This window comes from Heterodontus francisci, chromosome 15, assembly GCF_036365525.1.
Source record: "Heterodontus francisci isolate sHetFra1 chromosome 15, sHetFra1.hap1, whole genome shotgun sequence".
In the NCBI taxonomy this organism is placed as follows: domain Eukaryota; kingdom Metazoa; phylum Chordata; class Chondrichthyes; order Heterodontiformes; family Heterodontidae; genus Heterodontus; species Heterodontus francisci.
Genome location: NC_090385.1, coordinates 58,983,087 through 59,126,696, shown reverse-complemented (window position 1 = coordinate 59,126,696; position 143,610 = coordinate 58,983,087). Strand labels below are relative to the sequence as shown.

General features: G+C 42.4%; 1 protein-coding gene across 1 annotated transcript; it reads left to right on the top strand.

The window, feature by feature from the left end:
• Nucleotides 1-71,363: 71,363 nt before the first annotated feature.
• Nucleotides 71,364-126,870, top strand: LOC137377680 (E3 ubiquitin-protein ligase Siah2). The gene is made up of 2 exons (XM_068047596.1): nucleotides 71,364-71,922; nucleotides 121,667-126,870. Exons 1-2 carry the CDS (start codon nucleotides 71,572-71,574, stop codon nucleotides 122,216-122,218), a joined length of 903 nt encoding a protein of 300 aa, XP_067903697.1. The 5' UTR covers nucleotides 71,364-71,571; the 3' UTR covers nucleotides 122,219-126,870.
• Nucleotides 126,871-143,610: the final 16,740 nt, after the last annotated feature.

The following is a 143,610-nucleotide window of genomic DNA, read 5'->3' as shown; positions in this document are numbered from 1 at the left end:
GGTTTCCGCCACGACCACAGTACCGAAACAGCTCATCAAAATCACAATTGACATTCTATGCGACTGTGACAAAGGTAAACGATTCCTTCCAGCCCTTCCAGACCTGTCTGCAGCCTTTGTCTTGGTTGACCTCTGATACCTCTCCACTGTTGTCCAGCTGGGTGGGACTACTGTCATCTGGTTCCATTCTTATCTATTGAATCACAGCCAGAAAATCAATTGCAATGTCTTCTCTTCCTGCTCCTGCATCATTACCTCTGTTGTCCCCCAAAAAACTATCTTTAGCACCCTCATATTTCTCATCTACATGTTGATCCTTGGCGACAGCATCCAAAAGCATAGGGTTAGTTTTCACATGTGCACTGACAACATCCAGCTCTACCTCACCACCACCTCTCTCAACTCCTCCACTGTTGTCGAATCATCAGACTGGAGACGGTGGTGTATTGGTAATGTTGCTAGACTAGTACTCCAGATGCCCAGGCTAATGTCCTGGAAGGCATGAGTTCAAATCCCACCATGGCAGATGGTGGAATTTAAATTCAATTAATTATTTTTAAAAATTGATTAATGAAACTCTGGAATTGAAAGCTAGTCTCAGTGGGCGGCACAGTGGCGCAGTGGTTAGCTCCGCAGCCTCACAGCTCCAGCGACCCAGGTTCGGTTCTGGGTACTGCCTGTGCAGAGTTTGCAAGTTCCCCTGTGACCGTGTGGGTTTCTGCCGGGTGCTCTGGTTTCCACCCACAGCCAAAGACTTGTGGGTTGTTAGGTAAATTGGCCATTGTAAATTGCCCCTAGTGTAGGTAGGTGGTAGGAGAATGGTGGGGATGTGGTAGGGAATATGGGATTCATGTAAGATTAGTATAAATGGGTGGTTGTTGGTCGGCACAGACTCGGTGGGCCGAAGGGTCTATTTCAGTGCTGTATCACTCTATGAAACTACCATCAATTGTTGTAAAAACGCATCTGGTTCACTAATGTTCTTTAGGGAAGGAAATCTGCCATTCTTACCTGGTCTGACCTACATGCGACTCCAGACCCACAGCAATGTGGTTGACTCTTAACTGCCCAGTAACAGCTGAGCAAGCCATTCAGTTCAAGAGCAATTAGGGATGACCAACAAATGCTGGCCTGCCAGTGACCCCCACATCCCATGAAAGAATTTTTAAAAAGTACCAGATGAGCAGAAATTTCTTTCAGTTAAATATTGGGAAGACTGAAGCCATTGTTTTAGGATCCTGCTCCAAACTCTGTTCTCTAGCTACCAACTCCATCCCTTTCCCTTGCAACAGACTGAGACTAAACTAGTTTGTTTGCAATCTTGGTGTCATATTTGATCCTGAGTTGAGCTTCCGACCACATATTTGCACCATCACTAAGATCGCCTATTTCCACTTCCATAGCATCACCCAATTTCACCCCTGCCTCAGCTCATCGACTGCTGAAACTCTTATTCATGCCTTTGTTACCTCTAGACGACTATTCCAATGCACTCCCGGCTGATCTCCCATATTCTACCCTCCCTAAACCTGAGGTAATCCAAAACTCTGCAAACCATGTCTTAACTTCATCAAGATCTGATCACCTATCAACCCTGTACTCGCTGACCTACATTGGCGTATGGTCAAGCAATGTCTTGATTTTAAAATTCTTACCCTTGTTTTCAATTCCTTCCATTGTCTAGCCCCCCCTCCCTATCTCTGTCATCTCCTCCAGCCCTACAACACTCCGAGATATCCACGCTCATCTAATTCTGGCCTCTTGGGCATCCCGATTATAATTGCTCCACCATTGCTTGTTATGCCTTCAGATGCAGAGCTGGGCTGAGAAGTGGCAGATGGAATTTAACCTGGAAAAGTGTGAAGTGATTCATTTTGGAAGGTCGAATTTGAATGCGGAATACAGGCTTAAAGACAGGATTCTTGGTAGGGTTGTTAAGAAGGCGTTGGCTTTCATTAACAGGGGATTGAGTTTAAGAGCCGCGAGGTTATGCTGTAGCTCTATAAGGCCCTGGTTCAACCACACTTGGAATATTGTGTTCAGTTCTGGTCACCTCATTATAGGAAGGATGTGGAAGCTTTAGAGAGGGTGCAGAGGAGATTTACCAGGATGCTGCCTGGACTGGAGGGCATGTCCTACGAAGAAAGATTGAGGGAGCTAGGGCTTTTCTCATTGGAGCGAAGGCGGATGAGAGGTGACTTGATAGAGGGGTACAAGATGATGAGAGGCATAGATAGAGTGGATAGTCAGAGACTTTTTCCCAGGGTGGAAAGGGCTATCACCAGGGGGCATAATTTTAAGGTGATTGGAGGAAGGTTTCGGGGAGATGTCAGAGGTAGGTTCTTTACACAGAGAGTGGTGGGTGTGTGGAATGCGCTGCCAGCGGTGGTAGTAGAAGCAGATACATTAGGGGCATTTAAGCGACTCTTGGATAGGTACATGGATGCTAGTAGAATGAAGGGTAGGTAGTTAGTTTGATCTTAGAGTAGGTTAAAGGTTCGGCACAACATCGTGGGCCGAAGGGCCTGTACTGTGCTGTACTGTTATATGTTCTATGCCGAGGCCCTGTGCTCTGGAATTCCCGCCTTAAACCTCTCTGTCTCGCTACCTCACTTCCCTTCTTTAAGACACTCTTTAAAACCTCCTCTTTGACCAAGATTTTGATATTTTGCTTAGTATCTCCTTACATGGCTCGGTGTCATATTTTGTTTTATAATGCTCCTGTGAACTGCCTTGGGCTGTTTTATTGTGCTAAAGGTGCTATCTAAATATATCTTGTTGTTGCTATTGGACACAGCAAAGGAGCTGGATTCCTCCTTTGACTCCTTAATTTCACCTGCCACTGTTAGCCTTTTGCCACAAGAGTGGAAAGCACCAAACATTGTATGCTAGAAAAGATTAAGGTTATGACATGATGGTCCTGAATTTCCATGGGGTTTCATGAGTGGTTCATAGGAACAAAGGAATTCTTAGACCATCTGGTAGTCATATGATACAACGATAATTGAGCTGGGCTGAGGGCCCTTGGAAACTCCCTCAACATCTCCAAAGGCATTAAAGTTGTGTTAATATTATTGCTTTGCCTCTGAGGAGAATCAGCAGTATGCAGTATTAGAATATAATTTTTTTGCTGACTTTAGAACTTGTATGGGTGGTGAATCTGTTCTATATATGGATTATAATTCACATGTAGTGCTGGCATTGCACACCATTGAATTTTTCACTACTGCAAGTAAAAATAAGGAACTACAGAGAAGGCTGGAAACCCTAAGCATGAAAGAAAGCATTCTGGTTTTGTATTATTGTATCCATTTAAATTGTCCTTCCCTGCCTTTTCGTGGTCTCAGTAATAAAACTGCTAGACAGTAGCAGGATTCTCTCCTGGATTTATCCCAGGCTTGAGAGATTTGGCATGAGGTCACCATAGACACCAGACCATTGGTTTAGAAATCTACACTGATTCAACCTGCCTTCTGGGTCTTCCTACTTAATTGCACCAGATTAATGTGCCAATAACTTACGCAAAATATATTAAACATCATGGGCGCAAAACTCATTCTCCCTGATTTTTGGGTGCAGGAACCATGATTTACGATGTGCCTGGTCCATTGGAAATGAGGTGGGTAAGGCACAAAATTTGTCAATCCACCTCATTTTCCAAGATTGTAGTGTGGCCATGAGCAGCTCCCACCTACCTCCATTTCTGTGCAGGCCTCATTTGTGTGCTCCAGGGAACTGAGTAGTGCTGGGAAGAAACCATGGCTGGAATTTTAAGACACACTCCTCCCACCCTGAGAGCAGTCTTTGGGGTGGGTGAGGTGGGGGGGGGGGTGTGGAGGAGAGGGGGAGGTCATAAAATCTAGTGGGATGGCGGGAGTGCCACTGCTTCTGTGTTAAATTCCAGCCCAAGTGTCCCCGGCAGCCTTCTCTTTTTAAATGTGCAGACCCTGTAAAAGGGAAGTTCCCCAATGCACTGAAGGCTGATGGATAATTGTTTTACCATTAAGGGACAAGAAATGGCACACCAAGGGAAGGAGAGAGCTCCCTGCTTCAGTGACACCACCCTGGAAGCCGAGAGGTGACCAGGAGATCATGTTTTCTGTGGGGAGGGTGGGGGGGTGGGGCAGGAAACCCACAGGCCTAATCGTGAGGGAATGGAAGCATGTGGTGAGTATAGTCAATGCCAGAGCGTGGCACCAGGAAGCTGGCAGCAGTGCTGCAAAAAGTTTAATGATGTCACTCGGATGGTCAAGATGAGTGGATGCATCTGCACATCACATCTGTCACCCACGACACCACAGACCCTTCACATTGCTCAATGCACCACACCCCATCACTCGCCCAGCAGCATCTCCTGGCACTGAGGACTCACCCCTAATGCACTATACTTGCACTATACCTCACCCTCAGAAACCTACCAATGCTTCCAGCCTCACACTCACTTCTCGCTTCCTGCACATACCTCCAATTATTGAACTATGACAGGCATATCATCCAAACACACTGAAGCACAGTCACTGACATTCTGCCCTCTCTCGTGCAGGAGAATATTGCTCAGAACAGGTGGCTGAGGCAGATGACTCATGGAGGACAACCAAGAATCCATCCCCTCAGCACCCTCAACCTTGTTGTATCCGTCTCTGCTGAGGCCATCCTGGATAACAGTGATTTGCTGCCTTCTGTACCTTCTCCACTCACTCCTCACCCTCATCCTGAAAGGTGCCATGAAATGGAACCTGCAGATGGAGTGACTGTGGACCTTCTGCTTTCCTTACAAGCCCCATCTTCCCTCACTTCTTACCTTCCCTTATGTTTCTGTGCTTTTAGATAGCCAAAAACTGCCAGCTGCTCAGCCCCTGCAGCCTCAAGTGCAAGGGTGAGAGGACAAAGAGTGCTCTGTGGAAGAAACACCGTCACTCATGGCCACCAGCTCATTGCACTAACATTAGAGGCTTGTTTAAAGTCTGGATTTGCATGTGGGCAGTCACCTTGCGTGAGTGGGATGCAGCTAGGCCGGGGACTAGGACAGCTCATGTGCAAACTCCCTGGAAGGCAAGGCCACATACCAGTTCTACTGCAGGGGACTCAGAGGACTCGAGGGGTGAACTATAGGGAAACGTTGGGTCAGAATTGTGGAACTCCCACCCTAACAGCACTGTTGGTGTACTTACACCACATGGACTGCAGTGGTGCAAGAAGGCGGCTCACCACCACCATCTCAATGGCAGTTAGGAATGGGCAATACATTCTGGCATTGCCAGTGATGCTCACATCCCATAAACAAATAAACAAAAGTGCTAATGAGCATGCATACCGAGATGCTCGGTGCTTTGGCAGCCCTGCCAGATAACCTCCAGTCACTGGCTAGGAGCATGGAGGAGTCTCGTCCATCATGGCAGAGGAGATTGTGGACTTCCATGACAGCACTACCAGACCAATCCATGATGGAGCGTCTGCTGGCCACTGTCTCGGCTTTCACTGCAGCATAGGCGGAGGGATTCCAATGTAATGAGTGCTGCAGTGGCAGCTCAGCCAGAGGTCCTGAGATGCCTGGCTGCTGACATGTAGGCTCAGATTGCAACCATCCAGGCACTGACAGCTGCCATCGTGGATATGAATCTCAGTGTCAACAGGCCATACAGGTTCTCACAGCAGTCCGGCAATCTGTGCTTCAGCAGATTACTAAGATTGCTGAGATGCTGCCCTGGGGGAGTGGCAGTGACACTGTGAAGCACAAACCTACTGTGCACTCTAAGGATAACAGCATTCATGTTGCCGCCACTGCTACTCTGCCAGTGCCCTTGTTTTTGCCTCTCAACCAGCCAGCCCAGAATACTGCCACCCATGCCGAGGTGGTGCAGTCTGAAGCCAGGCACTCAAGGCCCAGAACTGCTCGAGGTCGTCCTGCAAGACCATCTGCAGTCTAGTGAGACAGAGTGCTTAACTTGAGAATTTGGTAAGTGTGGGAATTCAGTGCAGTGAGGGAGGAGGTGCTGCTCTGGTCTTTTACAAAACAAGGAGTGATCCAAAGGAGGGATCCAGAGACAGTGTGGCCTGAGAGCTGAAGAGCTGAAGTCGAGAGGCATTAATTAGGTGAGCAGGTAGCTAATTGGTTCGTGAGTTTTAAGTTTTTATTCCTTTCTAAACTGGGGCAGTAGTTTAATCTGGTACTGGGGAGATATAAGTAGTGTATTATATTTGTAGCTTAACTAGTTAGCTCAGAACTAAATTAAAAAGCAGAACCACAACAGTAATAATCTCTGGATTTGATTCTTGGGGCACTGGCACCAGTACTGGGGAAAGAGGGAGCTGTACCGTTGGGACAGCCTTCATCTGAACTGCGCTGGAACCAGTGTCCTGGCGAATCGTGTAATGAGGCTTATAAGAGAGGTTTTTAAACTAAATAGTTAGTGGGGGAGGGTCCAGGTTAGAGGAAATTTAGAAAGTTAACAAGAAAGGACAAGGCAATAGTGTAGGGTAGCAATACGGGTAATGATAACCAGAGTGTGACAGGAAGGGACAGAGTGTACAAACATAAGAGTGCACCAGCAAATAAGGTCAGAGTAGGGAAAAATGGTAAAAAGACAGAATTAAAGGCTCTTTATCTGAATACACGCAGCATTCATAATAGGATGGATGAATTGATAGCACAAATAAAAATAAATGGGTATACTATAATAAGCATTGCAGAGACATGGTTGCAAAGTGACCAATGCTCAGAACTAAATATTCGAAGGTATTTGACATTTCAGAAGGACAGGAATAAAGGAAAAGGAGATAGGGTAGCTCTGTTAATAAGTGATGAAATCAGTATAGTAGGCAGAAATGATCTTGGTTCAGAAGATCAGAATGTAAAATCAGTTTGGGTGTAGATAAGAAAGTCCAAAGGAAATAAGTCACTGGTGGGAGTAGTTTATAGGCCCCCGAACAGTAGCTACCCTGTAGGACAGAGTATAAATCAACAAATAATGGGGCTTGTAGGAAAGGTCCTGCAATAAACGTGAGCAATTTTAATCTTCATACGGGTTGGATGAATCAAATTGGCAATGGTAGCCTGGAGGATGAGTTCATAGAGTTTATTAAGGACCATTTCATAGAACAATATGATCTGGACCCAACCCAGGAACATGTTATTTTAGACCTGGTAATGTGTAATGGGACAGGATTAATAAATGACCTCATAGAAAAGGATCATTGAGGCAAGAGTGATCATAACATGCTAGTGTTACGACCAAGGCGGGAGGACTGTTAATTCAGTCCCACTTCTCCACAGATCACAGCACATCAATAAGTTTTCCCACTTACCGAAACAGCCAATTAGATACTCTATTTGTCCCCAGAATTAAGCACACCATCAAGCTTTCTTTAATCAACAACAAAATTAATCGTTTATTAAAAAAGAAGTCTTAACCAATAATGAAGTATACCTATATATGAATTGAGATATTAAATCTCTTTATTTTTTCCTATCCCTCATGCACAATCATTCAAAAACCGGTTAGCCAGGAAAAAACGGGATTTTGGTTTACAGCTGTTTTATAGGAATAAAAAAAAATTTAGACTGCCATGATCTGGAAGGAAGTTCTTCGGATTGGCAAAGTGTCCCAAAGTCAAATAGTTGGATGCCACTCGGTCTTTCCAGGTGAGATTGATGAACAGTCTGTGATGCGAAGGGGTTCAAAGAAGACTTCACATAGGTCTTCTATCAGGGTGTAGCATATTCGATGCAGAAGTCCTTTTTTAAAGATGCAAGATTTCTGCAAATTCAGGATTTCTTCGAAAATGCAGGAGGCAACAGTACCACTTCCTACAAGTTTTTGCTTTTCAAGAGCAAGAATTCTTTACAGAGAGGTAATATTTTTCTGGTTCCTTCTTCTGATCTCCAGGCAGGTCAAAATCAAATTCTAATTGCCTGCTTTAGTCCAAAACCACCAGCTTTAAAACAGTTCAAAAATGAAACCAAAATCTTCTAGAAACAAGTCACATGCCAAGTCACAAATTCACTCTTGTCACTCAAAGGGTAGCTCTGAGGTCAAACCCACTGCTGGTTTCCTTGAAATTACCTGATTTCCAGTATTTGTTTACTAGTCAAAAACAGGAACCTCTCGTTGACCCTGCCTTCTTTCCAAAAGCATCCAAAGTTCATCTATCTCCAGGTGTCTCAATGTCCACTGAAATCCTTTACAGTTTTTAAAAATATAAACTCCCAGGTTTTAATACAAAATGGAAATCCTCGTAACAATAGAATTTTACATTTAGTTTGAAGGTGAGAAATTTGGGTCTGAAAATAATGTCTTAAACTTAAGTAAAGGCAATTATAAGGGTATGAAGACAGAGTTGGCTAAAGTGGACTGGGAAAATAAAAGGTAAGACAATAGATGAGCAGTGGCAGACATTTAAGGAGATATTTCATACCTCTCAACAAAGATATATTCCATTGAGAAAGACTCTATGAGAAGGATGCACCATCTGTGGATAACTAAGGAAGATAAGGATGGTATCTAATTGAAAGAAAAGGTATACAATGCTGCAAAAATCTGTGGTAGGCCAGAAGATTGGCAACATTTTAGAAACCAGCAGAGGATGACTTAAAAAAAAAAGAGAAGTTAGAGTATGAGAGTAAACTAGCAAGAAATATAAAAACACAGTAAAAGCTTCTACAAACATAAAAAAGGAAAAGAGTAGCTAAAGTAAGCATTAGTCCCTTCGACGATGAGACTGGGAAATTAATAATGGGAAACAAGGAAATGGCAGAGATTTTGAACAAGTATTTTGTATCTGTCTTCACAGTAGAAGACACAAAATGCAACCCAAGAATAAAAGAAAATCAAAAGGCAAAAGGGAGGTAGGAACTTAAAACAATCATTATCACTAGAGAAAAAGTACTAGGAAAACTAATGGAAATAACAGCTGACAAGTTCCCTGGACCTGATGGCCTGCGTCCTGGGGTCTTAAAAGGAGTGGCTGCTTTCAGGCTGAGGCACACATGATTTTGCCACATGAACATTAAAACTTAAAATTGCAAGCCCCTGACTGGAAAGACATTTGCATAGTAACTAGCAGAGTTGAAACAAAAGACAAAGGACCATGCCCTGACCCATTCAACCAACAATGGACTTTTGATTACCAGACATTGAAGGTGGGGGGAGCTAGCATTGCAGGTTGACTGCTAAGATAGCAGAATCCACAAACACAGAAGTCGTAGTCAGACCAGTTTTATTCACATGACTAGCTGGCTGTTGAGATTTGAACTTGCCACAGAGTGTTTGAAAATCAGAAAGCTGTGTGCTCCCAGTTGGAACAGAACCTCCTCTCCAGTCGTGCCTGCCTCCATCTCTTTACCAGGAACTGAATCTTGTGAAAATACGTGAACCTCAAAGAGAGAAAAGTCTCCTATGTGAACAAGGTTTAAGAAGAACACTGGGCCCCGACAAACAGCATGACTACCTACAATCAAGTGAGCTCGAAGCACAGTAAACAAGAAACTCTTCTGATATTGCCTCAAACCCTTCTCTATTATATTTCTGTCCTCTTTTCTGTCCCTATTTGCATGTGTGTATCACGTATGCTTGCTAGCGTGGGCGCGTCGTATATCCATAGGCGTGAACTGTATTAGAGTTTAAGTTTAAATAAGTTTCAATAAAATTTCTTCTTCTTTAAGCCTCAGAAAACCTGTGTGAATTGGTTTCTTTGTTTCATAATTGGAAAGCTGTGAACAAGGATTCACAAAGGGGGGGGGGCTCAAAACACAGTGTGTTTACATTTAAACCCTGTTACAATAAGACCAGGTGAAGATAGTAACAGACCCCTAGACACCTTTCTTGTCTGGATGCAATACTGCAGAGATAGTGATGCATTGGTTGTAATCTTCCAAAATTCCATAGATTCTGGAAAGGTCCCAGCAGACTGGAAAACTGCAAATGTAACATCTCTGTTCAAGAAAGGAGGGAGACAGAAAGCAGGAAACTATAGGCCAGTTAGCCTAACATCTGTCATTGGGAAAATGCTAGAATCCATCATTAAGGAAGTAGTAGCAAGACATTTAGAAAATCATAATATAATCAGGCAGAGTCAACATGGGAATTTTATGGCCTCCACACAAGTGGACTGGGGGTGGGGGGAGGGGACCGTAAAATTGAGTGAGAGGCAGGGTGTGCTGTTTCCGACACCTTCCTGCCCCCGCTGCAATTTTACGCGGGACGGCAGTGGCGACAAAAGGCCCGCCCACCCCAGGCCAATCAAATCCCTTAAGTGTCACTTAAGGGCCTCCTCCTGCCGCCACTGGTATTTTACCAGCGGCTGGAGGGTGGCTCAGGTCCCCAGAATGCTGCCAGGTAAAACCTGGCTGCTTTCTTCTGGGCTGGGGGAGCCCTTCCTGATCGGGCACCCTGTGCCCCACAGAGGATCCCCACAACAGCCCAACTGCCCCCTCTGCATAAAACTCCTCCCTCCGCCTAACTGACTCCCCTTGCCTCACTGGGACTCGGCTGATTTTTTGGGGCCTCACTAGGGACACTTACCTTGGTTCCGGAGCTGTCGTTTCTCTTGCTTCTGTTGGCTAGGTGCAGTCCCAGCAGTGGCCACTGCTCCTGGTGGCACTGCTGGGACTCAGAGTTGCCAGCCTGCTGATTGGCCAGCAGCTCCATTAGGCAGGACTTCCTGAGGATTGTAAAATCCTGGTGTGGCTCCCCAGGCCAGCTGCTGACTTTTTGGCCGGTCATGGTTTTATGAAAGGGAAATCATGTTTGACAAATTTATTAGAGTTCTTTGAGGATGTAACAAGGGATAAAAGGGAACCAGTAGATATAATTCATTTGGATTCCCAAAAGGCATTCGATAAGGTGCCACATAAAAGGTTACGACACAATATAAGAGCTCATGGTGTTGGGGGTAAAATATTAGCATGGCTAGAGGATTAGCTAACGAACAGGAAACAGAGAGTTGGGATAAATGGGTCATTTTCAGGTTGGCAAACTGTAACAAGCGGAGTGCCACAAGGATCAGTGCTGGGGCTTCCACAGTTTACGATTTTTATTAATGACTTGGATGAAGGGACCGAGTGTATTGTAGCCAAACTTGCGGACAATACAAAGATAGGTAGGAAAGCAAGTTGTGAGGAGGACATAAAGAGTCTGCAAAGAGACATAGTTACGTTAAGTGAGTGGGCAAAAATTTGGCAGATGGAGTAAATTGTGGGAAAATGTGAGGTTGTCCACTTTGGTGGGAAGAGTAGAAAAGCAGAGTATTATTTACATAGTGAGAGACAGCAGAATGCTATGGTACAGAGGGACCTGGGTGTCATTGTATATGAGTCACAAAAAGTTCGCATGCACGTACAGCAAGTAATTAGGAAGGCAAGTGGAATGTTGGCCTCTATTGCAAGGGGTATGGAGTATAAAAGCGGAGAAGTCTTGTTACAACTGTACAGGGCATTGGTGAGACCGCACCTAGAGTACTGTGTATAGTTTTTGGCCTCCTTACTTAAGGAGAGATATACTTGCATTGGAAGCAGTTCATAGAAGGTTCAGTAGCCTGATTTCTGGGATGAAGGGGTTGTCTGATGAGACAAGGTTGAGCAGGTTGGGTCTATACTCATTGGAGTTTACAAGAATGAGAGGTGATCTTATTGAAACATATAGTATTCTGAGGGAGCTTGACAAGGTAGATGCTGAGAAGATGGTTCCACTCATGGGGGAATCTAGAACTAGGGAGCACAGTTTCAAAAGAGGGTTTCTCCCTTTTAAGATGGAGATGCAGAGGAATTTCTTCTCTTAGAGGGTTGTTAATCTTTGGAATTCTCTTCCCAAGAGAGCAATGGAGGCTGGGTCATTGAATATATTCAAGGCTGAGTTAGACAGATTTTTGATCTACAAGGGAGCAAGGGTTATGGGGGGCTGGCAGGAAAGTGGAGTTGAGGCCACAATCAAGTCAGCTATGATCTTATTGAATGGCGGAGCAGGCTTGAGGGGCCAAATGGCCTACTCTTGCTCCTATTTCTTGTTTTTCACCAATGAAAGTCAGCAGACTTGTACTAGCCATGCTGCAAGGACAGGCAAGGGGACCTGCAAGGCAGGCACTTAGGGAATGCACAACGGTGATTAATTCTGGGTTTTTTTGTTTTTTGTTTTATCAATAAGTTGTTGCATGAAGGATTGTGCTGCTGGCCTTTATTGAGTGATATAGGCCAAGTGGACTTTGTCATGGGGAGTCTGAGATGGATGTACTGTAAACGAATCGTGGGTCTATGCTGGGGATGGGGAAGTTCCTTTTAATTGAAGTGAAGCTTCACAATGCAGCTCCTTTGCTCTGTCCAATTGCACATGGTGCATGTGGCCTCCTCCTTCCTCTTCTCCCTCTTACTCCTCCTCCACTCGAGGCAGCCTCTGGCTACCAGGAGGTATTATCTGGGCCCTCATAATTACAAGGTTGTGCTGGATGCAGCATACGACCATAAATATGGTGACCCTCTTGGGCATGTACTGCAGAGTTCCCGAGTGAACTAAGCAGCAAAGTCTCTACTATAGGAATCTGATGGCTTGCTCCACGGTGTTGCGGGTGGCTCCATCGCTTTCACTGAAGGCCCTCTGACCTTGTGTGCTGGGATCTGGAAGGGGATTGTGAGTGCTGTGTAAAGTGGGCATCCCTTGTCGAGCAGCCATCCTGTGGTATGCCTTGGAGCCCAAAGATGGTGGAAATTGCTGACTGTCTCAGGATAAAAGCATCAAGGGTGCTGCCAGTAGAGTGAATATTCACCAAGATGAATTTTTATTGTTATTCATTCATGGCAAGGCCAGCATTTATTGCCCATCCCTAATTGTCCTTGAGAAGGTGGTGGTGAGCCGCCTTCTTGAACCGCTGCAGTCCATGTGGTGTAGGTACAGCTACAGTGCTGTTAGAGAGTTCCAAGATTTTGAGCCAGTGACAGTGAAGGAACAGTGATATATTTGCAAGTCAGGATTGTGTGTGACTTGGAGGGGAACTTGTAGATGGTGGTGTTTCCATGCATCTGCTGCCCTAGTTCTTCTAGGTGGTAGAGGTCGCAGGTTTGGAAGGAGTCTTGGCGAGTTGCTGAAGTACTTGTAGATGGCATGCACTGCTGCCTCTGTGTGGCAATAGTGGAGGAGTGAATGTTTAAGGTGATTGAAGGGGTGCCAATCAAGCGGGCTGCTTCCTCCTGGATGTTGTCTAGCTTCTTGAATGTTGTTAGAGCTGCGCTCATCCAGGCAAGTGGGGTGTATTCAACCACAATCCTGACTTGTGCCTTGTAAATGGTGAACTGGCTTTCAAAAGCACTTTGGGACGCCCAGTGATTTAAAGCCAATGAAGTACTTTTGATTTTGAAGTGTAGTCACTGTTGTAATTTAAGAAATGTGGCAGCCAATTTGCGCACTGCAAACTCCCACCAACAGCATGTAATAATTACCAGATAATTTTTTTTATCTCATACTCACGCTCACACACCCACACTCTCACACCCTCATCCACACTCACACAGATGCACACACACTCAAATACTCACACACAGAGACTCACACTCAAACACATACTCACACTCACACACCCCCACACTCTTCCCCCACACTCCCATGCTCCCCCATGCTCACATTTTTTTTTATATTGATTGAGGGATAAATATTGGCCACAAAACTGGGGATAACTCCCCTGCTCTTCAAAATAGTGCCATGGGTTCTTTTACATTTGCTTGAGAGGGCAGACAGGGCCTAGGTTTAACAGCTCATCTGAACGATGACACCTTCCAACAGTGCAGTGCTCCCTCAGCCTTGATTTTGTGCTCAAGTCCTGGACTGGGACATGAATCCACAACCTTCTGACTCAGAGGGGAGAGTGCTACCAACTGAGCCATGGCTGACACCAAGGGCTGAATTTTCAGTTTCCTCCAGGGGTGGGAACGGAGGTAGGCATGGGACAAAAATACCAGCACTGGCAAGCATGCCAGTTTCCTGATGTCATCCCCAGTGTCAGCAAGTATCACCAGGGCAGGGGGAGGGCAGCCTGTAGATCATGTCTGATCTATTAAGGGCAATTAACATTGTTAAAGAACTCATGAGAGCTCGTTAAGGGACATGTGATTTTCATGGGGGCATATGGGCTGCATGCATTGTCTGGGGCAGACACAGTCATTGCTGCCCCAGGGAACTGGCTGGGCCCATGAAAGGGTGACTGCAAAGGGGGACTCAGCCATTGGGAAACAGATGCCATCGGCTCAGCACAGGTGGCGGAGAGAGTGGGCAATAAGCAATTGGGCAGTGCAGAGGGTTGTAGCCTTCCTGGCATCACGGGGACCTCAGAGCAGGGGGAAAGGCAGCCAAACACTACTGAGGGACCACCAGAACACAGGAAAGGCAGCAGCTGGCAATGGGGGCATGAATCTCAGATTTTGGGTCCAGTAACAATGTGAAACAATACAAAGGGCAGAGCCCAGCCATCAACAAGGTAGAGGAGAGGGACAAGGGGCAGGATGGGCATGGAGGCGGTACCCTCAGTATAGGATCTACCGGCAAAGACAGAGCTACTTGGAGATGACCGAAAACCAGTGCCACAGAGAACTGTGACTCTCCAGGCAGATGGTCACAGAGATTTGTGCCCTTGTGGCAGAAGACCTCACCATCCTGCAGCACAGGTTGCCATGCCCTGCTGGTTACCATCACAGTCACTGTGGTTTTGAACTTCTTTGCTTCTGGATCTTTCCAAAGATCAGCTGGGGTGGCTTCTCGCAAATGGCTGCACACCACTGCATCTCGTAGGTCACTGATGCCCTATTAGCCAGAGCTGGACAGTACATTCAATTCCAGACAGATGTGGCCTTGCAGACACAGAGGGCAATGGGTTACGTTGCCATCGCTGGATTCCCCCAGGTACAGGGCATCATCAATAGCACCCATGTGGCCATCAAGGCACTCAGTGACCAGCCAGTCAGATTTATTAACAGGAAGGGCTTCCAGTCCCTCAACAATCAGCTGGTCTGCAACCAACCCCTCTTCAAGAGCCTGAGTCAGAGGCACAGTTTATGGTACAACCAAAGCCTTTTGCTCACTAGGAGACCCATCAAATTCAGCAGGTCATTGGGCTTCTGAAGATGCAGTTCCGATGCCTGAACCAGTTGGGTGGCAAGACTCTCTGGTGGTGGTCTGCTGAGTTCTTCATAACATGGTGCTCCAAAGAGGTATGGACCTTGAAGACAGTGATGCCCGGGAAGGACACACTCATCAGAAAAGGAGTAGCAGAAGGTGGAAGAGGAGAAGGAAGAGGGCGATGCAGAGAAGAGAGGTGCCCAGGCTGTGCGGGGAGGTTGCTAGGGCCAGCGCAGGACTTAAGGGTCAAGCCAAGATGCCACCAACATCAGGGATCATCAGATTCACACACGTTTCAGCTAAGCCACTCTGACCCAGGAAGAACAGCATGGTATGGAACTCACTCTGAGCTGCCTGTGCTAACAATCCATTGAAGATGCAGCTTGGAACATGCAAACTCTTACCGCCAATAAAGAATGTACATCTGCTGCAAGGTTTCACTTATCACCATTGATGTACCCTTGCTCCCTTTCACCACTTCATACCTCTTTTCTTGTCATGCCATTAATAAAAGGAGGCTTACATGTCTGTCTTCAAGTGTCAATATTTACATTGTGATCATAATGGAAAACAGTGCACAGTTAGAGGAAGATGACACCTCAGTGACCCACTCAGTGCTCAGCGTGACACAGTGGCCTCTGCGCTCAGCCACTTCTACCTGGTGTTCCCTTGTGGCCTCGGAGGAGGTGGAGGCAGCCTGCTCATATATCTCTGCCTGTGGCTGAGATGCACATGGCGGTCATCCTCATCATAGAGGTGCCAGTGGAGGCATCTCCAGAGGTTGCTGCGCCTGAATAATTGCAAGAGAAGCCTCTTTCACTGGGCCCTACTGCACAGATGCTCCTTCTGTCAGAGGGGCCAAGGAGGCCAAAGATGATGATGGCACCCCATGAGGGTGGCACCCTCATCCTCCTTGGTAAAATCCTTAGCCCTTGGGTGGTTGGTGTAACTGGCATCCCCTCCAGACATCCTTGTGCCATCAGCATCACTGACCAGCCCAGGTTACATAGTGTGGTATGCATCCTGTGTACGTGCGCAGTTCCTGCACGTACTTTGAGTGCTGCCACATATGGCTGTCCATGAGGTTGGCCACTCTCTCCATGGAGGAACTCATGTGCTCAAAACCCTGAGCCATGGTGGTACACATGAGCTGGATGGACTCCTCCATTCTCTGCCCATCACCACACACTCCCTCAGCGAACTCCGACATGTGGGAGCACACCTATTGCTGATGGTCTAGATAGAGCCTCCTTTCTTGTGTGTCCTGAGACCCTGCATCTGTGCCCAGCTGAGCAGGGCCTGTGCCTGTCCTCCCTCCTCTGAGGGGAACAGCCCACATCAGCCTCTGCCTCTGGCATCTCCTCCTGCACACTAGTGCCATGCTCCTCGCCCTATCAAACCGTGCACGAAGACCCAACAAGATGCTTGGTCTGAGCTCTGCTGTGGCAGCGCTTGGCCCGGTGATGGTGAGGGTGTTGGTCTCCTTGTCTCAACATCTGCACCTGTGGGAGACACAAGAAAAGATCATGAGAACTAGCCTTGGAGAGCAGAAGCCTCTGCAGTGCTAAGGCTTCCCAATGTACTCAGTGTTGGGTTTGCTGTCGAATGGGGTGGAGTGCAGTGTTTCCCTTTAATGAAGGTTTTGCCCTCTCTAATCTCCATTTCTACCATGGATGCCCATTTCACCATGCCTGACTTCAGGGTCCACAACCCTGAGAAAGTGGAGTTGAAGCGTCAGATCATCCATGGTCATTTTGAATGGCAGAGTAGGCACAATGGGCCAAAGGTCTGCTCCTATTTCTTGTGTTCTTGTTGTCCATGGCTCCCTCCTCCATGGCTATGATTACCTAAAGGTAGGGAACCCCTCCGCCAGTCTGGGCCCTCTCTCGTGCATTATGTGCCCACTTCTCCTGCAAGGACAAAAGAGAGTGTGAGAAGACAATGCTGTCCTCTATGGCCAATGCCAGTTGCTCTTAATCATCAGAAGCTGCATGTTTCAGTGCTGGCAGGTCCTCAGCACCACAATGGGTCTGATCCATTCTGAGGGATCCTTAAGTGCACTGGGCACACACCTCTCCTCTCCCCATGTTTATGAGCAACATGTACCCTGAGGCTCCTCAGCTGGTGTGTCTGCTGAGGCATGAATAACCAGAGGCCTGTCCTAAGGGTTGGGTGTTGCACTCACCTTGCCAGAGTGTATCAGGTCATTAAACCTCTCTGCACTAAATCCCACTTCTGCAGACCACAGTCCTTCTACTGTTTGTGTCAACTATTTCCATCTAGGCATGCTATCTAGATGGGTGGCCTTCTCCAGCCAGCATCTGAGAAGAGGCCCTCCCTCCTCTCATTACAACCTCCAGGAGGACCTGCAGGTCTGCATCAGAGAATCGAGAGGCTGTTCTGGTCCGGGTTCCAACCGCTGGCTCTCCTGAGGCATTCCAAGTTGCTCTCAAGCTAATATCTTTCAAGCTGAAGTTAGAGCACTCAAGTGGCAGCCACAAAAATGGCTCCCATGGTCTGTTTAAATCGGGCCTGCACTTGAGCACTCCAGCCTCCATTCCAAGCCCCGCTACCACCAATTGTCCATCAAACCCGTCTCCATGGCAATTAAGGGAGACCCCCATGAAACTCGGAGCCGATGACTGTTTTTTGCTGGGGGCAGGTTCCCGACTCAGAAACTGACCCAACTTCCTTTCTCATACCTCCATAGTGAAAGTCCTGCCCCAAGCCTCTGACCTGCTCTTGTAGCTACAGTATTTATGTGGCTGGTCCAGTTAAGTTTCTGGTCAATGGTGACCTCCAGGATGTTGACGGTGGGGGATTCAGTGATGGAAATGCTGTTGAACGTCAAGGAGAGGTGGTTAGATTTTCTCTTATTGTAGATGGTCATTGCCTGGCACATGTGTGGTGCGACTGTTACTTGCCATTTATCAGCCTAAGCCTAAAATTTGTCCAGGTCTTCCTGTATGAGGGCACGGACTGCTTCATTATCTGAGGAGTTGCGAATCATCAGCAATCATCCTCTTATGATGAAGGGAAGGTTATTGATGAAGCAGCTGAAGATGGCTGGGCCGAGGACACTGCCCTGAGGAACTCCTGCAGCAATGTCCTGGGGCTGAAGTGATTGGCCTCCAACAACTACAACCATCTTCCTTTGTCCTAAGTTTGGCTCCAGCCAGTGGAGTGTTTCCCCGATTCCCATTGATTCAATTTTACTTGGGCTCCTTAATGATCCTATCAGTTAATTGCTGCCTGATGTCAAGAGTAGTACCTCTCACCTCAACTCTGGAATTCATCTATTTTGTCTATGTTTGGACCAAGGCTATACTGAGGTTTGGAGCCAAGTGGTCCTGGCAGAACTTAAACTGAACATCGATGAGTGGGTTAGTGGTAAGTGCTGACTGATAACACTGTTGATGGCACCTTCCATCTCTTTGGTGATGTTTGAGAGTAGACTGATGGGGTGGTAATTGGTGGATTGGATTTGTCCTGCTTTTTGTGGACAGGACAGACCTGGGGCAATTTTCCACATTGTTGGGTAGATGCCAGTGTTGTAACTGTACAGGAACTGCTTGGCTCGGGGCACGTCTAGTTCTGGAGCACGTCTTCATCACTACAGCCAGGATGCTTTTGAGGCCCAGTACCTTTTCTATTCAATACACTCTGTTGTACCTTGATATTACATGGAGTGAATTTAATTAAATGAAGACTGGCTTTGGTGATACTGGGGTCATCAGGAGGAGGCTGAGATGGAACATCCACTCGGCACTTCTGGCTGAAGATGGTTGCATATGCTTCAGCCTTGTCTTTTGCACTGATGTGCTCGGCACCACCATCCTTGAAGATGGTGATGTTTTTGGAGCCTCTTCCTCCGGTTAGTTGCTTAGTTGTCCACCACCATTCGTGACTGGATGTAGCAGGACTGCAGTCAATTGATCTGATCCATTGGTTGCTAGATCGTTTAGCTCTGTCTATCATATGCTGTTCCCACTGTTTAGCATGCATGTAGTCGTGTGTTGTAGTTTCACCAGGTTGGCACCTCATTTTTGGGTATGCCTGGTGCTGTTCCTGGCATGCTCTCCTACACTCCTCATTGAACCAGGGTTGGTGCCTTGACTTGATAATAGTAGAGTGAGGGATATGCTGGGCCATGAGGTTAGAGACTATGAAGGAGTACAATTCTGCTGGTGCTGATGGCCCTCAGTGCCTCATAAATGCCCAGTTTTGAGCTGCTGGATCTGTTCTGATTCTATCCGATTTTGCAAGGTGGTAGTGCCACACAACATGATGGAGGGTGTCCTCAGTGTGAAGACAGGACTTTGTCTCTACAAGGACTGTGTGGTGGTCACGCCCACCAATACTGTCATGGGCAGATGCATCTGTGACAGATAGATTGGCGAGGAAGAGGTCAAGTAGGATTTTCCCTTTTGTTGGTTGTCTTACCACCTGCCAGCTCAGTCAGTAGTGGCGCTACCAAGTGACTCTTAATGATTGATGGACATTGAAGTCCCCCACCAAGAGTACATCCTGTACCCTGCTACCCTGAGTGCCTCCGAGTGGTATTCAACATGGAGGAGTATGGATTCATCAGTTGAGTGAGGGCAGTAGGTGGTAATCAGCAGGAGGTTTCCTTGCCCATGTTTGACTCTTTTTTATTTATTTCATGGGACATGGGTGTTGCTGGCAAGGCCAGCATTTGTTGCCCATCCCTGATCCCATGAGATTTCATGGAGTCCAGAGTCAATGTTGAGGTTGCTCAGGGTCACTCACTCCCAACTGTATATCACTGTGTTGCCACCTCTGGTGGGTCTGTCTTGCCAACAGGGCAGGAAATACCCAGGAATGATGGAGGAGTCTGGGGCATTGGCTGTAGGGTCTGATTTGGTGAGTATGACTGACAGGTTGTTGTTTGACTAGTCTGTCAGATAGCTCTTCCAATTTTGGCACTAGTACCCAGATGTTAGTGAAGAAGACTTTGCAGCGTCAACTGGATAGGCTGTGCCTTTATCATATCCGGTGCCTGGGTCAGTGCCAAGTGTTCCATCCAGTTATTTGACTTTTCGGTTGTAGTTTGATACAAGTGAGTGGCTTGCTAGGATATTTCAGAGGGCAGTTACGAGTCAACCACATTGCTGTGGATCTGGAGTCACATGTAGGCCAGACTGGGTAAGGACAGCAGATTTCTTCCCTAATGCTGATCACATACAAACTGCACATTGACAGACTGGTAACACTTGCAATTGTGGTACCACTCCCCATTGACTTGAGGGCGCACAGAACCACATGTGTGCAGTCGATGGTGCCCTGCACCATTGGGAAACTGCTATACTAACAAACCCACTTGCCTTTTCATCCTGGTCTTTCCTGCCCAGGGAGAAGAGATTGTTGTCCCCTCTCCTCGTATACCGCGCCTCTGTTACCTCCCGGATGCTTCTGTGGAGAGCAAATTACAACACGCTGCTGGTGTCACTGGTTCCCAGCAGGAAGGATTCCGTTGCATAGAAACAAAGGGTGATGTTGATCTTCACAGCCACTGGGAAGGCTGTACTCCCCTGGGTTGAGGCTCCAGGTCATCATGAAGGAGGTGACACAACTCCATCACTACCCGCTTAGTGAAGCAAAGTGCACTAAGGCACTGCTACTGGCTCATCCCAACAAAGGACTGGTGCTTCTGGAAGATTCTATTGGGGTAGCACCTTCTAAGGAAAACCCTCCTCCTCCTTCCTCCTCAAAGTGGTTCCTCTCTCTGCCTCCTCCTCTGAATGTCTTGCTCGTGCTGCAGATCAAGTGTCCCTGCAACTACTGTCCGCATACCGATGCAAGGCAATGTTATTTTCTACCTTTCTGTGGTCAGCAGAAACCTTCATACTCCTCCAGCAATTCACTACAATGCTTCCACCAACATTGCCTGAGCACAAGTCAAAAGCAGCTCAGCTGCAACTTGTTGAGTGGCCCTTTAAATAGCTCCAGAACAGGCCCATCTTGCTTTCTAATGCGTGTTGTTTCAGGAGTGAATGAGGAAGGCGTTGCCTGAACATTCGTTAGCCAATTTTGGTACTGTAGTGTTATATCAGCCGGTTGGTGTCAGTGACATCATGATTGCACACGTTCTGTGACTTTGGGCTCCAACTGCCTCATGCCGTGCAGGAAGCGGTCAGTAGCACCTCATGTGCTACAACTCTGCGGGTAGACCTGCAAAGCAGCACTAGAGCTAGAAGCAGTCCTACAGAAATAAATTTCGCGCACTCAGTTTTCCTTTAGTTTAGCCCAAAAAAAAAGCAGTCCAATATTTTTACTTAGCACAGGTGTCTGGGATAGAGTGCAGTTAAGAAAATGTATTCCATATGTCTCTGTCAGGATATCTTTTCATCAAAAACCTGGCGTACAGTTGAGTTTTTTCGGCAAGTGTGATCCACCAGTAATTTTGGATGTTCCTCAGTTTACGTTGAAGGGTGCTGCATGCTTGACTTTAGGCTGTCTTTTTCCCTTAGCTGGCCAGCTGAGCCAGGTCAGCCTGATGAGCTGACGTTTTATTTTTAGCAGATCTTGAATTTCCTTGTCATTTTCATCAAACCAGTCCCTATTCTTCTTGTTGCTGGGCCCAATGACCTCATTGGAAGTATCCAGTACTGCAGCTTTGATGTGTTCCCAGAGTTCTTCTGGAGTAGAATCAGCAGTGAGATCAGGATCTTCCAGTCTAGTCTGTAAAGTTGCTTGATATCTATCTCTGCAAGATGAGGTTTGCAGGTTGTTGACTCAAAATTTCTTTGATGCGTTATCTCTAGGCCTGTTCTTGGGCTTAGGCTTGAAGTGGAAGTTCAGCTTTGAACAAACAAGTTGGTGTTCTGCATGACAGTCAGCACTGGGCATGACTCTCTAATATGCAAGACATCCTTTAGGTCACACTGGCACACCAAGATGTAACCTATCAGGTGCCAGTGTTTAGAGCGGGGATGCTTCCATGTGGTCTTGAAGCGATCTTTTTGTTGAAAGAGGAGTTGGTTATGGACAGCTGCTTTTCAGCACAGAGTTCCAAGAGTAAGCGTCCGTTTTCATTACAGTTTCCAACTCCATGGTTTCCGAGCACTCCCTTCCATGCCAGGCTGTCATGGCCCACCATGGCATTGAAATCGCCAAAGACAACAATTTTGGCCTTGGGAGGGGCATCCTGGATGAGATCATGGAGATCTGTGTAGAACTTATCTTTGTCAGCTGGGTTAGCCTTCAAAGTTGAAGCATAAATGCTGCTGAGGGTTGCATGCTGCTGGTTTTGGAGGGGCAGGCGCAGGGACATGATGCGTTCAGAATGGCTGATGGGCAGGCTTGAAAGTTTAGTGGTTAAAGTCCTTTTCACCATGTAGCCAACACCGAAGAGGCGTTGTCCACCTTGAGGTCTACCTGACCAATAGAGGATGTAGCCAGCGTTGTGTTCTGTTAGGCTACCTTACTCTGAGAAGCAGACCTCACTCAGTGCCGCTATATCAATGTCTCGTCTGGCTAGCTCATGGGCCACCAGGGCTGAGTGTCATTGAGGGAAGCTGTTGTCACCAGAGTTGGGCATTGTTCTCATGTTCGAGCAGGCAAGTTTCAGAATTTTGCTTCTTTTCTCACCTTTTGAAGCGAGGTTAGGAGTTTGCATTTCCTTCTCTGTCGTAGTTTGACCGCATTAAGAGAGGCCCGTTGACCACGGCAAGCCAACAGTAAACTGGGTGGTATGGAGATGAGCATTTGTTTAGGCCACCTTTTCTAGGCCCCTCTCCAATTTTGGAGCAAGCAGTGCTGTCCTTCAAAAAGGCTGCTTGGTCGCTCAGGGTGCTACCGGGTGATGATGTCATCTCAAAGTATTATCAAAATGAACAATATCCTGAGCCGCCTGCATGCAGGATTGGAACTGCGGCTGCCTTTGCCATCTTACACCTGCATTTTCACCCCTTTCCCGTCACTACAGGACTTACTTGTTGAGGTATAGTTGGGGTGGATGGATTTCCTTCCTGCCTGCGCAGTGGTGCCTTAAGGTGGAGTACAGTTTGTGCTGACTGACCCCACCCTTTAAGCCTAGAGCTCATCTGTCATGGCCCAGTGAACTGGGATGACAGCAGTGAGGTCTCCGAGCCGTAGGTTTGGATTCAAAGTTTCCCTCTCCTCGGTGGGTTGCCGACTATCGTTTGAAGGGACCCTCCTTCCCTCGCTATTTATCCAAAGCTGGTATACCAACAATCATAGTCCACACAATATGGTGTGCTACGCTTTTGGTCCAGAACATGATAGTCACTTAAGCCAATTGGAATCCTTCCACCCCCTGGCAGTTACCTTTATCAAAAAGACATCTGCCCAGGTGGTGTCATGTTCATCAGCTACAACTGCAGTACAGCTACAACACTGGCATCTACCCGGCAATGTGTAAAATTGCCCAGGTATGTCCTGTATATAAACAACAGGATAAATCCAACCTGGCCAATTACTGCCCCACCAGTCTACTCTCGATCATCAGTAAAGTGATGGAAGGTGTAGTCGACAATGCTATCATGTGGCACTTGATTAGCAATAACCTGCTCACTGACGCTCAGTTTGGTTTCCGTCAGGGACATTCAGCTACTGACCTCATTACAGCCTTGGTTAAAACATGGATAAAAGAGCTGAACTCAAGAGGTGAGGTGAGAGTGACTGCCCTTGACATCAATGCAGCATTTGACCAAGTATGGCATCAAGGAGCCCTAGCAAAACTGAAGTCAATGGGAATCTGTGGGAAACTCTCTGCTGGTTGGAGTCATACCTAGCGCAAAGGAAGATGGTTGTGGTTGTTGGAGATTAATCATCTCAGCTCCAGGATATCACTGCAGGAGTTCCTCAGGGTAGTGTCCTAGGCCCAGCCATCTTAAGCTGCTTCATCAATGACCTTCCCTCCATCGTAAAGTCATAAGTGGAGATGCTCACTGATGATTGCACCATTCGCAACTCCTCAGATACTGAAGCAGTCTGTGTAGAAACACAGCAAGACCTGGTCAATATTCAGGCTTGGGCTGATAAGTGGCAAGTAACATTCGCGCCACACAAGTGCCAGGCAATGACCATCTCCAACAAGAGAGAATCTAACCATCTCCCCTCGACATTCAATGGCTATACAATCGCTGAATCCCCCACTATCGACGTCCTGGGAATTACTATTGACCAGAAACTGAACTGGAATAGCCATATAAATACCGTCACTACAAGAGCAGGTGAGAGGCTAGGAATTCTGTCGCGTGTAACTCACCTCCTCACTCCCCAGAGCCTGTCCATCATCGACAAGGCACAAGTCAGGAGGGTGATGGGAATACTCACCACTTGCCTGAATGAGTGCAGCTCCAACAACACTCAAGAAGCTCGACACCATTCAGGACAAAGCAGCCCACTTGATTGGCAACCCACCACCTGCAAGTTCCCCTCCAAGCCACAGACCATCCTGACTTGGAACTATATCACCATTCCTTCACTGTCACTGGGTCAAAATCCTGGAACTCTCTTCCTAACAGCACTGTTGGTGTACCTACACCCGAAGACTGCAGCAGTTCAGGAAGGTGGCTCACCATTACCTTCTCACGGGCAATCAGGGGTGGGCTGGCCTAGCCAGCGATGCCCATATCCCATGAACGAATAGAAAAAAAAATCCCATGTGCTTTTTTTTTCACTAACCTGTGTGGGACCTTATCAAAAGCCTCTTGAAAATCCAAACACACCACATCCACTGGTTCTCTTTTATCTATGCTGCAAGTAACATCCTCAAGAATCTCCACATGTTTGTCAAACATGATTTCCCTTTCATAAATCCATGTTGACTCTGCCCAATCATATTATTTTCTAGGTGTCCAGTTATCTCATCCTTTATTAATACATTCTATCATTTTCCCTACTACTGACATCAAACTAACAGGAGTGTATTTTCGGGTTTTCTCTCTCACTCCCTTCTTAAATAGTGGGGTTACATTTGCTAATTTTCAGTCTGCAGGAAACCTTCTAGATTCTATAGAATTTTGAAAGATAACCACCAATGCATCCATTATCTCTATAGCCACCTCCTTCAGTACTCTGGGATGTAGCTCATCTGGTCCAGGGGATTTATCAATTTTCAATCCAAATAACTTTTTGAGCAGTACCTCTTTATTGATACTAATTCTTTCAGTTCCTCATTTTTACAAGTCCATTGGTTCCCTCGTATTTTGGGAGAATTTCTGTGTCTTCCTCCATGAAGACATACACAAAGTAATTGTTTAGTCTCTCTGCCATTTCCTCATTCTCCACCACAAACTCTTCTGACTCTGCCTGCAATGGACCCACATTCATCCTTGCTAATCTTTTCCTTTCCACATACCTTAAGAAGCTATTAAAGCCCACCTTTATGTTACTAGCTAGCTTGCATTCATAATCTATTTTCCCTTTCTTTACCAGTTTCTTCCTTCTTTGTTGGATTTTAAATTGCTCCCAATCCTCGGGCTTACCAATTTTTCTGGTGACCTTATAAGTCACTTCCTTTTGTTACAACCGAGGTGGGAGGAGTGCACTGTTAATTCAGTCCCACTTCTCCACGGGTCACAACATATCACTAAACTTTCCCACCTACCGAAAACCAGCCAATTACATACTCTATTTGTCCCACAGAATAAAGCACACCAACTAGTTTCTTTAATCAACAACAATATTAACTACTTATTATAAAAACAAGTCTTAACCAATAGTGAGATAAATCTATATACAAAAAGCTCCTTATTTCCCTAGCCCTCATGCACACACACACGTACATTTAATAAAACGGTTAACTGGGGAGAAAGGATTTTGGTTTACAGCTGTTTCATAGGAATAGAAGGAATAATAAAATAACTTAGTTTATCACGTTCTGGTAAGAGGTTCTTCAGTTTGGTAAGGTATCCCAGAGTCGAATAGTCGGATACCACTCGAAGTCTCTCCAGACGAGGTTACTGAAATGTCTGTGATGGGTAGATGTTCAAGGCAATTCAACTGCAGCAGGCTTCACATAGGTCTTTCATCAGGGGTGCAACAACAAGTTGTCTTAGGTTTTACAGCAGCAGGATAGCAGAACAAGATTTCTTCAGCTTTCATGATTTCTTAAAACACAGGAGACAACAGGAACCATACTTGATGCAGGGATTCTTCAGAGACAGGAGGCAATAGGAATCTGCCACCTTTGAAATACAGGATTTCTTCTCAAGAGATGTAGGATTCCTTTACAAAGAGAGGTCTCACGTTTTATGGCTCTTCCTTTCTGATCTCCAGGCAGGTCAAAACCTAATTTCAAATGCCTGCTCTTTGTCCACCTCACTGGCTTTTTCAAGGGTCCAAAATGAAAGCAAAACCTTCCTAAACAGGTCACATGTCCAGACATAGAGTCTCCCTTGTCATTCAAAGAGTGGCCCTGAGGAGGTCAAACCCCTTGCTGCTTTCCTTGAAATTGCCTGCTTTCCTGTCCTTGTATGCAAAGTCGGCTTCCTTTCAAAACATCCAAAGATTTCAGCTATTTACAGGTGTCAATGTCCACCAAAAAATCCTTTTTCAGTTTTTTAAAACACACAGTATTCTAAGTTTTTAATACAAAAATAAAAACCATGTAACACCTCTGCCCTTGGTGAAATGAAACGCTAGTTTTGAAATCATTTCATTACAATGTAAAACATGTCAGGCAAGCCCCCAACCTGCCAAGAATTAGGAAAATTAATTTCGCCTCATGAACATTGATTTTAAACTATTGTTGGTGAAGAAAGAACTTGCTTTAAAAAAACAATTGGAGACCTTGGCTGGAGAGAGACATTAGCATATCAACAGACAAGTACTTCAAAGGACAATTTAATCCACAATGGACTTTTGAGTACCAGACGTTGAAGTTGGAAAGGCTAGTATTTCATGTTAACTGTTAAGGTAGCCGAACACACAAACAGACATGGTCAGACCAGTTTGGTCACATGACTGGCTGACTGTTGGAGTTTTTTTGAATTTGAACTTCCAACAAGGATTTTGAACTCAGAAGGCTGTTCGCTCCTGGATTGGAAAAGACCTCTCTCCTGTCTGCTCTCATCTCGCTCTCACCAGCGTCAGAAACCATTGAAGACATACAAACCCCAAGATAGAAAAGTCTCCTACAGTGAACAAGGTTTAAGAAGAATACTGGGCCCCAATGAAAAGCAAGAGCTGTCAACAAAGACTCTATGGCGAGCTGGAAACACAGAAACAGTAATAAGAAACCCTCTTCTGATATTGCCTCAAACCTCTCGATTTTATTTTTCTTCTGCTCTTTTCTGTCCCCATTTGCATGTGTGTATCGCGTATGCATGCTAGCAGGGGGCGCAGCGTGTATCCATCGGCGTTAATCGAATTAGAGTTTAAGTACGTTTTAATAAATTTTACTTTTCTTCTTTAAACCTAAGAAAAACCTGGTTGTGCTCATTTCTTGGTCTTAATATTGGAAAGTGGTAAACAAGGATTCACCAAAGGGGAAGAGCTCAAAACACAGTGTGTTTAAAAATCAAACCCTGTTACAATAAGACCAGGTGAAGACAGTAAAAGACCACTAGACACTTTTCTCACCTGGTTGTAACAAAAATTTGGGGGCTAATCCGGGATTTTACCCACAGACAAATAAGTGAAATTGGAAGTGGGAAGCCAAATTGTTCCCAATCAAAAAGAACAAATTAATGCAGGTTTTCTTGTGGTTGTGTGTGATTGCATACTAACATATCTGCAACTGAAGCTAGCAGCTCTACAAGCCAGGGTGTAGATAAGCTAAAAGCACTGTCTATGGAGGAGTTGAGAAAAATGGCTGAGCAGTGTGGGATCACTGTATGGGGCAAAACTAGGAAGTCTGAACTCCTAAGGCTAGTGGCCAACCATTATTTCCTTGAATCTGAAGCAGAAGCAGTGTTAGAAGTAGACCTAGACAGGGTACTGCTAGCAAAGATACAACTGAAATAAAAGAATCTTGAATTAGAAGACAGGGAAAGAGAAAGGAAGAGACAGGAAAAAGAGAGAGAGAGGCAGGAGAGGAGAAAGAGAGAGCCTTCCAGAAGCAAGGGAAGAGAAAGGGAGAGCCTTCCACAGGAACGTGAAGAGAAAGAAAGACAGGAGAAGGAAAGAGAGAGAGCGAGAAAGAATATTCCAGAAAGAATCTGAAGAGAGAGAGCTGAGGCAGGTTGAGTTAGCTAGGGGGCGACAGACTAACCCCAGTGAATGCATGACCAATATGGAGGAGCATAATTCAGTGCTGGGGACAAGACTGCTAAAACTTGCCCAACTAATTCCAAAATTCAATGAGGAAGATGTGGAAGCATTTTTTGAGTCTTTTGAGAAACTGGCAAGGCAGCTAAAATGGCCAGCTGAGACCTGGTCTCTCTTATTGCAAAGCAAATTAACCGGAAAAGCCCATGAGGTTTATTCCTTGTTGCCAGATGAGAGTTCATCAAATTGTGAACTGACCAAAAATGCTATCCTCGAGGCATAGATATTAGTACCCAAAGCCTATTACCAAAAGTTTAGAACCCTCAAAAAGCAAGCCAATCAAACTTATCTGGAGTTTGAAAGAAGTAAGCAGCTGGCTTTTGACCAGTGACTGATGGCTTTAAAAATACAACTCAGCTATGAGACTTTCAGAGAAGTAATCCAGTTACAGGAATTTAAAAACTCTCTCCCATTCTCAATAAAGACTCATGTAGAGGAGCAGCGGTTCAGGGAGCCCGGCAAGTGGCAGTTCTGGCCGATGAGTTTGCTTTAATTTAGAAGTTGGTTTCCCAGGGGAGAACCTTTCCTAATCACCCCCACAAATCCAAAAAGGAGAAAGATAAGGAAGGTGATATCCATCCAGGCAAACCTGGAAGAGAAAGGAAAGCAGGAGACACAGGGGGCCCTCCTCCAGCCAAAAAGGAAGGTGCTGTGAGCAAGAGTGAGACCCGGAGACCTGTGTGCTTCCATTGTAATAAGGCAGGGCATTTAAAAGCTGACTGCTGGAATCTAAAGGGAAAACCTGTAGGGTTAATCAGGGCACACCCACTCAGTGCAGATGGAACCTTGATGGAAAGCACAGAGCAAGTGGTGGCTTTAACTGCATTAAGAGTGCAACCCAAGAAGCTTACTATGGCCAGTGCATGAAAAGTTAAGAGGATTCCTGAAGGTTATCAGGGTTTTGTGTCTGAAGGGAAAGTAACCCCATACCCCTTGAGTGGGGAGAGCAAGCCCATAGTAATTCTCAGGGACATAGGGGCCACAAGATCCTTTTTACTGGGAAAAGTCCTGACCTTTCCTCCAGAGAGTGCAGTGAACTCCAGAATGGTGGTGAATGGTATTGGAGGGCAGTGTATGCCTGTACCTGTACATTGGGTGCACCTGGTGTGTGACCTAGTTTTGGGATCGGTGACTGTAGGGATTGTTCCTAGTTTGCCTGTTGCTGGGGTTGACCTGCTCCTAGGTAATGATCTGGTGGGGGAGAAGGTGGTAGCCCCCCCTCCCCCACCCCAGTAGTGAAAGAAAGACCGCAGAAGGTCAGAGAGACAGGGCCATGGCAGGAGACAATCCCCTGCATTGTCCTTGAATGTGTAGTGGGTTAGGCCATGGTCAAACCAGCTCCACCAGAGGAGACTGCATTGGCACTGCAGGCAAATGACCATGAGGTCTGCCTGTCCGAGACTTTCCTTGGAAAGTTAGGGGACCCAGGGAATGAATGAAATGATTTTCCCTAGCTGAGGCTCAGCGAGGTGACCCAGTATTGCAGGAGTTAGCACAGGCTGCCCAGTCTGAAAGTGAAACAGAGGGAGTCCCTGATTGCTACTATTTAAAGATTGAGGTACTGATGAGGAAGTGGAGGTCTCCTCACACACCTGAGGGCAAGGAGTTGACAGTATTTCACCAGTTAGTGGTGCCACCGAGGTACCGGGGAGAAATATTAAGAAGGGCCCACAAGACTACAGTGGCTGTACATGCCAGTATATGAAAGACCAAAGCCTGCATAAGACAGCAGTTTGACTGGCCAAAACTCCAGAAGATGTGGTGGAGTACTGCACGAGTTGCCACATGTGCCAGGTTGAGGGGAAACCCCAACCTACAGTGAAACCTGCACCCCTAAGTCCTGTACTGGTGTTAGGAGGACCCTCCAGCAGAGGGTTGATGAACGGTAAGGGACCCCCGCTGAGAACAAAAGGGGACACGCAGACACATGGCTGGCAAAAGTTTAGAAAGAGGAGAAAAGGTGACCAAGAGGGAAGCTTAAAAGGATGCCCGGGAAGAATCCTGGATGAAAAACCCCTACAGTCCAGTCAATTAACCTCGAAGAATGTGAAAAGTTAGACCCCACATCCTCCTATGTAAATGCAAACTCTAGAAGCACCCCACCAGAGTTACTAACAGCATTTACAGGAACCTGCAGAGACAAAGAGAGACTCTAGGGGTCACAGAAACTGTGAGGGTGATGCCTCACCTAGTCAAAGTGTCACAGGAGAGCGCAGTTAAGTCTGCACAAAAACCTGCAGGTCGGAGTGTCCCAGAGAACAAAGGGGATAGTAACAAAGACTCCTCCTCCACAGTCAGAGGAAAAGGGAACTACCCATCCCCTGAACTCAAAAGTCTTTGCATGACTCAGAGAGTTCAGGATAGACACGCCCACTACTAACTCTCCTGAGAAAAAAAAGGGGGAAATTAAAACAGCCCTTTCACCCAGAAAAGACCATTTTTGCTAGGCATGGTTTTTCTTTCTGTATTTTATATTTCTCTAAAACCCTCTAATGAAATGTGCCGTTTTTCTTCAAATCACATTTCATTCCCCTCTGTGTGGAGGTGTCAGGCAAGCCCACCACCTGCCAAGAATGAGGAAAATTAATTTCGCCACATGAACATGGATTTTAAATGATTGTTGGTGGAAGAAAGAACTTGCTTTAAAAAACAATTGGAGACTTTGGCTGGAGAGAGACATTAACATATCAAAAGACAAGCATTTCAAAGGACAAATGAGCTATTCCCTGCTCCAATTTAATCTGCAATGGATTTTTGGGTACCAGACGTTGAAGGTGGAAAGGTTAGCATTCCAGATTAACTGCTAAAATGTCCGAATACACAAACAGACGTAGTTGGACCAGTTTGGTCACATGACTGGCTGACTGTTGGAGTTTTTTGAATTCGAACTTCCAACAGGGAATTTGAACTCAGAAGGCTGTTCGCTCCTGGACTGGAAAAGATCTCTCTCCTGTCTGCTCTCATCTCGCTCTCACCAGCTTCGGAAACCATTGAAGACCCCAAGAGAGAAAAGTCTCCTACAGTGAACGAGGTTTAAGAAAAATATTGGGCTCCAACGAAAAGCAAGAGCTGTCGACAATCAAAGACTCTACGGTGAGCTGGAAACACAGAAACAGTAACAAGAAACCCTCTTCTGATATTGCCTCAAACCTCTCCATTTTATTTTTCTTCTGCTCTTTTCTGTCCCTATTTGCATGTGTGTATCGCAAATGCATGCAGCGTGTATCTGACGGCATTAACCGAATTAGAGTTTAAGTAAGTTTTAATCAATTTCACTTTTCTTCTTTAAACCTAAGAAAAACCTGGTTGTGCTCATTTCTTGGACTTATAATTGGAAAGTGGTAAACAAGGATTGACCAAAAGGGGGAGCTCAAAATACAGTGTGTTTAAAAATCAAACCCTGTTACAATAAGACCAGGTGAAGACAGTAAAGGACTCCTAGACACCTTTCTCACCTGGTTGTAACAAACAGAAGTTGAAAACATTTTAAACATATTTTTTCACTCATGTCCCCATTCACTGTACTTGTGGTTAATAGAGTTTTGCTTTGTACCATCTTTACTCATGTAACTCAACAAAGTTAAACTTGTGGCAAAGCATCTGCAATAACATTGTTTTTTTCCCAAAATGTGTACAGTCTTTATGTGATAAGGCTGTAATAGTGCACTCTATCGGAATATTCTGGCATCTTGGGTTTTAAATTTTTCTACAAAGGTGAATGGATTATGGTCAGTATATATCAGTATTTCTCTGTAGTCATGGCAGACATATACTTCAAAATGTTTGAGAGCCACCAATAGGCCTAAAGTTTCTTTTTCCAGGGTGGAATACGTTTTTGGTGGCAATTCAGTTTTTTTGAAACGTATCCCACTTGTTTTTCTATGCCCAATTTGTCATCTTGTAATAGGAGTGCACCAACCCCCAGGTCACTAGCATCAATCGCTACCTTGAAGGGCTTGGTAAAATTTGGAGCAGCCAACATTGGTTCATCAGTCAAAATTGCCTTTAGCTTTTCAAAAGATGCCCAGTTTTCCCCTGACCACACTACCTTGGTTTTCTTTTTCTGTAGCAAATCTGATGGTGGAGCTACAGTACAGAAATTTGGAACAAATTTTCTGTAGAAACCACACATTCCCAAAAACCTCATGATTCACGCTTAGTCTTAGGGATAAGGAACTCCACCAAGACTTGTACTTTTGCCACTCTCGGCAACACTTGTCCTTCCCCCACTGTATGCCCGAGATAGGTCATTCTTGCTTTTGCAAATTCGCTTTTTGCCAGATTTACCACTAAATCAGCTACTATTAATTTTTTTAAGAGTTTCTAGCTGTTTTAAGTGTTCCTTCCAAGTGTTACTGTATATTAGTACATCAAGATATACTACACAGTTGGGAACACTGACTTAATTCATTAGTCTCTGAAAGATTGCTGGGGCATTTTTTAGCCCAAATGACATCACTCTGCACTGATAAAGACTGTCTAGTGCAACAAAAGCTGATATTTCTTTAGCTTAGGGTGTTAAAGGAACTTTCCAGTATCCCTTTAACAAATATATCTTTGTAAGAAATATGGCACCGCCCACTCTTTTAATACACGTCTTCCAAGCGAGGAATTGGGTAGGGGTCTGCCTTTGTTATTGCACTGACTTTTCTGTGGTATATGCAAAGTCTGGTTGACTGATCAGGTTTAGGCATTAATACTAATGGTAAGCTCCAGCTGCTTTGACTAGGTTCAATTAAATTGTTTTCCAGCATGTATTGGATTTCTGCTTTTACTTTGGCCTGTTTTTCTGGACTTAAGTGGTACAGATGCTGTTTTCCAGGAATGTATTCCCCTACATCCACAACATGTGTGGCTAAGGTTGTACATCCTGACTTATCCCTACAGACTCTTTTAAGTGCTGTGAGTAGCCTTGTTAGATCTTCTCGTTGTTCTGTATCTAAGTACGAAAGCATGTTGTCCAATTCTCCTAGTCATTCTGTATTAGCTAACCGGATAGTAGCAGGTTCAATTTGAGAATTGTCTAGGCCTCCTTCTGCCTCATCTTCATGCTCTCTTTCATTCCTCACTGTCCCTATTACCTGACATACCTGTACTGGCTTTTCCTCCTCCTTGCGATAATATTGCTTTAACATATTGATATGACACAGCCGATTCTTTTTCCAGCAATCTGTGGTGTCAATCAAATAATTTACTTTACCATCTCTTTTGACCACTTTATATGGACCACTGAACCGTGCTTTTAATGGTTCATCCTGTAAAGGTAATAATACTAACACTTCATCCCGTGGTTGAAAAGTTTGCGTCTTTACGTTCTTGTCTGCCCATTTTTTCATAGTGGTTTTGGATGTTTTAAGGTGTTCCTGAGCCACATTGCAAGTTTTCGTGAGCCTTTCCCGGAACACAGATGCATTGTCTAGTGCAGAAGATTAGTACAGAACTCTGTTCTAAGAACCTGTCTTTGATTAGTTTTAGTGGACCTCTTATCTCATATCCGTAAACCAATTCGAAAGGACTAAAACCTGTAGACTCATTCAGTGAATCTTTGGTGGCAAATAAAAGAAAATCTTGCCCTTTATCCCAATCATGGGGATATTCATGACAGTATGCCCTAAACCATTGTTTTGAGAGTTTGATGGTACCTTTCTAAAGCTCCCTGTATCTGTGGATGATATACTGAAGATTTTAATTGTTCAATACTCAAATTACCCATAATTTCTTGAAATATGTTAGACATAAAATTGGAACCCTGATCGGATTGAATTTCAATAGGTAATACATATCTCGTAAAGAATTAGGATAACTTCTCTACTACTACCTTAGCAGTAATTGTCCTCAAGGGAATGTCCTCTGGAAATCGAACAGCCATATCCATGATAGTGAGTATATATCGGTGTCCCACTTTTGTTTTCAGTTAAGGTCCTACATAGTCTACCAATACCCTACTAAATGGTTCCTCAATAACTGGCATGGGTATTAGAGGTGACAGTTTTAAGGCAGGTTGTGGTTTTCCCACAGTCTGGTATAGATGGCATGTTTTACAAAACTGCACCACAGTCCTTAGTAAGACCTGGCCAGTAATAATGTTGACTTATACGTGATTTGGTCTTCTGGATCCCCACATGTCCTGCTATAGGAATGTCATGTGGTAACCTTAATAATTCCTGGCGATATTTAGGTGGTACTACTACCTGCCAAACAACTGTCCAATCTTCGTCCGCAGATCTATGAGGCAGTCTCCATTTCCTCATCAGAACCCTGTCTCCAACATAATAGCCTTCTGGAACTCCTGTCACCTCAGCTTCTGTCAGACTTGATTTGCTATTTTATGTAACTCTGGATCAGCTTGTTGTGCTGTGATTAAAGAAGATTTGTTAAACATCTCACTTGGATTATCTAAATCCCCAAGGAAAGTTTCAGATATTTGTCTATCTGTCTGTGGTGACAATTTTACCTTGAACAATGGAACTTGTTTAGCCATTGCTCAGGTTACTACAGATGTAGGAAATATTCCTGGAACTTGTTCCTGTAATTGTTCTGTTTCTTTCACTTCACTTGGTTTCTCTGTGACTACAGGAGAAAGTGAGACTTTTGTTCCAGCCAAACCATTCCCGAGGAGTAGGTTAATTTCACTTACTGGCAAACTATGGACAACTCCTGCAGTTACCATCCCAGACTTTAGGTCACACTCTAGGTGCACTTGATACAAACGGATGGGTATATACTCCCCACCAATACCATTAACTAAAATAAAAGCAAAAAACTACAGATGCTGGAAATCTGAAATAAAAAGTGCTAGAAATACTCAGCAGGTCCAGCAGCATCTGTGGAGAGAGAAGCAGAATTAATGTTTCAGGTCAGTGACCTTTCATCATACAAACATACGAATTAGGAACAGGAGTAGGCCACTTGACTCCTTGAGCCTGCTCTGCCATTCAATAAGTTCATGGCTGAACATTTCCACCTACCCCCTATAACCTTCCACCCCCTTGCTTATCAAAAATCTATCTACCTCTGCCTTAAAAATATTCAAAGACTCTGCTTCCACTGCCTTTTGAGGAATAGAATTCCAAAGACTCATGACCCTCTGAGAGAAAACATTTCTCCGCATCTCTGTTTTAAATGGGCGACCCCTTATTTTTAAACAGTGACCCCTAGTTTGAGATTCTCTCACAAGAGGAAACATCCTTTCCACATCCACCCTGTCAAGACCCCTCAGGATCTTATATGTTTCAATCAAGTCGCCTCTTACTCTTCTAAATTCCAACGGATACAAGCCTAGCCTGTCCAATCTTTTCTTGTAAGACAGCCCATCCATTCCAGGTATTAGTCTAGTAAACCTTTGCTGCACTGCCTCCATAGCATTTATATCCTTCCTTAAATAAGGATACCAATACTGTACAGAGTACTCCAGATGTGGTATCACCAATGCCCTGTATAGCTGAAGCATAACCTCCCTACTTTTGGATTCAATTCCTCTCACGATAAACGATATCAGAACATTATCTAAAACATTGGCATTCAGTGCGCTCTCTGGTGGAAATATTATACCTTTCCCCAGCAAGAGTTTTGGTTGCTTCTGTATCCCTAAGAGTAACTATAGGTTTGTCTGCCTCACTTGAGGGATAAGGAGTTACTTCTCCTTTCGACAAGAAGTCCCTATAACTCTCAGGTATCTTATTCTCAACCCTTACACTCACTTTGTTTTTTTTTATCTGGTTTTACAGCTGTCGTCAAAGCTGCAGCCTGATCAGCTGTACACTCAGTCAGAGCCCTTTTCTCTGCATTAGCTTTGTGTACCCTGACAGGTCCCATGGGTATACCTCACAACTTCCAGCATTCTGAACGAAGATGTCCTACCTTGTGCCAATGATAACACTTTGGCTTGTGGACCTCACTCCTACCCTCAGCACCTTCCTTTCTGGCCTGAGGAGAGGATCCTGGGGCGTTCCCAGCTGTCCCTTCTTGTCCCCGGCTACTTGCCTTCCTTTCTCTCTCCCTATATTTCTCGGGTTTGTGGGGGTGATGGACAAAGGGTTTTGGCTTATTCACAAGCTCAAAATCATCAGCAATTTTCACTACTTATCTGGCTTTTGAAACTTTTTGGTTCCCTACTTGAGTTCTCACTACTGGAAGGATTGAATTTTTAAACTCTTCCAAGAGAATTAATGATCAAAATTAATTTGCTTTACCCTCTCAGATTCTACATAAATCTGCCCAGCCAACTTCAGAGGTTCTGAAACTTCGGTCAGTAAGCTTCAGGGATCAACTCACAACGCAGCGAGAGTAATCTTTTTTGCCATCCCATAATCTGCAGGAGCCTCGTCAGAAAGCATGGCATAAATTTCATGAGCTCTGCCCATCAACCTGCTTTGTATAAATAGTGTCCAGCTTTCCTTTGGCCATTTCATTTGTTTGGCTATTTTTTCAAAAGAAATGAAAAATGCCCTTACGTCCCTTTCCACAAACCTAGGGAGAGCTTGTATAAATTTAAACAGCTTTTCGCTGGATGCTGGACTGGATTCAGATTCTTCCTGACCAGACTTTTCCCTGAAGTCAAGCCTAGCCTTTTTTCTTAGTTCCATCTCTCTTAATTTGAATTCTCTTGATTCTTTTTCACTTTGGCTCTGTAATGCTCTCTTTCTCCCTTTCCTTTTTTTCAAATTCAAGTTTTTTCAATTGTCAATTCTTTCTCAGCCTCAAGTTTTTTTCAATTCTATTGCTTTTTCCTTTTCCTGTTGAAGCCTAAGTTTTTCTATTTCTTGTTCCTGCTCAAGTTTTTTCAGTTATAACTGAATTTTAACTAATTCAACTGCATTGCCCTCTGACTTACTATCTTCTTCTTTCAATTTCAAATGTTGGGCTATTACTTCAATTATCTTTGCTTTTTTAGCACCTGATTTCAATTCTAACTCTAATTATGCTGCCAATTCTTTTAGTTTAACCTTGGTTAAAGTTTCCAAGTCACTGAGGGACACATTCTCCTTTCCCAGAAAGGCTGCAGCAACTGCTAATGCCATTCCAGTGATGTAGACATTACCCTATTACACAAGAAACCTGCTTTTTTAATTTTCTCTTTCATTTTACTATTATTCCCCTTACAATTAGCATTATCAGCATTGAATTTGATCCCAACAAGAGCCCGCAATTCATATGTTATGACCGAGGTGGGAGGAGTGCACTGTTAATTCAGTCCCACTTCTCCACGGGTCACAGTATATCAATAAACTTTCCCACCTACCGAAAACCAGCCAATTACATACTCTATTTGTCCCACAGAATAAAGCACACCAACCAGGTTTCTTTAATCAACAACAAAATTAACTACTTATAAGAACAAGTCTTATCCAATAGTGAGATAAATCTGTATACAAAAAGCTCCTTATTTACCGAGCCTCATGCACACACACATACATTCAAAAAAAAAGGTTAACCAGGGGAAAAGGATTTTGGTTTACAGCTGTTTCATAGGAATAGAAGGAATAATAAAATAACAGTTTGTCACATTCTGGTAGGAAGTTCTTCGGTTTGGTGAGGTGTCCCAGAGTCAAATAGTCAAATGTCACTCAAAGTCTCTCCAGGTGAGGTTGAACAGTGTGTGAAGAGTAGGTGTTCAAGGAAATTCAACTGCAGCAGGCTTCACATAGGTCTTTCATCAGGGGTGTAGCAACAAGTCTTCTTAGGTTTTACAGCAGCAGGATAACAAAAGAAGATTTCTTCAGCTTTCATGATTTCTTAAAACACAGGAGGCTACAGGACCATACTTGATGCAGGAATTCTTCAGAGACAGGAGGCAATAGGAATCTGCCACCTTTGAAATACAGGATTTCTTTTCATAAGATGCAGGATTCCTTTACAGAGAGAGGTAACATTCTTTCTGGATCTTGCTCTCTGATCTCCAGGCAGATCAAAACCTAATTTCAAATGCCTCCTCTTTGTCCACCTCACTGGCTTTTTAAAGGGTCCAAAATGAAAGCAAAACCTTCCGATACAGGACATCCATACAGGTAGCAAGCACCTTGTACCTGTTGGTGTAAGTCAAGGACTGAGGCTCCTCCATCACTATATGCTGGATTCCCATACATGGCTGGCTCGCAGTCACACCCTTGTGTTCATTGACCAGCTCTAAAGTTCTACTTAACTTAAGGGGTGTGACTGCCTCCTGGAACAAAGTGCACAGCTAACTCTCCTCCATTCTGATACCCCACAATGTCTGCAACTCAGACTCCAGCTCAGCAACTGTGAGCTGAAGATGCTCAAGCTACAGACACTTGCCACAGATATGCTTGTCCAGGATTGCCACATGTTGCAGTCACAGCACTACTCAAGCGCTGCAAAGTCTGTGTAAACGTATTATTTATTTTATTAGTTAATTAGTTACTAATTTATTTAGGTTAAGTAATAGGAAGTTACAGTCGACTAGCTTGGAGACAATTGAAGCTCAACAACTACTGGGGGTAAAACAAAAGAATAAAAAGCTGCACTTTGTTCCACTATGCACCAAATTCCCATGTGGACCAAATTCCAAAGTTAGCACTAAGACCACAAAACACTCTGTTTCCAGATCATTCTGTGTGGTAGCAAACACTGTCTACTTTTATAGAGAGCTAATGACTCACCCAAGTTACAACAGCTAAGTCAGCTTTCTACTACAGTAATTAACACTTATTCAGAAAGCCACTTTCAGCTGATTGACAGTTAACTGCTCAGTAAATATTAAAAGCTATCAGTTATATTTAAAATTATACTAAAAATACAGATAAACACAACTTAAAAAGCTGAATTGGACGAATAAATACAAAATTTTCTTAAAAATAAATTGTTAATTTATAGATTATCACTTCCATTGCCTTATAGCATGTGATTTGATTCTGTACTCAAGCCCCACAAGAGATTCACACAGATATTCATTCTTAAACTCAGACTATCATCCTCGACTCATGCAGCATAACCACTAAACACTAGTGACAAGCATTGCCTACTTGCACCCATGTGAATTGCATTTTGCTGCATGGTTCTTTGACTTGCTTCATTTATATTCTTACAGTAATTTTTTTTTCTCCATGTTCACCTTCTGGATCCCTTTAAGCCAAGCAGATATCCTCAAACGAGAGATGAGTCTATATGGACCCAGAGGTGGAATGACTGCTTCCTTTTCAGAGCACTGGAGGGACTGTTCCAGAAGGAGAGGCAATGAAGGGTTGTTATCTTTGTTTCAAAGAATCACCTTCCTCAGAGGGCTGCTGTTCAGGCAAAATGATGGAGCAGGTCAACGCTTTGCCTGAACTCAGAAGGTCAACAGCCCAGATGTAAAAATAATTTAACACCTTGAAGTTGTTTGCCTCGTGTCTGCAGAAATGTATCTCTTTATATTGTTCGCAAGGTAATTATGGATGAGGGAGGGCTTTTGGCCCATCTTACTTCATCTATGCGTAAAAGTTGTATAATCCCCCGATCCCTCCGATTGCAGCATCTAATTTTGTTCTGAAATGATTCTAGGGCTTTTGTCTGTACTGAACTACCTAGAAGTTCATTCTATGTATTGATAGAACTTCAGTTCTAAATCTGACGTTTATTAGCCTGAACCTGTGTCCGCTTGAAAGAATTCCACAAGTAGAAGCCATGTCCCACTGGAATGCAACTGTGAGCAGCAAAATCCAACCCAGTGCAACCAATTTTTACTACATTACATGGGAACTATGGGCATTATTACCTCTTGCCATTCCTTAGGTGCATCTAATGTGTTCTACAACCTAATTTTGTGCTATTTCTACATGTTCCCTCAGTGGCATCTGCTGTGCATTTGTGACAGCCTTTTGGCATTGAAGTGGTGCTCAACCTATGTGGACAGGAGCATGAGATTGTATAGCTGCGGGTTTCACCACCTCTGCAGCAGTTGGAGGAGTGTGGGTCTACCTGCTTTCTAACATATGTGCAATCATTATGGTAGAGTGGCAAACTTCTGATTGAAAGGAGAGTTCTCTCCTCCAGCACATTTGTTTCAGAAATCTATCTGTTTCCTGATCCAAACGTCTTGTCACCCTACTGTTGATACGATGCTAATAGACAATGCACCAGTATGGACCAATTTGGAATGTTTACTCCCGTCTGTGTCATTACTTTAAGAAAATTAACTGACATTCCAACTAAGGGGAGAATTTTACAGACCTCCCCCACCCGGACGTCTGGGGTCGTGACGAGGGAGCCGGAAAATGCCTCTGGGAGAGGCCAGTCATGGAACTCGACGCCGGGAAGGCCCGGCCTGATATTGTCGGCAATGGCGAGGCCTCGTGGCGACCACCCTTCCCCACCCGCGCCCCCCGCCACTCGTTAACAGGACCACAACTGAAATATTTAAATTGATGTAAATGAATGAATTAAATACCTTCACACTTCCACTGTTGGTCCTGGTGCGATCTTCGTGCCAGTGGCCATCACTCCCATGCCTTCAAATCCTCGTCCAGGGAATCGAGGCATAACACTAATGGGGAGGGGGGAGCAGGTAAGTTTCTCAGTGTTGGGGGGTGTGGTGGTTGCGGCGTCAGAATAATATCATTGGTGTAGGGATGGTGGGAAGGGTTAAGAGGGTAAAGTTTATGTACTTTGTTGGGGGGGTGGAGGTCAGGTGGGCAGGGGAAGTATTTTGGCTGGGAGAGGGCAAGTAATTAATTTTATGGTTTTTGGGGTGTGGGAGAGGGGCAATTTAAATGGATTTAAATGTTTTTATAATTTACCTTTAAATATTTAAATTGAATAGGGCTCGAAACGCTTTAAAAATGGCATCAGCACCTGCACAAAGGCAGCTGATGCCATTGTCGGGGATGGACAGCCCGCCCTCTCCACATCATCAGGCGGGGAGGTGGGGGCAGTCCATCCCGGCAATTTAAATGAGTCGCTGCGCTTAATATCGCGGTGACTCCACGATATGTGGCCCGAGCGGGCAGACCACCATTGTTTATGTCCGCCACCGTAATCGAAGTATAAATTTCAGCCCTAATAATCTAAAGTTTATACATTATTTGTAGGGGGTCCTTCAGTATTCTCTTAAATAAAAGAAAGTTACTGATGTATTTACCCTGGTATACAAACAATATCTTGGTTCTCCCAGAGTTAAGCTGTTTAGTTATAGATAATTACATGGTTTAACAATACGTGGCAAATGAGATTTGCTATCATTAAAAATAAATTGAAAAAATGCACAGTATATTAATGGAAAATCAATATTTGTTAGCTAATAGTCTTTCACATTAGAGGGAATTGATCAGCAAGATTTTGTGCAACTACTTAACTTTAAAGCAATGCATCTTCTGGGCTTTAAAAGTTTAAAAGTACTGACAGCCTCCTAGTGGGAAAAAAAATCTCGATTAGCAGATAGCACTAGTGTAAGAAATATTCAGGTGTTTTGCGGGGTCAGACTAAAAGGAAATACAATAGGATCTAATTCAGGTTTACAGCGCATATACATAAATGCACAGAGTATGGTAAATAATAGTTGGGGTGGGGGGGTGCAGGGCTGAGGAAACAGTAACATAATGGTAATATTACTGGACTGGTAATCCAGAGACTTGGCCTAATGTTCTGGAGACATGAGTACAAATCCCATCACAGCAGCTGGGGGAATTTAAATTCAATTAATTAATAAATCTGGAATAAAATGCTAGTCTCATTAATGATCATGAAACTACCAGAGAGTTGTAAAAACCCATCTGGTTCACTAATGTCCTTCAGGGTAGGAAACCTGCCATGCTTACCCAGTCTGGGCTACACATGACTCCAGACCCACAGCAATTGTGGTTATCTGCTCTCTGAAATGGGCTGGCAAGCCACTCAGTTGTATCAAACCACTACAGAAAAAAGCATTGTGGGTGTACCGACACCACATGGACTGCAGTGGTTCAAGAAGGCAGCTGACCACCACTTTTAAAGCGTGATTAGGGATGGACAATAATTGCTGGCCTTACCAGTGATGTTCACATCCCAAGAACAACTTTTAAAAATGTTTAGTGGGCTGCAGGTGCAAATAGCCACATGGGAATGTGATCTTGTGGCGATAAAGGAGACCTGGCTCAAAAAAGGGCAGGAGAGGGCACTGAATATCCCTGGATACAATGTGTTCACGGAAGATAGGCAAGGAAAGAAAGGAGGAGGGGTGGCAATATTTAATAAGGAAAATAATAGTGTTGGAGAGAGAGGATGTCCTGGAGCGGCCAAGTACAGAATCTATTTTATTAGAGTTAAGAAAAAATGGAGGTGCCATTACACTATTGGCCAGGTGGGAAAGATATAGAGGAGGAAATTTGCAGGGAAATTACAGAGAGGCGTAAGAACTATGAGCAGTAATAATGGGGGACTTTAATTAACTTAATATAAACTGGAATAGCAATAGTGTAAAGGGCAGAGAGGGCGAAGAGTTTCTGAAATGTATTTAGAAGAATTTTCTTGATCAGTGGCTGGAATTTTATGTTGGGCGGGAGGCCCCACCCACCGGCAGAAAAGTCAGTGGTGAGCCCACCTTCATCGAGCCCGGGGAGCCAGGCCAGGATTTTTCGCTCCCCAGGCCCTTAATTTGTCTTGGGTGTGAACACTTGTTGAACACCACTTGGAGGAAGCTCTGAGGGTGGCAAGTGCACAGAATGTACTCTGGGTGGGGACTTCAATGTCCATCACCAAGAGTATCTTAGTAGCACCACTGTTGAATGAGCTGGCTGAGGCCTAAAGGACATAGCTGCTAGACTGGGTCTGCGGGTGGTGAGGTTACCAACAAGAGGTAAAAACATACTTGACCTTGTCCTCAACAAGCTGCTTGCCGCAGAAGCATCTATCCATGACAGTATTGGTGGGAGTGACCACCACACAGTGCTTGTGGAGACGTAATACCCTCCATTGTGTTGTGTGACACTACCACCATGTTAAATGGGATAGATTTCAAACAGATCCAGCAATGCAAAACTGGACATCCATGAGGCACTGTGAGCCATCAGCAGCAGCAAAGTTGTACTCAACTATAATCTGTAACCTCATGGCCTGGCATTTACCCCACTCTACCATAGGCATCAAGCCCAGGGAACAACACTGGTTCAATGAACAGTGCAGGAGGACATGCTGGGAGCAGCACCAGTGTTACAACCCGGTGAAAAAGGTGTCTAGGGTTCGCTTTCAGCCTTCACCCGGTCTTACTGTAACAGGGTTTAATTTTAAACACACCGTGTTTTTAGCTTGCTCTCGGTGAATCCTTGTTCACCGCTTTCCAAATATAAGGCAAAGAAACCAGCACAAACAGGTTTTCTTAGGTTTAAAGAAGAAAAGTTGAAATTTATTAAACTTGAACATAAACTCTAATTTGGTTAATGTCTACGGAATCACGACGTGCCCACGCTAGCATGCATACGTGATACGCATATGCAAATAGAGACAGAAAAGAGTAGAAGAAAAAAATAAAATGGAAAGGTTTGAGGCAATATCTGAAGAATTTTTGTTATGGTTCTTCGAGCTCACTGTAGAGTCCTTGATTTTAGATAGTTCTTGCTTTTCGTTGGGGCCCAATATTCTTCTTAAATCTTGTTCGCTGTAGGAGACTTTTCTCTCTTGGGGTTCATGTGTCTTCAGTGGATTCAGAGGCTTGTCAGAAAGAGATGGGAGCAGACAGGAGTGATCTTCTCAGTCCAGGAGCAAACAGTCTTTCCCCTCAAACTCTCTGTGGCTAGTTCAAAAAGCCCTGGAACAGTCAATTAATCATGTGACAGCTGGTCCAACCAGTCGTGGCCCCTGTGGATTGCATCACCCCAGCAGGCCCTGGAATGCGTTTCCCATCCCTTCACTGTCTGATGATCAACATCCTTTGTGGGTTGAATGTGTTAGAGAATGGTCCTTTGTCTACACAAGCATCATCTGTTAGCATGCAAATGTTTTTTCCAGCCAAGGCTGATCTGTTCAACCTGTCATTTCCTTGCTCCAGCAACAGTTCAAAATCAATGCTCATATGACAAAACCAGTGTGCCTCAATCTTGGCAGGTGTGGGCCTGCATGACACCTCCACACCCAGCAGAATGAAATGCAATTTGAGACAAGAGCATTTCATTAAAAGGGTTGAGAGGAAATATGATACAGAAAAACAAGCATGCATTTCTCTCATTCATTTCCATTTATTCATAAATCCTAAAACTTAATACAGCCAGTCTTTTCATGGTGCCAGTGTTGCTTTAATTGCCCCCTTTTTGGCATCCGAGTAAACGTGTGGTTCTTTGGGGAAGTTTTTCTTCACTTTGCCCATTTCCATGAATGCCGAAGGTCTTTGAGATGGTTAGGTTTAATTAGCCCTGAGTTGGAATTTTTTTTTCAGGAGAGCCAGTAATGCGTGGATCTATCCGGGACTCTCTTTCAGTGCTTTGCTGAGTCATGCAAAGGCTTTTTACTTCAGGGGATGAATGGTTCTCCTTTTTTCTGACTGTGGGGAAGGATTCTTTGCTAATTTCCCCTTTGTCCTCTGGGACACATCTGCCTGCAGGTATTTGTGCAGACTCTACTGCACGTCCCTGTGACACTTTGACTAGGTGAGGCATCACCCTTGGTTTCTCTGCACTCGAGAAGTCTTTTTTTGTCTCTGTATGATCCTGTGTATGCTGTTAGCAACTCTGGTGGGTTGCTCCTAGTGTCTGCATTTACATAGGAGGATGTGGGGTCCAACTTTTCACATTTTTCAGAGTTGGCTGACTGAACAGTAGGGATTTTCATCCGGGATTCCTCCTGGACTTCCTTTAACCTGCCCTCTTGGTCATTCTTTCCCCCTTCCCTGTCTAACTTTTGCCAGCCTTGTGCCTGTCTGCCCCCTTTTGTTCTCAGTGGAGGTCCCTTATAGTTCACCAGCCCTCTGCTGGGGGGTCCTCCTAACACTGGTACAGGACTTAGGGGTGCAGGTTTCACTGTAGGTTGGGGTTTCCCTCAACCTGGTACATGTGGCAACTCCTGTAGTACTCCACTACATCTTTGCGGAGTTTTGGCCAGTTAAACTGCTGTCTGATGCAGGCTTTGGTCTTTTGTATACCGGCATATATAGCCACTGTAGTCTTGTGGGCCCTTCTTAATATTTCTCTCTGGTACCTCTGCAGCACCACTAACTGGTGAACTACTGTCCACTCCTTGCTCCCAGGTCTGTGAGGAGAACTCCATTTCCTCATCTGTATCTCATTCTTTAAATAGTAGCAATCAGGGACTCCCTCTGCTTCACTTTCAGACTGGGCAGCCTGTGCTAACTCTTGCAATACTGGGTCGGCTTGCTGAACCTCAGCTAGGGAAAATCCATTTAATTCATTCCCTGGGTCTCCTAACATTCCAAAGAAAGTCAGACAGACCTGGTCATCTGCCTACAGTGCCAATTCAGTCTACTCTGGGGGACCTGGTTTGATCATGGCCTGATCCACCACACATTCAGGGAACTGTAGGCGTTGGTCTCCTGCCACGGCCCTGTCTCTCACCTCCTGCGGCCTATCTTTCACTACTGGGGGGGCTACCACCTTCACCCCCACCAGATAATTACCTAGGAGCAGGTCAACCCCGACCACAGGCAAACTAGGGACAATCCCTACAGTCACCAGTCCCAAAACTAGGTCGCAACCCAGGTGCACCCAGGTACAGGCATACACTGCCCTCCAATACCATTCACCACCATTTTGGTGTTCACTGCACTCTCTGGGGGAAAGGTCAGGTCTTTTCCCAGTAAAAGGGATCTAGTGGCCCCTGAGAATTACTATGGGCTTGCTTGTCCCACTCAAGGAGTATGGGGTTACTTTCCCTTCTGACACAAATCCCTGATAATCTTCAGGAATCCTCTTAACTTTTCCTGCATTTGCAGCAGTAGACTTCTTGCATCTCACTCTTACTGCAGTCAAAGCCACAGCTTGTTCGGCTTTGCTTTCCATCAGGTTTACTTCTTCAGTGTGAGGGTGTGCCCTGATTAACCCTTTAGTTTCCAGCAGTCAGCTTTTAAATGCCTGCTTTATTACAATGGAAGCACACAGGTCTCCAGGTCTCATTCTTGCTCATGGCACCTTCATTTTTGGCTGGCGGAGGGTCACCTGTGTCTCCTGCTTTCCTTTCTCTCCCAAGGCTGCTTGGGCTCCTATCATCTTCCCACCCTTTGTCCTTTTTTAATTTTTGGGGTTACTATAACTTAAAGCAAACTCATCAGCCAGAACGGCCACTTGCCGGGCTCTCTAAACCCTCTGCTCCTCCACAGGGTCTTTATGGAGATTGGGAGTGTTTAAATTCCTCCAACAGAATTACTTCTCTGAGATTCTCATAACTGAGCTGTACTTAAAGAGCCCTCAGCCACTGGTCAAAGGCCAGCTGCTTACTTCTTTCAAACTCCAAATATGTTTGATTCGCTTGCTTCTTGAGGGTTCTAAACTTTTGGCTATAAGCTTCAGGTACTAATTCATATGCCCCAAGGATAGCATTTTTTGTCAGTTCATAATTTAATGAACTCTCATTTGGCAACAGGGAAAAACATCATGGGCTTTTCCAGTTAGCTTGCTTTGGAATAAAAGAGGCCAGGTCTCAGCTGGCCATTTTAGCTGCCTTGCCAGTTTCTCAAAGGACAAAAAAAGTTCTTTGGAATTAGTTGAGCTAGTTTTAACAATTCTGTACCCAGCCCTGAATTACAATCCTCCATATTGTCCATGCTTTCACGATGGTTACTCTGTTGCCTCCTAGTTAACTCAAGCCGCTTCAGCTCTCTTTCTTCGCATTCTTTCTCTCTCTCTTCTGCCGCTCTTTGTCTTCATGTTCCTTCTGGAAGACTCTTTCTTTCTCCCTCTCCTGCCTCTTTCTCTCTTTTTCCTGTCTTTCCCTTTCACTTTCCCTGTCTTCTAATTCAAGTTTCCTTTGTTTCAATTGCATCTTTGCTAGCAATACCCTGTCGGGGTCTACTTCTAACCCTGCTTCTGCTTCTTCAGATTCCAGGGAAAAATGGTTGGCCACTAGCCTTAGCAGTTCAGACTTTCTAGCCTTGCCACGTACAGTGATCCCACACTGCTCAGCCATTTTCCTCAACTCCTGCATAGACAGTTCTTTTAACTTATCCCAAGTTACTTGACCCTGGCTTGGGGAGCTACTAGCTTCAGTTGCAGACATATTCAAGCACACACAACCACAAGAAAACCTGTATTGAAATCTTGCTCTTTTTTAATTGGGAACAATTTGGCTTCCCACTTCCAATTACTCTCGTTTGTCTGTGGGTCAATTCTGGATGCTAGCACCCAAATTTCTGTTAAGACCCAGTGAGAAAGGGGTCTAGGGATCCCTTTCAGCCTTCACACAGTCTTACTATAACAGGGTTTAATTTTAAACACACTGCGTTTTTAGCTCTACCTTGGTGAATCCTTATTCACCACTTTCCAATTATAAGACAAAGAAACCAGCACAAACAGGTTTTCTTAGGTTTAAAGAAAAGTTTAAATTTATTAAACTTAAACTCCAATTCGGTTAATGCCTACAGATACATAACATGCCCGCGCTAGCATGCATACATGATATACACATGCAAATAAAGATAGAAACGAGCGGAAGAAAAAATAAAACAGAAAGGTTTGAGGCTATATCGGAACAGTGTTTGTTATGGTTCTTCGAGCTCACTGTAGAGTCCTTGATTTTAGATAGTTCTTGCTTTTCTTTGGGACCCAGTATTCTTCTTAAACCTTGTTCACTATAGGAGACTTTTCTCTCCCGGGGTTCATATGTCTTCAGTGGATTCAGAGGCTTGTGAGAAAGCGATGGAAGCAGACAGGAGTGATCTTCTCAGTCCAGGAGGAAACAGTCTTTCCCCTCAAATTTTCTGTGGCGAGTTCAAAAAACCCTGGAACAGTCAATTAGTCATGTGACAGCAGATCCAACCAGTCGTGGCCCCTATGTATTGCATCACCCCAGCAGACCCTGGAATGCACTTCCCCATCCCCTTACTTCCTGGTGATCAACATCCATTATAGGTTGAATGTGTCAGGGAATGGTCCTTTGTCTACACAAGCACCGTTTGTTAGCATGCAAATGTTTTTTCCAGCCAAGGCTGATCTGTTCAACAAGTCATTTCCTTGAACCAGCAGCAGTTCAAAATCAATGTGCATATGACAAAACCAGTGTGCCTCAATCTTGACAGGTGGGGTCCTGCATGACAACCAGGCATACCTCAAAATGAGGTATCAACCTGGTGAAACTACAACCCAGGACTACTTGCATGCCAAACAGCATAAGCAGCATGTGATAGACAGAGCTAAGCGATTGCACAACCAACGTGTCAGATCTAAGCTCTGAAGTCCTGCCACATCCAATCGTGAATGGTGGTGGACAATTAAACAACTAATTGAAGGAGGTGACTCCACAAATATCCCCATCCTCAATGATGGGCAAGCCCAGCTCATCAGTGCAAAAGATAAGGCTGAAGCATTTGCAACAATCTTCAGTGAGAAGTGCCAAGTGGATAATCCATCCACCCAGAATCACAGATGCCAGACTTCAGCGAATTCCATTCACTCCACGTGATATCAAGAAATGACTGAAGACACTGGATATTGCAAAGACTATGGGCCCTGACAATTTCCGGCAATAGTACTGAAGACCTGTGCTCCAGAACTTGCTGTGCCCCTAGCCAAGCTGTTCCAATACAGTTACTACACTAGCATCTACCCTGCAATGTGGAAAATTGCCCAGGTATGTCCTGTAGACAAAAAGTAGGACAAATCCAACCCAGGCAATTACGACCCCATCAGTCTACTCTCAATCATCAGCAAAGTGATGGAATGTGTCATTAACAGTGCTATCAAGCGGCATTTGCTTAGTAATAACCTGCTCAGTGACACTCAGTTTGGGTTCTGCCAGGGCCACTCAGCTCCTGACCTCATTACAGCTTTGGTCCAAACATGGACAAAACAGCTGAACTCAAGAGGTGAGGTGAGAGTTACTGCCCTTGACATCAAGGCAGCATTTGACCGAGTATGGCATCAAGGAGCCCTAGCACAATGGAGTCAATGGGATTCAGGGGGAAAACTCTCCGCTGGTTGGAGGTGTAACTAGTGCAAGGGAAGATGGCTGTGGTTGTTGGAGGTCAATCATCTCAGCTCCAGGACATCACTGCAGGAGTTCCTCAGGGTAGTGTCCTAGGCCCAACCATCTTCAGCTGCTTCATCAATGACCTTCCGTCTGTCATAAGATCAGACGTGGAGAAGTTCACTAATGATTGCACAATGTTAAGCATCATTCGTGACTCCTCAGATTCTGAAGCAGCCCATGTAGAAACGCAGCAAGACCTGGACAATATCCAGGCTTGGGCTGATAAGTGGCAAGTAACATTTGCGCCACACAAGTACCAGGCAATGACCATCTCCAACGAAAGAGAATCTAACCATCTCCCCATGACATTCAAAGGCATTATGATTGCTGAATCCCCCACTATCAATATCCTGGAAGTTACAATTGACCAGAAACTGAACTGGAATAACCGTATAAATACCGTGGCTACAAGAGTAGGCCAGAGGATAGGGATCCTGTGATGAGTAACTCACCTCCTGACTCCCCAAAGCCTGTCCACAATCTACAAGGCACAAGTCAGGAGTGTGATGGAATACTCTCCACTTGCCTGGATGGGTGCAGCTCCAACAACACTCAAGAAGCTCGATAGCATCCAGGACAAAGCAGCCCGCTTGATTGGCACCCCATCCACAAACATTCACTCCCTCCACCACTGACGCACAATGGCAGCAGTGTGTACCATCTACAAGATGCACTGCAGCAATGCACCAAGGCTCCTTAGACAGCACCTTTCAAACCCACAACCTCTACCATCTAGAAGGACAAGGGCAGCAGATGCATGGGAACACGAGCACCTGCAAGTTCCCCTCCAAATCACACACCATCCTGACTTGGAACTATATCGCCGTTCCTTCACTGTTACTGGTCAAAATCCTGGAACTCCTTTCCTAACAGCACTGTGGGTGTACCTACCCCATAGACTGCAACGGTTCAAGAAGGCAGCTCTCCACAACTTTCTCAGGGGCAATTAGGGATGGACAATAAATGCTGGCCTAGCCAGCAATGCCTGCATCCCACGAACGAATAAAAAAAAAGTGACTGAGACTTGGGTGTAGTGGCACAATTTCACAATTTGCAGATGACACAAAACTTGGAAGTATTGTGAACTGTGAGAAGGATAGTGATGGACTTCAGGAGGAGATAAACAGGTTGGTGGAATGGACAGACAAGTGGCAGATCAAATTTAGTGCAGTTAAATGTGAAGTGATACATTTGGAAGGGAGAATGAGGAAAGTGTCACGGGCACAAGATGTACAACAATACAAAAATTATGGACAAAATATAAAGAGTTATAAAAAATGACTTTGTCTTTTTAAAAAAGGCCTTTCTTTTAAAAAGAGAACAATCCTCCATAATGGCCGCTGAAGGAATAGGGTTTTAGCCTTTGTATATTATAACTGTCTGACAGGGAGAAATGAAAATCGTCAAAGCTAAGAGGTGTCAATTGCACCCATCCTAAAATATTCCACAATTGAATATGTTCTTCTGAAACAAAGAAGATGTGAAGTAGCATGTCCTGGGCCATTGCGTGATCAACAAGGAGAGATCAAGGCATCCCTTACCAGAGGCGAGATGTAACATAACTTTACCTTAAAAAAGCAGCCTAGAGAGAGAGTTTGGAGAGGGACACCCAGAAAGCAGCATCCAAGAAGCTTGTCTCCAGCAAACCGGAAGGCACATGCCCTGCTGCAGAATCCTATGTCTACATCTGTACAGCAGTGAATTATAAGTGATCCACTGACTTCAACTGAGCTTTCAACCAAGAGAGAAACCTACAATCACCTCAGGCCTGCAACCAACAAGAACATGACTTCCAAGAGAATTCACCAGGTTATCGTGACCCCTCTCAAAACCTACCTCCCAGTTATAATTGCCTACTCCTTTTTTTTCTCTCTATCTGTCTCATCTTATGCATGTGTGAGTAAATGTGTGAATGGATGTGGTTGTGAAAATTTCAGGATAAGTTGTATAGATCAATAAACAATTAATTTTCTGTTTTAAACCTACGAGAAAACCTGTCATTGTCTAATAATTTGACAAATAAAACACAAAGGTGTTAAACCCTATTAACAAAACACACTTGCTGCAGTCAGGTGGGAGTTGAATAGTGGGAACTACCCAAACTTCACCATGTGGCTGTGACAAGAGGCAATATAAACAAAAGTGTACATTGCTAAAAGGGGTGAAGAAACAGAGAGACATGGGGGTATATGTGCACAAATCATTGAAGTTGGTAGGGCATGTGAGAAAGTGGTTATAAGCCATACAGGATCCTGGGGTTTATAAATCGAGGCATAGAGTACAAAAGTAAGGAAGTTATGAAGACCTTTATTGAGCACTGGTTCAGCCTCAACTAGAGTATTGTGTCTAATTCTGGGCTCTGCACTTTAGGAAGGCTGTAAAGTTGTTAGAGAGGGTGCAAAAAAGATTTACAAGAATGGTCCAGGGATGAGGGACTTCAGTTATGAGGATAGATTTGAAAAGCTGAGGTTGTTCTCCTTAGAGAAGGTTGAGGAGAGATTTGATATATTATGACCTCAGGGAGATCATTAATGTGAACAATACGAGTCTTCACAGCCTTTGGCTATATATCTTTGGCGAGCAGGTGTTGCCTCTCTCTCTTTCCTTGAGGCTGCACCCTGATGGGTTCCCTTCTTACAGCCCTTTTGCCTTCAGAAAGTCTGTTAAATTTATATGCGCTCACAAGTCATTAGCTTATTGTTCTGCTCCAAAATGCAGGTACCAGAAGTCTGGGTTCACAAAGCCACTTGGGCCTTTCTATTATCCCCAGGTGTTAACACCTGCATGGTACATTAGCATTTTCCCAATTACTGACTCCTTGTTTTAAGATCCAAAAGTCTGACAGAGTGAAACCCATTGTTAGTAGCTGTAGTCTCTGGGCTGAATTTTACCAGCCCTCGACACAGTGGGTCGTGGTGGGAGGGGGGGGGGGCAGTAAAATTCTGCAGGGAGGGACCCACCTCAACCAGCAATGTTGAAAAGGGCCTGCTGCATATTATCGCTGGTGAAGGGAACTCGGTGCAGCCCTCCCTCCACCTGGCAGCTGGCCCTTCATCTTAATATTCAAATTAACAATAAAGATATGTAAATGAACTTCGCTGCAGACGGCGGATGTCCCACACCGATTGTATGGGTGAGAACCTGGTGGAGAGGCAGGAGGGATAAAAAAGTTTCAGGGTGGGCGGGGTGGGGGAGTGGGGAAAACACTGTTTATTGGCTGTGGGGATGGTGTGAAGGGGTTGAAGTGCAAAAGTTAGAAGGTTTAGGGGGAAAAAGGCAAGTGTTGGTAATATTGGGCAATGAATTGACCATGGGGGGGCGGGGGGGGGGGGGGGGTTTGGTGAAAGGTCTCCATATCTTTATTATTTGTTAATAAAAAATAACTAATACTGTACCTTTAAATATTGAAATTACTTCTAAGGGCTTAAAGCCCTTTAAAAATGGCGCCGTGCCTGCACGGTGGCACAGACACCGTTCCTAGGGACATGGCGGCTGCCCCCTCTACGTCATCGGGGACAGCCGCTCTGCCCCTCTATTTAAATCAGCTTCCGCACATAATGTTGCGGGCGCTGTGCGGCAGCCCTTCCATGTCGGAAGGCCACCGAGTTCAAAGCGCGCTGCCATGGAGCGCGGCACGTGAATAAAATCCAGCCCTCTGTTTTTTCAAAAGACAGTCTTTGACCTGTGTTTTCTGTTGTCCTGGTAACCTTTTGCAGACTGGAGGTGAGGTCACCTGACCTTCCAAACGCCATCATGAACTTTTTTTTTTAAATCACAATTTTTAAGACAATCATGTTACAAGGTTCAGCGTTCATAACAGATAGAACTGTTTAAAAGCATGAGGGGTTTAGGCAGAGTAGATAAACTGTTCGCTTTTGGTGGAGGAATCAAGAACCAGAGGACACTGATTTAAGGTGATTGGTAAAAGAACTAAAGGTGGCATGAGAAAACATTTTTTTACACAGCGAGTGGTTAGGATCTGGAATGCGCTGCCTGAGAAGGCTATGGAAGCAGATTCAATTGTGGGTCTCAAAAAGGGAATTGGATAAGCACCTGAAGAAAAAAATTGCAGGGTTACAGGGAAATGGTGGGGATGTGAGACTAGTTGAATTGCTCCTGCAGAGATCAACATGTACTCGATGGGCCGAATGGCCTCCTTTTGTGTTATAACCATTCTATGGTTCTTACGTATAGTGCCAATACCCACACAGATCTGGTAATAATACTGCAATCCTGTGAATATTTGCAGTGTTTGTCTTCACAGTATGTGGAGATTTTCACATTTTTGCAAAATAGCTGTGAGATCCAGTAACAAGCAACTAAAATTTTTGATGTTCAATCACTATTTTTTTGTCTGTGATTCAATGCTCTAGAATACTCCGCGGACCCCACTTCAGATTAACACAACATATTAGTTGTTGAAGTAATTTCCCAGAGTGTTCTAAAAGTATCTTATTATTTAATGCTTTGCATTCTGAAAGTATCACATAAAAATACATTCCCACACCTAGATCATATTCTCTACAGTTCTGTTACAATAGTGAATATGATAAAGGCGGAATTATTTTTTTTTGAGTCCAGCAAAATGAAGGCTGCACTCATCTATAGTGCTGTTGGGTCTGCACCAGCAATGACTATGCCTGGCCCCACTGAATGTTGTGAGGCAAACCCCTCCCTTCCATTTAAATAGACTCTTTGCACATGGTAAACATGAGTAAGAAATTCAGCACTGAAAGTTGTAAAATTGGGAGAGCCAGCAGTTCATATAGGCCTGCTGCTCACTCTTAGGGCTATATTTTATTGAGCTCCCGCCATCGGGGTTCATAGGGGGAGGCCGGAAGATCGTACCGGCAGCGCCTGCCATGGATCCCGATGCTGGGATTGCCGGACCTGACGTTCCCAGCAGCGGCAAGGCTCTGTGGTAGCCCCACCCCACCCTGCCGCTCAGTGACAGGACCCAACTTTAAATATTGAAATAAAGGACATGAATAAATTAACATACTATTCCCCTCGATTTTATTTGTTGTCCGTAATCTTCCATGTGACAGCCGGCACTCGTGCCTTCACTTTCCCATCCAGAGAAAGCTGGCGCCACCAAGGTGGGGAAGGGGAGTGGGGAATGGGGTCAACTCTGCATTTCTAGTGTGGGAAGGGGAAGGGGTGACCTCTGCACTTTGTGTAGTTGTGGAAAGAGAGGTCAACTCTTCAATTTAAGTGTTTTGGTGGGGGGGGGAACAGGACTACCATTTATTTTTTGTGTATTGGGGGAACAAGTCACACATTTAAGTTTGGTGTAGTGGGGTGGGGGAGTTCTGGGGTTGAACTTTGTATCCTCTGTGCAGGTCTGGCAGCCCTATGAAAATGACGCCGTTGTCGGCGTTGCAAAGCCCACCGCTGCCACGTGATGGTGGGGGGGGGGGCTGCACGGACCGACCTGTGTATGAAAATGAGCCGCCGCGCACTAGATTGTGGTGGCGTGGCGGCACGTGGCCTGAACATGCGGGACGCCTTTTTTTTTAAGAATTCATTCTTTCAAGGGGGGAGATGCCTCTATTTTTTCTGAAGAGAGAAACTGATTTGTAAACATCAGGTGTGCAATGAAGGTTCCACCAGAGTCCTGCCTTCCAAATTAGAAATACAAAGAAGGATGCTGACCCTGTTTAGTGTCAAAAGACACTCACCTCTAAAGTCCCAGGGAAGACCTGCATAGATGAAGGTTGCTGAGCATGGGAATACAGTGTTTTAGGTCTGCCATACCCAAGAAAAAATGAGGAAAATGTTCAATGGCGTCAGGAAATTTCCAAGGTAAATGTAAATTTATTTGTATACGTGTATACTCTTCCTCCATACAAGCCATAGGCCGAATGAAAATGTTCATTGCTACAGCCTCAAAAAGAGCAGTTGAAAACCATGCAGAAGACTGAGCTCTTTTTGCAACATTCTCTATTTAATAGAAGCCTTTGGCCTTGATTATCGGGTGATCTTTATTGCTTTTAGTTGTTGCATGATACCTGTGCTCAGTAACTGTTAGTGGCTGTTGTTGAGGTGTCAGGGCTCTAGAAGAGCCAACCATGTACTTTTTCTGTAGAAGGCATTGTAGATTGCTTTAAAATTAAAATATCATGCTTGCTGCCTGGTAAATGGGCATTGACTTTTGCTGATGTTCACAAAAAAGCTGCAAGTCGATGGAGTGATAGTTGTTGATGGTTCATGAATTTGCAACTTTTATGTGGGGGAATGCATCTAGTTTCATGGACCCTGAAATAGAACAGCGACTGAAACTACTTCTTCCACAACTGTGGTATCCCACCATTTGGAATATGTGCAGTACCCTCTCATTCTCATTTCTGAAGGAATGTGATGAAGTTGCTTAGAAAAGATCAGACACTTGCAAATTATTGATGTTGCTGATGCTCTGGCTGGCACACTGGTCAGAGCCTGAGATGTAAATGTTCAGGACTGAGGTGACCTTGACAACCAGTGGTGGAGTATTGTTGGGGTCCAACATGCTGTACAGCGTTATCCTAGTCTCCCTGTTGAACTGCATTCTATCAATAAAGAGCTCCTCTGAAAAATCCAAGTAGGTGTCACTTTACCTGTACATCAGGTTCTGACCTGTTCTGATACCTAGTTATCAACCAGTGTTGCTGCTCTATCTGTTACTCATTCTCGGCAAGCTAAATTTCGGTAAGTATGGCCAACACTGAGTGCCTTCCTGGCATGAAAGCCTTGAAATTGCGTGCTGTAAATTATGGTTAATTTCAATAAATTAGCAAATAAAAAGAAGCTCCTGTCTATTTCTGTGCAAACTGCATGACTGGAAAGGCACAACATGAATTATGGTGCAGATGTGGCAACCATGATGACTGCCCAACCTCCGGCCCTCAACACTCACCTTAGTTAAGGTGGACCATTGGAAAATTGTTCTTGTGACTTGTTTGAATACCTATTTATCAGTTGGTATTGCTGCTGTACCATTAGTTGCGCCCTGTAAGCTAAACTTCCACTCTTGATGTAACTTCTTCCTCTAATTTTATTGTTGTAACAAGGACCCTTTGGGGTTCCAGTGCTTCACTAGCACACGCTGACATTCTAGAGCCCCTAACAGCAAAACATGTATGCAAATATATTTCACATTATAATATTTTGATATTGTGTTAATGCCTATATAATAGTAATACAGGCCCTGAATTGCCTTGGGGGGGTTTCTCAATCTCCTGCCACAACTTCATTGGGAGAGCAGCAGAACTCTGGAGAAATGGTGTAAATAGCTGAAAACATTTATGCTTTTTCTCCTGGAATTCAGCCAATCTCCTGCCAAAGTAACAGTGGGAAATCAGACAATCAAACAACCCCCCCGGGAATTTAGGGCCATGCTATGATTTTGTGTTCATATAACAAAATGTAAACAACATATAGGAAGAAACATTCAGCAAAGTATCTTAACAGTAATCAGAAAAAGGGATATCTTTCATTCTTCAAGTGCAGTGATTTTCAATTAAATGATTTGTGACATTTCATGAGATAAACCCTGATGCAGGCAGTTGTAGCTCATATTTTTCACTTTTAATCTATGAATTGGTCCTCCTCAATCTGTGTTGCAAACAGCAAAGACCTCATAGGTTTCCTTCAGGGTTTATTAAAAGGCAAAGCTATTCATATAGCTCAGTCTCTGTTGAAGCATTCTAAAGGAGCATTCCACAACTGATGGCACTGCCATTTGAGCTTGTGTCATCACTGTTGTATGATCTTTGAACAAGTGCCATCAACCATAACTTGAATGGATACTCAATGCTTCAAAATTAATCTGGTTAATAAGTTATCCTCTGTAAACATTAACTTCTGAAAGATATCTTAAGGATGAATGAATGCAGCAATGTTCTGTGATATTTCACTGAGAGCACCACATCCTGTTACATAGTAGAAAAGGGAAACCAATTCCAGTTAGCGTGTGCACAGAATATACATATTTAAAGGTGTGTAAGGTCTATAACACCCTGCACTTGAAACAATCCTGGAAGTATGGCATTTTGGCAAACGGGGTCCAAGAATCCGGTGGTCATAAACCTGCAACGGCCCTCCAACACGTATCTTGTTTGAGTATGTGAGGTCAGTCAGAAGACATCTGATTTGATTGAAGTTGACAGACAACGTGCTACTACAGGTGCATCTTAGGTGCTCACCAACCCAATACTGTCAGAAACTCTGGCCGTCATCCAGGGCATTTCCCTCCCGGAGAAACCTATCTGTTCCTCTGGTGATCACCTTAACAAGGAGATTGACACAATATTTTTAAAAGAATTGCCCTCAATTCTGAGGGTCTAGCCACTTCCCTTCTCTGCGTTAGACCACGTGGTGGGACTCATTTGTGCCATTCTGCAGGTTGGTGTGCTTCATCTCACTGGAACTTGAGATGAGCTTCCCACCACATATCTGCTCCATCACTAAGAACACATACTTCCACCTTTGTTGCATTACCTGACTCTGCTACTGCCTCAGCTCATTTGCTACTGAAACCCATATGCCTTTGTTACCTCTAGGCTTGATGATTTCAATACTCTACTCGCTGGCCTCCCACCCTCCATAAACCTGAATTTACCCAAAACTCTATTTTCTGCATCCCAAATTGCTCCAAGTCCCGTTCACTCATCACTAATGTGCTTGCATTGGCTCCCGGTCCAGCAAGACTTCGATTTTAAAATTTTCATCCTTGTTTTCAAGTTCTCCATGGCCACATCTCTCCCTATTGTTGTAACCTCTCAGACATGCCAACTCTCATAAAACTATCGGGAGAAACATGATTTGTCAGTAAAATTAAGACTTTCTCGCAATCTTGCTAGATAGCTCTGAAATCTCAGGATTTTACAGAAAAGTGTCCACCTTGGGGTAAGAGGCCTAAAGAGGCACCTTCCACTGTGGCCACTTACTTTTCTTTTTACAAATATGTTCAGCTCATTGTGAGGGGCCCGGTGCCTGGCCAACACAGGCAATCCCTGGGGCTGGAAACGCAGCCTTTCAATTTGCAGACAGAGGATTGGCCCCTAGCAGCCTGGACTGAGCTGAACATATCAGACTTTTTAAACTATTGAATCTTAATTCTACTTTTCTATATACATGGGTTTTAAAACTTTAAATTCTTGCTCTACTGGAGATATTGTGGACCCCCTTCTGGGGGTAGGCCTGTTTCACCTGATGGTCTCAGTGAAAATTATTCTGACCTTGACACCTCTAATGGGTTGACTTGAGAGATTCTAATTTGCACAGGATATCCCATCTTTAGAAAAGCCACGTGGTAGTTTCATAACTTGATTGTTGCCATAGAGTCAGGCTTGTACAGGATGTACCAGTGTTTAGTCCTGCATCTACTTCTAATTTAAAACAGAAAAACAGTCACAGCACAATAAATCAAAATAGATCCGTGCAGAATTCACTGACCACAGGAATAAGACCAAAGATCTGTTACACTGGAGGAAAGAGTACACCTTAATTAGCAGCTTCTACCCATTTGAATGTGAATATTTTATTATAAATGGCTCTTGTAATCTTCTGGAAGTCCACCACCTTAGTTTACAATTGGTTGTTTCAGTTTTTGACTTTTATGGTTCTGCAGATTTAATTAAGACAATCCTATTGTAAAAAATGTTACCATTTTTAAAAGTGCAGGAGAAAAGTTCAATAGAAACAAATTCATGTTAGCCAATGTAATAGCATTATGTCCACTTTTATTTTCCGAATATCAGTACGACTGACAATTTCTGACTTAAGATGTAAGCTTTGAAATTGTTCAAAAACAGATCTACTGAAATTAAAGGAATAAACTGCTGCCTACATTTTTGGATATCACCAATTTGACTTGGTAGAGTTTTTGTCGTACAAGATGGCAATGCACTTTTTAAAATATCTTGAAACATTTGAATAATCTGTATAAACATTTGGTTGTCCAAAGGTCATGAAAGGTGCTATATAAATAATGGGCGGCACAGTGGTGCAGTGGTTAGCACCGCAGCCTCACAGCTCCAGTGACCTGGGTTCGGTTCTGGGTACTGCCTGTCTGGAGTTTGCAAGTTCTCCCTGTGACCGCATGGGTTTCCATTGGGTGCTCTGGTTTCCTCCCACAGCCAAAGACTTGCAGGCTAATAGGTAAATTGGCCATTGTAAATTGCCCTTAATGTAGGTAGGAGAATGGTAGGGAATATGGGATTAGTGTAGGAGGGGATGTGGTAGGGAATATGGGATTAATGTAGGATTAGTATAAATGGGTGGTTGATGGTCAGCGCAGACTCCGTGGGCCAAAGGGCCTGTTTCAGTGCTGTATCTCTATAATCTAATCTAAATGAAAGTTCTTTATTTTTTTCTATTTGTCTTGTAATAGTGTGCACTATTTTTTTCCAAAGAAACATATTTTAGTAAAAGAAATTTCTCGGAGCTGAGATGCATACCAACATGGTGATGAGGTAGGATTTTAAAAAAGTTTTTTTAAAAAGCATTTTTGGATGCTGTAATATAGTTTTTGTAAAGAGCTCTGATCTGTTGCAAAATAAATAATCCTCTAATGAGGTTTATAAACAAACTGTCAATCTATGTGTGTTTGAAAAATAGAAATTCATGATTTTAATACCAAATCGCTTCACTTTTATGAGTTTGTCTCCTGATTTATGAGATGGTGGGGTTAACATGTCTGCCACCCAGCTCTACAGCTCTCCAAGATCTTTGCGCTCCTCCATTTCTGGCCTCTTACGCATCCCAATTTTAATCACTCCACCATTGGTGAGCATCCCTTCAGCTAGCAAGGGTCCAGGCTCTGAAATTCTCTCCCTAAGCCTCTCTTCCTCTCCCTCCTCTTTTAAGATGCAACTTAAAACTTACCTCTTTGGGCAGGTTTGTAGTCATTTGTCCTAATATCTTCATATGTGGCTCAATGTCAAATTTTGTTTGATAATGCTCCTGTGAAGCACCTTGGGATCTATGATAAGGATGCTTTGTAAATGCAAGTGTTGTTCTGCCAGACTCCAACTGAAGTTACTAAGGGATTCTGTCAGAATGGCTGAGGGAATTTGGCCCCAGTTTTTCTCCCTGAAACATTGATTATGACCTATTGAAACAAAATTAAGGCATTCATCCAGAATAGCATTTTCCATCTGACAAAAAAACACCTAAAACTTGAATGATACTCCCATGCTTGTTCACTGCATCAATTAAAAAACCTAAGTAAGAGAACCAGAAAGTCAAATAACATTGAATAAGGTGTTGCCTGAAAGATCTCTGCAAGGTCTGCTATTCCCGCTGGAACGATAATCATGCAATAGCATCTTTCTTTTATGTAAGACAGTGTGAATTATGTTACAAAGCTGCAACAAATTAAGGATTAAGATGTGTCATAATACAAGATTGAAGCATGAACAATTTATTAATGTCATCTCAATCTCTCGGTGTGTCATTCCCTTGGAACAGACTCCAGTATCTTTTAGTCTGAACAATGTAGAGTGACTTTTTGGGCTGGATTTTAAAGCCCCTCGGCCGTCGGGAACGGTGACGGTGGTGGGGTGGGGGGCAATGAATATCTGTGCGGTGGAGGCCTGCCACCGACCCTGACAGCAGTGGCATAGAGGTAATGTCACTGGACTAGCAATCCAGAGCCCAGGCTAATGCTCTGGGTTCATATCCCACCACAGCAGATGGTGAAATTTGAATTCAATTAATGGAATTAAAATCTAGTCTAATGGTGACCATGAAACCATTGACGATTGTCTCATTATTCGAATTCCGGGGGCAAAAGAGCACGAATGTCTGAAAATGTCATTGAGGTTGGGGGGTGGGGGACGGTGGGAAAATGCTTTTAAAGATAATTTAATTGTGTCTTGTGGTAATTGAACTGATCTGGCCCTTGAATTTTTGAATCTCCACTGAGGGCTATAAGCCCTTTAAAAATGGCGGCAGCGACGGCTCACCCGCCCCCCTCCACGTCATCGCGGGGGATGGGCGTCACGGTCATGCAAATGAGCTGCAACGTTTGAAATCATGGTGGTTCCGTGACGCGGTGCCATTGCGGGCGGGGCACATTTTTTTTATGTCCGCCACCTACTTCAGCGGCAGACTCTTAAAATGCAGCCCCTTTTGTCCATGTCCATTGCCAAATGGTGTGTTAATGATAGATAATCATTAATTTTTATGTCACATGACTCTGGGTTTTATTTAAATGTGGGGAGTAGCATTCTTGTTCATATAGTTATTATAATTACCATTATATTCAAAGTCTCAAGTATAGCAAGCATCACCCTTTAAATCTGTCCATAGCACAAAATGTCTATCACTTTTATTTTTAAATCCTAGAGAATTTAAACCAGTCAAAAAGCACTCATGTTTCATATTTGGAATCAGTCATTCTGCTTCCACATACCTCTCCTCTTGAATAGCAAACAGAAGCCAAGAGTTTCCAAGAGTAATTGCACAGGAAATACACTAATATTATATAGGATATAATAGACTGCACCTAGCAGTAGGTTTCGGGGTACTTCGTCCCTGTTAATGTGATACTGAATGAAGCAAGAGATCTTGTGCTGGTCTGTGGGACAAAGCTATATGAATGGAGACTTATGTTGCCTACAAGATCCTTTATAGCATTATTAGCATTTATTGGATCACTCACTTCAGCTATTAGTACATGATCTAGATGAACGAGTTTTACATTTATTTATTTATTGATACAGCACTGAAACAGGCCCTTTGGCCCACCGAGTCTGTGCCGACCAACAACCACCCATTTATACTAACCCTACATTAATCCCATATTCCCTACCACATCCCCACCTTCCCTCAATTCTCCGACCACCTACCTACACTAGGGGCAATTTATAACGGCCAATTTACCTATCAACCTGCAAGTCTTTGGCTGTGGGAGGAAACCAGAGCACCCGGCGGAAACCCACATGGTCACAGGGAGAACTTGCAAACTCCGCACAGGCAGTACCCAGAACTGAACCCGGGTCGCTAGAGCTGTGAGGCTGCGGTGCTAACTATTGCGCCACTCTGCCATTTTCTTCTCATTTATGATAATTTTGAATTTTTACCATATTACTTGTTTTCATTCATGACTGTTTAAAAACTCAATGTTTAAAAGCCTTTATGTTAAATTAATGACTGCTGTATGCAAGCAATCAGAAAATTAGATTTACTTCATCACTTGCTAATATTTTACATAGCTAAGGTACACATTGTTTTTGTTTGATACTATATTTAATTTGCTGCCTTAAGCTTTAGTTAATACATTAGTACGATCACATGATTAACAGATTATTTTTGTACAGAAGGTTACTGGGTTTGTTACTATATATATATCCATAATTATTATACTATGCATAACAATGCAACAAAGTTTAAAATTTCTTCACAAAGGCCATGATATTACTGCATATGTTTTTGTTAAAGAACATAAATGTAATACAATATAAAATGTATAATTTTGTTTGGTTACAAATAATTGCCAACGTAGAAAACTAGCAAAAGCTGACTAATAGCTTTGCGTGGCTCATATGGGCCAGAAAAGCCTACAACTCAAAAATAGCACAGAATGTATGATACCTGAAGATGATATTAGAAGTGCAATGAAACACGTGTCTACTGTAATTTCAGTTATAGGCATACCCAAGATTCCAGTGAATAAACAAAAATCAGATAGAAATGCAGTTGGCAGTACTGGTGATTTGGAAATTGCTGAAGTGGATTTGAGTCCTGAAGGCACGAGATTTATTTTCTCCTGCTTCTGGAAATATGACACCCAGAAAGTTTTGCTTTTTTAACACTTTGATGCACTTCCATCATGCTGAAGCCTACTGTAATTCTATCTTTCAAAGATAACTTTTCTTGGAAGGTTTACAGTTATTTTAAATAAGTAGTCACTTTGAATTCTGTACAACTTCATAAGATAAAATTAAAATAAACAGATTAACATCCCCTATTAAAATAGCAGATAGAGGAATGTCAAGCAAACATGTTCAGCACTCATAGACTATCATTGACAACAATCATGTTGGTGTATATTGCTCTTTTCAAAATATCAAAATGATTTATTTCATTGCACTAGGTCTAAAATTCAATGCACGTTACAATTTTTTTTTAAAGTGCATGAAATTGTGATTTTCTAGAACAGGCATAGCAAGCTTAATATTGTGTGACTTACTGCCTCAAATCTGAAGTTTGCAATCTATTGTACTCTTCTTTGTTATTAATGTTGCATCTTACATTTCTCAGTGCATGTTGACTGCTCTGATATGGATGTTGCAGGCTTTCTTCCGGCTACTCCAAAGTAACAAAGGGACCTTCAAATGTATGTTTAAATAAACTGAAAACTGTTTTCAAAGTTTCAGAACATAACTGGGCACTGTGACTCAACAACAACAACTTACATTTATATAGCACATTTAATGTTGTAAAACATCCCAAAGCACTTAACAAGCCCTTCTATAAGGAAGGATATACTTGCCATAGAGGGAGTGTAATGGAGGGTTGGCGGGATTGTCTTATGAGGAGAGATTGAAGAAACTGGGCCTGTATTCTCTAGAACTTTGAAGAATAAGAGGCAATCTCATTGAAATTTACAAAATTCTTACAGGGCATAACAGGTTTATGTAGGGTGGAAGATGGGAGACAGTGCAGAAGAGAATTGGAAAATCTACAGATAACAAAGGCATGGATGAGTGTTTCAGCAACAGAGTCAAGTGATGTTGCAGAGGTATATGTAGTTAGGATATTTCCCCTAGCCGGTGAGTCTAGAACCAGGGGACATAGTCTCAGAATAATGGGCAGGCCATTTAAGACAGAGATGAGGAGGAATTTCTTCACTCAGACGGCGATGAATCTTTGGAATTCTCTACCCCAGAGGGCTGTGGAAGCTCAATCACTGAGCATGTTCAAGACAGAAAATCAATAGCTATCTGGATACTAATGACATCAAGGGAGAGCGTGGGAAAGTGGCGTTGAGGTAGATGATCAGCCATGGTCTAATTGAATAATGGAGCATGCTCCATGGGCTAAATGGCTTACTCCTGCTCCTATGTTCCTAACAAGAGCAATATCAATAAAAACATTTTGGACATTTTTGATACCAAGCTCTAGAAGGAGATATCAGCACAGATGAGCAAAAGCTTGATCAAAGAGGTAGGTTTTAAGGAGCATCTTAAAAGAGTGGAAGTAGAAATGCAAGAGGTTTAGGGAGCGAATTTCAGCACTTAGGCCCAAGGCAGCTGAAAGCAATGGCTGCCAATGTGGAGCATTTAAAATCAGGGATGTACAAGAGGCCAGAATTCGAGGAGTGCAGAGATCTTGATGGTTTGTAGGGCTGGAGGAGACATAAAGGGGGTCAAGGCCATGGAGGGATTTGAAACCAAGGATGAAGATTTTAAAATCGGAGAGAAGGTCAGTGACTGAGATTTGGAGTGAGTTAAGCTAAGGGCAGCAGAGTTTTGCAACAGCACGTTTATGTAGGGTGGAAGATGGGAGATGGTGCAGAAGAGCATTGGAAAGTTTAGAGTGAACAAAGGCATGGATGAGTGTTTCAGCAGCAAATGTGTTGAAACAGAGTTGAGTGATGTTACAAAGGTGGAAGTAGACAGTTGATGATGGTGCAGATATTTGGTCGGAGATTTACAAGAATGTTGCCAGGGCTCGAAAGTTGCAGCTCTGAGGAGAGATTGGATAGGCTGGGGTTGTTTTCCTTAGAACAGAGGAGGCTGAGGGGTGACTTAATTGAGGTGTACAGAATTATAAGAGGCCTAGATAGAGTACACAGGAAGGACCTGTTTTCCCTAGCGGAGAGGTCAATTACCAGGGGCACAGATTTAAGGTGATTGATAGAAGGATTAGAGGGAACATGAGGAAACTTTTTTCACTCAGAGGGTGGTGGGTGTCTGAAATTCACTGCCAGGAATGGTGGTGGAGGCAGAAACCCTCAATTCTTTTAAAAGATATCTGGACATGCACCTGAAGTGCTGTAACTGGCAAGGACCAGGTGCTGGAAGGTGGGATTAGATTGGGTGGCTAGTTTTTTTGGCTGGCACGGCCATGATGGGCTGAATGGCCTTCTTCTGTGCTGTAATTGTTCTATGGTTTTAAACTCATCTGGGGGTCAATCATGACACCAATGTTGTCAACAGTCTTACTCAGCTTAAGACAGTTACCAAGGCTGGAAACAGCGGACAGGGAACAAAGATTGTGGTGGGCAGTCTTCCCAGTATTTAGTTGGAGGAAATTTCTGCTCATCCAATATTGGATGCCAGACAAGCAGTGTGACAAATCAGAGTCAGTGAAGGGTCCAAGGAGGTGGTGCTGAGATAGACCTGAGTGTTGTCGGCATACATGTGTAACCTGATGTATTTTCAGATGATGTCGCCAAGGGCTAGCATGGAAATGAGAACTAGAAAGGGGACGAGGATAGGTCCTTGGGGAACTCCAGAGATAACAGTACGAGAGTGCGAAGAGAAGACGTTAGAGGTGATCCTCTGGCTATGATTAGATAGATAAGAATGTAACCAAGCCATCGCAGTTCCACTGAGCTGGACCATGGAGGAGAGACATTGAAAGAGTTTGGTGTGGTCAACCGTGTTGAAGGCTACAGACAGGTCTAGAGGGATGGGAAGGGATAGTTTATCATGGACACAATCAAAAGAATGCCATCTGTCACTTTAAGAAGGGCCATTTCAGTACTGTGGCTGGGCTGGAAAACTGATTGGAGGGAGTAAAACATGGAATTGTGGGAAGGATGGGCTGGGATTTGGGATGTGACAATGCATCCAAGGACTTTGGAGAGGAAAGGGAGGTTGGAAATGGGGCGATAGTTTGCAGGTACAGAGGGGTCAAGAGTAGGTTTTTTTTAGGACAGAGATGGTGGTGGTGACAGCAGATTTGAATTGGGTGGGCAGGGAGAAACCATTAACAATATCAGCTAACATAGGACCCAGTAAGGGAAATGAGTGGTCAACAGTTTGAACGGAACAGGATCGAGGAAGCAGGAGATGGTTCTCGTGGACAATATGAGGTCGGAGAAAGCATTGCAGGATAGAGTCTAGGGGAAGATTTGAGTTCAGGACTAGGGCAGCGGGGAACAATTGGGGAAATTTGTCCTGAAGGACTGGGGAAGGGAGGGAAGCGGCAGAGGCAGCTGAACAGATGGCCTCCATCTTAATGACAAAAAGGTCCATGAGCTCCTCACATGTATTGTTGGAGGTGAGGATGGAGGAGACAGGGGAGAGTAGTTTAAGAAGATGGTTTGTAGTGGAGAAAAGGAGGTGGGGATTTTCTTTGGATTCCTGGGTGATCTTTGAATAGTGAGCAGTTTTAGCGATGGAGATCATACCCCAATAATACTTTTAAGTGGTTTAGCTAGATCTGGCGATGGATGGTGGAACAAGTCATTTGCCAAAGACCTTCAAATCTGCATCCCTTGGACTTAAGGGAGTGAAGGTGAGGGGTGTACTGGGAGACTGATTAAGGCGAGAGGAAATAATAGTTCTATTAGAGCAAGGGCGTTAAAGGTGATGGGGAAGGTGTGATTTAGCAAATCAGTAGTTGATGAGATGTCATCGTGAATTTTAGACCAAAGGGTAGATTTCTGGGACTTTGAAAGTGCAATAGTAAGTGACTCGAGTGAGTGTTTTTACAGGAGCGGACAACGAGGAAGTGGGGTTGAGAGGGGGAAGTGTAATATGGGCAGACAGCAATACAAGAAAATGATCAGAGCTTGCCTTAACAGTGATCATAACAATAGGAATAGTGAGGCCATGTGAGATGTCAAGATAAAAGGGGATGGCTGGGAATATGAGTAGGATCGTTTATATGGAGGAAAAGATTTAGGGAGGATAGGAGGCCAGTAAACTCAGAGGAGAGAAAGCAAAAATAGTTTAGATAAAGGTTGAAATCACCAGGGATGAGAAGTCACTCAGTGCAGAGACTGAGGGAGGAACGCAGAGAAGATATCTCAGTGAGAAAGTTGGAGTGATATTTGGGTGGGTGATCGGAACAAGGATTTTAAATGAGAGGTGTGAAGGGTGGACAAGGTGAGATGCTCAAAGGAGGAGAAGTTGCCAGGGGAGTAGGGAGACAAACTACAATTCTGGAGGGAGATGTGGAGAGGAGCAATAAAATCCGAATTACTGGAAGAGTTCACAGAGACAGAGCTTGGATTAATGTGAGGAACACAGAGGAGGTTGATATTAGCCACTGGCAGCCAAACAGGGCAGGGCAGGGCAGGTAGAGAATAGAATGGGGCAATTGGGGTTGCTGCTCGTTAGGAGGCTGCAATAAATCTCTTGGTGGAGCTTTCAGAGTTTGCCAAGAGGAGGACAGAGGGAAGCTGTAGAATTATTTAGGAGGAATTTAAGAGGGAGTCAAGCCTGTGACAGTGGGATGAGAATCGGAAAGATGATGAGTCCTGAAGAATTGGATTTGTAGAGGTAGTGTACCTGAGCGCAGAGAAAAGAAAGAAGGCATGATGTTGGGGTGGGGTAAAGAGAAAAGATGAAAAGGGAGGGAAAATAGGAAATAGAAGTAATAGGTTATCTGTAGTATACTGTATTCGCAGCTCACAACGTGGTCTCCTCTACATTGGGGAGACCAAACGCAGACTGGGTCAAAGCTTTGCGGAACACCTCTGCTCAGTCTGAAAGCATGACCCCGAGCTTCCTGTTGCTTGCCATTTCAACACTCCGCCCTGCTCTCATGCTCACATCTCTGTCCTGGGATTGCTGCAGTTCGAGTGAACATCAACGCAAGCTCGAGGAACAGCATTTCATTTATCGATTAGGCACAGTCCTGCCGGACTGAGTTCAATAATTTCACAGCATGACGGGCCCCCCATTTTACTTTTATTTTTCGTTATTTTTCTTTTCTAATATGTTTATTTTATTTTACTTCATCTTAGTTTATTCAGTTTGCTTACCCATTGTTTTTTTCATGTTTGTACTTGCGCCTGTTCAATTTTCAGTTCGTTAACACCTTATCTGTACTAATGCATTGTCTTTCAACACACCATTAACATATTATTTGCCTTTTTTCCATGACCTTCTGGTCAGTTATTCTCTGTGACCTTGTCCTATCTACACCTCCTTTGTTATCTCTTGCCCCACCCCTCTCCCCTTTACTTGCTTATAACCTTTCACATTTCTAATATTTGCCAGTTCTGAAGAAGGGTCACTGACCTGAAACATTAACTCTGCTTCTCTCTCCACAGATGCTGCCAGACCTGCTGAGTACTTCCAGCATTTCTTGTTTTTATTTATAATAGAAGTTATAGGCTTTGATCTGGAGGAGCAGCCAAAACGCACACGCGAATGGATACTAAACTACATAGGCGGCGTGATTACATGCTAGATCACGATAGCTATACTTCAAAAATGCTTGGGGAGTAGAGAACAACATGTGGGTAAAACTAGATTTAAAGTCAGTGGTTAATAAAGTTGGTGTAGTGAAATCAGCGACGAATTGATAACCAGACGCCGAGACAGGTGAATGAGGCTGATATTCCAAAATCAGTAGTTTCTGTGGCCGCATTGAAACAGTTGTTGCTGGAGCCAAGACATCCGCAGAAGACAAGACAGCCACTGGTGTTTGTGGATGAATCCTATGGGAATCACTGCTGATAAATCTAACAGTTGAAACACCGAGGCACCATTTCTCGAACTGTCAAAAGCCGTTGTTCAAACCACCAGCTGTGTCTTAATTGAGAAACAGCCTGAGACTGTGAAGCAATTTCTTCAACACAGTCTCTACTGCCTAGTCACAACAAGAAGAATGAATTTAAAATTGACTGGAGCTGCAGGACGGATCAATGTTGATGTCAATATCGTTATTGTTAATTTCAGTCGCTGTACTGGTTGAAGTGATTAATAGACAGCAACGTATCAGCCAAAGGACGGATATGTCATTAGCGATGATTTTCCTATGAGACAGCCCTGTCCCCAGTGATGCAAGTTCCCCGACCCCGCCTTTAAACAAATCCCAGTTCAATTGAAGAGATCCAGGTTACAGTCTTAGTATGCTGATATCTGAGAAGCAGCTCTACAGATCACTGTGACCACTGCATTTATATTAGCAATTTTAACATAATAAAACACCTCAAGGTGCTTCACAAAAAGATTATCAAACAAATTTCATATTGAGTCAGATAAGGAGATATGAGGACAGGTAAAGAAGGTTGTTTTACGGAGCATCTTAAATGAAGAGCGAGCAGTAGCAAGGCAAAGAGATTTCAGCAGGGAATTCCAGAGCTTTTGTTTATTCTTTCATCAGATGTGGGTCTGGCTGGCAAGGCCAACATTTGTTGCCCATCCCTAATTGCCCTTGACAACTAGGCCATTTCAGAGGACAGTTAAGACTCAACCACAAGGATGTGGGTCTGGAGTCACCTGTAGGCCAGGCCAGGTAAGGATGGTAGCTTTCCTTCCCGAAAGTGAACCAGATGGGTTTTTACGACAATCGATGATAGTTTCATGGCACCATTACTGAGAGTAGCTTTCAATTCCAGATTTTTACTTAATTGAATTTAAATTCCACCAGCTGCTGGGGTGGATTTGAACCCATGTGACCAGGGAATTAACCTGAGTCTCTGGATTACTAGCTCTGGCATTGCCACTATGCCACCATCTCCCCATAGGGCCTTGGCAGCTGAAGGTATGCTGACCAATGGTGGAACAATGATCTTGGACAGTTGTCGTGCTGGAGGAGGTTACAGAGACAGGGAGGGGTGAGGTTATGGAAGATATAAAAACACAGATGATAATTTAAAAATTAAGATGTCGCACACAAATAAGCTAAAAGTCCACAATACTCACCACAGTAGTAAATATAGGAGTCAGAGTCATTACGACATTACGACATTCGGCCCATCAAGTCCATACCAGCAATTTCAGCGCAATTTTTTTAAACGCAAGTAAAACTGATCACCAGTTAGTATTTTATTTCCAACCCTGGCAATTCCAGCAATGTCCCAATAAAACCAGTAAATGCAGACATTGGGCAACCCCCTTCTTATTGCATAAAACAGCTGGAACTAGTTTTAAAGAAAATAAACCTTAACATAAGATTTCAGCCAGACGTAGCCAAAATATTCCTTTGAGGAAAATTTTTTAAACTGCCGTTTCGCAGCTAATTAGTTATGCATGATTTCTTTAAGGATAAATAGTAAATAAAACTCAGAAATCATCAGCTCATCTTAAAACATTCCTCACTTTCATGCACAACCAGCGGCAGGAGAAAGTGACATCTGATTAGCAAGTGGCAGTGTTGTTCCCAACTGACTGTTCGTAATGATAACCTCCAATACTAGTGGGGTAAAAACTGAAAAAATACTAGCAATTGATAAATGACTGAAACTGACTTTCAGCTTTAAAAACTAATGGCTGACATACACATTTTGTTTGAGTAAACATGATAACCACAATATTTCCAAATAGGCTCCTTTTACATTTTGAATAGTAACTATTAGCAAGCGAATCAATCTTTTACACTTTAATCTGTTATTTTTATAACTCCCAAAGGGACCAACAAATTTGTTATCTTTAAAATGCAGTAACTCCTCGTTACGCATGACTCCACAGCGAAAGGGGTCAAGTGACTCCACATGACAACAAAGTTGAAACGTGGGACACCAACCGCGTTGATTCCACGCACTCTGGGAGTTGGCGTCCTTCCACGAACGGCCCTCGAACCAAATATAAACCGAACAGTTCCTTCCGAACTACAACTCCCGGGAGGCTTTGCGCGTCGACCGGACTGACGTCTCCCACGCGCGTGATGCTTCGATACCATTCACAACCCTCCCCCCACCCCCGCTCCGAGCCACTCAGAGACTCTGTTGTCCGGCCAGACTGACTCTGATTGGCGGTAGTAACCAAGGGAATAAGCCCCGCCCCTCATTCGGTTGCACGGCCAAGTGCTGCCGCCATATTGACGCACGGTCGTGCGATGGGACGCTGGCTTCAGAAATAATAATAATAATGGCGTTAATAACAAGGAAAGAACGAGGCACAGCGGTTCGCGGCGCAGTTTAGCTGGGGAATTTGTTTTGCCTTCTTTTTGAGAGTGACTCGAATTCGCCGTTATTTTGAATGTGCTGTCGGCTGACCCGTCGTTCGCCATGAGCAGACCGTCGTCAGCTGGCGGCGGGAAAACGGGGAAGCACACGGCGACGGCGGCGGCCGTGGCGGCGGCAGCAGCGAGTGGAGGAGGGAGCGGCAATCCAGCCATAGCGGCCGCAGCAGCTGGAGGATCCACCCCGCCTCAACCCGAACTCACTTCCCTCTTCGAGTGCCCCGTTTGTTTTGATTATGTGCTGCCGCCCATCCTGCAGTGCCAGGCCGGGCACTTGGTGTGTAACCAGTGCCGGCAGAAACTTTCCTGCTGCCCGACCTGCAGAGGCCCACTTAGCCCCAGCATCAGGAACCTGGCCATGGAGAAGGTGGCTTCCACCATCCCTTTCCCATGTAAGGTGAGTCCGTGCATGCGCCGAGGAGCGACCGGCAACTTTCAGGGGTAGTTGTGTTAAACTTGGGCAGTGCATGCTGGCCTGCATCAGGTGTGTTTCTAAGTTCCTGTCGTTTGCAACCAGATAGAAGCTCTAAATGGTTTAATGCTGGAGTTCTATTGCGAGCCTACTGTGTATGCTTCTTATCGTTGCATATATGATACCTGCGCTGTAGTTTGATATATTTATATTCCATGGAATCTAGCTGTATAACCGTTTTGGTGATAAGTGTAGTTTCGATGTCAGTAATGTCCTGATTTCGACTTTCTCAAGTTGAAATCCCCCCCCCTTTTTTTGAAGATTTATATTAAAGCCTATAAAAATGCATTGCCTGGCGTTGATATGGCATCAGTTACTATGATTGTGGATGGAACTAATGGTTGCCTGTTCTGAAATTATTTGAAGTGAGATATATTTACAAGTGAATCCAGTTTTTCCATGGATGGCTACATGTCTTGGGATTTTAGTGAGAGATTTTGATGCTGTAATAAATTCATTATTGCCATTATCAATTAGTAATTCTTTGTCACAGCTTTTGACATGCCTGGTTGTTGCAGTGGATTTGAACTCTATCCTCCTTTCTGAGTTCTTTGTTCCTCATGACATGATTCCACTGTTCCTTTCCTGGATTTTGCTGTTTGCTCTCCTCCACTGATGGCAGCATCCCAGGTTTCTCCTGGGCATTCAGTTGTGCTCCACATCTACAATGGTGTCTTTGCTGCACCAAACGGTGCAAACTGCCTCATTTTCTTCCTCTTCCTCACCTAACTTTTCTAACCTTCAACCCACTCTCCCTTTATCAGTCTACAAAATACCTTGTAAGCATGACCATCCCCATCCACAATCTCATTGTGAACTGAATATGGCTGATTATAACGATATTAGAGTTAGGGAGGTGAAAATAGGGTTGGAATTGCAGTGTTATTAAAGAATTCTATAACAATGCTAGAACATAAGGATGCTGTGAGGGTGCTTATGGGTAGAGTTAAGAAATGGGAGGGAAAGTTTTCGGAGATGAGGGAGATCTGCAGCCAGTTCAGGGAGATCTAAGAATTGTTGGATAATGGATTATTTTAACTATCCCAAGAGAGAATATAATAAAGATATGAGTGAGGAATACATGTAACGTGTATGTTTCAAGTTCCATGAAAAAAGACGCATTGCTTGATTTCTTTTCTAGAAAATAACTGAGCGTAGGAAAACAATTGGGCAGTAGGAATCAGAACATTGTGTTCAGTTTAAGAAAAAAAAGTTGAGCAAAAGCTGCAGACTCTGGACTGGAAAAAGGCAAATTTAAGGGATCTGGCCCAAATTAACTGGACAGGAGAGCTAGCAAAAAGGATGAAAAATCAACAGTACAAAATAGTTATATTCCTCGACGGTGAAAATGTAGAACATCAAAGAATTCAGTTCTGTGGGTAACTAGCGATTTAAAAACTAAAACTAAAAAGTGGTAAAATTAGGGCTAACAATACTAATGAAAATCGTGAATATACATAGTGTAGGTGAGAAAAAGGAGATTCGAAATCTAATATTAAAGACGGTCAGATAACAAGTCGAATGAGGGCTTCAATAAGTGTGTTGAAATAGAGGGCAAGACTACTGAAAGATGAAGGGTTTACTTGTGGAGGATGAAAGAGTATTAGAAATATTAAATATTTTGTCTGTTTTTACAAATGACAGAAGTGAGAAGTACTTGAGGATATGGAACAATTGTTAGAGATAACTGTAAAAATTGAATTTTGAAGAAATTAGCAGAACCAGAGGATAAATCTCAAATTACACACTTTGAAAAGAATCCGTGGTGATCGAAGGGGCATTGGCTGGAATTTTCCAGTCTTTTTTGATGGACTTGCAAATTGTCATGGGACTGGAAGTAGCAGATGCAATGCCTTTGTTAATTATAGATCCGTTAGTTTTTCAGTTGCGAGCAAACTCTTAGAAACAGTGTTCAAGATAAAATTAGTGAGCATTTAGACAACCAGCATGGATTTGCTAATGGCAAGTCATGTTCAACATTTTTTTTTAGTAGAGAAAGTAGCCAAGTGAAATAGGAATTGCAGTGGATGTAGTGCATGTGGATTTTCAGAAGGCATTCGGTAAAGTGTCTCATGAGGCTTGTTTGAAAAATTCAGGACGATCGTAGAAGAGGAAATGTGGCAGCATGGATAGAAAGTTGGTTGACCGTAATTGGGCGTTGCTTGGATATAAGAAATGTTGGGAGTGGTATGCTCTGGGAGTCTGTGCTGGTTTCCCGCTTGTCTGTGTACAGGTGATTTGAGTTTAGGGAGCACAGTCTTAAAAGTTTGCTGATGTTTAAGTAAGGGGTTTTGGTAAACGGTGATAAGGTCTACGACGGACGTCAGGAGACAGATGGGTCAGTAGGATGGCAGGCGGTAATCAAGTGTGAGGTGAATACATTTTGTGACGAAGAACAAGGAATGGGAGTATATACTCAACAGAAAGACACTGAAGGATGTGGTTGATAGAGATCTGGGGGTCAAATGCTTGAATTTAAGTACAAGTAGATAACACCGTTAAAATGGCTAACGACATGTTGGATTTTACAAATGGGGGCCCCAGAAGATCCAACTGATAAATTGGAAAAAAAACATTTGTTGAATTAATTTTAGACTACTGATGTACAATTTTTGGGCGCCTTGATTATAGAAAGGACATTGCGGGGGGAGGCTGAGGAATCTAAAATGGTCACTGAGAAGGAGGAGAGAGCTTAAGAGACATTTCTTTTTGCAGAGGGTTGTTGGAGCATAGATTGATTTGTCTTAGAGTGGTTAAAGCAGGGACCATTAGATAATTTAAGGGGACGGTGGATTCATTTTATGAAGTGGTGAAATATACTTGGCTATCGGGAGAGAGCAGGGCAGTGGGACTAGTTTTGGATTGTTCCTGCCATGAAGTGGCATGGACATGATGGGATGAAATGGCCTCCTCCTGCCCTGTAAACATCATTAATCTCTCATCATTTCTGTTCCACTGATTTCTAACTTGCCCACCACACTGACTTTGCCTTAGCTACTATTATCCTGGTGAATGCAGTTCAGTATCCCTTCCTGCCATGCTCAATTTCTTCAACATTGTAGGCCATCTGCTGCTCTACCTCTACTGTTAACTGTGGCATCAGTTTTTTGTTCCATTCCTAGCTTTCCCAACCTGATCCTACATCTTCCCACATGCCTTCTCCTCCTGTGCCTGAGCAGTGCTGCATCCATACATTGAAAAAAAAATAAAAGCTTGCATTTATATAGCACTTTTCCCAATCTTGATGTCCCAAAATATTTCACAGCCAATGAAGTATTTTTGAAGTATATTCACTGTTTATTGTTCTGGCATAGAGAAATATGTCAGGCAGTTTGTGCAGAGTGAAGTCCCACAAGAGGAGTGAGATAAATGACTACATAATCTGATTTAGTGATGTTGGTTGAAAGATAAATGTTGGCCAGGACACAGGGGAACTCCCTGCTCTTCTTTGAATGGTGCTATGGGATTTTTAAGTCAACCTCGGGGTGGGGGGGAAGAGACCTCGGTTTAACGTCTCATCTGAAAGATGGCACCTCCGACAGTATAGCATTCCCTCAGTCGTATGTTAGTTGTGTCGCCAAGGTTATGTACTCAAGTAAATGGATTGGCTTGAATCTACGAGTGACTGACTCAGTGGGGGGATGGCTCCCACTGAGCCAAAGCTGACATGTTAAATTTCATCCGCATTGTTTTGTTCATTTCTCTTTCCAAATCGTTTTGTAATTTCTGATCTGCCTCCTGCTGCCATTGCCTCAGTTAGTTTGGTGTTATTTGCAATTTGACCAATTCATTTGGATGCTTTTTCCGTCTTTAGCCACTCTTGAATTTCTTGACTGTGCTGTTCACCTGGACCACCAGGAACTCTTCTGTTGATGGGACTATTCTCTGCTGCAACACTTTGATTCCTGGCTCCATATTGTTACCCTAGATTACAACAATGTGCTCCAACCACTTTATATCATTGAATTACCTTTTGACTTGCTCTTGGTTGTTATATAGTTCCTAGTCTACACTCCAGTTGGCATGTAGACCCTAGCTGCCATTTAATTTTTTTGCGAACCCTGAGTATTCCCAATCTTAAAACAGACCCTGGACTTCTTGATTTGCATCCACACCCCAGAATTTCTGACCATTTGGTGAATACTGGACTCCTCTCCAGCCTTCCTGGCTGGCTAAGGTATATTCCTGACATGTTCTTGTGCTATAAAGTTACATAGAATATATAGCGTAGAAACAGGCCATTAGGCCCAACCAGTCCACGACGCTGTTCATGCACCACTTGAGCCTCCTTCCATCCTATCTAACTCATTCAGCATAATTCTCTCTATTCCCTTCTGCCTCCTGTGCTTATCTAGCTTCCCCTTTAAATATCATGAATCTGTACTATTTGCCTCAGCCACACTCTGATAGGAACGTGGAGTTATCAGTTCAGCCATGATCTTGTTGAATGGCGGAGCAGGTTCAAGGGGCCAGGTGGCCTACTCCTGCTCCTAATTCGTATGTTGATATGTATGTTCGTATAGTGAGTTCCACATTCCCAACACGCTCTGGGTAAAGAAGTTTGTTCCGAATTCCCTTTTGGATGTATCAGTGATGGAAAGAAAGCTGGTACTAGCCCATGGCCTGGTTCCACCATAGCCCTGAGGACAATCTCAATCCTTGAGATGAAGAAAAATGGTGGAACGCAACTCCGGGCGAAACCTGCTTTTCCCTTGCACAAAGGGAGATGTTGGAGGGGTTATGAGCAGGTAAGGGGAAAGGCGACAAGGACGTAATCGTGGAAAACCCCATCTTTGCTGTGTCTCTTCTCTCAGGTACTTACATCATCACGAGTTGGAGGGTGTAATTACAATTTGGTGAGTTTACATTGGGTGTTTCCATTGCAAATAGGAACATAGGAATTTGTAGTGCAAAAAGTTGATACAAAACTGTGACTAGGAACATAACAGGAAGTAGTGTTCAATAGGAAGTGTGTGCAGACATTAAATTTTAAATAAGATACAGATTTATTTACGTTGCAGTCATCAGCCCTGCATTACTTGCTCACTTCTAATCTGAAGATGGCAGAAAGGCAAGCAGAAACTTCCATTTATAGAGTGCTTTTCGTGTCCAGATTTCCCAAAGTACTTCAGAGTCAATGATTTCTGTTTGTGCTTGGGAAGCATGGCAGCCAATTTCTGCACAGCACAGTCCCACAAACTGCAGAGATAGTTGATCATTTAATCTAATTTTGGTGCTATTGATTGGATAAATGTTGGCCAGGACGTGGGTGAGAACTCCATTGGTTGTCTTCAAATGATGTCTCGAGATCTCTGAATGTTCACCTGAACAAGCAGATAGGACCTTGGTTTGATATCTCATCTGAAAGAGAGTACTTCAAACAATGAAGCACACCCTTAATGCTGCATTGAAGTATCGGCCTAGATTATGTTCTGGAATGGGTCTTGAACTCGACCTATTGACTCAGTGGTGAGCGTGTAACCACTGAGCCAAGCTGAGACCCAGCTATGGAAACCATATGCCTGTCATTCATCTGATAACATTTTGCTGCTCATGGGGAATGATTGCTTGCTGGACACTATTAATATGTTTGTGTAGTTAGCAGCCTTTTATTGATCCCACAATTAGGCTGCCCAAAACCAACTCCTTGCCCAGCCCCTTGCTTTCAGCCTAACCTCACTCCTCTGGGGAAGTGGCTAGCTTGTCATAGCAGCTCAGCTAATATCAGGAGTGGAGTGGCTTATGGATATGTAATATAGTCTTATCCTTATGAAGTATTTTCTTCAGAGCAGTCTTGGAATCGAAGCTTGTAGCCCAAGTCCGAAGAGAACTTTTCAAGATTCATATTCAATCTATTCTTAGTTCTGCACTATCTGAAAGATGGAGTGTAGGCTTTCTGAAGCAAACATGAATGACGGAGTTTCGATAATCCCCATTGTAAAATATGGAGTCTCAGGAACTTGTGTTAATAGAGCAGAAAGTCTGCTTGTGGTACACAGAAGATTGAACAGCAATGTTCACAAATCTTAAAAGAAACATTGGTGAATTATGTACAGTGACAGCACATAGAAATAAAATTCATGGTCTCTGTATTGTGTAGCATCTCTTAGTGTGCATACTTAATCCTATTCATGCAAAATATCATGTTGTAATGGCTTTGCTGTTTTAGTAACTTGTTGCCAAAGTGTGCTGATGATTCTTACTCCTGATACAGAGCGCTGAAGCATTTCACTATATAAATGCTTGCAACTTCAAGTATTATGTTTTCAAATTACTGAAGCAATCTCAAAATTAATTTAGTGGTTACTTGTTAATGTTCTAGGCATTGCAATGTCAGCTCCAACATTGAGTATAAACTGGACTATGTTGTGCTGTGTCCTCCCATCTATTTTTCACACATGATTTGTTAGATTGTTTCCAGTTCATACTGGAGCTCCCAGGCATTCCAGTTGAGTATTTTAAAAGTGAAAGTCTTTCAGGGCCCTTGACAGAAGCTGTTTAAGTTGGGAATTTTAAAAAGTACATTGGGTTTGAGGTTTTTTTTTAAAAAGCAGATTGAGAAACTTTTAAAAATGTAGTTGAGGACAATGAAGTAAAACTATGTGACTTTAACGAAGTCAGAGGTAGTAAGTTGTTTTCCTCCAGGAATTTGCTATCTTTTGATATCATCTGGGTGGAACTGAGCTTACAAATTGAATCTTGATCTAAAGCAGCAAATGACATTTTGTTAACCACGTGTCTAGCATGTGCAAAAACTCGCTATGCATGTGCCTCTAAACCAAGTTGCAGAGATATTCATACAAGTTGCACTTTGCTCATTTAAAATGAATTAATCCACGTAGAGACGCTTTCCATTTAAAAGTATAGTGTGCTTGAGGCACAAGATGGCACTGCCAAGACTTTGGAGCAATTTTGTACTTTGCTGAAATAAGTTTAGAGAATAGAAACAAATCACCTTTCAGCAGAGAGGATACTTGCCAGTAAACAAGCAAATCTAAAAAAAAAAAGCTAATTGCCCTCAGGATGTACCTTATCAGTGTAGTTTGATTTTGAGATTGCAAAAGGAATGGCCAGATTGAGCATGTTCATAGAGTAATACATTGTGTTACATGGTCTGATGCTTTTGTCGTTCCAACTTACCATGACTAATGCCATGAGTGTGCCACTAGCAAATTGCAATAATTATTTCTGCTTTAGTAGGAGTGGTCCATGATGCAAATATAACTATCAAGCCAATTTGGAAGCTGTATTGTGAAACTGAGCCTCCCAGGCCAGAAAATTTCAGATTTGATGCCCAGTTTTGAGTCGAACTGATTTCAGTAAGTAAATTCAACGTACCTGAACGCAGAAACAGGCCAGATTCCTTCTCCTGATTGCTGTCCTTTGACTCCTGCTTGAATGTGCATGGATGGTACGTGAGACATGAATTGGGCTTATTTTATGATGTTTAATAATTGAATAGCCAGCTGGCATTGACTGTCTAGGTTGATGTGAAGATTGTTTCCCTTTTTGTGTAAATATATATACAGTACTTGTAGAAGTGATAAATTGGAGGATCAAAAGTACAATTGTGAAGCTGCTGAAGTTATTGCAGAGCAGGACTGCATTTTTAAACAGACTGTATTGAAACCAGAGTACTCTTTTTAATGCTTGAGAATTGATCTTGACAGGCATCAAGATCGGCGCAGGCTTGGAGGGCCGAATGGCCTGTTCCTGTGTTGTACTGTTCTTTGTTTAGAACTTTGCCAGTGTTGAAATTTTTTTGGTAACAAATTTTAAATAAAATTGTCATATTAAAACTATTCTTAAGTACACTTGGAACAATTCTGCTTTTTGATTTAGTCAAAGAGCATTGTTGTGGAAGGAAGAAGCAGGCAAGGAAAGCTTGGGAAGCAGCCATCCAATAGAGAACATGACTATGCCTGTGATCTTTTTGTAACTCTTTTCCTATTTCCTCTTCTCATTGATTTTTTTTTTCTGAGCCTTGCATTTATTAAACCAAACCAGCCTGGTAATTGTTTTTGCGGGGTGGGCTTGGCCCTTTGATTTTGAGTGGGAGTTGATGGTAATGTTTTGAACGGATTTGAGATGGGTAGTTTGTGTTTGATTAGCAGTTGGGTGTAGAGCTGCTTAAAATGTCTTAAGATAATTAGTCCAGCTAAATTCATCTTGGTTTAAATAATGTGAACAGTGATAAGTCTCAGGATTTATGTGCCATAGGATATTGTGGAAATTACTGTAGCTTTATACTGTTAGATTTACGTTTTGATTCAAATTGCCTCAACACTGCAGTAAATATAAGCGGCTTCTGCCTGTGGCATTTGTTACAAAATTGAGTGTGGTTTCTTGCTGGTATAAAAGGGATATTATGTAACCAAGTTTGTTTGTCAAATTTATCCTGTTTATATTTGTGAAATTCAGTGGCAGTGAATAACTGAGCATGGTGTTAGTTTTCACATGTATGCTGATGACAGTTAGCTCCACCTCACCACCACTTCCCTCAGCTGCTCCACTGTTACTAACTTATTAGGCTGCTTATCTGACATCCAGTACCAGATGAGCAGAAATTTCCCCCCCATTAAATATTGAGAAAGCTGTAGTCATTGTTTTCGGTTCCCGCTTCAAACTCCGTTCCCTCGCTATCGACTCCATCCCTCTTCCTGACAACAGTCTGAGATTAAGCCAGTCTGTTCGCAACCTTGGTGTTACATTTGATCCCAAGATGAGGTTCCGACCTCATTCATGCCGTCACTAAGACCACCTACTTCCACCTCCGTACTATTGCCTGATTTCTCCCCTTCTCAGCTCATCTGTTGCTGAAACCCTCATTCATGCCTGTGTTACCTCTAGATTTGACTCTGCAAATACACTACTGACTGGTCTCCCACATTCTATTCTCCATAAACTTGAGGTCATCCAAAACTCTGCTGGCAATGTCTTAACTCGTGCCAAGGCCCGTTCCCCTATCGCCCCTGTGCTCACTGACTTAGATTGGCTCCCGGTCAAGTAACGTCTTGATTTTAAAATTCTCATCCTTATTTTCAAATCCTTCCATGGTCTTGCCTCTCCCTATCTCTGTAATCTCCTTCAGCCTCTCAGCCCTCCTAGATATCTACACGCCTCTAATTCTGGCCTCTTGTGTATCCCTGATATTAATCGCTCTACCATTGGTGGCCGTGCCTTCAGTTGCCTCAGCCCCAAGTTCTGGAATACCCTCCCTACACCTCTCCACCTCTCTTTCCTCCTATAAGACACTCCTTAAAACATACCTCTTTGAATAAGCTTTTGGTCATCTGACCTAATACATCCTATTGTAGCTTTGTTTTATCTCGCTTCCCCGCGAAGTGCTTTGAGACGTTTTATTATGTTAAAGGTGCTATATGAATATGTTTACAAAATACACATTTCTAACTTTGCCAGTCTAGAACTGTCATTTTCCTCACTGGAACATCTATGCAAAACAGCAATGCACTTGTGCCATTGGTGACTTGTGCAAGTGGGTTGGGACCAGATGATAAATAGGAAAACGTGACTTAAGTACCACTGATGGCAACTATTTATATTTGAGATTATTCATACTATTTATAATCGTGATTGGAAGCACTAGTAAAGAACCCCTTTCATAGCTAGCCTGGTGTCTTTAATGCCACAAGTGTTGGCTGGTTTGCTTCCAGTAGTTGTCTTGCCATCAGAGATGACCTTGTAAGTTAAATCATTCTTGAATGTATGAGAGTTCAGATTTCAGTGGTAACATTTTTAGATACCTCTCATCTGAATGATATGAACTTTCACTTGAATACACAGTAAAGTAATTTTTAACAATAACTGAGGGGATTACCTAGAATTTGCAGTACAGAAACAGGTCCTTTGGCCCAATTGGTCCATATTTATGCTCTACATGAATCTGATGATATGGTACAATGAAGAGAGTGATCTTAAATATGAGGTCGTGAAATTACGTTTATTTTTGGATGCATTATCTCTTCCCTGCTGGCCCTAGTTCCACCACATTATCCTTGTTCCAGTGACAGGGAAAACTTATTTCTGGGCTTGTGTACTTTATGACCAACCTCTAGAAGCTTGAAGAGTCCAATGATCTGTTCTGTGGGTATGTACCTGTTTTCTGACCAAGTGGAGATCAGTTTATAGAATATTGTAACACAATAATGGGCCATTTTGGTTCATTCACTCTATTAGTTTTTCTAAATGTGTCCCACCAAATTAATTCCATTCTTCTGATCTTCTGTCTCTCTTTTTTTTTTAAAAAAAAGCATGTGTACATTTTCTGTCTACATAATCTTGTTTCCTGTTGCACTCTCCGTTGTGCTCGTTTCATTCATGATTGGTTCACGAGTAGTTTCAATGTGTAATTGCACAATCTAGCCACTGTGTGGTGCTGTCACCCATATCACTCAATGCTTTCTGAAAATATTTCAGTTGAAAATGAATTGCAATTTTTTTCTCGAGTCCAAAATAAAAATTGCTAAGTTACATATTTCACAATAAACGCATCTCATTTTTCTGCCAAATCCTGCCATCCATCACCTCTCACCTATGAGCTTATGTTAAACTTTAAGATCTCCTTTAGAGTACTGCATACAGTAGCGGGCTATACACTTACAGGAAGGTAATAGAGGCTTCAGAGATAGTACAATGCAGATTCACTAGGATGCTGCCTGGTATGATGAAATGCAAAAATGAAGAAAGACTTGACAAACCTGGTCTTTCTTTTCATTTAGAACAATGCAAATTATGAGGCAATGTGAAAGAAAAGGATGGATTGTGTTGATAATGCAGGCTGTTTCAGTTGTTGGGGGAATTGAGAATGAGACACCATGGATACAAGATTAAATCTAAGAAATTTAGAAGAGAGGGCAGAGAAACGTCCCACAGTAAGTTGTGAGGATGTGGAATTAACTTCCAGGGTTTGTGCTTGAGGCAAAGGAGAAGGCCATCATTACCTTGGGACAACTATAGATTGGCAGAAATGTAGTATTGCTAATTTTTTTTTAAAGGCCGTACTCAAAATGATTGTCATCATCCAAAGTCCCAGAATCCTGCATTACTATCCCTGTGCCATCAACAGAATAAAACCCATTTTATTCTCTCTTTCAACCAGCCACAAATTCTCCACTTTCATCCTTTCTATAATGGAGTTTCAAAACTATACATATTGCCTGAATGTCAACCTAAGATTTTATACAGTTAAACATTCCCTCTATGCTATTTTTTATTCTGTGATTCTAGATACAAAACTAAGGATTCCAGTTGTCTTATTTATATCTACTTGTGCTGCCATCTTTTAATGTCCTTTGTGTAAGAACAGGAGTAGGCCATTCAGCCCTTCGAGCCTGCTCTGCCATTCAATGAGATCATGGCTGATCTACTTCAACACCATTTTTCCTGCAGTATCCCTGTAACCCTTGATGTTTTTAATATGTAGAAATCTATTGAACTTAGTCTTGAATATGCTCAACGACTGAGCCTCCACAGCCCTCTGGGGTAGAGAATGGCCTACTGCTGTTCCCTAGCCTAGGGAAACATCCTTCCTGCATCTATCCTGTTGAACCAGTAAGAATTTTGTATCTTTGAATGAGATCACCTCTCATTCTTCTAAATGCTAGAGAATAAAGGCCCAGTCTATTTAATCTTTCCTCATAGGATAGTCCCTCCATCCCAGGAATTATTTGGTGAACCTTTGTTGCACTTCCTCTACAGCAAATATATCTCTCCTTGGGTAAGAGACCACAACTGCACACTATACTCCAGGTGTGGTCTCACCAAGGCTCTATATAATTACAGAAGACATCTTTGCTGCTATACTCAAATCCTCTTGTAATGAAGGCCAACATGTCATTTGCCGCTTTAATTGCTTGCTGTAACTGCATGTTAGCTTTCAGTGACTCATGAACAAAGACACCAAATTCCCTTTGAAGTTCAACACTTCCCAGCCCCTCTCCATTTAAGAAATATTATTTCTGTTTTTCCTACCAAAGTGGATAACCTCACATTTCTCCACATTGTATTCCATCTGCCAAATTGTTGCCCACTCATTTAGCCTCTCCAAATCCCCTCGAAGCGTCTTTGCATCCTCCTCACAACTCTCACTTCCTCCTAGTTTTGTGTCGTCTGCAAACTTGGAAATATTACATTTAATCCCTGCGTCCAAATTATTGATATAGATTGTGAACAGCTGGAGCCCAAGCACCGATCCTTGCAGTACCCCACGAGTCACAGCCCGCCAATCCGAAAATGACCCATTTATTCCTACTCTCCGTTTTCTGTCCGCTAACCAGTTCTCAATCCATACCACTTTGTCTTCCTAGTACAGGCTTTTGAAAAGATTAAAACTGAGTTTAAGCAGAGGAGAAATGTATTTTTTTAATGCTTTAACCTCTCAAATGGGCAGGGAAGCTAAAAGAATGTGGAAAGTACATAATTTTTCATAAAATTTTTAGAACATTAATAAAGATACAAAAGATGAATTGGATAGGGAAAAAGTGACATTTTAATGGCAGGGTAGAAGGTTTGTTTGTGAACCTCTTAGGTCTGTCATTTGAGTCTTGGGCTCATGCAAAGTTTAAAGAAATATTCCCATTAATTTGCATATTTCAAATTACTGTTGCTAACACTTGATGATTTGATCAGGATTTATCCACTAATGAATCAACTGTGCTTTAAAAACTACCTTTTCCAAACTTCTAAGGCCACAAAATTCAAATGAGGCAAAATTAAAATAATGCTTTAAATGTTTCCTTTCATAAGGAATGGGGGAACAAGTGAGTTTGTTTGTGTTGTACAGATGTTAAAATGGAAAGGAAATATTTGGTATTAATAAAGGTATTAATAAAAAATAGCACTTGAGGGTTTTAGGATACTGACTAAAGGGCCAATACCTTGTCACCATTTAAAAATATAAACTCCTTAATTGCCAGCAAGGTACTGGTGTAGCAAAGCTTTAGGTAGCAGGCAACTCGGACAGCAATTATTGATTTCCATGTTTAACTGTGTGGATGTTGAGGGTTGCTGTCCGATTTACTCCAACATGAGAGCTGGTAGCCTCACCATTATTTCTGCTGCAAAATCCAGCCATTATTGTCTATGCTCTGCAATGCATTCAAAGGATACTCGTGAGCAAGTCAAATGCTGTTGTCAGAAATCATATGTGCCTTATTAAACTCCATTTGTAACCAAAGCAGCAGAGTGGTCTGTGAATTGCATCACAGAGGACTGATATTTATATTGACTTAATTACTTTGCTCTGCATGCAATTAAGGGTTGCTATGAGGTTGAAATTTCTGAATTCCGTGCTTGATTGACAAGTGAAAGAAAGGTCACTTAATAGTAATATCTCTTTCGCAAGGAATCTCCTGAGGGTACAATTGTAACAGTTCTTTGTGTGCACCAGTTGTATTTATCTTACTGATGCATTTGGATAGAGGAAATGTTATTCAATAAACTAGTTTACAAATGAGATGTCCAAGCTTCTTAGTTTGTGTTTGTCAGATACATATTTGTGGAATTGTATTTATGATTATTTAATTGAAGACTGTGGTGTGGTATTAGATTTTATTTCAGTGTCATGCTCACTGGCAGTTTCATTATTTGTTACCTTGCAGCAGACAGATTTGAATTTTGTTTTATTCAGGCTTTGAATTTGGTTCTTTTGGCAGACTTTCAATGGATTGTAACAATTTGCAAAATGAAAGTGAAATGCAATTGAACTTCTTCAAAATATCCAACAGTAAAATGGGTATCAAGATAGTTTCTGGCTGACTTGCATTTTACTGTAAACCAAAAATATCTAACTGTTTAACCTTTATTAGAGATTGAAGAGTGGTGGGTAGTATAGCAGGAGTTTAGTCGAACAGTTAAAACCACAAATTTCTGATTTTGCAGCAGCTGAAGCCAGTTGAAAAAGTGAGGGAAAAAAAGCACATCTGTAACATTTCTCTATTTCCACTCCATTCCCAACCACTTTTCCTTATTTATTTTGGCTGTAAAGAGGCAGAGAGCTGAATTTGCAATGTTTTGTTTCTTGTATTTAAAATTGTGCTGCAGTGGAAATTTTCAAAGTAATGGCTTGATTGCATTGAAATATATTAAATATTGTTTGGTTTCCTAATTTTTTAATTTCCTTTTCTAGCTGCTGGGGCTTTACCTATTGTACTGTATATATGTGGCCTCCCAAGTAGTTAATTTCACTGTTGAGACATAACTAAGAGGGGGAGAATGAGACTTTGGGCTCAGGAGGCAGCCAAGATCTTGACTGGGTTTAGGAAACCTAGAAACAGGATTAGGCCATTTACCTTTTGAATTACAAAACAGGCTCAATTAGATCATTGCTTACCTGCACCTGGGCTGATCAGTAGTCAGCTAAGTTTAATTTAGACCAATGTATACTACATGTATTGGAAGTAAACATAGGAGGCATGTGTATTCATTGGATGGGATGGAACTTGAGGGTGAATTTTGAGAGACAGAGGGCAATAGTTGAATCCTCACTTACTATGCTGAAACAGTGTAATGTGACAATAAGTAAAGCGAATAGAATACTGCGCTTGGGTAGTAGAGGGTGTAGGTTCAGGTTGCGAAGGGAAAATCTAGGACAGGTATCAACTGGAATGGAGGACATTAGACTTGCTCCAGAAACAACTAGATTCTGTCCATAAATGTAGAAAACAATAGTGTTGGTATTCTGCAAGGGTGACCAAATGTGCCTTGTGTGATCTTTCATAATGGCATTGTCTCATACTGGGTTACATTTCCCTTTCTCTGGTATGTTGCCCAAGCTGTGCACTGTATGCTGGTGTAGAATTTTCAACTGTACTAAGAGCGTAGCCCAACAATGCAGTTGTTTTCTTCTGTCTCCCTGTCCAATGCTGTCACTTTCCAATTTGAAATAAACGTTTTATTTTACTCATACAGCTGAGGTTTATGGCCAACTGGATGCAGAATAAAGCACACCAACCAGGTTTCTTTAACAAACAACAAAACTATCCATTTGTTATAAACCAAGTCTTAACCAATAATAAAGTAAACATACATGCAAATTGAAATATTAAAGCTACTTATGTATCCTAGCCTGCACACACACACACACACACACACAGCCGGTTAACTGGGGGATTGAAAAAAAAGATTGCTGTTTACAGCTGTTACAAATAAAATAAAAAATAATGCTGAAAAGAAGGTATGGAAGTAAGTCCTTTGTTTTGGCAAGGTGTCCCAAAGATGAATAGGCGGCTGTCAATGGGACCTTCCTAGAACAGTTCTTTCCAGGCAATGTTGATGATCAATCTGGGTAGGCTTCCAAGAGATGCAGCACAGAAAGCTAAGTCAAGCTTACAACATGAAGCAGCAACAAGGATTTTCTTGGCTCTTATGGCAGCAATGTAATAGTAAAGGTTTCTTCAAATACAGGAGGAAATAATAAACACACTTGATATAGGAATTCTTCAATGATGCAGAGATTCTTCAAAGAGAGAAAGATATCAGCTGTCGTCTTCTAGCAGGCACGCAGCAACTCCTTCTGTTTTCAGGCCAAACACCAAGTCGCTTTTTTTAAACAGTTCAAAAATGAAACTAAAACTGTTCAAGTTGCATGACCACTGTAAATCTCGGCAGGTCACTCCTCTGCAACCCAAAACAATTCCTACTGTTTTTACTTAAGTCTTAATCGAAGGCATCTGTTTACTAGCCAAACCCACCTTCCTTTTTTAAAAAAAAATACAAAGTTCAGCAATCTCCAGATGACACTCTCCATAATTCAAATGTAAGTTCTTTAAAACATATTTTACGAAAGAAACCGAAGCAATCTCATAACACGTCCATCCTTGGAGAAATGAAACACTATTTTTGAATGCGTTTCATTACAATGTAAAAAAAAAAACAAGTTGAAAACATTTTAAACCCCATTCTCTCACATCCCTCATTCATCCTTTACCTGTAGTTAATACAATTTTGCTTTCTACCATCTTTGCCCTCGTATAATTCAAACTCTCAAAGCATCTGCAATAACATGATTTTTGCCTGAAATGTAGACAATCTTTAAGTGATAGGGCTGCAACAGTAAACTCCATCGGAATAGTCTGGCATTCTGGGTTTTAAATTTTTCCACAAAGGTTAGGGAGTTATGATTAGTATATACTAGCAGCGAGGCCTGGACAACGTATGTCAGCCAAGAGTGACGTCTCAATTCATTCCATCTTCGCTGCCTCCGGAGAATACTTGGCATCAGGTGGCAGGACTGTATCTCCAACACAGAAGTCCTCGAGGCGGCCAACATCCCCAGCTTATACACACTACTGAGTCGGCGGCGCTTGAGATGGCTTGGCCATGTGAGCCGCATGGAAGATGGCAGGATTCCCAAAGAGACATTGTACAGCGAGCTCGCCACTGGTATCAGACCCACCGGCCGCCCATGTCTCCGTTTTAAAGACGTCTGCAAACGCGACATGAAATCCTGTGACATTGATCACAAGTCGTGGGAGTCAGTTGTCAGCGTTCGCCAGAGCTGGCGGGCAGCCATAAAGGCTGGGCTAAAGTGTGGCGAGTCAAGGAGACTTAGTAGTCGGCAGGAAAAAAGACAGAAGCGCAAGGGGAGAGCCAACTGTGTAACAGCCCCGACAAACACATTTTTCTGCAGCACCTGTGGAAGAGCCAGTCACACTAGAATTGGCCTTTATAGCCACTCTAGGCGCTGCTCCACTGACCACCTCCAGGCGCTTACCCATTGTCTCTTGAGATAAGGAGGCCAAAGATAATAGTGTCTTTCTGTAGTTGTAGCGGACATAGACTTCAAATGTTTAAGAGCTAATAATAAACCTAAGGTTTCTTTTTTCCACTGTGGAATATTTTTTGGTGTCTGTTTAGTTTTTTTGAAAAGTATCCCATTGGCTTTTCTATGCCGATTCATCGTCTTGTAGCAGGACTGTACTGACCCCCATGTCACTAGCATCAATTACTACCTTGAAGGGTTTAGTGAAATTTGGAGCAGCTAACACTGGTTCATGAGTCAAAATGGCCTTCAGCTTACTAAAAGACGCTTGGCACTCCCCTGACCATACTATTAATGTCGTCTTTACAAACAGGCTTGGAGATTTCACTGAGACTCGATGCTTTGGTGGAGATTGTTTGTTTGTTTATTGCTTGCCACCGAGCTTGCTTCTCTCCAAAGACAACCACCAGCCAGTGCTGGCTGGCTCTTTATATATACACGCCTGAATACAATTAACTCATTAACACCAACACCTGTTCACTCTTTTATCTTGAACTTTCTTTCTTTGGGCCTCCTTATCTCGAGAGACAATGGATACGCGCCTGGAGGTGGTCAGTGGTTTGTGAAGCAGCGCCTGGAGTGGCTATAAAGGCCGATTCTGGAGTGACAGGCTCTTCCACAGGTGCTGCAGAGAAATTTGTTTGCCGGGGCTGTTGCACAGTTGGCTCTCCCCTTGCGCCTCTGTCTTTTTTCCTGCCAGCTACTTGAACTACCAGATACTTATCATCCATTAACAGAACTTCAGACCCTAACACATACTACCTTGGTTTTCTTTTTCTGTAGCAAATCGTTAGTGGAAGAGCTACAGTGCTGAAATTTGGTACAAACGTTTGGTAAAAATCTCACATCTCCCAAAAACCTCATGATTTCTCGCTTAGTCTTAGGAGTAGGGAACTTCACCAATGCTTGTACTTTTGCTGTCCTTGACAACACTTGTCCTTGCCCTACTATATGCCTGAGGTAGGTCACACTCGCTTTTGCAAAATCGCTTTTGGCCAGGTTAACCACTAAATCAGCTACTTGTAATTTTTGAGTTTCTAGCTGTTGCAAGTGGTCCTTCCAAGTGTCGTTGTAGACCAGCATATCATCAAGGTAAACTACACAGTTAGGAACACTAGCTACCACTTGATTCATCAGTCTCTGAAAGGTTGCTGGGGCATTTTTTTTAACCCGAATGGCATCACTCAGCACTGCTAAAGACCGTCTGGTGTGACAAAAAACTATATTTCTTTAGTTCAGGGTGTGAAAGGAACTTGCCAGTATCCCTTTAACAAATCTATTTTTGTAAGAAACATGGCACTGCCCACTCTTGTCAATATAGTCTCCAAGCGAGGAATTGGGTAGGAGTCTGCCTTTATTATTGTATTAACTTTTCTGTAGTGTATGCAAAGTCTGGTTAAACTGTCAGGTTTAGGCATTCATACTATTGGTGAACTCCAGCTGCTTTGACTGGGTTCAGTTAGGTGGTTTTCCAGCATGTATTGGATTTCTGCTTTTACCTGGGCCTCTTTCTCTGGACTTAAGCGGTAAGGATGCTATTTTATAGGATGGATTTCCCTACATTCACATGGGTGGCTACGGTTGTACATCCTGGCTTATCCCTACAGACTTATTTAAATGCTATGAGCAGCCTTGTTGGGTTGTCTTGTTGTTCATCCACATATAAAAGCATGTTGTCCAATCTTCCGAGCAATTTAGTATTAGCTAACCGAATAGTAGGAGGTTCAATTTGAGAATTGTCTAGGCATCCTTCTGCCTCATCCTCACTATCCCTTTCATTCCTCACTGTCCCTACTACTTGACATACCTGTGTTTGCTTATTCTCTTCCCGATAATGTGTTAACATATTGGTATGACTCAGTTGATACTTTTTCTGGTGATCTGGGGTGTCAATCAAATAATTTACCTTGCCAATTCTCTTGACCACTTTATATGGAGCACTGAACCGTGCTTTTAATGGTTCACCCTGTGAAGGTAGTAATACTAACACTTCATCCCCTGGTTGAAATGTTTGGAACTTGGCATGCTTGCCTGCCCATTTTTTCATTGTGGTTTGGGATGCTTTAAGGTATTCCTGAGTCACATTGAAATCTCTCGTGAGCCATTCCTGGAACACTAATACATAATCTAGTACAGAAGATTCATCCCTCTGTTCTAAAAGCCTTTCTTTAATTAGTTTTAGAGAACCTCTTAACTCGTGTCTGTAAACTAATTCAAAAGGACTAAAACCTGTAGGTTCATTATGTGAATCTCTAGTGGCAAACAAAAGAAAGTCTAGCCCTTTATCCCAATCATGGGGATATTCGTGACAGTATGCCCTGATCATTGTTCTGAGGGTACGATAGTACCTTTCTAATGCTCCCTGTGTCTGTGGGTGGTATGTTGAAGATTTTAACTGTGTTCTATCCAGATTACCCATAACTTATTGAAATATTTTGGACATAAAATTGGAACCTTGATCCGACTGAATTTAAATCGGTAATCCGTATCTAGTGAGGAATTGGGTTAATATCTCTACCACTACCTTAGCAGTAATTGTTCTTAAGGGAATGGTCTTTGGGAATCGAATAGTGAGCATATATTGGTGTCCCACTTTTGTTTTCGGTAAAGGTCCTACACAGTCCACCAATATCCTACTAAATGGCTCCCCAATAACTGGTATAGAAATTAGAGGCGCCGGTTTTATGGCAGGTTGTAGTTTTCCCCACAATCTGGCACGTATGGCATGTTTTACAAAACTGCACCACGTCCTTGGAAAGACCTGGCCAGTAATGTAGATTTATACCTGATTTTGGTCTTCCAGATCCTCACATGTCCCTCTATAGGAATTTCATGCGCTAACCTTAATAGTACCTGGCGATACTTGGGCAGTACCGCTATCTGTTGAACAACCGTCCATTCTTCGTCCGCAGGTGTGTGAGGCGCATTCCACTTCATCAGAACCCCATCTTTGATATGATAGCCTTCTGGAACTCCTTTTGCCTCAGCTTCTGTTCGAGCTGATTGTGCCACTTTATTTACTCCGGAACAGCTTGCTGAGCTGTGATCAAAGAAGAGTTATTAAACATTTCCTTTTGGATTATCTAAATCCCCAAAGAAAATTTCAGATATGCAGCTATCTGACTGTGGTGCCAATTTTACTTACGACAGTGGAACTTGTTTAGCCATTGCTCGGATTACTGCACACGAAGGAAAATTTCCTGGAACCTTTTCCTGTAACTGTTCTGTCTCTTTAACTTCACTTGTTTTTTCTATGACTACAGGAGGAGCTGCTACTTTTGCTCTGGCCAGATCATTCCCCAGGAGTAGATCAACTCCAACTACTGGCAAACTATGGACAACTCCTACAGTTACCGTTCCAGTCATTAGGTTCCATTCTAGGTGCACCCGATACAAAGATATATACTCTCTGCCAATACCATTCACTAAAACTTCATTCCGTGCACTCTCTGGTGGAAATGTTATGCCTTTCCCTAGTAGAGGAGTTTGGGTGGCTCCTGTATCCCTAAGTATAACTTATATGTTTGCATGCTTCACTTGAGGGATAATGAGTTACTTTTCCTTTTGACAAGGATTCCCTATAACTCTCTGGTATCTTATTCGCAACCCCTGCTCTCATTGGTTTTTGTATTTGGCTTTGCAGCTGCTGTCAACGCTACAAAAGATACAAATGCTGTCGGAACAGTTAAAAGTTATCCTGATTTAAATGGGATGACTCGTAACTGTTCATCTATCATTGCTGACATCTTAAGTCTTGACAGAGTCCTCGCAGCTTTTCTTTTTGGGGAAATAAACCTGTGTCTACACAGCATCCTGTTTCAAAAAGCCCCTCCGCCAAGCTGTGTCCCAACTTTGATCTTGTTTCTCTGTTCATAGTGAAAAAGAATCAAAGACTTTCCAATATGTTATCTTTTTTGATCAAAACAAAATGCTGTGGATGCTGGAAATTCTGAAATAAAACAAAAAGTGCTGGAAATACTCAGCAGGTCTGGCAGCATCTGTGGAGAGAGAAGCAAAGTTAATGTTTCAGGTCTGTGACCTTTCATCAAAACTGGCAAAGGTTAGAAAATAATTAGGTTTTAAGCAAGTGGAAGGGAGTGGGGGCGAGAACAAAAGGGAAGGTGTTTGATAGGGCAGGAGAGATTAAATAACAAAGCTGTCCTTGGACAAAGGCAAAGCGTGTGTTAATGCATGTGGTGAAAGACAAAGCATTAGTCCAGAGAGAGTGTTAATAGCAGAATAATGAGCAGCTCTGACTAAATGAAAAGCAGGCACATGGTTAAAAAATAAAATATAAGAATAAAGGCCAGTCATGCTCTGAAGTTATTGAACTCTGTCTTCAGTCCACAAGGCTGCAGGGTGCCTAATCGAAAGATCAGGTGCTGCTCCTCGAGCTTGCGTTGATGTTCACTGGCCTGCTCCAGTGTTCCAAAGAGACACTTGGGCATGAGAGCAGGGGGAAGTGCTGAAATGGCAAGCAACTGGAAGCTCGGGGTCATTCTTTCGGACTGAGCGGAGGTGTTCTGCAAAGTGGTCACCCAATCAGCATTTGGTTTTTTGATTGCCAGGACTGAGCAATGAATTGTTTATGTTTATAGGAAATTTTATTAAAGCTAGTTCATTAGCATCTTAACTATAGCCACAGTCTTGTTTTTCCAACAACAACAAATTTGTCTGAATGCACTGTGCATTTAATAACCACCAATAACTTTTTTTCCAAATCCTTTCTGGAGAAAAATTATCCAAAAATCTCAAACGCGACGATGGCAAAATTAGATAGCTCCTAGATGTCAAATTCCCTCGAACTTTTGCTGCTGTCGATTGTGAAATCATCTGTTAGTTTGTGGGGAGTAGACGAGAGGGAAGGTCAAGATTGCACAATCTCCAGCTGGTTCAATTCAATATGTTCTAATGTTCTAACATTCAGTAACAGTAAAGAGATTTTTGGAACATAGGAGCAGCCCATTCAGCTCCTCGAGCTAATTCCATCATTCAGTTAGGTTATGGCTGATTTGCTCCTCAACTCCATTTACTTGCTTGGAGGATTATGCAGTTTTTGAGAGACACATCCTGGCATTGCACTTTTTGTGTTCAGGTAGATGAAGTAACAGAAAAACTAGAGAAACAAAATTAGGTTCACCTGAAATTTCCAAAGATGTTAATGTGACCAGATTTACAGATGTTGGGATCTGCATCAGAAATCTTTTCTCTGCAGCTCACTGTGTAGAGCCAAAGAGCTGTACCTTTTCTGTTCTGATGAAAGGTCAGCTACCTAAAAACATTAACTCGGTTTCTGTCTCCACAGATGCTGTTTGACCTGCAGAGTATTTCTAGCATTTTCGGTTTATATTATGCTTGTCTAGTTTCTTTGGTCCCACTATGATGAGTATAGTCTCAACTGGATCTTGCAAGTTTAAGGGCCATAAAGATTTTCCTAATATTTTGGCTGGCTTACCACATTGTGAATTTGCTTCTATAAGAAAATATTTGGATCAGTTTGGAAGCCGCTGGATGATTTAGTTTTGTGTCTCCACAGCCCGAATATGTCACCCGATTTATGATACCTGCATAGGTTTTTACATGTACATTAGTATTGATTTCATTCTTTTCACTACATGGAAATATGTTGCTACTATCCTTGGGGTTAGGTGCAAAGAGAGTGAGGGGAGCAGAATCCCTGGGACACTTTAATTAAGGAATTTGCACTTATTCAGTCAGGCAGTCTACTCTCACCTTTCTATTTTAAGGAGTTCTTGTCTGTTTCCTTCATTTCTTTTGCTTCCCTTAACTAACCAGCTCCCTCTCATCAGGGACTAAGGGTTTCCATTATTTTAGCCTGACAAGTCCCCTCCACCCACTTGCCCTTTTTCAAGAACAGGGTGAAATTGAATGTTTTACCCTCTTTCTCTAAATGTGCCATTTAAGCAGAAGCCTATGGCAGGATTTTCCAAGGAATGCAGCTTAATTTTTGCCGGTGTGGTGGGGGTAGGGAATGGAAATCTGCTATGCTAGATCCCTGCCCACTTTAGCAATTACCTAATTTTCTACTGTTAATTCTGGCAGATATTTTAAGTGCTTGCCCTAAAATGGCTACATAAATTTACATGGCAGAAATGATGTAATAATGTCACATGACCTGTTTTCCATTGTTATCACCTCCGCCAACTAGTTTCTTAAAAATGAATCAAGAAATCTGATTTGGAATTTTTTTGCTGCTGACATTCACTGTACCTTTGTGTCTTTTGCCTGAACTGCAGCCCACCTCTAATACAGACACTAGCCCAGTTTCTTCAGCATTTCCACATAACTTGGATTCTTACTACCCAAGGGTAGTACATGAGTTTTAATCTCTATTTGTATTATTCTGGGAAAACCTAGTTCTAGTTCATGCCTTTACCAGTAACCAGACTTAAATCCTTTAAAATAATTCTCAAATTTGCCATGAGCCAATTTTTAGACTGCCTGTTGTTTCTTTAAATGCCAAATTTAGACCAGGGCTGACATTAAAAAAATGTCTATTTTCAAAGCATTAACTTAGAGGTTGTACTTTGAACAGAGTACAGTCTGGGAAAGTACACCTAATTCCCACAGTTAAATAAATTATGCAAGTGACAACACTGAGTAATAAATTCATTTAATAATCTATACCCTTATATGAATGGCATAAAAGCATGGTAAGCATCAGTAAAACATTCTAACAGCCAGTTCTTCTTTTTCACTCGTCAGCAGGGGTATAATGCATATGACCTGGAGTTGATAATGCTAAAAGGTTTTTGGAAGATGGGCAATGCAAAATTCATAAGATAATGGAATTTATAATCTATCACACTTGCAATAGGGAAAGGTGATACTAATGTTCAAAATCATTTCAGAATAGTACATCTTCCTTACTGTGATTTATTGTAAAATTAACTCTAAAATGCCATTAGTACAGACAGCAGTAGAGGCTATTTCTATGCAGTAACTGTACATTGCTAGCTGAATATTCTGCCATACAGAGCAGTCTATAATGCGGAGTAGCTGGCAGCATTCACAATTCTGCAAAGTAGTGTAGTCTGCACCTTAAAAATTATTTAGGGCAGTACTGCAGTGTTTGTGTAATTGATGCAGTAAGTTGAGCATTGTCACTATGCATAAAAATGTCATTGTGATGTAAAATAGAGAAGGAAGAAAACATCTGAGTGGCACTTTGAAACATATCTTCCAGAGATTATTCAATTAACGATGGTATTTATTGAACATGCCTTAACAGCAAAGACGAGTCATTGTAAGTAGAATAGCGTTTTTAAAAATAAAATTTGTCCTGATGATACCTTGAGACATGACAGTTAATCTCCGATGAATGGAAGATGTGATCATGATGTAGCACTATGAGCAGAAAGGCTGTTATTGTCAGAAAGCCTTTTCCTTTTCAATCTCCACCCCATCTACTTGCTCACTTTTTCCTTAGACCCTTCCTCCTTCAGGTATCCACCACTGGCCTTTTTCCCAAGTAGAAGTCATTTACATTTCTAAAATACTTACTTCCCTTCCTACTCCTAACTCAAGTTTAACTTTTGTTCTGGCTATTTGAACTCTTACCACAGACTGTCAATATGAAAAAAAATAGTTGCATCTCAGATTCTCTTTTGCTAAATAAATTAGCCCAATTTTTTAAAACTTTCCTAAGGACAGCAGATGCATGGGAACACCACCACCTGTAAGTTCCCCTCCAAGCCGCACACCATTTTGACTTGGAACTATATCGCCATTCCTTCACGTCGCTGGGTCAGAATCCTGGAACACCCTTCCTAATAGCACTGTGAGCGTACCTACACTCCAAGGACTGCAGTGGTTCAAGAAGGCAGCTCACCACCACCTTCTCGAAGGCAATTAGGGATGGGCAATAAATACTGGCCTAGCCAGCAACACCCACATCCCATGAATGAATAAAAAGGATTAACTTGGGTTCTTGTTTAAGATTGTCATGTGAAATCTTTCAAAAGTAATATAATTTTGTGATCAAATGATCAGAAATGCACACAGAAATGCACATAGTGTATTTGGTGTCTGACATGCTGTATATATCTCAACTGTAGCATTGTTTTAGGTTTGTTTTCTGTTCCTTTACTAATACCCTCCATACTTCATTTTATTTGCCATTTTTTACTGCAGCAAGACAGAAGGTTGATTATTTTATAAATTTATTTGCCTAACCCTTGCACTACTTCCCTCATGAGGGCATAATCTCATTTAAAGTATATTTCCTCTTTTGATCCCATAATTATTTTAGTTGTTGCTTAGTTGGTTCAGTTACATCATGCATTCAAACTCTTCTGAATCTGGTTGGATTATTTGCCATCTTTACTTCAACTTTGCTGCTTTTGTAGAATTGCTTATAATATTCTTGTACTAATTGTACACCTTAAGTTAATAGGATCCCAGCAACATCTTTCCAGCTTGGAAAGTCTCATCCTACCCTCTTTCTTGTGCCAAAACTCCTAACCTAATCTATTGACTACCATATTTGATCTCTTTGATGCAGAATTACAGCTGGTAGTTACTGATGGGCAGACTTTCCAAAAGTTTTTTAATATAATTAGGTGTCCTTTTAACAGAAATGGCTGTGCAAGTGTTTAGTCCTTTATCTTTTCCGAGACAGATGAGAAATGAAGAGGAATGTATGTCTTTCTTCATTCAGCAAAATCTAAATTATTGGCCTTGCAAGCTCTGATCCCTTTTCCTGTATGTGTAGCATGTATTGAACTTGGCATGGACCATATAAAGTTTGACTGTAAAACTAACTTTGTCTTTAAAATCTATTTAGCTGCCTTTTGGCAACAACATTTCTTTAAATGAGTTATAATGTTAACTGATCCTTTTTTATTTAACAAATGAAATCTAAATTCATGCTTTGGAGGCAGCACCTCCCAAACCTATAATCACCTAGAAGGACAAGAGCAGCAGATGCATGGAAACACCATCACCTCCAAGGAACACAGCATCCTGCTGTGGATGTATATCTCCGATCCCCCATTTTCACTGAGTCAAAATCCATAAACTTTCTACCTAATAGTTTTGTGTGAGCAACTTCACCACATGGATAGTAGTGGTTCAAGTAGAAGACCCAACATCACCTTTCTTGAGGACAAATATAACTTGTATTACACCGCAGTTTGTACCCCAATGGCCTGGCATAATCTCACTCTACCATCACCATCAAACCAGGGGACCAACCTTAGTTCAATGAGGAGTGCAGAAGAGCATACCAGGAGCAGCAACAGGTATACTAAAAATATGCTGCTGACCTGGTGACGCTACAGCATAGTACTACATCGATGCTAAACAGCAGAAGTGGCATGGTATAGACAGAGCTAAGCAATTCCACAACGAATGGATCAGACTGAAGCTCTGCAGTCCTGCCACATCCAGTCCTGAATGGTGGGATACTATTGAACAGCAACAACAGGAGGCAGCTCCAACACCATCCCCATCGACAATGACCGTGGAGCCCAGCACGCAAGTACAAAAGACAAGGCATAAGCGTTTGTAACTATCTTCACCCAGGAGTGCCAAATGTCTTGGCCTCCTCCTGAAGTTCCCATCATCATAGAAGCCAGCCTTCAACCAATTCGATTCACTCCATGTGACATCAAGAAACAGCTGAGTGCACTGGTGCAGAGAGGCTGTGGGCCCCAACAACATCCTGGCTGTAGTGCTGAAGACATGTGCTCCAGAACTAGCCACACCTGTAGCCAAGCTATTTGAGTGCAACTACAAGACTGACATCTACTCAGCAAAGTGGAAAATTGCCCAGGTATGTCCTGTCCACAAAAAGCAGGGAAAATCCACTTCAGCCAATCACTGCGTTCAAAAATAAACAGAGTGGTGGAAGGAGTTGTTGACAGTTCTGTCAAGTGGCATGGAGTGAGGGGCGGACAGAGCGGAGACTTCACCTGAGTGAGACATAGTCAGAGTGTGAAGGTGGGAATTCAGTGCAAAAGGGGAAAGAGGAATTGACGTATGATCCAGCAAAGAAGGTGAGTAGTTGGTGAACCTTTTTTGCTTTTTTTTCTCTAATCTAAACGAAGGAATTTTAATTGGGGTTAGTGTAACATTAATTGGAATCATAAAATAAGAATCTTCTGAGTAAGGTTTTACGAGTAGAAAGGTTTGCCAGCAGTAGTAAAGCTTATTAGGAGTGGGACTTCGTAGGAGTGGGGTTTATTAATTATAAATTAATCAAATAGTTAATTAAAACACAATAAAGATGGTAGATCAGGTGATGTTTGCGGCTATAGCATGTGGGAGCTGGCCAGTGTGATCCATGGCAACCACATCTGCAGGAAGTGTCTACAGCTCTAGGAGCTTTGGCTCCGACTGGATGAGCCGAAGGTCAAGCTACAGACACTGCGATGCAACCGGGAGGAGGAAAGTTACTTGGACAATTTGTTCCAGAAGGCAGTCACACCCCATAGGATAGCATCTGATTTGGTCAGGGACAGGAGAGTGTGACTGTGAGGCAGGGATCCAGAAGGAAGAGGTAGAGGAGCCTCAGCCCTTGCAATTGTCCCAACAGATTTGAGGTTCTTCCAGCTTGTATGGATGAGAGCAAGGGATGCAGGGTGGATGAGCAAACTGACCATGGCACCATGGTGCAGGGAGCCATTCAAGTGGGGGAAGTAAATAGGAATGTAGTGGTAGTAGGGGACACTAGAGTGAGTGGGATTGACACTGTTCTCTGCAGCCAAGAGCGAGAGTCCAGAAGGCTTGTTGTCTGCCTGCTGCCAGGATTCGGGACATCTGCTCAGGGCTGGTGAGGAACTTGCAGTGGGAAGGGGAGGATCTAGTTGTCGTGGCTCATTTGGGTACCGATGACTTAGATAGGACTAGGAAAGAGGCTGTGCATAGAAGGAATGAGCAGCTAGGGACCAAATTAAAAAGCAGAACCTCAAAGGTAATAATCTCTGGGTTATAACCTGAGCCATGAGCAAATTGGAGTAGGGTAAATAACATTTAGAAAGTTAAATGCGTGGCTCAAAGTTTAGTGTGGGAGAAATGGGTTTCTGTTCATGGGGCACTGGTACAGGGGAAAGTGGAAGCTGTACAGTTTGGACGGTCTTCACCTGAATGATGCTGGGACCAGTGTTCTGGCGAGTCTTATAACAGGTTGGTAGAAGGGGCTTAAACTAAATAGTGGGGACAAGGGATCAAGTGAAGGAAGATGTGATAATTTAAAGAGAGAGGACAAGGCAAGGGAGAATAAGGGAATTGATAATCTTCGAGTGTGATGGGAAGGGAAGATTGGAGGGTAGAAAAATAGTAAGCGAAATTAGACGACTGATGAAGTGAAGGTAAGCATTCAATAGGACCAGAATGCAGAATAATCTTGAGCCAAGGTATGGGCACTCTATCTGAATGCATGCAGCAAGGTAGGTGATTTGAAGGCAGGTAAATGGGTATGATTTAATTACTGTTATGGGGTGGCCAAGACTGGGAACTGTATATTAAAGGATATGCATCATTTCGGAAGAATCGGCAAAAAGGAAAAGGAGGTGGGGTAGCACTCTTAAGGACGAGATCAGTACATTAGTGAGAGAGGATCTTAGATCCAAGGATCAAGAAGTAGAATCAATTTGGGTGGAGCTAAGAAACAGCAAGGGGCAGCAAACATTGGGAGTTGTTTATAGGCCACCAAACAGTAGTGGTAACGTTGGACATGGTACAAATCAGAAAATTAGAGTTGGATGTAACATGGGTAATACAGTAATAATGGGCAACTTAAATTTGCATATAGACTGGTTAAACCTAATCCATACTAATGCTGTGGATAATGAATTCCTGGAGTGTGTACGAAATGGGTTTCTGGAGCAGTACATTGAAGAGCCAACTAGAGGATGGGCTGTTTTAGATGTAATATTATGTAATGAGAAAGGGCTAATTAATAACCTTGCTGTAAAAGAGTCTTTGGGAAATAGTGACCATAATATGATAGAATTTTACATTAAGTTTGAAAGTGATATCGTTCATTCTGAAACTAGGGTCTTAAATTTGAACAAAAAAAGAAGCTATGAAGGTTTGAGGGGCAAGTTGACTATGTTGGATTGGGAAAATACTGTTAACGACCAGGTGCGAAAGGTATCTAGGGGTCTTTTACTGTCTTTATCTGGTCTTCTTGAAACAAGGTTTAATTTTGAAACAATGTTTTGAGTTCCCCCTTTGGTGAAACCTTGTTCGCCACTTTCCAATTATAAGGCAAGAAATGAGCATAAACAGGCTTTCTTAGGTTTAAAGAAGAAAAGTGAAATTTGTTAAACCTTAAATTTAAACTCGAATAGGGTTAACGCCATTGGAGATATGATGCGCCCATGCTAACATGAACATGCGATACACACGTGCAAATAGGGACAGAAAAGAGCAGAAGAAAGATAAAATGGAGTGGTTTGAGGGCATATCAGAGTTTCTTGTTTACTGTGCTTTGAGCTCACTGTCGTCCTTTTGTAAGTCGTCTTGCTTTTTGTTGGGGCCCAGTATTCTTCACTGTAGGAGACCTTTCCCTCTAGGGGTTCATGTGTCTTCAATGGTTTCCAAAGCTAGTGAGAGCGAGATGAGAGCAGACAGGAGGGAAGTGTTCTCAGTCCAGGAGAAGACAGCTTTGAGTTCAAAATCCCTGTTGGAAGTTCAAATTCAGAAAACTCCAGTAGTCAGCCAGTCACGTGACCAAACTGGTCCGACCACGTCGGCCATCTTAGTAGTTTATCAGACATTGAAGCATTCCAGGTTATCAAAAGTCCATTGTGGATTAAATTGGAGCAGGGAATCGCACCTTTGTCCTTTGAAACGCTGTCTGTTGATTTGCTGATGTCTCTCTCCAGCCGATATGTGTCTCCAGCCAAAGTCTCCAATTGTTTTTTTTTAAAGCAAGTGCTTTCTTCAACAACTGTTTAAAATCAATGTTCATGTGAAATTAATTTTCCTCCATCTTGGTAGATGGGGGCTTGACAGTAGATAGGCAAAGGCTAATATGTAAGGAAGTATTACATGGTCTACAACAAATATACATTCCTCTGAGAGACACAAACTCAACAGGAAAGGTGAATCAACCGTGGCTAACAAAAGAAGTTAAAGATTGCATTAGATCAAAGGAAGTGGCTTATAAGGTTGCCAGAAAAAGTGGTAAGCCCAAGGATTGGGAGCAATTTAGAAACCAGCAAAGGATGACCAAAAAACTGATTAAGGGAAAAGGGAATATGAGTGCAAGCTATTGAGAAACAAAGATAGACGTAAAAGCTTCTTTAGTTATGTGAAAAGAAAAAGATTAGCGAGGACAAATGCGAGTCCATTACAGGCAGAGATAAGAGAAATTTATAACGGAGAATAGGGAAATGGCAGAGAAACTAAACAATTTCTTTGTCTGTCTTCATGGAGGAAGATCAGAAAATCTCCCAGAAATACTAGGGAACCAAGGGACTTGCGAAAATGAGGAACTGAAAGAAATTAGTATTAATGAAGAGGTAGGACTCAAAATTAGCTGTATTGAACATCTTGATCCCCTGGATCAGATGAGCTACATCCCAGAGTGTTGAAGGAGGTGGTTGTAGAGTTAGTGGATGCATTGGTGGTTATAGAGTCATGGAGGCGTACAGCATAGAAACAGGCCCTTCGGCCCACCGCGTCCATGCTGGCCATAATGCTTATCTATACTAATCCCACCTGCCTGCATTAATTTCATATCCCTCTATGCCTTGCTCATTCAAGTACCTGTCCAGATGCCTCTTAAATGTTGCTACTGTTCCGACATCCACCACCACCTCAGGCAGCTCATTCCAGATACCCACTATTCTTTGTGTGAAAAGTTTACCCCTTTGATCCCCTTTAAACCTCCTCCCTCTCACCTTAAATCTATGCCCTCTAGTTTTAGTCACCCCTACCATGGGAAGCAGACTCTGGCTATCTACCCTATCTATGCCTCTCATAATTTTATATACCTCTATCATGTCCCCTCTCAGCCTCCTTTGCTCCAGGGAAAACCGACCCAGCCTATCCAATCTCTCTTTTTATAACTCAAGCCCTCCAAACCAGGCAACATCCTTGTGAATCTTTTTATGCATCCTCTCTAGCTTAATCACATCTTTCCTGTAGTGCGGTGACCAGAACTGCACACAGTACTCCAAATGCAGCCAACCAACATTATGTACAACTGTAACATGACGTACCAACTCTTGTACTCCGTGCCTCGGCCGATGAAAGCAAGCATGCCATACACCGCTTTCACCACCCTGTCTACCTGTGTTGCCACTTTCAGGGAACTATGTACTTGCACCCCAAGGTTTCTCTGCTCAACAAGACTCTCCAGGGCCCTGCCATTCACTGTATACGTCCTACCCTGGTTTAACTTCCCATGCCCACTTTCCCAGTTGATCTATATCCTGTTGTAAGCTTAGACAACCTTCTTCACTGTCCACTATACCACCAATTTTGGTGTCATCTGCAAACTTACTAATCATGCCCCCTACATTCGCATCCAAGTCATTAATATGTATGACAAACAACAGAGGGCCCAGCATCGATTCCTGCGGCGCGGCACACCACTGGTCACCGGCCTCCAATCTGAAAAACAACCCTCCACTACCACCCTCTGCTTCCTATCACCAAGCCAATTTTGTATCCAATTTGCTAGCTCACCCTGGATCCCATGTGTTCGAACCTTCTGGACCAGCCTACCATGCGGGACCTTGTCAAAGGCCTTGCTAAAGTCCATGTAGAAATGCCCATCGCCCTGCCCTCGTCGTTGCTCTTGCTCACCTCGAAAAACTCAATCAGATTCGTGAGACATGATTTCCCACGCACGAAGCCATGCTGACTATCCCTAATCATACCATGCCTTTCCAAATGCATATAAATCCTGTCTCTCAATCCCTTCCAATAACTTTCCCACCACTGATGTATTGTTCACCGGCCTGTAGTTCCCTGGCTTATCCCTGCTGCCGTTAAATAAAGGCACAACATTAGCTATCCTCCAGTCTTCCGGTACCTCACCCGTGGCTAACGATGATACAAAAATCTCTGCCAGGGCCCCAGCAATCTCCTCCCTTGCTTCCCAGAGCATCCTAGGATACACCTGGTCAGGCTCTGGGGATTTATCCACCTTAATGCACTTCGACCTCCAACACCATCTACTTTGTAATGTTGATATGCTCCAGGATATCGGTGTTCCCTCCCTTGAACTCACTAGCTCCCATGACCTTTACCCCAGTTATCTTTTCAAAATTCTATGGATTCTGGAAAGGTTCCTGCAGACTGGAAAGTAACAAATGTAACCCCACTCTTTAAGAAAGGAGGGAGAGAGAAAACCGGGAATTACAGACCTGTCAGTTTGATGTCAGTAGTAGGGAAAATGTTAGAATTTGTTATAAAGGATGTGATAACTAGATAATTAGAAAATATAATTGAGCAGAGTCAACATGGATTTATGAAAGGGAAATCACGTTTGACAAACCTGTTGGAGTTTTGAGAATGTTACTTGGAGCATAGATAAAGGAGAACCAGTGGATGTGGTGTCTTTGGATTTTCAGAGGCTTTTGATAAGGTCCCACACAGATTAGTAAACAAAATTAGAGCATGTGGGATTGAGGGTAATATACTGGTTATGGATCGAGAATTGGTTAACAGACAGAAAACTGAGTAGGAATAAACTGGTCATTCTTAAGATGGCAGGCTATTACTCATGAGGTGCCACAAGGATCGGTGCTGGGGCCACAGCCATTCATAAATGTATATATAATTTGGATGTGGGGACCAAATGTAATATTTCCAAATTTGCTGATGACACAAAACTAGTGGGAATGCAAGTTGTGAGGGGGATGCAAGAAGACTTCAAGGCGACTTGGACAGGCTAAGTGAGTGGGCAAGAACATGGCAGATGGAATATAATGTGAATGTGTGAAGTTAGCCACTTTGGTAGAAAAACAGAAAGACAGTATTTGTTAAATGGTGAAAGGTTGAGAAGTGTTGATGTCCAAAGGGACCTGGGTGTCCTTGTTCATGAGTCACTAAAAGCAAGCATGCAGGTGCGACAAGCAGTTAGGAAGGCAAATGGTATGTTGGCCTTCTGTATGCAAAACCCCTTGCGATGGAGTAAAAAAGTCCTTCTGCAATTGTATAGAGCTTTGGTGAGACCGCACCTGGAGTATTGTGTACAAGGTCTTCTCATCTAAGGAAGGATGTACTTGCCATTGAGGGAGTGCAATGGAGGTTCACCAGACTAATCCCTGGGATGGTGGGATTGTCTAATGAGGAGAGATTGAAGAAACTGGGCCTGTATTCTCTAGATTTTCGAAGAATGAGAGGTGATCTAATTGAAACTTACAAAACTCTTGCAGGGTGTGACAGGGTAGATGTGGATATGATGTTTCCCCTGGCTGGTAAGTCTAGAACCAGGGGACATAGTCTCAGAATAAGTGGTAGACCATTTAAGCCTGAGATGAGGAGGAATTTCCTCACTCAGGGTAGTGAATCTTTGGAATTCCCTACCCCAGAGGGCTGTGGAAGCTCAATCATTGAGCATGTTCCAAACAGAAATCAATGGATGCTAATGACTTCAAGGGATGTGGCATTGTCGTCTATGTCAACATCGAATGTCAACATTGAATGGTGGAGCTGGCTCGACAGGCTAAATGACCTACTTCTGCTCCTATGTTCCTATTTACTCACCAATTAACTGTTCACGGATGCTCAGTTTGGGTTATGCTAGGATCGCTTCATTCCTGCCTTGGTCCAAACATGGACTAAAGAGCTGAATTCCAGCCTTGGTCCAAACAATAACTAAAGAGCTGAATTCCAGGGGTGAGGTGAGAGTGATGCTCTTGCCATTAAAGCAGCTTTTGACTGAGTGTGGCATCAAGGAGCCCTGGTAAACCTGAAGTCAGTGGGAATCGGGTGGTGAGCGGGGCAAGTCTCCACTGGTAGGAGTCATATGTTGCACAGAGGAAAATGGTTATGACTGTTGAAGGCCAATCATTTCAGCCCCAGGACATTGCTCCAGGTTTCCTCAGGGCAGCGTTTATGCCTAACCATCTTTTAGCTGCTTCATTAATAACCTGTCCTCCATCACAAGGTCAGAAGTGAGATGTACACTGATGCTTGCCCTGTGTACAGTTCCATTTGCTACTACTGAGGTAATGAAGCAGTCTGGGCATGCATGTACCAAGACCTGGATAACATTCAGGCTTGGGGTGATAGGTGGTTAGTAATATTGACGCCATACAAAGCCGGGCAATGACCATTCTCCAACAGGAGAGTCTGACTACCTCCCCAATGTTCAATGGTTTTACTGTCATTGCAGCCCCTACCCCCTGACTCCCCATCCAGGTGTTTCACCATCTGCAAAGCACAAGTCGGAAGTGTGATGGAATACTTTCCACTTGCCTGGATGAGTGTAGCTCCAACAACACAAAAAGCTTGACACCATCTAGGACAAAGCAACCTGCTTGATTGGCATCCCATCCTCTGCCTTTAAACCTTCACTCCCTCCACCACCAGCACACTGGCTACACTGTGTACTTTTTACGAGATTAAGCGCAATAACTGCTGAACTTGCCATTGATATGCCCATAAATGCGGTACAAATTTTTTAAAAAACAGCTTCCTTTTCTGTTAGTTTGTCTTTTATTTTCTGTGCTGCTCCTTGCTACCCCTCTCCACTCCTTTTGCTGCCTGATCCATGTTATGTTTACAGACTCCCATGAAAATAATTGGTTGCATTCAATTTCTTAACAATAGTTGTCTTCTAGAGAACTTGGATCCTCTTTACACATTTCTTGTATGCGAGGGTCTGACAACTGATCCCGTTCTATAGATCTTACGTGGTGAATCAAGTGGCTTGTGTGCAATTCCTGCCCCCACCCTTTTTGAATGACTCCCACTGGTCTGATGTAGACTTTCCTACAAGTAGCTGCTCCCAGTCCACTTTGGCCAGATCCTATTTTATTGAAATCGGCCTTTCCCCAATTCAGTACTTTTATTTCCGGTCCCTCTTTGTCCTTTTCCATAACTACCTTAAATCTTAGAGTTATGATCACTATCCCCAAAATGCGCCCCCACTGACACTTATACCACTTGTCCGGCTTCATCCCCTAAGATTAGGTCCAGTACCGCCCCTTCTCTTGTAGGACTTTCTGCGTGCTGGCTCAAAAAGCTCTCCTGGATGCGCTTTTAAGAATTCCGCCCCCTTTAAACTTTTTGCACCAAGACTATCCCAGTTAATATTGGGGAAGTTGAAATCCCCTACTATTATTACCCCATTATTTTTACACCCCTCTCAGATTTGCTGACATATCTGCTCCTCTATCTCTCCCTGGCTGTTTGGAGGCCTGTAGTACACACCCACCAAGAGATTGCCCCCTTTTTGTTTTCAAGTTCTACCCATATGGCCTCATTTGAGGAACCTTCCAAGATATCATTCCCTCTTTATTGCAGTATTAACTCCTTAATAGTGCAATGCCACCTCCTCTTTTACGTCGCCCCCTGTCACGCCTGAAGATTCTATACCCTGGAATATTGAGCGGCCAGTCCTGCCCTTCCCTCAACCATGTCTCTGTGATAGCAATAATATCATATTCCCGTGTATTAATCAAAGCCCTCAATTCATCTGCCTTACTAGTAAGACTCCTTGTGTTAAAATAGATGCAATCTAGCCTTGCATTATTCACTTGTACTTTAACAGGTCTATGTTTGCTCTGCCTTCCACGCTGACTATCCCGAAAACATTTTATGAACTCCTCATCTAGGCTGCCTTTGCCCATCTGATTTTTCCAATCTAATATTTAGATTAAAATCCCCCATGCCATATAATTGCCATATTCTGATTAATATAAATAATTCTGGAAAATGAAAACATTTTTAATCTTGGGAGCTCTATTATTTTTCGTCATGTTTTAGATGTGTCAACTTGGCTCTATGTACCTGGTCATTACTTCCAGACAAAGGAAGAATTTCTTTCCTCTTCAAGGTAAGGTATGTTGAGCAGCAACATTACACCACCTTGATTTTGATGCACTTGTATATACTTGGAAGCATTTGATTTGCCAGTTGCGACAACAAAAGTTTTAATATTGCTGAAAACGCAGGCATTTTGTCAAAGCTTTTCATCTTGCACTCATCAGGACAATTTACAAGAATACCAATGTAAGGGAAAGCAACAGATTTATAATGTATGAGAAGAGAGTGCTGATTGGTTGGCAAGTGGACTCTGGTGGAGGCGTTGCCATGGAGAATGCACTGTTTATGGTGACTAACAGTTAACTGCTAAGCTTTGTTTGAAATTTAAACCAAGCAGCTTGACTGTGGTCAAGGCATTGCCCTGAGAAATGAGCCAGCAAATGGCTGTCACTTATTTTGTTTAGCTGAAACGGGCACAATTTGTGTACATGTTTTTTCTGTTTGCAGAGAGCGGGACTCTGTGTATTAATATATGTAACTTCCAGTATGCGGAGATGCACCACACTGCAAGTCCAACTGACAATCTTAAATTGGTTGTCAGCGTAATTCTTAGCACACTGAGGATTATTTAACAAATGTTGTCCAATCGCAGAATCACATCTAATGTTGGGCACTGTTTTGAGTTTTGCAAGCACAGGCTGGTTGGGTGCGGTCTATACCTTGCCCGTTGCAAACAGCGGAAGGGACATGTTTGAAATGATGCGCTAGTCTTTGGGACGTCCAGCTGATATACCTAGCATCACACTGGCATTGAAATTCATATACCATGTTACTCATTTGTGTGATAAGCAGCATGTCTTTTTGGCTTGATGGCAGCATCCTGTTAGTGACAAATACCACACGTGTTGCTCCTGCATAGTAGCAGCTAGCTTCACCTGTTGCTCATATTTTTGGGGATACATTATCCTTCCAGAATAATCTGAGGTAGACTGGGAACTTTTCAGGGCTGGAAATGATGGCCTTAGGCCTGTTCATAAACCAAAAAGACGTTCTGCCTATCTCTCAAATGAGTAATTGTGATATATGAATTTCAGTGCCATTGTGATGCTAGGTATATGGGCCGTAGGTCCCAAGGACCGGTGGATCGTATCAAAACAGCATGCTCCTTCCTCTGTTCGCAATGGGCAAGGTACAGGACTGTATCCAACCAGCCCGTGCTTGCAAAACTCAAAACAGTGCCCAACATTAGATGTGATTCTGCGATTGGACAACATTTGCTAAATCATCCTCAGCGTGCTAAGAATTATGCTGCCAACCAATAAAGGTTGTCAGTCGGGCTCGCAGTGTGGTGCGTTTGCGCGTACTGGAAGCTACATATATTAATACACAGGGTCCTGTTCTTTGTAAACAGAAGGAACATGTAAACACATTGCGCCTGTTTCAGCTAAACAAAATAAGTGACCGCATGCTGGTTCATACCTCCGGGCAATGCCTTGACCAATCAGAGTCAAGCTGCCTGGTTTAAATTTCAAACAAAGCTTGGCAGTTAACTGTCAATCGCCATCACCTGATGCATTCTCCATGGCAACGCCTCTACCAATCAGCGTCCACTTGTCAAACAATCAGCACTCTTATACAGTATAAATCTGTTGCTTTCCCTTACATTGGTATTCTTGCAAATTGTCCTGATGAATGCAAGACGAAAAGCTTCGACAAAATGTCTGTTTTCAGCAATACTGAAGTTCTGTACTACCAAATGACTAAAAATAATAGTGTTTTGTGGTTTTCTCATATTTCTCCCTCTGCTGCAAATGTGTGCGCACTGGAGAGCAATGTAAAAGTGTGTGTTCTCACGTAAGCATTTTGAAATTACTTGAAGTTAGTTGTAAAATATCTTCCTAACTTGTGACTATTGTATTCAATTTTGATACTTTGAATGCAGCTTTCATTGATTATATTGTACAATGTGTTTCAGTGACCATTAATCAGTTGGAACACTTGTTAAAATGCAGTGTGCATTATGCTGTAAGAATTCTACCGATTAGCACGCATCTGTACTGCTAAGCTGCTTTTTTTTATATAAAGAAAAAATCCTTAAGGAGTTAAGATTCAGTGGAGGTTTTGTCTGTCTTATAGTCGTAAATAAATTTTGCCTTCAGGCTATTTCCCTAGTCAACAAAAAAGGCAGCAGTTTCAACCAAGGTAAAATATCTGTTTTATCTCCTCTCTCTCTTCCACGTGCCGCATACTCTATTAGAGTGTCTTGCACTTTCACAGATGGGAGGTAATTCAGCACCTCCAGCTGTTGAAAGTTACCCCTAGCATCAATCCTTTGTACCAGTGATGGCCTATCAGTAAAAATCCACCTGAATTGGAGCCAGTTCACTTATGTGATTAGGTCAGGATTCAACAGTGAATTCTCCAGGGTGTTTTAAACATCACGCTTAAGATGGGAGGTCTAATTAGATGATTTTTCTCTTGAAGGGATGATCACATGACTGCATCATATTGTACTCCTGATTGATTGCCTTGCTGCTGCAGATATATTCCGATTTTCTACTTTAAGTACAGGGAGAGAAAGCAAAATTGTGAGGATGCTGTTGGGAAAGGAATTGTGAATCTTTTGTTTCAGAAACTGTTCTGAAATAGTCAGCTTTTCTTTTCATCTTTAATACTTCGATGGTTGTGATGTTTTGCTTTGCTCAGTGTTTCAATCTTGTGCTGGATCTTGTGCATTTGCAATGTCAGTTCAACAAAACCAGAAGATCACTATCATCCTCGGCACGGCATGTATGTAGAGTGCATCCAGAGCACAGGCATATGGTAAGTCCTTGGACAAACGAGCAATTGAATCAATAGTTTTTTTTTCTTGAGATTCTTTTACTACAATATTGAGCGCTCTCATTTTAAATTGGTGTCAGTAATTTAGGCTATGAAATGCATTTTTGTCTTTAGCTCTGTTGTATGCTGGAATTACTAATGAAGTGGCATTATCTGAAGAGTCATAACTAATACATGTTACCAGGCTAACCTTGAACGAGGCGTCGGGTTAACCATTTTTCGCTAAACAGTGATTAATGAAGAAAAACATATATTGACAAGCTTTTTAAAAGGGGGAACTTATTGTAATCACTAGCAGAGTAGCAATGTTTAAAGTAAGAACCTAGTTGAAGCAGTGGCTGACTAGGACTAATGTAGTTAGCTCATTGAAAAGAGCTGTCACGTAAACTGGGAGTAAACATAATTTTAAAAGCATTGCTTTTCCTCCAGAGACCAGTTCATCTTGCAGAATCATTTGGGAGTAGGTTTCTAGGGAATTTTTATGTAATCCAGTGCACCAGATAGTAAGCAAACAAGAAAAATAGGCAATGTCTCACTGTATGGAAGTATAATAATAACTGTTGGAACTGTTATGATTTTGAGGGCATACTTCATTAAAAATGAGTGGAAAAATTCCAGATAACAAGATGTGTTGTATTTACAAAAGCTAGGAGCATTATTGTAGATTTTAAGTAACGTACATTTTTATAATGTTAATTTTTGAAAATTCAAGTACTAGAAAATTAGTTTCCAGTCAAGTAATTGGAAATGTTAAATGTTCTATAAAAGAAATGTTTGACGAGAAACAAATTGTCCTCCTTAGTATTTTTCCTTCCAAACTTGCTACTTGCAGTCTGTGAGAAGCATAGCTTTGGAGGAAACAATCTGGTTTTCTTCCTTTTATAGTTCTTTGGGAAAGATCTTGTATGTGGAGTATATGTTGCATCTGCCCTCTTGCTAGCAGCAAGAATTGTGGAGCTGCTTTTGTGTAAAGCTTGTTTTATGAGTAAATAAGAATATTAAATCTTGGTAGGTAAAATAGTAGTGGCTTGAAAATCAGCACCTCATTGGGGCATCGTAGCGACCTTGCTTAATAGTACAGTAAATTAGAAGCATTGTTATTAAAGCACCTTTTATTTAGCATAACAATTGATCAAAATCATTTGTCCCTTTCTGCACTGTTTTCTTGTCTTGAATTTAGAAAGTTATTTAAGTGAGGGCAGCCTCCATCTTGACTATATGTTGCAAGTAGGTGAAGCTGCCTGTGATCTCTCATTCCTGTATTGTATATTAAAAAAAAATCTAGAACAATGCCCTGCTTTATTTCAGTGAAAATCTCCTGCACCTCATGTTCAAATTTTTTAAAATCACCAAATATGTTGAGAGATAATTTCCAGTCTCTACAAGAATAGGTTAGGTTATTCTCTAACTTCATCCAGTTTGTTTGGGTTTTTGCATTTTCTGCATTCCCAGGAGCCTAAGATGTTGGCATTGGCCAATGAACCTCCAAAAGAGATCATTATAGGTTGTCATTTAAAGACTAGCATATATGGGCAGCGCAGTGGTTAGCACCGCAGCCTCACAGCTCCAGCGACCTGGGTTTGATTCTGGGTACTGCCTGTGGGGAGTTTGCAAGTTCTCTGTGATCGTGTGGGTTTTCGCCGGGTGCTCCGGTTTCTTCCCACAGCCAAAGACTTGCAGGTTGATAGGTAAATTGGCCATTTTAAATTGCCCCTAGTATAGGTAGGTGGTAGGGGAATTGTGGGGATGTGGTAGGAATATGGGATTAATGTAGGATTAGTATAAATGGGTGGTTGGTCGGCACAGACTCGGTGGGCTGAAGGGCCTGTTTCAGTGCTGTATCTCTAAATAAATAAATAAAGTAAACTGATTGGAAGGTGGGGCCACGTTAGCCCTTTTTGGTTCCATTTGGGTCCTTAATTTAATTCTTGTAAATAATACATCCATCATTTGAATCTTGTCAGGCATGTGACCGTATTTGTGAAAAATTGCACTGTTGGCTTCCAAATAAATTGCATAAAAGGCACATCAACACATTCCTCTAATTATTCAAATGCAAAAGAGACATGAAGGACTGAACTAGTAAGCTCTTAGTGTAAATCATTTGCATTCATTGTATATTCTTGAAGGATGGCCCTAGAAGTGTGTTTTAACTTGGTTGTCGCCTAGTTTCATTTGGATCAAGAAATTGTTGCCGTAACATTTTAACTGCCTTCATGTAAGTCAGAATTGAAACATTTCTAATGTGATACTTGCAGAGGCTTAGGGGTTTTTTTGTCTTCCATGTAGAGCAATTTTAGGTACCGTTTACAATTTTTCTATGGTTTTGAGATCAATGGCAGCATTGTTATTAAGCAGTGGGTTGCCAAATAATTGGTTGAGTGCACTGCAGCCAACTTAGAGCTGAAGGTCATTTCCCCTGTTTTGCAACTAATTCTAAGCACTACTCAAATAGTCCGTTTGATGGCACATGCAAGCTAACAAATGAAGCAAAGCTCAGTTACTATGCATTATTGCTGTCTAGACTTAACTGCAGGACAGCAGCTTTTGGTGGATTGGCCATAAGGGCTGACATTACGCCACCCAAGCAGAGACCTCCCATTACCAAACCTATACACTGATATGCTTCTGTGGAATCTGTAAGATGAAGAATGATGAATGAAGTTCAATTGATCCATTCTGTAGGGGTATAATTCAGTGTATTAAATAGTTATGACAGGAATATGGTTGCATACGCCACTCCCAATCACAAAATTTAAGATTTTCATGTGTGTGTTTAACCTGTAGCTTCAAAGTACTGTCAAGCTAGGCTTTACTGGTACATATTTGTGGATGGAGGAACACCTTACCAAATAGGTAATAAGCAATTAATATGCATTAAAAATAATCAAAATAGTTTCTCTTCTATCAAGAAGCATCTTTTGGATCAGATTTTTGACCTGACTAGGATATTATTTATTGATGATTCTATTTATGATGTCCTCCTTGTCAATAAAACTTAGTGATTGTCGAGGTCTTTTGAGGTTGGGGACAAATGCTTGGAAGTTTCTGATGAGTCCTTGCTTGGAAATTGACTTGGACTTTCCTATTGTTAGTAGCAATCATTTTACTACTAAATTTCTTTTAATTTTCTGAAGCTAATTTACATATTTTGGATGATTTTAATAGGTTATTACTTCAGTGATAATGTAGCAATTGTCTTTTTCCCTTCTAGTTCATAAATATTAATCATACTAAATCACTTTTTGAAACTATTGTGTCTTGAAATATGCCTTTTTAAATCAAATATCACTTCCCATACATTTTTTTTTAATTTTAATTTTGGTAGTCTGAAAGTGTCGTTATTTAACTTTGTACTGATTTACTTGTTACATTTACTGAACTTGAAGTTTTTCTTTATGCATTCTAGTCTTTATCACTGTACGACTAAAGTTTAAGTAGTATACATTTTTGTGGGGAGTTTTGTTTCTTAATTCTGGGAGATTGCATCAGTATATGTATTTGAGAATTAATTTTATTCTTCATAATGCTGATTCAGCTAGAAACAAGTCCAGCTCTTGCTTGAAGGAGTTCAGGGAACCACACAAAATGGTAGCCAGTTCCAGAGCTCCACTATTCTGAGTAAAGAACCAACTTGTGACATCTAACGTAGATTTAGCTTTACACAACTTAAAATTGTGACCTCTAATCCTCCTCTAACCTAATCAATTGGAACAAATTAGCAGCTGGAACAGAATTTATTGCCTTCATCTTATAAACCTCAATCAGATCACTCTGAAGTTGATGCTTCTCAAGTGTAGATTCCAGCTCTTTTAGCTTATCCTGATAACTAGGAACACAGGAACAAGAGTAGGCCATTCAGCCCGTTGAGCCCACTCCGCCATTCAATTAGATCATGGCTGATCATATACCTCAACGCCACTTTCCTGCACTATCCCCATATCCCTTGTCATTAGGATCCAGAAATCTAGCAATTTTCTGTCTTGAACATGCTCAGTGATTAAGCTTCCACAGCCCTCTGGGGTAGAGAATTCCAAAGGTTCACCACCCTCTGAGTGAAGAAATCTCCTCCTCATCTCAGTCTTAAATGGCCTATCCCTATTCTGAGATTGTGTCCCCTGGTTCTAGACTCACCAGCCAGGGGAAACATCTTATTTACATCCATCCTGTCACACCCTGTAAGAATTTTGTAAGTTTCAATTAGATCACCTCTCATTCTTTGAAAATCTAGAGAATACAGGCTCAGCTTCTTCAATTCCTCCTCATTAGACAATCCCGCCATCCCAAGGATTAGTCTGGTGAACCTCCATTGCACTCCCTCTATGGCAAGGAGACCAAAAGTGTACACACTACTCCAGGTGCGGTGTCACTAAGGCTCTATACAATTGCAGCAAGATATCTTCTGTACTCAAATCCCCTTGCGATGAAGGCCAACATACCATTTACCTTCCTAATTGCTTGCTGTACCTGCATGCATGCTTTTAGTGACTCATGCTCATGAACCAGGACACCCAGATCCCTCTGGACACCAACAGTTCCCAACCTCTAACCATTTAAGAAATATTCTGTCTGTTTTTTCTGCCAAAGTGGATTATTTCTCACTTATTCACATTATATTCCATGTGCCGTGCTCTTGCCCATTCATATAGCCTGTCCAAGTCTGCTTGAAGCCTCCTTGCATCTTCCTCTCAATTTACATTCCCACCTGGTTTTGTGTCATCAGCAAATTTGGAAATACTACAATTGGTCCCCACATCCAAAGCATTTATTTGTATATTTATTGTGAACAGCTGTGGCCCCTGCACTGATCTTTGCGGTACCCCACTAGTAACAGCCTGCCATCCTGAGAATGACTTGTTTATTCCTACGCTACTTTCTGTCCGTTAACCAATTCTCAATCCATACTAATATATTACCCCCGATCCCATGCACTCTAATTTTGTTTGCTAATCTTCTTGGACCTTCTCAAAAGCCTTCTGAAAATCCAAATGCACCACATCCACTGGTTCTCCTTTATCTATGCTACAAGTAACATCCTCAAAAATCTCCAATGGGTTTGTCAAACATGATTTCCCTTTCATAAATCCATGTTGACTCTGCCCAGTTTTACCATTATTTTCTAAGTGTCTAGTTATCGCGTCCTTTATAATGGATTCTAACATTTTTTTCTACTACTGACATCAGACTAACAGGTCTGTAGTTCTCCAAGATGCGTTATCCTGGAAATCAGTCTAGTGGCCCTCCTTTGCACCCTTTCCAAAGCCTCAGATTCACCCATTGTGTGAGGAGACCAAAACTGCACATAATATTCTAACTGAGACCTGACCAAAGTCTTGTAGAAGGACAAAATAGTATGCCTCGTCTTCTACTAGGTTGACCTATGAATGCACCTCAATACCCTATTCTCACTCGAGCTGTTGCTTCCCAGCATTGCTCATGTAACTTCGGAGATGTACTAGAATACCCAGATTGATCTTTCTCTACCTTTTTAATCTTCCTTGAAGGGTGTATGAATATTGATCATTCACCCTGCATATGTGCATAACACTGCGCTTAAGTTAAACATCATTTACCAGTCATGAGTCCAATCTCTCAACATATCAAGATCCACCTGGAGCAGACAAACTGCTGTATTTAAAAAATACATCAGTATAATTAAGTATTGCACTAAATCTGTCAGTAGCAAAAACAAATAGTGTCAAACTTCTCTGACTCAGCAACTTAACCATACTGAATTGACGCATCAGCAAAGATTCCGTAGAAAGTCAACCACTTGTTAGTTGTAGTTTCACCAGATCACATTCTTTACATAGTTCTAATTGCTACTTTTATTTCTAGTCCACCTAAATATATGAAGATTTAACTTCAACAGTGAGGAGGAAATTCTTTCTACCTCAAGGGTTATTTTCAAGAATGTGACTGCAGTAACTCACGATTAAATGTTAAAAATGAATCTGATTGAACCATTTAAGCACAAAAGCCAAGCTGACATTCAAGTGCAGTACACTGAGGGATTGGTATACTGTTCGAGATACACCTATCGAATGGGATGTTAAACTGTATAATGTGTCTGCCTTTTCAGGTGGATGTAAAAGATCCCATGGTACTGTTTTGAAGAATAGGGAAAGACCCCCACCCAGTGTCCCCCAGTGTCTGGTTAATATTTATCTCTGAAGCATCATCAGTAAAACAGATTATCCGGTCATTATCTTATTGCTGTTTGTTGGAGCTTGCTGTATGCAAATTGGCTTCCACACTTCCTACATTTCAATAGTGACTACACTTCAAGTACTTGATTGGCTGTTAAGTACTCCGAGATGTCCTGGGGTCGTGAAAGGCACTATACAAATGCAAGTCTTTTAGGGGAGCCTTGTGATTGATCCCTCGTCTGTACTGAGTACTGTTGGAAGTGAAGAACAAGCTCAACATCTGTTATAGTTTCTGCTTCGGGTCAGTTTTAGTGACTTCTGTTGTAAATGCATGTGTATAAGGGTTAGATTGTGCTTGGCACAAATTGGCTGCTGCATTTCCTACGTTACAACAGTGACTACACTTCAAAGGTATTCCATTTGCTGTAAACCGCTTTTGGGCACTCTGCGGTCATGAAAGGTCCTATATAAATTCAAGTCTTTTTCACGTTTAACGGCCGGGTGAGGAGGGATCTCAGGCTCCCTTCTTGCCCTTCCTCTTATTTGACCACGACAGGGTTCCTTTTCAACAGTGATTGTGCTGGCCGCCGCCTCATGTTTTACCTTTTTTACCTTTACTGTGATCGTGAAAGAACCAATCGGACAGCTTTTCTTGAATTTAAACAAGAAAGCGGTAATTTTATTATACTTGAGCCCCGATTTAAAAATACTTTTTTTAAAAAAAAAAGCTAGATATTTACGCACACATTCACACTAGAATCACGTACACATATAGATTATAGAGGGAAAATAGATTTGGTGGTTGGATTAAAGTCCAGAATAAATGGAACTTAAATACACAGTCTGTGAAGTGGATGATCCAGTAGTCCTCGGCTGAAGCTGTATTCTTGAAGTCCTAGTTGGTCAAACTGCACTTTGTGATTGACCTGCTTTGCTCAGGGTGTTCTTGAAGGCAGAATTGTAGTTGGCTCTCTTCGGCTGCTTGTTGGCTATAGCAGTTTGTAGGCTTGGTGGTTCCACAGTCGCAGACGGTTTTCAAACTTAATGTTTTCTGGGAAGAGAGAAAGGGAAGCGCACAACTTTCTCTGCTGCTGCAATCTCAGTTACTGCTTGTCTTTTGTGAGTGTAACAAAACTCCTGTTTTTTTCAGAGATGGACAGTCGGTTATATGGTTCTCTTAATCCCCTTTGTTTTTAATGAGATACAAGCTTCAGAATTGGCTCCACAGGTTCCACGATGCCATTATTTACATTTGGAGGGGTTTGCTCTTTCAAAGTCAATGTGTCAGGCCAACCATAAAGTGCACTTTGACCAGCTAGGACTTCAAGAATACAGCTTCAGCCGATGACTACCAGATCATCCAATTCACACTGTGTATTTTTAAGTGGCTTTGACTGCCATGCTAATAAAGCAATTCTAGGTAATTCAATTACTTAGAGCAAGCAGTTGGGCCTTTGTGCAAAGGTGTTTCAGGTGCAAATTGCTGTGGCCATCTTGGCTGCCAGTTTTTTTTAAAGTTACTGTTGGATTATTTTCAGTTAAAAGTCTAAAGAAAGTTTCTAACTGATGAATTAATATTTCTCATTTGGTATGTTGTGTTTTCCTGGCACTTGGCTCCCAGTCCTTTCTAGGTTCATGCATGATGAATGGAAAGTACTAAAGACGTATAGATGTTTATATAGCTGTACTCTGGCATGAGTCACTGCCTTCGATGTGGGGAGCTCTATCTTGTTCATCGGGTCTTAATTTCCTTTTAGGTTATATTTGATACCTTCTCATGGGTGTAGTACCATTTCCATTATGGTTAAATCCCAATCTTCTAAAAGCCATCTAAGTCTTCTACAAGTCCGGATTCAAATAATCCTGTGTCAGATTGCCCCAATTTTATATATCATTACAAAATATGGATGTGTCCACAAAAAGCAGGACAAATACAACCCAGCCAATTAACCACCCTATCAGTCTACTCTCGATCATCAGAAAAGTGATGGAAGGGGTTTTTGACAGCGCTATCAAGTGGCACTTGCTCAGCAATAACCAGCTCACTGACTCAGTTTGGGTTCTGCTACGGCCACTTGGCTCCTGACCTCATTACAGTCTTGGTTCAAATATGGATAAAAGAGCTGAACTCCAGAGGTGAGGTGAGAGTGGCTGCCCTTGACATCAAGGCAGCATTTGAGCTAATATGGCATCAAGGAGTCTTAGCAAAACTGGAGTCAGTGGGAATCTGGGGGAAAACTCTCCACTGGTTGGAGTCATACCTAGCACAAAGGAAGATGGTTGTCGTTGTTGGTCAATCATCTCAGTTCCAGGACATCACTGCATGAGTGTCTCCGGGGTAGTATCTGAGGCCCAGCCATCGTCGGCTGTTTCATCAATGACCTTCCCTCCAGCATAAGGTCAGAAGTGGGGATGTTTGCACAATGTTCAGCACCATTCGCGGCGGCTCATACTGATGCAGCAAGACCTGGACAACATCCAGGCTTGGGCTGTTAAGTGCTTTATCTGGAAATCCATTTTATCTGTTGATCAATTTGTGTGATGAACTTTGTGCGATCAGTCCTAACTAAATTTATCTTATCTAGTTTGACCTAGTCTTGTCCTACACTTGCAATTTATTTAAAAATATTATTCCTTATTTACCATTTCCTTAACTATCTTGCGTACTGCTAAGATTGCCTCTCGGACAGTCTTTCCTCAAGCTCAACCTTCTGTTGCTCGGACCAGCCTTCTGGCTCTTCTCTGCATTGCCTCCAATGTCTTTCTTGTTTCTAGGTGAAGCAGCGATTTACTTGTACTTCTTTCAATGTAGTATACTGTATTCGCTGCTCACAGTGTGGTCTCCTCTACATTGGGGAGACCAAGCGCAGACTGGGTGACCGCTTTGCAGAACATCTCCGCTCAGTCCGCAAGCAGGACCCTGAGCTTCCGGTTGCTTGCCATTTCAACACTCCCCCCTGCTCTCATGCTCACATCTCTGTCCTGGGATTGCTGCAGTGTTCCAGTGAACATCAACGCAAGCTCGAGGAACAGCATCTCATCTACCGATTAGGCACACTACAGCCTGCCAGACTGAACATTGAGTTCAATAATTTCAGAGCATGACAGCCCCCCACTTTACTGTCATTTTTAGTTATTTTTTCTTTTTTTTTACATTCCTTTTTTACATTTTTTACAATCTTTTTTTGCATTTATTTCATTTCATCTTAGTTTGTTCAGTTTGCTTACCCACTCTTTTTTCAGGTTGTTTTTCTTCAGGTTTGCACTTGCTGCTGCTCAATATTCAGTATATTCACACCTAATCTGTACTAATGCTTTGTCTTTCAACACACCATTAACATATTGTTTGCCTTTGCTCCGTGACCTTTTGGTCAGCTATGTGGCCTAGTCCAATCTGCACCTTCTCCTTTGTTATCTCTTGCCCAACCCCCACCTCACTTGTTTATAATCTGTGACTTTTCTAATATTTGTCAGTTCCGAAGAAGGGTCACTGACCCGAAACGTTAACTCTGCTTCTCTTTCCGCAGATGCTGCCAGACCTGCTGAGTGATTCCAGCATTTCTTGTTTTTGTTTCAGATTTCCAGCATCCGCAGTATTTTGCTTTTATCTTTCTTGTTTCTGTTGACTAGAAAAAGATTTTTCAAGTCTGCCTTTGGACTTTAGTTTACATTGATAGTTTGTGCATTGTAGCTTTAAATAGTACCAAGTTCATTTTAAGGCCCTACAGTTTCCCGTGCTATTCTACTTTTGGTTTTCATTTGTCTATGAACATTAAACAAATAAACTTGGAAGTTTAGCAGATGACTGTATCAGATCACTGCGGTAACTCACCTCCTGACTTCCCAAAGCCTGTCCACCACCTACCAAGCACAAGTCAGGAGTGTGATGGAATACTCTCCACTTGCCTGGATGGGTGCAGCTCCAACAACACTCGAGAAGCTCGACACCATCCAGGACAAAGCAACCTGCTTGATTGGCACCCCATCCACAAACATTCACTCCCTCCAACACTGACACACAGTGGCAGCAGTGTGCATCATCTATAAGATGCACTGCAGCAATGCACCAAGGCTCCTTAGACAGCACCTTCTAAACTCACGACTTCTACCACCTAGAAGGACAAGAGCAGCAGATGCATGGGAACAGCACCATCTGTAAGTTCCCCTCCAAGCCCCACACACCATCCTGACTTGGAACTATATCGCTGTTCCTTCACTGTTGCTGGGTCAAAATCCTGGAACTCCTTTCCTTACAGCACAGTGGTGTACCTACCCCACATGGACTGCAGCAGTTCAAGCATGCAGCTCACCACCACCTCCTTGAGGGCAATTGGGGCTGGGTAATAAATGCTGGCCTAGCCAGCGATGCCCACATCCCATGAACAAATAAAAAAAAAAATTTGCTTTTCCTATTCTTTGAAAGTAGTACAACCTCTGCTCGCAAACCTCTCTTCCCTTCCTTCCAATTCTTCATGGTCGGTCTCGTCTGATAAAATTTGGGAGCTGCTTTTTTTTTTAAAGAGTTCCCTGTTACTATTTGGTCTTTTCCATTTACTATACCAGTTACAATTAAGAATGAAGCCCCTGTGTACATTGGGGTTCACGACAAAGATAGACACTTCAGGATGCAACAAGTAGCTTTGGTGCTGTCCAGCCTTTTGATGCCAAACCAGCTAAACAGTCTCAATTTAAATTTAGGTAGTTTGTCTACGTGGTAGTGCAACTTTTCCTCAGTACTCATTCCTTCATTTAATTGACCATGTAAAAGATATGTGTATTATATATATTTATTGAATATTGGACTTTATTAATATGCTTATCTTTATTTTAATTATACAAGACTTGAAAATGGTGTGCTGAAATTTGTTCAAAGATTGTAGGTTTTATGTTTTTCTGTAGTGCATCTTTTAAATGTATTTATTATACTAATTGAAATTCTTTTCTCTCCTCCTACTCCTCCCCACCCCGGCACCAAATGCAGTATGCCTCGGCTGGCTGTCTCTTGTCGTTGCACCACACGGAAAAGCCAGAACATGAAGAGGTGTGTGAATTTCGCCCATACATGTGCCCTTGCCCAGGAGCCTCCTGCAAGTGGCAAGGATCATTGGAGGCAGTTATGCCTCACCTCATGCATACACACAAAAGCATTACAACTCTGCAAGGGGAGGACATAGTATTTCTGGCAACTGACATCAACCTTCCTGGTGCAGTGGATTGGGTTATGATGCAGTCCTGCTTTGGTCACCACTTCATGCTGGTGCTAGAGAAACAAGAGAAGTACGAGGGCCACCAGCAATTCTTTGCTATTGTTCTTCTAATAGGCACGCGTAAGCAAGCTGAAAACTTTGCCTACAGATTGGAACTGAATGGAAACCGTAGACGCCTCACGTGGGAGGCCACGCCGAGGTCTATCCATGATGGGGTTGCAGCAGCAATCATGAATAGTGATTGCTTAGTCTTTGATACCTCCATAGCTCATCTTTTTGCCGATCATGGGAACCTGGGTATTAACGTTACGATCTCGATGTGCTGAATTGCATTGTTATAATACAGCGTGTATACTTAACAGTGGAATGTTTTTTCGATTCAGAGGATGCAGTAGGCAGAAGAATGCAGTTCTATATACTTTTAAGCACCTTGCCTGTGTAATCGGTGCTAGCCCATTTGACTGCTCCATGCGTGCATGTGATGGAATGCAATGAAGGCATGCTCAGCACGTGGCTCCAAGCCTGAAGATGGAAACAAAACACCAAAACAAATCCAAGTTGATGCAGCTGTTTATAAATGAAAAGTGATTGAACCCTGTTTTTTTGTCATCTTTTCCTGCTTTGTGAAATGTAAGTTCAAATTATTTGAGGCAAATTATTCAAGATGTATTTATATACGGGTCCAGTGTATAGAACTACATTATACGCCACACCAGTACTTAAAAATGCAAAGCCAGTAGATGCTTGTGCCTATTCTTAAATATGCTACAGGAGAACAGTATCTGAATAGTTATTTATGAAGATCAGTAATGGTGAAGAGCCATGGAATAAGGTTATTCTTTATTCGTTGCCATGACAAATTGGTTTTGTTGTAGTTTTCTTTTGGGCAAGAAGATGGGAACAAAATTGCAAAGAATAGCAATGAGGGTTCCCTTTATACTTAAAGCAGTCATGGATAAATCTAGCTTCAGCATCATCTGCTGCAGTTTTTTTTACTTTATAATCCCTATCATACCTGTATGCAGTTACTTCTATCTGATAAAGTTCTATTCAAATTATGTTATTAAATTGTCTAATCAAATGTGTAAATGTTGACTGCAGGTTGACATTTTGAGTAATCTGTTCCATTATTTGTATCCTGAATGTGAGAAGTTGCTGTACTCCATATAGTGTACATGGGTGCACTGTCCAGCTTTGTGGCTGAACTGCACAGCCAGGTTCACGGATTCAATCGTAACTTTTTTAATTAAAAAAAATTGAAATACTAGAAAAATTGTGTAGAGCCACTCAGTATTTATTAATGAATTATATACAATGAGCTTGCTGACTTCTAAATGATATTGAGCAAAGCAATGCCTAAATTAAATTTTTAAGTTAGATTTGAATTTAACCAACATGCTAACAGAACACTAGAGAGCCAAGGACATGATAAACCACATGTTTGAGAATTTATCTACTTTAGTCGATTATGCTGAGTAGTTGGCCATTTTCAATTATTTTTGTAAATGTAAAAAGGGGTGGAGTAGTGGTAAAGGAAATTATCTTTGTTCTCTTTCTCCCCACCTCCCCAAAGGAGATAAAAACAACTTTTCATAATACGCTGCATTCGATGGGGCATTGTATCCCTTTGAGACTTGCAATGTGGAACACATAACTTCACCTTGTTTCATCAGCTCTCAGCCTCCTCCATGCACTCTGTCCCCCTCTTTTCCACATATGGTTGTGCTCTTGTAACTTATATATTATTCAAAGGATTATGAACCAACCTCCTTCAACATACCTTGAATCACTATGGGTGCAGTTTTCATTGATAGTGGACCCAGTTGCTTCAGTCTCCACACATCTGCTTCCATTCACATCACCTAGATTTCAGAAAATTCTGCTTTCAGATTCAAAAGCAAGTGGAGATTTTTGTTTTTATACATTTCAAGGTGAGGGCATGGACTATGAATATCTACTCTTCTAGAGCAGGTTTTACATTTTTTTTAAATTATAATTTCCTTGCTTTATAATGACAATGTGGATCTGATGAGTCTGCCATCTCCCATAAAAAGGAATTTAGATTAGCCTAGTTTCTGTCTTCATCTGGAGAAAATTTCTGCTACAATTGATTTTGAACAGTTGAGCCTTTCTGCTAATACTTTGGATTTATTCCAGCTTGAAACTCAAACTGGCAAATCCCTGACTACAGCACAAATAAACTAAAGAGAAAATGTAACTAAAATGTGAAATATATGACATTCTGGTCCAAACAAGTCTCCTGGTATGATGTAATCATTGATGTAAACCACTGAGACTTTGCTATCCCTGAGCTTGCTATATCTTAGCTTAGGATATTGAAAATGTTCCTGTTGAAAACTTAGTGGCAGACTTGCCTTTTGTGGAGGCCGAGCAAAGGAGATTGTTAATCTCTTAAACGCCTATTTACAGGTAGCTGTTCGAAAATGATGTATGGCTTTTTAAGTGAATGATAATGCATAAACTTTGACCATCCCAAGACTTTTCTCCAAATGAATGATGTGCGTGCACACACACACACATGGAACACCTTTTATTTAACCTATCTAATTGACCAGATTAATCTTGAGATTTAAAAAAAGGAGCAGCAGTAGGCCAGTCAGCCCTTGAGCTTGCTCCATCATTCAGTAAGATCATGGTTGATTTTTGACCTCAACTTTCCTGCTGGATCCCCATAACCTTTTGATTCCCTTAAGAGTTCAGTCACTGAATCCAACTCCAGATATGTTCTGTCGAAATGCTGCGTGTATGGCTATGTACCCCATTAGAAAGTGTCAGTGATACCCATGTCGGGATATCGTTTGCATAGGTTCCGCACGCTAGCAGGAATAAACTTCCAGAGTCCTATTAATAATGCTGCTTCTTTAGCCACAGATGTGATGCCTGCATTGAGGTTAGTGCAGCTGCCAAGTATTGACAGTACTAGAAAAAGATCCAAAGAAGGTGATCAATGGCTAGGAAGTTATTACTCGTAGTAGTACTTCTGTTACTTCGTTTAGTGTCTGTTTATTACTGCCATTCCTCCATCAGGGGTTGAGGGACTCACTTTCAGAGAAGACCTAAGCACATAGTCTTGGCAGCAGTCCACAAACACAAACCAGTGAAATTCAAAGCAGTGTCGCCCTTTTCAGCAGTTGTGGCTGTGTGGTACCAGTCTCCTTTGAACAATGCTTTAGCAGTTCACCAGTTTGAGGTGAGGGTTTGCAAAGAGAAAGATTAGGTGCATTGTTGAAGACCAGAAAGGTTGAGGATAATGCGATGGTGAAGAAAGTGTAGTTACTTTTAATATCCCAAGATCTGGTGTAATTTGTTTTAAAAGGGTGCAGGATCTTTCCACCAAGAACATGATCATCTCCCTTTGCTGCCAGCATTTGCTACCAGCTGGCAAAGAATAGTCTGTGCAGCACTTGCTGCCTGGGCTAGTTTAAGGCAGTTGTTGCTCTCTGATATCTCCAGGGCAGCAACTAGCAATAATTCATATACCTTCAAATTCTGTTTCTTAAATATAATTGCAGAACTGCATTCTCTTAGTGATATTCTGCATCAATCCCTGGCCTATTCTTTACCCCTATTGAGGTATAATGTGGGAGACCTTTTTTTTTAAATAGTGGTGTAAGTTTTTTTTTGATGAAAAATACTCTACATTTTTCATCCTCCCCTTGAATTTCCCTCTGGTGTTTTTACTTTCAGGGTAAGTTTTGCTGCATGCAGTTTTGCAGAATGGCAACCTGTACAGACATGGTTATGCTTTTAATGGATATTTTCCAGAGGTTTCAATAAACCGCTTTTAATACACTTTTTAAAAAATTCATTCTTCTTGTAAATTTTCACATTTTTAGGACTCTTTCAAATTTAATTAAAATGTTAATGCAGTTTGTTACTTGACCTATAGATTCCTTTCCAGTGTAATCAGAGGGATGTTTTTCCTATCCTCCATCTCTCCATCTGTCATACTTCAAAACAGCACATTATGGTTTCATCTAATGATGAGATGTCATTGTTAATGACAACCTACCTGAGAAGGCAGTCTTCTAAGAACAATAAAGGAGCAAGTGCGTTGAGGCTAAAAAGTCTTTCTGACAACTCTCTGATTACCCACCCCTTCCCTGTCACACCCACTACCAGTTGTATGGTTTAACTTGACTCAATACTTGAAATGCACCTTCATTTAAAGAATGGTGTCCTTTAAAGTTAAGTAAATCTACCCTTCCAGGCACTGATGAAGAATCCAGCTAACATATGAGTGGATCTATTATACCTTATTAATATTCCTCACTGAAGCAGGTTATAGAAGGTACCCAATAGTAAATGCAGTCTATTGTTTGATCCATGAGAACAGTTGGTAAATCAGTGCTCAGTTTTGATTTACTAATATTTTGAGACTTATGGGTGACCGACAGTTCAGCCATTTTAAAGATAAAGCTGAACTTAACCAGAGTAAAAACATAGAAATGAGTGTGCTCAGTACAGTCATGTTTTACTCTGCAGCAGTACATTGAGTAAATTTAATCAAATAAATACCCAACAGGGTGACTGTTGCTTTGAATTTTGTCAAACATGGTAGTTTATACTGTATGAGTTTTTTAAATTACTTTTGGTAATTATGCTAATGTGCATTTTTGAATTCAGATTTGGATACTGTGGATTTCCTGTTGAGCAGGTGTTAACATTTGTATTGTACAAGATTTTTTCTGTTTTGTTTTATATATTTGTGTTTCTGTATTGCTGTGTTTTCTTTTTATGTATGTTTTGTTGTACTGCAAGAACAAATAGTTCTCTGTTTAAAAAGTTGCTTAATTCTTATCACGAATGGCTGTTAAAACACAGTTAAAACTTTGGTTTTGAAGTGACCACTCTTTTTAATCAGGAAAACTGTTCTGTACTAGTATGAAATAACCTATTTCTTTATTTGCTCTGTATCCAAATTGCAATAAATTAATTAAAACAATTTACAATATTACACATGCATTGTTTTTATTTATTCGTAGCCGCCAATAATTTTCTTAAATTTTTCCTAGGTTTCTCACTGAAGATACTTACAAATAAGATAAGTATGTTGACATTTTTTTAAGGCAATAAAAGTTGGTGGAGGAGCAGATGTATCCACAATGGCCCAAGCATGAATCTTCAATGTTACATCCCTGCTAGGATGATGATACAGGTGCTACAGTTTGGCGTGATGTACCTGAACAAAAAAGGGAAAAAATTGCCTGGATTCTTACTCCTGTTTGCTGTTCAGTGACCGTTGCTGAAAGTGCACTTATTGACGAGACACGATAGGGCTAATATAAGTGACCGCTTGCAGTTGAGATTCATGCATTTCAAAATCATTTAGATACTTGGTCAGCAACCTAAATGACTGTGGCTTATCCTGGAGCAAGTGGGTCCACAGCAGATTACCTTGCACAGGGAACACAACAGTTAAGGCTAACAGTATGGCTCTTAAAAGAAAAAAATAAATACAGCAGAGTCTGGACATTTTAAAACAAAAAACAGAAAAGGCTAGAAAAACAGCAAAATACTGCGGATGTTGGAAATCTGGAATAAAAACAAGAAATGCTGGAAATACTCAGCAGGTCTGGCAGCATCTGTGGAGAGAGAAGCAGTGTTAGCGTTTCAGGTCAGTGACCCTTCAGAAGTAGAAAAACAGCAAGTTGGGCAGCATTTGTGAAGAATAGAAAAATGTTGATATTCTGATGGGTTCTGCCTGAAATGTTCTTTTTCCATTTGCAGATGCTACCTAGGGTTGCCGACTGTCCTGGATTGTCACTGATTTTCCCAGAATGGAAGATTGATCTCTCACACCTGCTAGCAACCTTGGAGAAGCATCTGCATATTGTGCCTTTGCAGATCTTGCGTAAGAACTGCTGGTGCTGAAATTGAAATGCTTCCTGATCATTTCTGGAACCTGCCTCCTTACTGCTCAGGCTCTGCCTGTAGTTGCCTTAGGCTTCCAGCCATTTACTGCCTGCAGTTTTATTAAACAGCCTGGAATTCCCTGGGAGCTGGTCTCATTCTGCTGCTGTAACTTCTTAGGAAGTATGTTGGCAGAGCAGGATCAGCTGGCTGACAATTCCTATTCAACTGTGTTCAAATTCTGGAACTAGTTAGTGAAATTACTAAGTAAAATCCATGGGCTCGTTATCCTCGACATGTAAGGATTGCCATTCATGGATTGTGTATTGCTCATTTGTTATGCAATTTATTTTTATTTAAAATATTTTTTTGTGTTCATGGATAGGCATGTTTTTAACATTTGACTGATTCCATCATTTTCTTGAGCTTAACTATAGTAGTGACTGATGCACTGAACTCTCCAGAATCCTTTATATATTGTCAGTCCACTCACACTTTTCCTCCAGACACGCTTCTCTTCGTTCCTAATTATGAATATCCCTGGTGTGAACATGATGAAATTGTCTTTTGTTGTGTTATTTTCCGTTTCAATGGAGGTGCGCCCTACCCAGATGACTGAGCATGGCAGAATTCGCACTATTTAAAGGAGTAAAAGAAAAAATATTTAAATTTATATAGCGTCTTTCTCAAATCTCATGACGTCCCAATATGTTTTACAGCCAATGAAGTAATGCAGGAAATGAAACAGCCAATTTGTGCATAGCAAGCTCCCACTATCAAATATGACCAGATAATGTTTTTAATGACATCTGAAATAAACAGAAAATGCTGGAAATGTTCAGGTCTGGTGGTATCTGGAGAGAGAAGCAGAGTTAAAGTTTCAGGTCTGTTTCTTCACAGATGCTTTCAGAACTGCAGAGTATTTCCATCATTTAATATTTTTAATGTTGATGGATTAATACAGTACACTACTGGATAGTGCTTTCATTTCTGAACCTTTTGCAATATTAGTTATTTTCAGCATCCTGACCTTATTTAAGTCTTTCAGCTTCCAAACTCTAGGTTATAAGGGCTTGGTTTTTTTTTTTCAATCCTTGCCCCCCATTCTAAAGACTGGTCGTGACCTGTAATCAAATTTCCAGGAATGTGTCCAACCAGCGTTGGCAACCTGCTTCAGTTTCTGATTGTCAGCATTTTCGGTTTTTGGCCCTTGAAAAGGTTTTGAAGCTAGGCTACTCGAGCAAGCCATCTTTCAAGAAAGTATATACTACCAAGTGGGGGTATTGGCTTGTGTTGCGATGATTGCTCAAGATGCTCCTACCAGCAATCTTTAACTATAGATGAGCCATGATTCTTTCCTCCATAGTCCTGTAATTTCCATTGCTCATCTGTACAAAGCATTCCCAAAGATAGGTGCACCTAGACAATCCAGCCTTTACATATCTTCATTTGGAGATTGATTCAGATCATTTTAAATTTGAGTTTTTACAGACAATTATTTTGTTGGGACTTGACGTCTTCTATGAGTACAGCATTCCCTTAATATTCCACTGCTTCAATAAAGTGCTGAAGTCTTGAGTGAGACTTGAACCTACAACCTTCTGACTCAGTCAGGAGTGCTACCACAGAATCAAGGTTGACACTTGGGGTTAAATTTGGCAACACCCACTTTTGAACATCACTCTACTTAGTGTTAACAACCACCCTATTTAGTGTTAACAACATCAACCCGCACCCCTGCTCAAATGGTGAGTCTAAGGGGCCCCAGATTTTGGGTCTTTAACCTTATAATGAAGGGGGCAACCTGGTAGGAGGCTGCGCAGGTAAAAGCTTCCTGCCTACCTCTTCCAGTTTGAAGAAATATCAGGAGGTTTCCAATCTCTGAGCCAACATTCTTCCCTCTATCAATACACAAACAGATTAATTAGCTATTCACATCATTGCTGTTTGTGGAATCTTGCTGTGCAAACTAGCTGCCACCTTTGCTAACATAACTCTCACTGCAATAAATTAGTACAATGTTGAGAAGCAAAAATACAACCATCATTTTTTGTCTCTTCTGTAAAGGGCTGTAAATCTTTTGAACAGAACCGATGTGATCTGCATGCCAGTGTTTGCTTTTCCACAGTCCACACTGTATTTAGCCATTAACTGATCATTTTATAGCTGGAGTAGGGCATACAAAACATTTTTAGTAATATTTAAAACAATTATAATTGTCATTACATTATAACAGAAGATATGAGACATAGAGGGCATTTGAAAGGCAGTAGAGAGTTACAGTAAGGATCTATGGGTCTGTGCTCCATCTTTTGATGAAAATATAGAGCTAGGACAGATACACCAGTCCTCCACTGATAATATGGTATTGAATGGAAACGGTAGTTGAATGTTATATTGCACTATAAAGCAGCACAGAGGATAATGAAATTATGAGGAGGTGAGAAAGGGGTCTAGAGGTTCCCTGTCAGTCTTTTCCTGGTTTGACTGTAACGGGGTTTAATTTTTAGAGCACTGTGTTTTTAGCTTTCCCTCAATGAATCCTTGTTCACTGCTCTCCAATTGTAATGGCAAAGAAATTAACCAAACAGGATTTCTTAGATTTAAACAAGAAAGGTGTAGGTTTATCAACCTTAAAACTCTAATTCGGTTAAAACTACTAAAAATAGGTGACCATGTTAGTGTTGGCCAGGGGCTGCAAGAAGTATAGAGTCTGTTACAAACTGCTGGATAGTTCATGAACTGTAGTAACCGGGGCTCAGACACTGGCCTGTGCTGGTAAAAACCAGTTTGAACTAATTAATTTATGTGACGAGACAAGGGAGAGATCACAGGAATAGAGTCTTATTTGGACACGGTGTGATACTGGGGTGTTTGGGCCTGGGCCAATAAGGAGAAGATACAAACCAGCTGAGCAGGCCTAAACCAACCGGAAAGAAATAACACAGTTTGAAGAGATAAGGAAGAGAATAAGTATAGAGAATCTCGGGCATAAAGCCAGCGAGAAACTCCGGAGACCAACCATCACAGAAGTGGAAGACCCTACGCGAGCAACGCGGCGACGACGTAAAAGAGAGAGAACGGAACGCCTGGCAGCGTCAGCTCTCCCCTTTTTCGGGTATTATCCTTTGTTTTCTGTGACTAGGTCAGGGAAAGGTCAGAGGAACCTAGTGGGTGTGTTTATCAATTGTAGCTAGCTTTGTTATTAACTATATAACCCAGTTTGAGTTGCAAGCTTTTGTCTAACCAAGTGTATAAGCCTTGTTCTTACAGTGTACAACAACGTGAATAAAGTAAATTGATAGTTAAAGAAAGAACTGAGTTTCCTCCTTTGTGCTAAGCCATTAACTGTAGCCAGTGGATTAGGCGGAGGGTGGCTCTCCTGTCTCCCGATATTCCAAACACCCAGCCTGAGCCTGAATTAAGAGGACTTAGCCCCACGTGATGGCCAGGATCAAGTGGGTGAAGGGAATAAAGGGGCCAAGGGGGAGTTGACTCCGCGCCACGGTTTACACTAGCATGCATATGCAATGAACACACACGCAGATAGAGACAGAAAAGGGGAAAGGTTTGAAGCTACAGCTGGAGTTCATTTATTGTCTTTTGAGTTCGATGTAAAGTCTTTGGTTGCAGTTAAATATTGCTGTCTCGTTGGGGCCCAGTACACTCTTTCAAACTTATTTTGATGGTTTTCTGTCTTCTTGAAATCTAGTTGCAGTCTCTGCTTTTCGTGAGAGAGTGAGCGAAATGGAGGTGCTGTCTTTCTTCAAGTTCAGTTGCAGTCTGACATCAAACTGTTCTGCGAGCACAATTCAGACCAAACCTGGGCCAGCAGGCCAGTGATGTGACTAGCTTCCCACCTGGATTGTGAATTCTTTCAATCTCAGTAGGGGGTCTGGAACACTAGCTTTCCAAACACGTCTTTCGGTCAAAATCCATCTAAAGCACTGTTGGATAGCCTTACATGTGAGGTAAAGGTCTGCAAAGGGAACCCGACTGAGCCCGAATGACGGACCCGGAAGTGCGAACCGACTCCACATAGCGCATGTCGTCGGGTCAGGTAGCAGGCCTGTACATCAGTACATGGGTAAAGGCCTGCTACCCAACCCGACCCCGACAACGTGTCGGGTCGGGTAGCACTTCCGGGTCCGGCATTCGGGCTCGGTCGGGTTTCCTTTGCAGACCTTTAAATCCAACTGGTTAGTTGAACCAGAGAGCAGTTTCATTGTCTTCTCCAGGCACCTGTCTCCCAGTTTGCAAATGAGCAGTATGTTTTCAGTAACTGCTGTGATCTCTTTAAACAAGTCATCTTTTCAGTCTGGCAACAGTTTAAAGTTAATGTTCCATATGACTAAATTAATACGCCTCATTCTTGGTAGGTGTGGTTAACATCACAAAATGGAAAATAAATCTCTTCTTAAAGGGGGTGGTAACAGATTAACACATTTCAGTCCCAGTTTTAAAGCCAGATGAGCAAAATAAAAGGTAGAACTGATGTATACTAATTTAAATAAAACAGCTACAGAAGTATGATTTCTACCTTGACCATTGCTTTTTAATGTTGTGTATGATTAATTCCCTTGAATGGATCAGCTTGCATGATACTGGCCCTGTGAATTTATATTACTAAAAAAACATACTAGAATTTTGAACTTGGTACAATATTTGATAAGCCAATGATGTATTGTGTTACTCCTCTCACTGCTCTAGATTTTCAGCAAGTGTTAAGTAAAAAATGCACTCTATCTGTATACTAGAGGTCTATAATATCTGATTCAAGAGTGAATTATTTTCCATCTTTGCCAAATGACAAATCAATTTGCTATTTTGCCATTATCATTTTTCCTCTCTCTTTATTAATATGTTCTTAACTAGTGGCACAAATGGAGATAAACGAGTTTGATATAATCACCATTACAGAGACAGTAACAAGGTGACCAAAGTTGGGAAATAAATATTCCAGGGTCCACATTTTGAAGCCATGCAGAAGGGAAAAGGAGGAGGAATAGCTCTGATAATGAAGGATGACATAAGGACATTAGTAAGAAAGGATCTTGACTCAGAAGAATCCATATAGGTGGAGATTAGGAATAACAAGGGTCAGAAAGTGTTGGTGGGAGTAGTTTATAGGTCCCCTAACAGTATCTTTATAAATGACCTTCCTTCCATCATTAGGTCAGAAGTGGGGATGTTAGCTAAGGAAGGTTATACCTGCCTTGGAGGTTGTACAGCGAAGGTTCATTAGATTGATTCCTGGGATAAAAGGGTTGTCCTGTGTTGGGAGGCTGAGTAGATTGGGCCTATACTCTCTGGAGATTAGAAGAATGAGTGTTCGTCTCATTGAAACATATAAGGTTCTGAAGGGGCTAGACAGGGTAGACGGCTAAGGGAGATGGCTAGATTCTCTTTCATTGGAGATGGTCATTGCTTGGCGCTTGTGTGACACGAATCTGGCTTACCACTTCTCAGCCCAAGCTAGAGTACAATCTTGTAATCTAGTCCCCTTGCAATAAAAACCAAAATGCCATTTGCCTTCCTAATTCCTGGCTGGGGAATTTTGAACAAGAGAGCACAGTCACAGGATAAGGGGTCGATCATTTAGGACTGAGATGAAGAGGCATTTCTTCACTTGGGGTTGTGAATCTTTGGAGTTCTCTACCCCAGCGGGTTGTAGATGCTCTATCATTGAATATAGTCAAGGCTGGGATAGAAAAAGTTTTGCTCTCTCAGGGCATCTAGGGATATGAGGGGCGGGCGGGAAAGTGGAGTTGAGGCAGAAGATCAGCCATGATCATATTGAATGGCGGAGCAGGCTCGAGAGACCATAAATATGTTCTACTCCTGCTCCCTATTTCTTATGTTCTTATGCTATTCATTTTCTTTGAAGGGTGAGCTGCCTTTGAAGGTACGATAGCTGCTGTCTACTTGCCCAGCTAAACATATTGAGGCCCCAGGAACAATTTGGGGCCTGGCTCAGGCTTCCCAGTTCAGGCACCCATTCCAATTGCCTACGTGTCCAAAACTGCTCAGAATGACAAATATCACCTGCAAGGCTACAGACCAGGTGCTGGAAGGTGGAATTAGATTGGGCAGTTAGTTTTTTCAGCAGGCGCAGACACTATTAGCTGAATGGCCTCTTTCTGTGCCATAACTTTTCTATGGTTCTACCCCAGTTTGACTTAAAGGATTTGCTGTTGTACAAAGATTCCATTGGTTATGTGATCATGTACCATTTCTTAACCATATACAGGTCTTCATTCTGAAAGCATACCTTGGTATCAATTTCACTAGTTAATTTTATAGTTTACACAGCAGGAAAGAACAATTTTCATACCATTTTATTAGTCTTTTTGCAGACTAATTCATGTTAACAGTTAGCCTTACACTATTCACATCAGCAAAAAGTGGTTTCATTGTGCTTCTACTTTGCAAAGGCATTGATTATGATTCCATTTCCTCATTTTCACATTTAAATTGTTGATCAAAGCCTGTTTTTGATGGTTTTCCAATATCATTCAATTAAATGTCTGAATGTGTCATCTTCAAACCTAGCAATTCTATGAAAAGATAATCTGTAGGACAAAATGGCTTTGTTCAGTGTTCAATATAGAAACCTGGGCTGTAGTACATGGAAATTGTATTCTAAGGCAGATAAGGCATTAGGTACACTTCAGCTGCCGTTCCTGATTAGTCCAAATTGATAGAACAGGCCGAGTTACATTCTGTATTAAATGAAAGAAAGTCAACTCCCTGCATATGTACTAAAATGACTTGCTGAAATTCTTAAAAGCTGAAAACTGCGTGGAAAGGCAGTGCAGTATCACCTGGAAGTTTATTTTTCAACCTAGAATATATATTTTAAAGTTCACTGTTGTCCTGCAGTTGGGTGTTATTGGATTACCTTCCTCAAGAAGTGCCCTAAACACCACTGTGATCCAGTTGTGCAACTTCAGTACAGGACCTGCCATGGAAGCATTATTAACATAGTGCATTTCTTGTGTATTTCTTCAACTCTCAACCCCTGATTAAAAGGTTTTCTGTGCTGACAACAGCAATATTTCCGTAATCTGAGATATAGTTCCATGAGTGCTGTCACTGTCTAGTATCAGTTGTTAAACAATTCCAAAGAAGATATTTATAGGATAGCAAACCACGCTTCTGAGGTTTAGTGATGCTTGGAAGTGTGCAGACTTTCTAATAAAACTTAATTTGCAAATTTTCTTCAATGGACTGATTGCCATTTAAATGATGCCATCTTGTGGCAATACAAAAAATGAATAATTGTAGGATAAAGCTTTCCAGTCAGTGAATGTTTTATTTGGAGATTAACATTTGCTACAACAAAGTATTCAGAATAATAATACAAAGATTAATGGAGCAAATAGTTTGGCTCGCTTTCTGCTTTCCTTAAAGATATATTTAGGCACCATTGGCATGGATGGAGTTACTCCAAACTATTCTACTTGTTTTCATGTAACTTTTTGTTCAAATTGTGCTTCATTTACATAACAGTGAAGAATATAGCATAGAAGGATGTCATTTGGCCCATTGAGCTTTGCCAGCTCTTTGCCAGAGCAATCCAAAACTAATGCCACTGCAATGTTCTCTACCTGAAGCCCTGTATCTTTCACTGCTTCAAATATTAACGAATCTTTGTTGAAAAGATGCAATGGTCTTTGCTTCAACTACCACCTGTTGCAAAGCATTCCCTACTCTAATAACCCTCTGTGTAAAGAAATTTCTTCTAACTTCTCTCATAAGAACACAAGCACATAAGAAATAGGAGCAGGAGCAAGCCATTTGGCCCTATGAGCCTGCTCCACCAACACGGCTGATCTTCTATCCCAACTCCACCTTCCCGCACTATTCCTTAATCTCCTTAGTATCTAAATGTCTATCGAACCCTGTCTTGAATATACTCAATGACTATGCATTCACAGCTCTCTGGGATAGAGAATCCAAAGATCCACAACCCTTACAGTGAAAGAAATTTCTCTTCATCTCAGTCTTAAATAGCTGATCCCTTATTCTGAGACTGTGAACCCGTGTTTTAGATGCCTCAGCATCTACCTTATTAAGCCCCTTAAGAATTTTATATGCTTCAATGAGATCACCCCTCATTCTTCTTAATTCTAGGGAATATAGAGCTAGTCTACTCAATCCCTCCTCATAGGACAATCCCCTCATCCCAGGAATCAGTCTAGTGAACCTTCATTACATTCTCTCATATGCTTCCTCAGGTAAGGAGATCAAAAGTGTACACAGCATTCCGGGAGTGACCTCACCAATCAAGGCCCTATGCAATTGCAGAAAGACTTTTTCACTCATGCACTCCAAACCACTTGTAATAGAGGCTAACATACTATTTGCCTTCCTAATTGCTTGTTGTACCTGAATGTTAACTTTCTGTGATTCATGTACAAGGAAACCTAGGTCCTCAATACAAACATTTCCCAGTTTCTAACCATTTCAAAAATATTCTGCTTTTCTATTTTTACTTCCAAAGTGGATAGGTGCATTCTTTCCCACATTATATTCCATCTGCTGTGTTCTTGCCCACTCACCCAACCTGTCTATATCCCTTTGCAGACTCTGCGTCCTCCTTAACATTTGATTTCCTACTTCATATCGTCAGCAAATTTGGATACCATACACTTGATCCCCTCATCTAAGTCATTAATATCGATTGTAAATAGCTGAGGTACCACTACTGATCCTTGTAATAGTCTGCTAATTACAGCCTGCCAACCTGAAAATGGCCTGCTTATTCCTACTCTCTGTTTTCTGTTCGTTAACCAATCGTCAATCCTTGCTTCTCTATTACCCCCAATTCCATGAGCCCTAATTTTGTGCTATAATCTGTATAGCACCTTGCATGTATTAAATACAAAACACCAGAAGCAATTTAGAATTGATGTATATACCGCTGTAGAAGTCCCTCATGCATACACGGGAAAGAAACCATGTGGAGGAATAAGAATATTTGGCATGCAGCTTTTTGCGTCTGCCTGTGTATAATGATAAGGATGTATTTCACTTCTTGACATCAGGACCATGCAAGGAGGGATTCTAATCCAACACTTGCAGACTCCTGATATTTTGATGAACCACCTCAAATGGTTGTGGATGCTCAGTTGTTGAATATATTCGATTGAGATCCATAGACGTTTGGACGTTAGAGAAGAGAAGGTTGAGAGGAGATTTGATAGAGGAGTTCAAAATCATTAGGCGTCTAGACAGAGTAGATAGAAATTGTTGTCATAGACGGAAGGGTTGAGAACCAGAGGACACAGATTTAAGGTAATTGGCAAAAGAAGCAAAGGCGACATGAAGAAAAGCTTTTTACATAACGAGCAATTAGGATCTGGAATGCACTGACTGAAAGGGTGCTGGAGGCAAATTCAATCATAGATTTCAAAAGGAAACAACCCAAGGTCACAAGTCAAGAAGGAGGAATTCCCACAGCTCAAGGCTGACACCTAAAGACAAACCTGGAAGATAAAGGACAAGTGGTGGGAAGAGAAAGTCTGAGAGATCCAACAATATGCTGACCATCATGATATGCAAAGCTTTTTTGAAGCCACCAGGGCCATCCATAGACTAAGGTCAAATGGACAAAATTCCCTTCGCTCACAGGATGGTGTCTCTCTTATGGATGACAATGCCATTTGCCAATGCTGGAAAGAACAACTCAACTGTAATTCTGCAGTGGCAGCTGATACTCTCCAGCTATACCCCAGTACCCTGTGGTAGAATCCATGGGTGAACCATCATCGATGGCAGAGCTGCAACAAACAATCAAACTGATGAAAAACAACAAAGCCTGTGACCCCGATGGTATTCCAGCTGAGGTCTTCAAAGTTGGTGGGCTTTTGCTCACATCAAGACTCTATGCAATCATCCTATGGATTTGGGAGGAAAAAGAACTACTCTATCTCCGCCCCCACCCCCGGCCGACTTCAGGAATGTGACAATTGTAACTATCTTCAGGAAGGAAGATAAATCATGCTGTGGAAACTATCAAGGTATTTCCCTCTTATCCATAGTAGGGAAAATCCTGACACGCATTCTCCTGAATTGCCTACTTCCTATGGTTGAGGAAATCCTCCCAGAGATACAGTGTGGCTTTAGACCTTCCAGAGGAACCTCTGGCATGGTCTTTGTAAGGTATGATTCCATCTCCTGCTCTTGCATGAAATGGTGCCGCAGGAAAGCGCGGAGGTGTTGGGGGTGACTGAGGAGTGGACCAGGGTGTCGCAGAGGGAACCGTTCCTTCAAAATGCTGAAAGGGGAGGGAGGGGAAGATGTGTTTGGTGGTGGCATCACGATGGAAGTGGCAGAAATGATGCTGAGGATGATCTTTTGAATACGGAGCTTGGTGGGGTGGAAGGTGAGGACTAGGGGAACCTTATCATGGTTCTGGGAGGGAGAGGAGGGGTGAGAGCAGAAGTGTGTGAAATAGATTGGACACGGTTCACAGCCCTATCAACTACGGTGGAGGTGGGGAGGGAGTCCTTGGTTGAGGAAGAAGGAAGACATATCAGAAGCGCTAGTATGGAATGTTACATCGTCAGAACAGATGTGACAGAGATGGCGAAACTGGGAGAATGGAATTGTGTCCTTGCAGAAAGTGGGTTGTGAGGAAGTGTAGTCTAGGTAGCTGTGGGAGTCTGGGGACTTATAGTGAATGTTAGTTGCTAGCCTATCCCCAGAAATGGAGACAGAGAAATCAAGAAAGGGAAGTGAAGAGTTGGAGATGGACCATGTGAAGGTGAGAGAAGGGTGGAAATTGGAAACAATGTCAATGAAATATTTCAGTTCAGGGCGAGAGCAGGAAGCAGCACCATTACAGCCATCAATGTACTGGAAAAAGAGGAGAGGGAGGGGGCCTGAGTAGGACGAACAAGGAATGTTCAACATATCCCACAAAAAGGCTAGTATAGCTAAGATCCATGAAGGTACCCATAGCAACATCTTTTATTTGGAGCAAGTGAGTGGTGTTGAAGGAGAAGTTTTCAATGTGAGAACAAGTTCAGCCAAGTGGAGAAGGGTGGTGGTAAGTGGGGACTGGGTGGGCCTCTTTTCAAGGAAGAAGCAGAGCTCTCAGACCATCGCAGTGGGTGTTAGAGGTGTAGAGGGATTGGACGTCCATGGTGAATAGGAGACGGTGAGGGCCAGGAAACTGGAAACAGTTAAAGTGATGGAGGGCATTGGCAGAGTTATGGATGTAAGTGGGAAGAGACTGGACAAAGAGAGAAAAAATAGATTTGAGATAGAAAAAAAATCAGTTCAGTTGGGCAGGAGCAGGCTGAAACAATGGGTATACCAGGGCAGTCTTGTTTGTGGATTTTGGGAAGGAGGTAGAAGCGGGCTGTAAGGATTGGGGAACTATGAGGCTGGAGGCCATGGAGGGAAGACCTCCAGAGGAGATGAGATCAGTGACAGTCCTGGATATAATGGCTTGATGTTTAGTAGTGGGGTCATGGTCCAGGGGGAGGTAGGAGGAAGTGTCAAAGAGTTGGCGTTCGGCCTCTGCTAGGTAGAGGTGGGTACACCAGACAACAATGGCACCACTCTTGTCAGCAGGTTGATGACGATGTTAGGGTTGGATCTGAGAGAATGGAGTGCCACAAGTTCAGAGGGGTATAGGTTAGAATGAGTGAGGGGAGCAGAGAAATTGAGATGGCCAATGTCACGTTGGCTGTTCCCAATGAAAAGATCAAGGGAGGAGGATAAGAGGCCAGAGAGAGGGGTCCAGGTGGAGGGAGAATCTTGGAGACGAGTAAAACGATCCACTGAGTGGGGGATGACTCCTGGCCAAAGAAGTGGGTGCAGAGGCGAAGGTGACAGAAGAGCTCAGCATCATGCTGAGTTCGAAATTCATTGAGGTAGGGGCAGAAAGGGATGAAGCTGAGGCTTTTGCTGAGGACAGATCTTTCAGAGTCAGAGAGGGGAAGGTCAGAGTGTGTCATGAAAACATGGCAAGGGGTGAGATTTGAAAAAGAGATGGGGTCAGAGGGAAGTGAAAGGGAAAAAGGATCCAGAGGGGTGTCAGTACCCATAAGTTGTTGAAACTTGCAATCATTCACACCTGAAAGGAAGATAAAAAGTTTTTTGGTAAAGTGCCGGATGAGACAAAGAATGAAATGAAACTGTGGACCAGAACAGCTTTGAGAGAGTGAGTCGATGATGCTTAAGAGAGAGATCAAGTGTATGCATGTGGCAGTGCATGGCATTGAGAGTGGATCTCAGGATGCAGCAATAACAACAGTTTGAGGAATTCTGAATGTCTAGGAGATATCTGTAATCGTGGGTGGATCTGAAACATGAAGGGTGGAATTTCAGTTGGAATTCATGTGAAATAAGTTGGCGCCAGCGACAGTTGCTGAAGAAGATGTGGCTGTGAAAGTGAGTTTTGGTAGTTACCTGATCAAACACAAGAAGGGAAACAGAAAGCAATGAAGGCGAACAAGGTAGAAGAGACAAATGGAAATCCCATCAGAGAGAAGAGCAGAAGTTCTTGCAGGTGGGCATTCCTGGAAGAGAAGTGGCAGTGAATTAAATACAAATACAAAATCAAAATACTACAGATGCTGGAAATCTGAAATAAAAACAGAAAATGCCAGAAATACTGAGCAAGTCAAGCAGCATCTGTGGAGGGAAAAACAGAGTTAATGTTTCAGGTCTGTGACCTTTCATCAAAATTGGGAAAAGTTAGAAATATTTTGATGACTGAAAGGGGAGAAGGGGTAAGAACAAAAGGGAAGGTCTGTGATAGGGTGGAGGGCATGAGAGATTAAATGACAAAAGTTTTCATGGTTCAGATTTCCAGCATCCACAGTATTTTGCTCCAGTTTTACTGAAAAATGTGGCATTGTGAATGATTTACTCCCAATAGTTGTATCAATAACCATCAATGGTTAGATTAAGTACCAGAAAGACAATTCATATTTTCAAGTAAAGAACATTTACCACTTCCTGAGCTGATTTTCTGCATAATCCTAGACATGGCTATCGAACAGCAAAAGCTATGATTATGCTTTTGGCCAAGGAAAAGTGTGTATAACAGAGGGCCCCCAAAAAAGGAGCTAATGTGAAACCAGGTCATGATACAATGCAAAATAACAGAATGTTTGCTACGTTATGGATTACATACATACAAATACATAGGCTTATACAGATCTACACATCTTTACACATGATTGGAGTAATCATTCTTTGTAGGGCACTTAGATCACACTGCTGATCAGCAAAGTAGAGGTTCTGATGAAAGGTCATCAACCTGAAATGTTAACTTTGTTTCTCTCTCCATAGATGCTGCCAGACTTGCTGAGTATATCCAGCATTTTCTGTTTTTATTATGGATTATAGTACCTATTCTATTTTTCTTCTATGGAAGTAGAGATTTTGTTGGACACTAGCTTGAGGTAACACATGATGCCAACGAGAGGAGGGAGCTGGTGCCTGCCTGTTCAGTTACCATCCACCAGACCCAATTTCAGATCTATTTAGCCTGCTACCAATGAAGCAAGGAGCATATGACACTCAGAATTGCTTGGCTTTCACTCTAGCAACAAGAGAGAACATCGTGGTTGTACCTTCAACAAATATACAAGTAAAGGATCTGTGGGATATTTGCCAATCAGAGAAAATGATGCATAGGCAATACAAGGAGCTAAAAAAAAAGCAACTAGAAATATTGGCTTCTACCACTCACTTATAGCAAGTGACCACTTCCAAACTAATTTCAAGGCACTTTAGCACCAGCCCATTTTTAACCAGATGTTTATTTAATTTTGTTTTAAAGGAGTTAATTATTTTTGCTGGAGTCTGTTCCCCATTCTGTATGTGATAACATTTCTTCTACTCTTTCAGGCTTCATAATTTATTTTCATTTTCTAGCTTCTAGAATCATAGTCTAAGTTAAATAACTTGCCTATGTATCCATTTTGCTCTTCTCTGAACTTCAAATCTTCAATCTTATTGAATGTGGGTAGATAAAATTGCAGAGAGTACTCTAAATGTGTTCTTATCAATGGATGTTTAAACTACCTGTTTGAACATTTTCGCAAGGCTTTTGACAAGGTCCCGCATGGCAGACTGGTTAAAAAAATAAAATCCCTTGCGATCCAGGGAAATGTAGCAAGGTGGATACAAAATTGGCTCAGTGGCAAGAAATAAAGGGTAATTGTTGACTGGTGTTTTTGCAACTGGAGGGCTGTTTCCTGTAATGTCCCGCAGGGCTCCTTACTGGGTCCCCTGCTTTTTGTGGAATATATTAACGATCTGGATGTAAATGTAGGGGGCATGATCAAGAAGTTTGCAGACGACACAATGATTGGCCGTGTGGTAGATAGCGAGGAGGATAGCTGTAGGCTGCAGGAAGATATTGATGGTCTGGTCAGATGGGCATAAAAGTGGCAAATGGAATTCAACCCGGAGAAGCGCAGTGGTGCATTTTGGGAGATCAAACAAGGCAAAGGAATACACGATTAATGGGAAAATACTGAGAAGTGTAGAGGAAGTGAGGGACCTTGGAGTGAATGTCCACAGATCCCTGAAGGTAGCAGGACAGGTCGATAAGGTGGTTAAGAAGGCATATGGAATCCTTTCCTTTATTAGCTGAGGTATAGAATATAAGAGCAGGGAGGTTATGCTGGAACTATATAACTCATTGGTTAGGCCACAGCTTGAGTACTGTGTGTAGTTCTGGTCACCTCATTACAGAAAGGATGTAATTGCACTAGAGAGGATACAAAGGTGATTGACGAGGATGTTGCCAGGACTGGAAAATTGCAGCTATGAGGAAAGATTGGATAGGCTGGGGTTGTTCTCCTTGGAACAGAGAAGGATGAGGGGAGATCTGATTGAAATGTACAAAATTTTGAGGGGCCTGGATAGAGTGGAGGTGAAGGGCCTATTCACCTCAGCAGAGAGGTCAGTGACTAGGGGCATAGATTTAAAGTGATTGGTAGAAAAATTAGAGGGGAGATGAGGAATAATATTTTCACCCAGAGGGTGGTGGGGGTCTGGAACTCACTGCCTGAAAGGGTAGTTAAGACAGAAACCCTCAACCCATTCAAAAGGAGTCTGGATATGCACCTTAAGTGCTGTAATCTGCAGGGCTACGGCCCAAATGCTGGAAGGTGGGATTAGAATGGGTGGATTGTTTTTCGGCTGGCACAGACACGATGGACCAAGTGGTCTCTTTCTGTGCCTTAATCTTTCTATGATTCTATGATTCTAGCATATAACCAAATACCCTTGAGATCAGTCACAAGACTTGATTAGCAAACAGATACCATATGCCTTTCATATTTTTGCAGATGGAATTTTTTATGTGATTGCTGAGCTAGATTTTTGTCAGGAATCGTTACTGCTATTATTTCCCAAATCTGGGACTCAGATGCATGTTAAAAATAAACAGTATATCTTTAATATTCAATCTCAAAATTAAAATGTATCAGATGATTTGATGTTGGAGTTTTTCCACATTAATAATTGATTGAAAGTTTTATTAGCCCTTCCACTCTTAGCTGGTAGTAATATAAAATTACAGATTTGCAAGTACTTATGAAGCTATTTCTGGTTGAGGGATATTCACTTTAAGAGTTACTGGAAAGTTTCCAAAAACCCATTAGAGAAAATCTCTTGAAATGAATGGAACCCCAATTGATGCCAATTATTGAATCCTTGTGTGTGTAATATGATGACTTTGTGAAATCTAGATTGCTCAAAAAGAAACCAATAATGTAAATATTAAAAATAGCTCTCCAGAATTTTTAGGATTTGTGTACTAAAACATAAATTAATAAATCAATTAATATAATATTGTATATTATAG

Coding starts and splice junctions, on each gene's coding strand:
- LOC137377680 (XM_068047596.1), top strand. CDS start 71,572: ATGAGCAGACCGTCGTCAGCTGGCGGCGGGAAAACGGGGAAGCACACG. Junction 71,923..121,666: donor CCATCCCTTTCCCATGTAAG/GTGAGTCCGTGC, acceptor CACCAAATGCAG/TATGCCTCGGCTGGCTGTCT.